Source organism: Capricornis sumatraensis, chromosome 1, assembly GCF_032405125.1.
Source record: "Capricornis sumatraensis isolate serow.1 chromosome 1, serow.2, whole genome shotgun sequence".
NCBI lineage: Eukaryota > Metazoa > Chordata > Mammalia > Artiodactyla > Bovidae > Capricornis > Capricornis sumatraensis.
The window spans coordinates 247,315,121-247,459,299 of NC_091069.1; the positions used below are offsets into that span (position 1 = coordinate 247,315,121).

The 144,179-nt window shown below is 44.9% G+C and overlaps 1 protein-coding gene and 1 pseudogene across 2 annotated transcripts; one reads left to right on the plus strand and one right to left on the minus strand.

Annotated features, from left to right (window-relative positions):
- Nucleotides 1–13,051: 13,051 nt before the first annotated feature.
- On the plus strand, nt 13,052–116,887 carry BACE2 (beta-secretase 2). 2 transcript variants are annotated; one of them, XM_068972617.1, is made up of 9 exons: nt 13,052–13,351; nt 56,074–56,162; nt 70,951–71,167; nt 74,673–74,801; nt 78,483–78,617; nt 80,556–80,657; nt 85,761–85,910; nt 90,123–90,291; nt 116,439–116,887. In XM_068972617.1, exons 1-9 carry the CDS (start codon nt 13,052–13,054, stop codon nt 116,690–116,692), a joined length of 1,545 nt encoding a protein of 514 aa, XP_068828718.1. In that variant the 3' UTR covers nt 116,693–116,887. The 2 variants fall into 2 exon arrangements, with proteins under 2 accessions (XP_068828718.1, XP_068828726.1); XM_068972625.1 differs by lacking the exon at nt 85,761–85,910.
- A 23,254-nt stretch (nt 116,888–140,141) lies between these two features.
- Nucleotides 140,142–141,269, minus strand: LOC138079805 (actin, cytoplasmic 1 pseudogene; annotated as a pseudogene).
- Between the last annotated feature and the right edge of the window lie 2,910 nt (nt 141,270–144,179).

Below are 144,179 nucleotides of genomic sequence, written 5' to 3' on the forward strand. Positions count from 1 at the left end.
AGACCAGATGTCCCACGTCACCCAGCAGGCCATCCATGGGGGCAGTGAGAGATCCAGCACCAGGGTGAGCTGCTTTTCGGAGACAAAGGGCCAGTCTGATTATTGGCCCCTTGGAGCCCTTTGCCTTCACCAGCCCTACCCTGATGTCTCACATGGGCAGCTGCACTCCAAGCTTGGGGGAGGGCCCTTGGGAGGGGATTCTGTACCCTGAGCTTAAAGGAGAAGGTGGTTTCTGGGACCCACATTGCTTCCTTCTCAGTGTGGGATGAAGCTGAGCTGATTCCCCTGGACCAGCCTGGGGCTCTGAGACTTCAAGTGGGCACTAGCATCTCCTGGGAGGGGTGGGGTGGACGATGGTGAGCCGTTCCCCACCCCCACAACAAGCTGACCCTCAATTTCTCCTGTCCTTTCTTCCTTATTTTAATCCTTCACTCCCTCCCCTCTTCATGCTGTTACTTTTTTCCTCCCACAAAGTCATAAATCCGCACAGAAGACAGTCCCATTCTCTAAACGGCCCCTGTCAGAACAAATGCTTTCACAGGCACTCACTTGAATTTGTCTTCCTCCAGCCTTCCACCAGGAAAGAGAAGCGATTACGACTTTCAGAGGGTGACTGAAGTAAAGGCAACACATGAAAGAAAATGTCTGAGTCGGTCTGCGGCTGGCAACCCACTTCTGATCTCATCACTCAAGTACTCAGCCTGCATTGGCATGAATCTTCATTCATGATGATCACATGAACGTCACTGAACCTGAGGGAGCTGTGAGCGCCAGGATGCCGAACGTGGGGAAGATTCCACTCTCGCCTGGTCATCAAAACCACATGGGTCTCTGTCCCTGGGATGAGAAATGGAACTCATTCCCAGTGCAACTGGAAAGAGAGTGACAGAGGTGGAGAGAGGGCATCTCAACCGTGCCCTGGAGCCCAGTATCAGGAGGGATGATAATGTAGATGAGAGGCCTCCCCACCAAATCCCAGATACACCCAGCCAAAGGAACAGAGCCTTTAAATCCAAGACAACATTTTCAGGGAAGGTAAAGGACCATCTCTTGAGTGACTACTGCATAGTGAGAACTTCTACAAGTGTTAGTTTCAATAACTCTAGTCATAGTAAGATACACACCTCAGTGGAAAGAACCACTATTCCCTTGTTTATCTACACAATATCTTCTTTGTCCATTCATGTGTCAATGGACAATCACCTTTCCATGTCGTGGCTGTTGTAAATAGTGCTGCAATCATGCTGCAAACAGTGCTATTGTAAACAGTACTCCAGAAACACTGGAGGACACGTGTCATTTTGACCTGTAGTTTTCTCGGGGTACATGCCCAGGTATGGGATTGCTGGATCATACGGTAGCTCTATTTTGTGTCTTAAGGAACTTCCATACGCTCCTCCGTAGTGGCTGTGTCAATTTTCCTCCCCACCAACAGTGCAGGAGGGCTCCCTTTTCTCTACACTGTCTCCAGCATTTCTCATTTGTAGATTTTTATGATGATGGCCATGCTGTCTGGTCTGGAGAACCCCATGGACAAAGGGGCCTGGCGGGCGACAGGCCATCAGGTCGCAAAGAGTCAGACAAGCCTGCAGAGGCTGAGTATGCACACACTCGTCCCGACCATTAGGACAGATGAACCTAGTTCCGTGGCAGGAAAAGAGATGCAGATGTAGAGAACGGATAGGTGGATATGGGGGGGTGGGTGTGGCCACGGGGGATGAACTGAAAGTTTGGGTTTGACATTAGATAGACTCTACCATGTGCAAAATAGATAGCCAGCGGGAACCTGATAGCTCAGGGAGCTCAGCTCAGTGCACTGTGATGACTTAGACGAGTGGGGTGGAGGGATGGTGGAAGGGAGGTTCAAGAGGGAGAGGATATCCGTACGTGTGTGTACGTGCTCACTCACTCAGTTGTAGCCAACTCTTTGCAACCCCATGGACAGTAGCCCACCAGGCTCCTCTGTCCATGGAATTTTCCAGGCAAGAATACTGGAGCAGGTTGCTATTTCCTTCCCCAGGGATGTGTGTATGTGTGTGTGTGTGTGTGTGTGTGTGTGTGTGTATACATATAACAGATTCACTTTGTTGTACAGCAGAAACTAACACAAAAAGCAACTATATTCCAATAAAAATAAAGTGAACAGTTCAGTGGCCAAAAAACCACTCTTTCATGCCACTAAGAAAAAAAAAATGCCAGTTAAACTGTGATATGATACTTTCCTATCATTTAGGTTTTGAGTTTCATGCCTATAAAAGAAGTTTTCAGCCCAATTTAGGTTTTCCTGTATAAACATAAAATATAGGTGAAATAAGCTGGTAAGTTATTCTTAAAATTTTTCACTCCAACCAACTCTTGAACACTTTTTGGACTCACAGTCATCAATGTCTATGCTTTTCCTACAGTATCATCTCTGGGCCTTTAAGGTATGAGGCGATACCGTTTCCTAAGAGTGGTGTATCAGTTTCCTGTTGCTACTATAACAAATAACCACAGACTTGGTGGCTTAAAATAGCATGAATTTGGGAGCTCCCTGGCACCCCAGTGATTAAGACTGCCTTCCAATGCAGAGAGTATGGCCCCAATCCCTGATCCAGGAACTAAGATCCCACATGGCTTAGGGCCACAAAAGCCGAAACATAAGAAAAAACAGCAGAAGCAATATTGTAACAAAGTCAATAAAAAGAGCATGAATTTTATTATCTTACATGTGTCAAGGTCAGAGTCTGACTTGGGTCTCAGTGGGCTCAACTCAAGCTGCCAGCAGTGCTATTCTCCCTCTCGGGACCTATAGGGGAGAGTCTGTTTCTTTGTCTTCACAAACTGCTCGGGTCACCTGCATCCCTTGCCTTGGTCCTCCCACCCCCATCCCCAAACTGGCAACACTGCACCTTTCTAACAGTTCTTCCCTAATCACCACTACCTCCCACAGCTGGGAAAGGCTGTCTGATTTGAAGGATGCAGTGATTAGACAGGCACCGCTGGCTAATCTAGGCTGCTCCCCCAAGCCCAAGGGGCATAATTTAACCCCACCTGCAAAATTCCTTCTGCCATATAAGGTAACTTATTCACAGGTTCTGGGGACAAGGACGTGGGCATTTTTAGGGCATTTCCCTTACCCTGCCACCACAGTGGTTTCCTACTGTGGTATCCACCTTTCTACAAGCATTTTCGCTGGGCTTTCTGGATATTATCTGAATATCAACAGAAAGTTTTGGGCAATCTCAAGACTCATACAGCTTTCTCAAATGATCCTTAAGTGGTTTGGCAACTGAAATGGCAACGACAATGGTCACCACTCATGATGTGGGTTTTTGTCGTTCAGTTGCTAAGTTGTGTCCTACTCTTTGGGTCCCTGTGGACTGCAGCAAGCCAGGCTTCCCTGTCCTTTACTATCTCCTGGAGTTTAGTCAAACTCATGTCCATTGAATTAGTGATGCCATCCAACCATCTCATCCTCTGTCATCCCCTTCTCCTTTTGCCTTCGATCTTTCCCAGCATCAGGGTTCTTCCCAATGAATTGGCTCTTCGCATCAGGTGGCCGAAATATTGGACCTTCAGCGTCAGCATGAGTCCTTCCAATGAATATTCACAGTTGATTTCTTTTAGGATTAACTAGTTTGATCTCCTTGCTGTCCAAGGCACTCTTTAAGAGTCTTCTCCAGCACCACAGTTCAAAAGCGTCAATTCTTCAGCACTCTGCCAACTATCACATCCATATATGAAAACTAGAAAAATCACAGCTTTGATTATATTCAGCTTTGTCAGCAATGGTGATGTCTCTGCTTTTTAACATGCTGTCTAAGTTTGTCATATCTTTTTTCCTAAGGAGCAGGTGTCTTTTAATTTCATGCCTGTAGTCACTGTCCCCAGTGATTTTGGAGCCCAACATAAAATCTGTCATTGTTTCCACATTTCCCCCCATCTACTTGCCATGAAGTGATGGGACAGGATGCCATGATCTTCATTTTTCTAATGATGAGTTTTAAGCCAGCTTTTTCACTCTACTCTTTCACTCCTTAGTTCCTCTTAACTTTCCATTGTTAAGAGTCGTATCATCAGCATATCTGAGGTTGTTGATATTTCTCCCGGCAATCTTGATTCTAGCTTGTGATTCATCCAGCAGGAATCACGACCAAATGTATGCCTTCTCAGGTGACTAACATCTGAGTCCTGGCTTTGGAGCAGTTAAAATGTGAACAAATAGTATTGAGGGAACCTACTAAAGCCAGCAAAACCATTCTGATACATGACCTCAGGGGATGCCATTCATCCTGACTGTATGAAAACATGCCCCTGGAGGAGGGTGTTTCCTTAGAAACTCAGGCTCAGAGAGTGGAAGACAGTTGCCTGGGGATGTTCTAATGGTCCTTGGCAGAAGTTGATCCCAGGTCTCGGGGCTGAGAGCCTTTGTGCTTCCTTTGGCTGTTACCTCTGCACTCATTCAAAGGGCAGGGCTGGCAGTGGACAAACGTGCAAATCTCTGTGAGTTTGACAGACTACCTCTCTAGGTGGAACCCAACTGATATAATACAATACTGATGAGCCTTATTTATCCAAGCAATGTATTCCTAAAGGTATACATGGCTTTTTTTTAAAGGGAGACCTATTTTAAATGTCTAAAGGGAGATTGCTGTGAGGAAGTGGATGTCCCCCACTTCCGTTTCTCCCAGAGGGAACAGGACTACTGTGCCTGCTTAGTCATTTTAAGAAGACAGTGTATGAAATAATGCCATTTGCAGCAGCATGGATGGACCTAGAGATGTTCATACTAAGGGAAGTAAGTCAGACAGAGAAAGACAAGTACCATATGATATGACTTACATGTGGAATCTAAAATACCGCATGAATAAAAACATCTACCAAACCGACTCACAGACAGAAAGAACAGATTTGTGGTTGGCAAGGGGGAGGAAGGTTGAGGGGCAGGGATTGGGAGTTCGGAATTAGCAGATGCAAACTATTATAGCATGGATAAATAACAGTGCTACTGTATCGCGCAGGGGGCTATATTCAGTATCCTGTGATAAACCATAATGGAAAAGAATATGAAAAAGAATATATGTATGCATAACTGAATCAGGCTTTCCTGGTGGCTCATTGGTAAATAATCTGCCTGCAATGCAGGAGATCCAGGTTTGATCCCTTGGTGTTTAAGATCCCCTGGAGAAGGAAATGGTAACCCATTCTAGTATCCTCGTCTGGAAAATCCCATGGACAGAAGAGCCTGGCGGGCTACTGTCTATGGGGCTGCAAAGAGTCGGACATGACTTAGTGACTAAACCACGATAACTGAATCACTTTGTTGTACAGCAGAAATTAACACAACATTATAAATCAACTATTCTTCAATAAAACAAAAAAATAGAAAGCAACATGGTTTAGGAAAAAGAACATAGTCTTGGGCAGTTGATGGACCAGGTTCAAATAGGTTGGCCATTTACTCACTGTGATCTCAGGCTGACCTTGAACTCTGCCTCTGTGCACTCCTCCGTGGCCTGGGTATGGGATGCTCACCTCGGACCATAGTCAGAGTGTGCGAATCAGAGGAAAGAGCATCCAGAACGTGATGGGAGCTCAGTGTTCCCGTCTCTCAGTGTTCTCTCATACACGGGGACATGCGCCACCCCCAGCTCCCACCATTTGAGGATCAAGGTGAGATGGGTTTGTGTCTCTGCTCTGAAAACTGAGGCGCGCCAGCCACGGGCAGAGAGGAGGAATTATCATGAAGATGCCTGTACACTGTTAGTGTCCTACCACGAGCCCTGTCATCCTTCTTCCCAACGCTGTGCAGATTTCACTTCTGAACACTAGACGCGACCTCTCCCTCTCCATGCCCAGTGTCTCCATCCTCACGGAGTGAGCTGGTGACCTCCAGATTGTTCTCCCTGTCTCCAGACTCACTGCCTCAAACTCTCCTCCATCCAGAAGCTGCAGCGGTGTCTCCAAAAAGGAGGTGTATTTAAGGTCTGTCTCCTGCTGTGGCCTCTGATGGGAGGGGCCGTCCAGTCTTATAGGCCCATCTAGCTCTGGCTGTAACTTGGCACTGACACAGAGGTACACTCAACATACGCCTGCTAAATGATTGACAGGGAAATGTGGCCACTGTCGGCAGGCTCTCCCTGCTGGTGCTCCTCTGGAGGTCCTCCTCAGTTCAACCATCCTGTGCTCTGCAGAAAATCCACACTAAATAGGAGACCCAAGCCCCGTGATGAAGATCACAGGATCTGAAATTGGGACTCAGATTTCAAACCTGTGCCTTGGTTCTCATCTGTAAAATGGGAATGCTAATGGTGCCTGCTGATAGGGTTACTATTAGGATTGTCTGTTTCACTGAGGACACTGCCTGGCACATTCCCCACCAACCCATATTATTTTGAAACAATTCTCATTTCATTTGTAAACACTACAGAATAAGCCCTCACTAGATGAGAACTCTTACACACACACAGACACATATACACTTGATGCTATTATTACATCTAAAATGTTAACAATAATTCCACAACATCCTCCAACTAGTGTTCAAATTTCCCTAATTTGTCTCATAAGTAACTTTTTCAATGTGTTCATATCAGGATCCAAATAATGTCCCTAAATTGTGATTTGTTGATAAGGGTCTTGGCACTCTTGTGATCTAGAGCAGGGTTGGCAGACTTTGTCTTTAAAGGGTTGGTGGTGGTTTAGTTGCTAAGTCATTTCCAATTCTTGTGACCCAGTGGACTGTAGCTCACCAAGCTCCTCTGTCCATGGGATTTCCCAGGCAAGAATACTGGAGTGGGCTTGTCATTTCCTTCCCCAAGGGATCTTCCCAAGCCAGGGATAGAACCCATGTCTCTGCATTGCAGGCAGATACTTTACCCACTAAGCCACCAGGGAAGCCCCCTATAAAGGTTGCTGCTGCTGCTGCTAAGTTGCTTCAGTCATGTCCGTCTCTGTGTGACCCCATAAACCGCAGCCCACCAGGCTCCCCTGTCCCTGGGATTCTCCAGGCAAGAGTACTGGAGTGGGTTGCCATTGCCTTCTCCCCCTATAAAGGTTAGGCAGTAAATATTTTAGGCTTTAAGGACGATATGGTCTCTGTTGCAAGTACTTCAGTAAATAGGTGTGGCTGTGTTTCAACAAAGTTTTATTCATAAAAACAGGCAGCAGGCCAGATCCGGCCCCCAGGATGTGGTTGGCCAACCTATGGTTTAGAGACTTGATCAGATTCAGGTTTGATTTTTTTGGCAAGAACATCTCACAGGTAGCATTGTGACCTTCCATCAGGAGGCAGAGGATGCTGTGTGGTGTTATCAGCAGTGTATGTTCAATGCCTAGATCCATTATTTCATTAGAGGCTGGGACTTCCCTGATGGTCCAGTGATTAAGAATCTGCCTTGCAATGCAGGGGACACAGGCTCAATCCCTAGTCAGGGAACTAAGGTCCCACATACTATGGGGGTAACTAAGCCTGTGCACCACAACTACCGAGCCAGAGCACTCTGGAGCCCGAACACCACCACGAAAGAGTCCTCACGTTGCAAGGAAAGATCCTGCATGGTACAACAAAGACCTGACCAACCAAATACAAAAATAATAAGATATTAAAAAAAAATTCATTAGGGGCTGCAAAATGGCAAGTCTAATTCCATCATCCTTCATTTATTAGCTGAAATACTTCTGTAAAGAGAAATTCCCCTTCACCAGCTATTCGGTTCTACTAAGGCATGGTTTGTACAAGAAAGGGAAGATAACAAATCCTTGATTCTTCTCCTTTCTCTGCCAGTTTTTAAAAATAATTAGTTAGGCCCCTTAGCATTCTTCAAAGATAATCGATGTACTTTGTCAAAGAACATCGTGAACGAATAGGTTTCAACATAATTGAAATGTTCCGAGCCATTGAAATTACTACTTCTAATGATGTTTAAATGGTTGCACCTCTGCCCTGGCTCTTGACAGGACCTCAGGAACCTTTGATAAACATCCTCACTCTCTGGTATGATGAGATATCCCAGGGTAATTTTGTTGGCTTTCTGCTCCAGGCCTGAAATCAGCCTTCTCCTAAGAGGCCTGGAGTAGAGGGAAATAATATTTAGAAACCTTAATTCAGGCACTAGGGATGCTCACTTTTTTCTAGGTCTTTTCACTCAACACAGCAAGAAATTGTTTTTTTAAATATGAAAGACCCCTGGGTGCATACTGAAATTTCCAAATCAATTCAGGACAATGGGGGCACTGAGACTCTTCAATCAGATTGGTAAATCTCATTCTCCCAGGTTCAAATTCCAGATTCACTTGGAAACTTTGAAAACTAGCAGTTTAGGAGCCATGCCCCAAACCAACTGAATGGGAACCTCTAGGAAAGAGTCACTTACAGGATCCCTGGGTGATTCTAGTGAAAAGTCAGGCTTGATGGAGATGTGGATGGAGAACCCAGATGTGGATGGATAATGTTACCCAGGGGCTGAGTAGGATAAGGCTGGAGACTGTCCACCAGAGCACAGCCTGTCCATGTGTGGATGGGGACTTGTAAGTGAGGAGTGAAGGAGAGGGTGGAAGTTGGGATGGGAGTGCAGGCAGCATTTTCAGAGGGCAGGAGATTAGAAGCACTAGCTGCAGAGGGGCAGGATCAGGGCAGGTTTAAAAAAAGAGAAAAGAGAAATGTTTAACCAAAATGTTCGGATGTTGCCTACAAGGCACCTGGAGGCAGGTGGGAAATAAAGCTGCAGGAGAATGAAGAGATCAATGGACCAGCTTCTTCTGGCTACAGTGGCAGGGATCCCCTCCTGCTAAGTCTGGGGAGGCCAGGCATCACTAGGATATTGGGACTGGCTCCTGGGTCTAGTCTGCAAACTTAAGGACCAGCTCTTATTTCGCTTTTTCCTCCCCATTGTTGACATAGTGCCTGGTACAAAGGACTCTTTTTATGTTGAAAATTATTTAAGATGCAAACATAAAAACCAAAAAGATATTGCAAAGCAGCACTTCTCAAGGTGTAGACTGACCCTTTCAGGAGGTCCTTTAGCTCCAAACATTTTTTATAATACAAAAATGTTATTTGCCTTGTTCACACTCATTCTCTCCTGCCTGTTGGACAGAATTTTCCAGCAGCTTCCTGATAGACTGAATATAGATACAGATATCACAATCCAGCTGCCTTCTATTAAGCCAGAGAGAGATTTGCAAAAGTGCAAAAATAACGTGATTCTTCTCATCTTTTGAAAAGTAAAGTTAGTTTTTATTAAAATGTTATTGATGTTGCTGTGTAGTGGGTTTGTTATAGCTATTTTACATGAATTACTACATACTGTTAAAATTTCTCACTTCTAGCTCCTAATTTGCTGACTGTTGATAGATAAAACCCACATAAATAAAAGCTCTTTGGGGTCAATTTTTAAGAGGGACCTTAAACCAAAAATTCTGAGAACTGCTGGTGTCAAAGGAACTCGGAGCCAGTGTATAAGCCAAGGAACGTCAGCACACATATCAATGACAACCTTTCTGGCCGAACACCTTGTATCCATGGAAGGAATCCCTGGTGAACAATGTGGGCTGGGATGTGAGACCCTATCTCACCTCCTGCTGTCCAGGGGCATGGCAAGGAGGGAAGGACCATCTCACTGCAGGGCTTTGATGCTCCTGAGTGGGCCAAGAAAGAGTGTGGCCGAGAGTGGAGGTGTTCAGGCTGGAGGGAGGAATGGGAGGAGAGGAGAGGGGAGAAGAAGGGTGAGAGGGAGAGGGATAGGAGAGGGGGGAGCTATGAGTACAGTAAGGGAACACAGGCCAGTCTGAAGAGGATGCGGGGCTGTCCTCAAGGAGTGAGGGGTCACCTCCTCCCTTCCCACTCTATTGTTCACCCACAAGGGAGAAGTGGTTTCTTCCTTGGAGAAGCCCTTCACTCAGTGAGTCAGTTCAGTTGCTTAGTTGTGTCTGACTCTTTGCGACCCTATGGACTGCAGCATGCCAGGCTTCCCTGTCCATCCCCAACTCCCAGAGCATGCCCAAACTCATGTCCATCAAGGTGGTGATGCCATCCAACCATGTTATCCTCTGTCATTCCCTTCTTCTCCTGCCTTCAATCTTTCCCAGCATCAGGGTCTTTTCTAAGGAGTCAGTTCTTCTCATCAGGTGGCCAAAGTATTGGAGTTTCAGCTTCACCATCAGTCCTTCCAATGAATATTCAGAATTGATTTCCTTTAGGATTAATTGGTTTGATCTCCTTTCAGTCCAGGGGACTGTCAAGAGTCTTCTCCAATACCACAGTTCAAAAGCATCAATTCTTCAGTGCTCAGCTTTCTTTATGGTTAAACTCTCACATTCACATATGATTACTGGAAAAACCATAGCCTTGACTAGACGGACCTTTGTTGGCAAAGTAATGTCTCTGCTTTTTAATACGCTGTCTGGTTTGATCATAGCTTTTTTTCTAAAGAGCAAGTGTCTTTTAATTTCATGGGTGAAGTCACCATCTGCAGTGATTTTGGAGCCCAAGAAAATAAAGTCTCTCACTGTTTCCATTGTTTCCCCACCTATTTGCCATTTAGTGATGGAACCAAATGCCATGATCTTATTTTTTTGAATGTTGAGCTTTAAACCAACTTTTTCACTCTCCTCTTTCATCTTCATCAAGAAGTTCTTTAGTTCCTCTTCACTTTCTGCCATAAGGGTGGTGTTATCTGCATATCTGAGATTGATATTTCTTAAAGCCCTTCAAGGATGCTGTAAAAGAAACCCAAAGCCACCCTATGGGAGGACTGCCACATATGATTTCAGTTAAAACACCTGGAAGTAAAATGATTGTTTCCCAGATCCAGCCAGCACCATAGTTCTGAGCAGGGGTCAAGAATTCTAAGACCATTCATAAAAACAGATGCCACCCAGGGGACAGTCATCAGATGCTGTCACTTCTGTCTGCATTATTTTCTGATGCGGCAGCTCTGCCCTCCATTAAAACTGCCTGAGGTCCTCTGTGACTATCTTTTACTGCATCTGTTTACCCACAAACCTAAACAAGCCCTCTTAAAATGAAAAGCTCATGAATACTCATATTAGATGGAGTCAGGAGTTTCCTGAAGGACAAACCTTAATTAGACTCGGTTTTTAAAAACTTCTCCTGGGCTGTTTAATTATTAGAGCAAATGTCTCTTCTGTTGAACTTCTATGTCACGTAGCCCGTGTGTCAATGTCCTTAATAAATTTCATGGATTTTTTCTTACAAGGTTGCAGTCTTCGGAGAGCTGTCTCGATGTCTTTTTGAACCCCTCAAGACTGGACACTGAGGAGTATAAATAATCATTTTTTTAAAAATTACACTTCTCCAACCTTGAATTTGAAATGTGAATATATGAATATAATAGCTCTGGAATCACTATGCAGATTTATGAGGAATATCAACTTAGGTTATATCCCAGGACCCAACCGGGCCTTTTTTTGTGTGGCCAGGGATTTGTTAAAGTTGGGATATAGTTTGGGAAAAGTATGATTTATAGCTAAAGTCATCTGAAAATCAATACAGCTGAAGATCTCTGACATAAGGGTCCCTTGCAGAGCTAGACATGATTCTAAAATTGAGAAGATAGGAGTAAAAATCAAATCTTGAGTAGCAGTAACTGGAAATTGCAGGGAGGAGGGAAGATTCCTCCAACCTCCCTACTGTTTGAAGATGGGCTTGTTTGTTTTTTTAAAAAACAGCCAACATAATTCAGCTGGAGGAGGCAGAAAGCATTGTCTACTCCCTGTTTCAGTAGAAATCAATGGACTTCAGCTCGTGTAATTGTCCCCCCTGCGTTTAATATTTAAAATAAAATCACTCTGATCGCTTGCATTACTGAATGCATTTCTGGGTCTGCCTTGGTGTCTGTGGCTAAACAAGTATTAATTAGGCCATCCGCGGAGAGCTTGCGGGAAGCGGGAACGGGAGGGATGGAGGCAGAGCTGTAAATTCAATGGCCCTGATTTTGGATGATGACTGCAACTTGCCCGATGGAGTGAGGGAGTCCTGGGGCAGGTGAAGTGCAGCTCCTAGCAGCATCCTATCTGCATTACGGTCGAGCAGGGGGCAAAGAAGACCAGGCTCAAAGCCAGCTGCGGACGCCACCTCCCAGCCGAAACGCTGGGCGCAGAAGGAGAACCGAGGCCGGCGCAGCTATAGCAGCAAGAACCCACCCCACCCCACCCCCGCCACCTCCCCCAGGCTTTTTAGGGGGAAGTCTCCAAAGCTCTCGCGTCCTCGCCCGGCTCTCCAAACCCTCACCTTTCCCAGCCTCCAATCAGATCTCGTCAAAATCATTCAGGGGCCTCAGAAGTGGGGATGCGGAACGCGGGGTGGGGGTGGGGGTGCGCAGTGCACGGAAAATGCCCCGAGAAGCAGCCGGACTCCGGGAAGGCTGAAAGGCTGCAGGGACGGACTTGGCGAGGGGAGGCGCAGACTCTTACACTCCTTGAGATGCTCGCTGCGTTTTTACGATTCCCTGCACTTCCCTCTGATCCCCACGTCACCCCTGGCAGCCCCCGCCACTGCGGGGCTGGGGAACACCTGCGGGGCACCTGGTGCGCGGGGCCAGGGAGCCCGTTCAGGCCCTCGCTGCCCCTTTAAGGGTTCCCGAAACTTTCCCCTCTGGTATCAGATGAGCCTCGTCACATCCGTTGGCCGCGGCAGCGGGGCGCGTTCCGAGGAAATTGGGGACTCTAGTTTCCCGGGAAAGAGGCGCCGCCCGAGACGAGCGAGGGTGAACGGGGCCAGCCTGAGGGGACCCGGGCGCACCCCGCGCCTCGCTTTGACCTTGGCCGGGGCGGGGAGGGGCCCGGCCCTTGCGGGGCAGCCGCCGCCCGCCAGAGGGGGCAGCGGCGACCAACTTGCAGAACTTGGCGCGGGCTGGGGCGGCTCCGGCGCCTCCTCCTCCCGCTCCGGCCGCGCCTCCTTCTCGGTCCTCCTCCTCCGGTCCGCCGCCGCCGGCCCCGCTGCGCGCCCAGCCCTGCCCCGCAGCCCCGCGCGCCGCCGAGTCGCTGAGCCGCTGTCGCCGGACGGGACGGGCCCGGCCCAGCGCGCCCCCCAAGCCCCACCGCGGGCATGGGCGCGCTGGCCCGGGCGCTGCTGCTGCCGCTGCTGGCTCAGTGGCTCCTACGAGCGGCCCCGGCGCTGGCCTCCGCGCCCTTCACGCTGCCTCTCCGGGTGGCCTCGGCCACGAGCCGGGGGGCTGTGCCTACCCCGGGGCCCGGACCCCCCGCTGAGCCCCGCGCGGACGGCCTGGCGCTCGCCCTGGAGCCCGCTGGGGGTGCGGCCAACTTCTTGGCTATGGTGGATAACCTGCAGGGGGACTCCGGCCGCGGCTACTACCTGGAGATGCAGATCGGGACCCCCCCGCAGAAGGTAGGTCGGTGCGCGCTAGCCAGCCCTCTCCGACTGGGCGCCCTGCAGCCGGGGGCTTCTTGGGGACTTTTGGGGGCGCCCAGCTGTGCCTCCCCCGCAGCTTAGCGTCTCCCACAGAGCAGCAGCAGCTGTCCCGGAGAGATCTTGGGGACCCAGCGGGGCTCCAGGTCAGGAGTCAGGGCGCGCGCACTCGGGATGCGGAGCTGCCCAGCCCCCGGCGCAGCCGGGGTGCGTGCTTCCGAACTTGTTAGCTGTTCCTCACCATGCGCCTGCGAGGCGAGAGACCTGTAACTTGCCTCTAACGGCATTGCCCCTGGCGAACGACACCTCTTTTCAACGAAGAGACTGTTTGGTGGGCCCAGGGAGCGATGCTGCTGATCCGAGGGAAATCACTTCGCGCTAATATTCCCACCCCCGCCCCCGTGCTGTCTCATCGCTCAGGAGGCTCGTGGCCAGCCTCCAACGGCGCAGTACCCCTTACAAGGGATTCTTGCTTTATCTCAGCTCAAAGCAACGCTGTCTTAGCAGGCTGGCTCGCTGGCTGCCGGTGGAAGGAGCCGTGCTTCCACGCCGCCACTTTGCTCTCTCCGAGTTGGCTAGGCAGTTTCCTCCGAGCTGCCCAGCGGCTCCAGGTTGCCTGGGCCCTCAGCACCGATGAAAGAGTCTATGCACGTGTATGGAACGTGCTAAATGCAGTAAAGGGACTGGGAGAAAAACATGGGCTGAGTCAGGCTCCCGGAGACCAAGTGGTCTCCCAATGGCAAATTAAAATCAAACAGCGATCTTATTCTGATTTTCAGTTATTAGCACTTTTTTTGTAGCAAGAAACCCATGTGCCCAGGCCCGGTCATTTTAAGAAAAACCAAATCCTAGGAGTAGATTTGGCTCCCCTCCTCCTTCCAGAGTACTCAATCTGTGATTTCAAGTCAAGTTTTTCTTATCGATCAAATATGCTGTCTGAAGATACTTTATTTTTATTTTTAACATTGTCATTTGGTTTTTAATTCAGCTGTGATTCCTCCATAAATAGCACATACTCATGACTTCGGTGTAATTCTAATTAAATTATTCAAGACTTTCTTAAGAGGAAAGACATGCCATGCTAATCTCTTTAAAAAAAGAAACCCCACTGAATAACTTCTATACTTGTTTAATTAGTTGAAAAGAGAAAAGCCTTCAAAAATGTATTGCGGCTCAAAACTTTGATTCTGCTTGCCTTTCATCTGAGGGCTGTTTTTGGCATCTCCGGTGGAGGGTGGTTGGGGGGCAGTGGGAAGTCGAGGGGGAGGGAGTCAGCTGACAAAGCTTAACTTGGCCAGGAGAGGTTGGTACTGGTGAAGGCTACCACGTGAGATCATGCGCTGGCAGTGAGAGTCTGGTACATTTCATTTTTCAGGAGATTTCGCTGAGATATTGAGGGTGAACCTCTCTTGTGGCCCAAGGATAATCTTTTGGAACAAATAATCATTACCACCTGGGAATGTGTGTCTTGATGTTTTGAGTGGAAGAGACTTTTCTCAACTATAGCAACCTACTCTAGTATTCTTGCCTGGGAAATCCCTTGGACAGAACTGAGTGACTCAACAACAAAAATTAACCTGGGCAGTGTGGGTCCTGACACCCAAAGTTCAGTTTAGTTCAGTCGCTCAGTCGTGTCCGACTCTTTTCGACCCCATGGACTGCAGCACGCCAGGCCTCCCAGTCCATCACCAACTCCTGGAGTTTACTCGAACTCATGTCCATCGAGTCGGTGATGCCATCCAGACTTCTCAACCTCTGTTGTCCCCTTCTCCTCATGCCCTCAATCTTTCCCAGCATCAGGGTCTTTTCTAGTGAGTCAGCTCTTCGCATCAGGTGGCCAAAGTATTGGAGTTTCAGCTTCAGTATCAGTCCTTCCAAAGAATATTCAAGACTGATATCCTTTAGGATGGACTGGTTGGATCTTCTTGCTGTCCCAGGGACTCTCAAATAATAGTTTGTCTTTGTTAATTAGTCCAATCACCTTTAAAATGACGAAGTTTATTGAATTAAGAAGAATGTATTGAGTATCTTATGCTGCTGTCTTACTGAAGCCAAGGAAGTAGTTCATTCAAGGTTACTTCTCAGTTATACATTCTCATGTTTCCAGGGAAGGCTCTTTTTAACAATCTAGATTTAATTTTTACATTTGATGGGAAGTGAAATATTCTGTGCCTTTTCCTTGGCCTGATTTAGTAATAAGCTGCTTTATAGCAGAATTCATGTGTGCTCATTCCAAATGCCTACTGTAAACTCTTAGGTGTTAATGACAAGTAAATCAGAATTCATTCTCTGCCTGCCTCCTCCTGAAACATCCCAGACCACTAACTGGGGGTCTGTAACAGGCAAGAGAGGGCAGCTGTAGGGTGACTTCTGAACTTAATGGAAGTTTTCCTGCTCTGTTAATTGCCAAGAGTCCTGCATATGTGCTCTGCTGATTTTCTGAAGCCTAAAATAAAACTTGCTTAGGTGGAGAGAAAAATGGAGTTGTAAATTCAAGAGAATCTTTTGAAAATGAAGGGATAGTCATAGATAGTATGGAGGGCTCCCCTTGTGGCCAGCACCGTGTTACATGCCTTCCAGGTGCCTTCCCCAGGAATCCTCAGAAGGGCCCCAAGTTCTTACCCCCATCTAGTAGACAGCACAACTGAAGTTTGGAGTTGAGTGGCTTTCCCACGGCAATGGGGCAAGGCAAAAGCAAAGCTCTAGAAAGCACCACAAGTTGAACCCAGGCCGTTGGACTCCAGAACACGAGTTCTCAATGACCTGGCAAACACCTGGTCCCTTCCCTTCCTCCCTTCTGTCTTATTTTCTTTGGTTTTTGGCCTCTTGTTTTTCTCATCAACCAGAGATCCCTGAACTGTGCACCCTCAGGTATTAGGAACTTAACATATGACCCAGACTGGACTCTCCCAGCCCCAGCCACCCCTCTGTGTATCCCCTTCCTTCAGGGTGAGGCTCAAGCCTCAGCATCCTGAATAATTGGATCCAGGCATGCATGGGAGAGACCATACAAGAAGATTCAACAGGAACCAGAGCCCCATGCTCCTTGCTCTCTCCGGGGAAAGGCTGGGAATGTGTTCAGTCCCTGGGTGCTTTAATCAAGAGCTGGGGTCCCTCTTTCGGCCTGACACCCTTCCAAGGCATCACAGACATCCACCCGGAAGCCCGTATGTGAGCAGCCCCATGTTGGCATGGAGATGAGAGCTGGGGCTCTGATATCATTACATGACTTCCTTCTAACAGGAGAGAACCAGCAGCTGCTTGAACCATGTAATTTGGTCTTATTAATAATAATACTGGTGTTCTAAAGTGATTATAATTACAGCAATTTCCATTATTTTTTTAAAAAAGACTTTCATGCTGACACAATAAATCCAACTAGAGAAGCTAAAGGTCTGAGGCTTTGTACTTGGTAATGGCTTCAAAAAGGCTTTTGGGTTTCTGTTGAAAGATTTTCTGTCATCTCCACTAATATGGATAAAACAGACAGCAAAGTGATTTTGGGGTTTAGACATTTGAAGGTAAAGAGCTCGCAAATTATTAGGGGTTGCACGTTTCAATCACGGACTCATTCAAACATGGACTCATTGGCTTCTCAGTTCACAGTTACCTGAAAGATTCTGGACTGAAGATACGATGTATCCTTCATATACAATTTAAAGGTTTGCCTTTTTCAGAACAAGCCACCCAGTGTCCCCAAATTACGTTAAACTCACTTCAGGGGAGGCTGGAAAAAGGCCAGCAAGAAGAAATTTGATGGAACGATTTGAGAAGGTAAATGACTAAAGACAGTGAAGCCAGGACAAATGACTCACATGGAAAGAGCCAGAAACCAACACCAGGTTCCGACCAGCTGCTTGAGGTGGGGGAAGTTGCCCTTCCAGAGCTTTGGAATAATAATTCAACATCAAAGGTCTTATTACAGAGGATCATGAAATACCAGGCCCGGGAATCTGCTCCAAACAACTTGGAGAGGCAGAATCTGAGAAATTGTTAACAACTGTGTATTGGTAGCTCACCTTGATTTCAGGCTGATTGGGTGCTGAACACCACGCTAAGCATTTTGCCCAGATTACTTCATTCTCACTTTCCAACAGCCCTGTGAAGTACATACAGTTGTTTGACTCAGTTTTCAGACGGGGAAACTGAGGCTCAGAGAAGCCAGGTCATGTGTCCCTGGCCACGCTGGTGAGTGGCTGGGCTGACTTTAACCATCAGGTCTGCCTGGGTCCACAGTCTGAAGATTTCACTGCTGTGCATGCTGCTATTTGAACTGCAGTGTCTTTCCCCTGACCACCAAAATGTTTGTTTATTTATTTGGCTGCACTGGGTCTTGAGGCATCAGGGATCTTTAGTGACAGCATGTAGTTGTGATGTGCAAACTCCTAGTTGTCACATGAAGGATGTTTAGTTGGTAATCTAGTTCCCTGATGAGGAATTCAACCTTACCCGCCTGCAATGGGAGCATCGACTCTTAGCCACTGGACCGCCAGGGAAGTCCCTGCAATGACTTTTGTTTTTAAAGAACCACCTTCATTTGTCTGTGAATGACTTGGGCACAGTGGAAAGCACCCTGGAGCCACCGCAGTGTCCTGGGTCCTAGCAGTATTTCATACGTGACGATGGGCAGGTGACAACCTCCCTGTGCTTCCCCTTCCCCACTGGTTGATAATATTTTAAGTTTCCTGCAGCTGCTGTAATGGAAGAACACAAACTAGGTGACTTAGGACAATAGAAACGTACTCTCTCACAGTTCTGTAGGCCAGGAGTTCAGAATCAAAGTGTCAGCACGCTGCACTCCCTCCAAACGTTCTGAGGGTGGATCCTTCCTGCCTCTTCCAGCTGCTGGTGGCTCCAGGCAGTCCGTGTTGTTTCTTGGCTCCTAGTTGCGTCCTCCCATCCCTTCCTCTGTCTTCCTGTAACACCACTCCCCCACCCCAGACCCCATGTGTGTTTCTATGTCCAAATCTGCTTCCTCTTATGAGAACAGCAGTCATTGGATTAGGACCTGTCCTGACCCAATCCAGCTTCGTTGTGGCTTGATTTTAACTCTCAAGACAGGTCATGAGTTCACGGTTTTAACATTTCTTTTTGGTGGTGGTTCAGAGGGACACATAATGTAATCCACTCAAGTTCATTCTAAGTTTATCATTCTGTGGATCTTTTTCCTTTCATTCTCTCCCATCTTTTAATGGCCTGTTATTTTAATTTGGAATTCAAGTGTAATTTTCATCAAAGGCCGCAGCACATGGTGGTTTTGGTGCTATGTTGACACAGAGTCTGTGACACCATATTGCGCTGTGGGACAGGGCAGGAGGTCGAGGAGGGGAAGGTTTGGGGTTATTTTCTGTATTTCATTGTCTGTTTCCTCACTAGAGAGTAATCACTTAAAATTTTAAAATGTCTCTTGTCATATTGCATTAATTCCAGAATTGCTGGAATCATTGCATAACCTGGGAAAAGCCCACTTAGGCAGGCTCGGATCACTGGTGTTTAAATACCTATGACTCACAGATACTCATGCTGTAAGGTGCATTTCATATCGTAAAGACTTTGGAAGGCATCTGTCCTCTCCTTTCAATGGAATCTGTAGGATATGAAATACACGTGCTTTTCCGTGAAGCATCCACAGCCCTTTCTTGACTTCTGCCTGACTTCCTATGTCGTCAGAAGGTGGCTTGACCTCCTCTGGGCTTCCTGTTTGCTCCTAGAATGATCGCTGAACTCAGTGTAGCTAAAACTATAAGAGGACGGTCTAGTTGAGCCCCTGCCATGGTTGATTTCTTCTCCACGGTGGGCTGTGTCCACAGTGGACTGTGTTGCACCTGAGGAGAGGACTTTAGACCTGACACCACTTTCCCTTCCCCGTGGGGTGGAGCAGCATACCTTGAGGTTTATTTTATGTCTCAGACACTGAAAGGAGCAGGTCAGGCCTTTGGTTCTGGATTCAGGGTCCACCTGGGCTGAGGTTGAGGGTCATGGCTGCTGACTCTCACCCTGGCCCCAAGCAGAGGGCAGCAGGGGGAGGCATTGGGTCTTATCTGATGGTGAGCAAGCCACGGCTCCCTTGAGAAAGAGAGCCCCCATTTAGGACGAACAATGGGCCTTCTGCATACACTTGGCTCCCCTGCCATCTGTCACAGGTCCCTCCTTACACTCTCTCTGCTCTGCCTGCCCAGCCCAGGCTGGGTGTTGACACTGGAACCATTGTTCGATAGTGACACTAGATACCACCTGGGAAACGGAACACACCGGTGAGGCAGGTGGATGGCTCACCTGGGCTTCTGTGCCTTGTGCATACACTGTGATGGTGCAGTGTGGGTAGGGCTTCCCGGGTGGTGCTAGTGGTAACGACTGTGCCTGCCAATGCAGGAGACACAAGAGACGCAGGTTCAGTCCCTGAGTTGGGAAGATTCCCTGCAGGAGAGCATGGCACCCCACTCCAGTATTCCTGCCTGAAGAATCCCATGGACAGAGGAGCCTGGCGGACTACAGTCCATGGGGTGACAAAGAGTTGGATTGCACGCACACACGCAGTGTGAGTAAGGGCGTGTGTGCCATATTCTGGGCCATTTCCCAAGCTGTGGGAAATGTGTGTGTGACACACGGTTGGACTGGCTGTCACGTGGCTTCCGTTCCTCATCTCCTGGCCCAGATGGACTATTTGACTTTTTTTTTTAATCTATCACTACTTAATAAAAATAGTTTGTTTTTTTGCTCTTGGAGTTCTCGAAGAGTAAAGAGACTATTGGAGGGCTGACATCACCACAGGGGAGAAACAAAGCTAGTAGGTTTGTTTCTGAGTTAATGCTTGCTGCCCTGCACAGGTATCAGGTTGAGTGTTTCCAAGTTTTATCATACGGTGCATCATATACCTGTATGTGGAAACACAGAATCTCAGTCCTGCCAGTTTAGGAAGATGAAGAGGACTGTCTGCAGTGTTAAGGGGTGGTGCCCTGGGCTGGCTTCATCTTAAAGGGCAGTGGGAACCTCTCACTCCATCTCACACTCGTCTGAGGACGCACAGGAGGATTTATACCCGGCCCTCCTGAGGACCCTGCAGGCTCAAATGGTAAAGAATCTGCCTGCAATGCAGGAGATGCAGGTTCAATCCCTGGGTCAGGAAGATCCCCTGGAGGAGGGCGTGGCAACCCACTCTAGTATTCTTGCCTGGAGAATCCCATGGACAGAGGAACCTGGTGGGCCACAGTCCATGGGGTCACAAAGAGTTGGACAGGACTGAGCGACTAACAGAACAATAGCAGGGACCCTGTAGACCTCCAGCCCACCTCAGCCCTGCGCTGGATAAATGGCCTTCTTCGGAGGGGGTTGAAAACTGCTTCAGTTTGTCTGCCTGCCAACCCTGTGCCAGAAGCCCAAGAGAACAACCACGAAGCAGCCCCTTCAGAAAGTGGCACTGTGGGGGGAAAGGGTGGAAAGCATTGAATCCAAGTTTTCCAGGCAGCCTCAGGGGAGCGGGATAATCAGCTCTGACTCCCTTTCAAGGCAGGATGCGCTGCCGGAATTGGGAAGCTGCTGCTTTGTGAAGGAGGTGTGGATTCCCCAAGCCACAGAGGGAACATTCAGAGCCATCTTCGCTACATTGAGCTGTCTCCTGGGGAAATTCATTAGCTTTTCTCAGCCTGACAAGCCACCGTCTCCCGCTTTTCAGCCTTGGGGAATTAGGCGTTTCTGGTGCTGGTCCCGGAAAGTCTGCTCACCAGATATTGGTGTGGATGAGCAAGTTCTCCAGCCGCTCGGGGCCTCAGTTTCGTCCCGTGTAAATTAGGGGATTGGATCGCGTGACCTGAGATGCCTTCTAGAAGCCCCAGCACTCAGTGATTATAATCTGTTTTGTTTGTGAGCCCTTCTGATAGCTCTAATTTTCAGCAGCTGCTTGCAGGTGCGTCACCTGGGGTCTGTGAAGATGTGGAACCTGGTTCAAGCCATGGGAAGCAGGCAGGCCACATGGTGCTGGTTGGAAGGCCAAAACTGGAGTCCTTGCTTTGTAAACCAGCTGGCCACAGGGGGCTGGGGTGGGGACCAAACACACCTGTTTGTTGTTGTTTAGTCGCTCAGTTGTGTTCGCCTTTTCTGCAACACCATGGACTGTAGCCCTCCAGGCTCCTCTGGCCATGGGGTTTTTCAGGCAAGAATACTGGAGCGGGTTACCAGCTCCTACTCCAGGGGCTCTTCCCGACCCAGGCAGATTCTTTATCACTGAGCCACCTGGGAAGCAAGCACACTTTGTAGAGTTGGTTTAAAATTCAGATTCCCAAGACCCAGTCCAGACTGACCAGACAGGACAGTCTGCACCGAGGCCTGGGAGTCTGCCCATTATTGCATCTCCCACCCCCAAGCTACCCCTTCAGTGGCCGGCCTCGTCTCAGCCATGACAGAGACAGTGTCCTCTGCCGTGTAATTTCCTGAGCGGAAGCAGCAGGTTCTTTCCTCTTCCTGAAGCCTGGTTGTTTAAGTGTGAGGTAGCGCTAGTGGTAAAGAACCTGCCTGCCAACACAGGAGATGTAAGAGACATGGGTTCATAGCCTGGGTGGGAAAGATCCCACCCAGGAGGAAATGACGTCCGACTTCAGTATTCTTGCCTGAAGAATCCCATGGAAGAGGAGCCTGGCAGGCTATCGTCCATAGGGTCCCAAAGAGTCACACATGGCTGAAGTGACTTAGCACGCATGCTGACTGCTTAGGAAATCTCTACCTCCAGCAAGTTGTGTTCCAGACGCTTGCTTGCATTTGGCAATTTTGAAAGGTAGTATGCACTTTCTGCAGAGCAAGAGCTCTAAAGCCCTGCTGTTCAAAAATCTCTGTGCTGACTGCGTCCTTTTGAAATTTGCAGTCTGTCCTGAGCAGTAATTTGTAAATCAATGAAAATGAATGACTAGGAAAATGAAAGTTTAAGAGACATACACATCTAAGTGCCATATTTTAGATGTTAAGATTCAGCGGACATTCCACTTTTCTGTTTGCCAAAGTTTCTGGGGCTTCCTCACCCATCCTGTGGTTACCTTGTTCCCAACACAAAACCATTTGTTTGTTTGACGGGTGCCACCATCTGGGGCACTCTTCCAGCACAGATAAGAAGTTGTTACAAATGGTTCTAGTAACACTTGTTTTGCTGCCTGCTGTCTTCAAGAGGACAGTGGTCATTTTCACTAAAGCAGAAACTTCCTGGGCAGTCCAGTGGTTGGGACTTTGCCTTCCCAAGCAAAGTGTGCAGGTTTGATCCCTGGTCGCCAAGCTAAGATCCTACATGCCTTAGGGCCAAAAAGCCAAAACATAAAACAGAAACAATACTGTAACAAATTTATAAAGACTTTAGAAATGGTCCACATCAAAAAAAAATCTTTAAAAGAAACTGTGAGTGATGTGTCAGCTTCTGGGTTTCCAGCCCTCTCAAAAGGTGGTGGTATCGAGCTTTATATCAGAGGTAGCAAGTAAGTCTAACTCATTTCAGTTCAGTCGCTCACTCGTGTCCAACTCTTTGCGACCCCATGAATTGCAGCATGCCAGGCCTCCCTGTCCATCACCAACTCCCAGAGTTCACTCAAACTCACGTCCATCGAGTTGGTGATGCCATCCAGCCATCTCATCCTCTGTCGTCCCCTTCTCCTCCTGCCCCCAGTCCCTCCCAGCATCAGAGTCTTTTCCAATGAGTCATCTGTTCGCGTGAGGTGGCCAAAGTATTGGAGTTTCAGCTTAACATCAGTCCTTCCAATGAACACCCAGGACTGATTTCCTTTAGGATGGACTGGTTGGATCTGGCAGGTCACTCTCTGGGAAACTGTGTCCTGCAGGGGTCACTGGGCAATCCCTGGAGATATTTTTAAGTGTAGTCAGTTCAGTTCAGTTGCTCAGTTGTGTCCAACTCTTTGTGACCCCATGTACTGCAGTATACCAGGCCTCCCTGTCCATCACCAACTCCTGGAGCTTACTCAAGCCCATGTCCATCGAGTCCATGATGCCATCCAACCATCTTGTTCTCTGTTGTCCCTTCTCCCACCTTCAGTCTTTCCCAGCATCAGAGTCTTTTCCAATGAGTCAGTTCTTCTCATCAGGTGGCCGAAGTATTGGAGTTTCAGCTTCACCATCAGTCCTTCCAATGAATATTTGGGACTGATTTTCTTTAGGATGGACTTGTTGGATCTCCTTTCAGTCCGAGAGACTCTCATGAGTCTTCTCCAACACCATGGTTTAAAAGCATCAATTCTTTGTTGCTCAGTTTTCTTTATAGTCCACCTCTTACATGACTACTGGAAAAACCATAGCTTTGACTAGATGGACCTTTTTTGGCAAAGTAATATGTCTACTTTTTAATATGCTGTCTAGGTTGGTCATAGCTTTTCTTCCAAGGAGCAAGTGTCTTTTAATTTCACCATCTGCAGTGATTTTGGAGCCCCCCAAAATAAAGTCTCACTTTTTCCTTTGTTTCCCCATCTATTTATCATGAAGTGATGGGACTGGATGCCATGATCTTAGTTTTCTGAATGTTGAGTTTTAATCCAGCTTTTTCACTCTCCTCTTTCACTTTCATCAAGAGGCTCTTTAGTTCTTCTTCACTTTCTGCCATAAGGGTGATGTCATCTACCTGTCTGAGGTTATTGATAGTTCTCCTGGCAATCTTGATTCCAGCTTGTGCTTCATCCAGCCCAGCATTTCACATGATGTACTCTGCATATAGGTTAAATAAGCAGGGTGACAATATATGGCTTTGACATACTCCTTTCCCAATTTAGAACCAGTCTGTTGTTACATGTCCAGTTCTAACTGCTGTTTCTTGTTCTGCATACATATTTCTCAGGAGGCAGGTAAAGTGGCTGGTATTCCCATCTCTTTAAGAATTTTCCACAGTTTGTTGTGATCCGCACAGTCAAAGTCTTTGGCATAGTCAGTAAAGCATAAGTAGATGTTTTTCTAGAACTCTATTGCTTTTTCAATGATCCAAGGGATGTTGGTAATTTGATCTCTGGTTCCCCTGCCTTTTCTAAATCCAGCTTAAATATCTGGAAGTTCGTGGTTCACATTCTGCTGAAGCCTGGCTTGGAGAATTTGAGCATTACTTTGCTAGCGTTTGAGATGAGTGCAATTGTGTGGTACTGAACATTCTTTGGCATTGCCTTTCTTTGAGACTGGAATGAAAACGGACCTTTTCCAGTCCTGTGGCCACTGCTGAGTTTTCCAAATTTGCTGGCATATTGAATGCAGCACTTTCACAGCATCATCTTTTAGGATTTGAACTAGCTCAGCTGGAATTTCATCACCTCCACTAGCTTTGTTCGTAGTGATGCATCCTAAGGCCCACTTGACTTCCCATTCCCATGTCTTGCTCTGGGTGAGTGACCACACCATCGTGGTTATCTGGGTCATGAAAATCTTTCTTGTATAGTTCTTCTGTGTATGTATTCTTGCCACCTCTTCTTAATACAGTCTGCTTCTGAGATGTTTTGGCTGTCACAGTTTGGGGGGTGGCACTGGCATCTGGAAGGTGGAGCCCAGCAATGCACAGGACAGAGCCCCTCCCCTAACAAAATATTATCTGCTTCCAAAAGCCAGGAGTACCAGGGATCTGAAATCCTGGCAACTCAGCACTGCAACTCAGCAGGCCTGGTAGTGACTGCTCAGAGCAGTAGGGAGACTGTCCGTCAGAAGCATCTGTGTGGGCAGGAGCGGGCAGTGGCAGCAGGCCTGTGCTTGTGGGCCGTCTTGTTCCTAATGTCCTAGTTCTTCTTGCTAGATGCCGTGAGGCACTTCTAACTCAACTGCCTGGGGATTGAAGAGATGAAAGAATCTTGAACTAGATTCAAAGGATGACCATGATTTATTCCTTCATTTGGCAAATTTATTACACACCTACTAAAATCCCATGGACGGAGGAGCCTGGTAGGCTGCAGTCCATGGGGTCGCTAAGAGTCGGACACGACTGAGCAACTTCACTTTCACTCTTCACTTTCATGCATTGGAGAAGGACATGGCAACCCACTCCAGTGTTCTTGCCTAGAGAATCCCAGGGATGGGGGAGCCTGGTGGGCTGCCATCTATGGGGTCTCACAGAGTCGGACACGACTGAAGCGACTTAGCAGCAGTAGCAGCAACTGTATACCAGGCCCTATTCCAAGCCCTGAGATGTAACAATCAACTTCACCAAGACAGCCCTTGTTTTTCTAGAATCTATGTGCTTACTGAGAAGATAGATTGTAAAGACAGTGAACAGAATGTTTGGTGATGAGGTACAGTATCAGCCTGGTGATGGGCATGGATAAAGACCCCTTTAGAAAGGGGGTCCACGTTCCAGGATGAAACCAGACAGGTGAAGGGGCACACAGCACCAGCATCCTGGGCCGTGGGGAGTCACCCTGATGTGCCTGGTTTTTGATGGGATTCCTCATTCACCTGTTTTGGGTTTTGTTTTTTTTTTTTAAAGTAAATTTTTTGTCTTCTTTATTGTTACCAAAATTTCCTCAGAAACATAAAGTTTTGTTTTTTTAATTTTTATTTTTAAAAAGTTTTTAATTGGAGTGCAATTGCTTTGCTGTAAAGCACAGGAGGCTCGGCTCGCTGCTCTGTGATGACCTAGAGGGTTGGGATGGAGGGGGTGAGCTTGAGCAGGAGGGGATATTTGTATATATGGAGCTGATTCCAAGAGCTGACTCATTGGAAAAGCCCCTGATGCTGGGAAAGATTGAGGGCAGGAGGCGAAGAGGATGACAAAGTATGAGATATTTGGATGGCATCACTGACTCAATGGACATGAGTTTGAGCAAACTCTGGGAGATAGTGAAGGACAGGGAAGCCCGGTGTGCTCCAGTCCCTGGGGTTGCAAAGAGTCAACTTAGCATCTGAACAACAGGAAGAGCTGATTCTCCTTCATCTGTTTTTAAATTGTGCTTTGAGATTCAATTTTACTAGAATAAAGGCCTTGCAAAGTGTGAAAACGTTACTCTACAGCTTTAGGCCAAGGGTGTGCAGGGTGTGAGGAGTTGGGGGAGGGGAGTTAAATATGGTTGTGGAGGAGAGTTTCTGAGTTAGAAAGGGACGTTAAACTCGGGGTGCGTGGGGGGAGGCAGGGTACAGGCAACCACTTAGGTGGTGCTTTGGGTTGGGTTCCCTTGGAAACAGAAAGGATGTGAGGTGGGCAGTTCACTCCAGAGGTGATTCCAGGAATGGTGCACAGAGGTTGGGGCAGTGTGGGGAGGGGACGTGTTGGGAGGGAGAGGTTACAGGCGTGGGTGGTGGGCTCAGTCCCCCAGGATCTCTTGAGAGGGAATGGTGCCTAGACTCAGCTGTTCCAGTTGAAGGGAGAGGGAGCTGGGCATTTATCGCCCACTCCTGTGGGTCCTGGGTGAGGGCTAATGCAGGTCGCGTTTGTGGTCCTGCAGCCACTGGCAGAGAAGCTGTCAGGCCGTGTCCCAGGAGGCTTCAGGGGCACAGAGCCATTGGCATGAGCACAGTGTACTGGGGCCGCTACACCCCTCCTGCCTCGAACCACGGCTTACCCAGGCTGGGCTAATATGTGAGGAATAAAAGAATGATTACTCTCTACCACCAAATGCACTAAAGAGCATCATTTTGGCCCAGGAGTCACAAAGCAGAGTTTTAAAGCTCTGCTTCCCAAATCCTAACTTCCTGGAGTGTTCTAGAATCTAACTCATGAAAGCCTCTGTGAGTCAGTCCAGAGTGAGCCTCTCATTGCTGTGTGTACTTTGAACTTTCTTCTGGAAGAGGAAGATGTGACTTGTAAGCACGGGGAGAAAATGGTTGGGGGGCAAAGGGAGATTTTGTTTGAGGTTAAAAACAACCACAAAACTTCCTTTGAAGATCAAATACTCTGAACATAAGGATTTTCAAAACCCTTTGAGTGGCTGACGCCTTGTGATGTGGAGGAGTGGGGCTGCCAAGGTCACAAAACTGCCAAGTTCCTGGTCCACGGACACTGACATGTCATCTAATCCATAAACACGTTCACCCAAGGGTGGCTCCCATGTGTGTTTAAGAATTCCCTATGTGACAATTTGCTTATGGTCTCCATAATGTCAATTCTTCAGTATACACAAATTGCAAAAAATATAAAATGTTTTCTGTCATCCTTTGATCAGTAAGTGTATGTGCATTTTGGCTCATTCATCCCGTAAGACATGGGTGACTTCCATTACCCCTCCTTGCTCACTCCACCCAAACAGGAGATACTGCAGTGCCCAGTGGCTGGGCTGTTGGTAGAGGTGGGGTCCTTACCTTCCCCTCCATGTCTGAGTGGACGCTGCAGATGGAACCAGCTCATCTCTGCCTCTTTGAACACTCACTGTCCTAGGCTTATGAACCATGAGGCTGGCTGCAGAACAGAAATCCCAGTATTTATGTTCAGGCCTCCAGGGAGAAAGGGACCTGCTGAACCTCAAATCTGGGCCTCATGCTCCAACCCAGATTCACCAGAGCTGTGTGTGTATGTGGGGGGTGGGGGGTGGGGGAGTTCTGGGGGTCAGCACAGCCAGTGGTCCCTGGGAGTCACTTCCCATTTCCTGTGGCTCCTTGGATCAGCACCTCCTCTGATCTGCACCCAAGAGTGAATAGAGAAACTCCACTTTTTTTCTTTATTAATGAAGTATAGTTGATTTACAATATCATATTAGTTTCAGATGTACATCATAGTGATTCAGTATTTTTTTTACATATTATACTCTGTTAAATGTTATTATAAGATAATGGCTATAACTCCCTTTGCTATACAAAATATATCCTGCTGGTTATCTATGTTATACATAGTAGATTTTAGTCTCTTCATTCCCTTCCCTGGTCTTGCCCATCCCCACTTCCCTCTCCCCACTGGTAACCCCTGGTATGTTCTCTGTATCTGTGAATCTGTTTCTGCTTTGTTATATATATTCCTTTATTTTGTTTTTTAGATTTTACATCTGAGTCATTTCATGCACTGCTTGTCTTTCTCTGGCCTATTTCACTAAGCATGATAAACTCTAAGCCCCTCTGTGTTGTTGCAAATGGCCAACCAAACTTCATTCTTTTTATGGATGAGTAATAATCCAGTGTATGTGCGTGTGTGTACATAATATGTATAACACATACCCCATCATCTTTATCCGTTACTTTGTTGATGGACATTTGAGCTGCTTCTAGATCTCGGCTTTGGTAAATAATGCTGCTGTGAACATTGGGTGCTTGTACCTTTTCAAATTACTGGTTTTGCTTGCTTTGGACATGTGCCCAGGAATGGGATTGTTGGGTCATATAGTAATTCTATGTTTTGTATTTTGAGGAACCTCCATACTGTTTTCCATAATGGCTGTACCAATTTACATTCCCACCAACAGTGTACACAGGTTTCCTTGCCTCTACATCCTTGCCAATATTAGTAACTTGTAGACTTTTTGGTGAGGGCCATTCTAGCAGGGGTCTTCCCTGATAGCTCAGTTGGTAAAGAATCCACCTGCAGTGCAGGAGACCCCAGTTCGATTGCTTGGTTGGGAAGATCCACTCGAGAAGGGATAGGCTACCCACTGCAGTATTTCTGGGCTTCCTTGTGGTTCAGCTGGTAATGAATCTGCCTGCAATGCGAGAGACCTGGGTTTGATCCCTGGGTTGGGAAGATCCCCTGGAGAAGGGAAAGGCTATCCACTCTAGTATTTTGGCCTGGAGAATTCCGTGGACCCTATAGTCCACTAGGTCGCAAAGAGTCAGACACGGCTGACCAACTTTCACTTTCACTTTCATTCTAGCAGATGTGAGGTGATATTCACTGTGGTGTTGATTTGCTTTTTTTTTTTTTTTGATGATTAATGATGCTGACCATATTTTCATGTGCCTTTTGGTCATCTATATGATTTCTTTGGGAAAATGTCTATTCAGGTCTTCTTCCCATTTAAAAAAAATTTTTATATTGAGTTGTATGAACTGTTCAGATATTTTTTATATTAATCCCTTGTCATAGTATTGACAAACATTTTCTCCCATTCTGTAGGTTGTCTTTTCATTTTGTCAATGGTTTCCTTTGCTGTGCAAAAGCTTTTAAGTGTAATCAGACACTATTTGTTTATTTTTGCTTTTATTTCTTTTGCTTCAGGAAATAGATCCAAAAAAAAAAAAAAAAACCTGCTATGATTTATGTCAAAGAATGTTCTACTTGTGATCTCTTCTAGGAGTTTTGTAGTTTCAGGTTTTACATTTACAAAAACAGTCTTACGAAATAGTCTTTAAACTATTTTGGGTTTATTTTTGTATATGGTATGAGGAAATAGTCTAATCCTCATGTTTTACATGTAGCTGTCCAGTTTTCCAAGCACAACTTGTTGAAGAGGCTGTCTTTTCTCCATTGTGTATTCTTGCCTCCTTTGTCATAGTTTAACTGACCATAGGCATAGGTATATTAGTTTATTTCTGGGCTCCCTATTCTGTTCCGCTGATCTGTGTGTCTGTTTTTGTACCAGTACCTCACTGTTTTGATTACTATAGCTTTATAGTATAGTCTGAAGTTTGGGAACATATTTCCTCCAGCTTTGTTCTCTTCTTAAGATTGCTTTGACAGTTAGGGGTCTTCTGTGATTTCATCTGAATTTTAGGACTATTTGTTCCAGTTCTGGGAAAAAGATCATGGGTATTCTGATAGGGGTTGTATTAAGTCTGTAGATTACTTTGGGGACTATGGCCATTTTGACAGTATTAATTCTTCCAATATCAAGAACTCTGGATGTCTTTCCATTTCCTTTGTATCATCTTCAGTTTCCCTCATCAGTGTTTCATAATTTTCAGAGTATAGGTCTTTCACTTCCTTGGTTAATTTTTTCCTAGGTATTTTATTCTTTTGATATATTTTAAATGGGATTTTTAAAACTTTCAGCTAGTTCATTAGTGTATAGAAAAGCAGCAGATATCTGTATATTAATCTCATATCATTCAACTGTGCTGAATTCATTCATTAATTTTAATAGTTTTTGTGTGTGTTTACTTTAGAGTTTTCTACTGAAGCACCCTCAGAGTCTTGAAGCTAGTTTTACATTACCTTTTGCTTTGATGCTGTTAATAAGCCTAATGCAATTGTGATTTCTTATTTTTGTATGTGAATTAAATATAGATAAGTGTGATATTATTAGACCCGGTATTCTGAAACTTCATGATGGTGTGTCTTGTTTATGCTGGGATGCTTGGTGTGTCTATTCAGTCTAGAATTTCATGCCATTCAGTTCTGAGAAATTTTTTAGTAACTATTCTCTCTTTTGGACCTCCTGTTATCCAGATGCTGCTGCTTTCTGTGTGGTCTCTCCTATTTCTCATCTCTTTGTCTTTTGATTCTACATTCCATATTCATTTCTGCTATCTTAATTTTAATTTTCAAGAGCAGTTTCTTTTCCTCTGAATGCTTCTCTTTTGGTTGTGTCCTATCCTTGTTTCAAAGTTGCATTACTCTGAGAAAAATTGTGATTTTTTGAAGTTTTCTTTCGTCTTCCCGCCTTGCCTCTGTTTCTCCTGGGCTCCCTCTCTCAAGGTGTTTGTCAGTGTCTCTGTATCGCACTTGGAGGCTTTCCTCAAGTATCTGGTGATTGTGGCTGTCTTTTCATATTTAAAATAGAAACATTCTGAGCCTGATTGGAAGTTAAAGTCTGTGTGTACACAGAGTATGGGGAATATTCTCATCATGTGCGTCTGCGTCTAGTTTTTGCAAGATGGCAATGGTCATAATTCTGTTTCCTGACCTGTGGCAGATATTTTCACTTGGGTGATCAACCTGGAACACCTTCCCAAGTCCCCTTTCTGCAGCCTGAATCTTTTCACCGTCACTTGCTTTGTGGCTAAGGACACAGCTATGGATAGTGGGACTTAAATGTGGTATCCTGGGGGATTTCAGGGGCAGTGTGTGTTTTCCTGATAAGGGTGGCAGGTATGGCTGGGATTATCATTTCTCCTCCTTCCTGCCTTTGATAAAAATACAAGACTTCTAACAGAGTTAGCCAAATTCAGACCTTGAACAAGAAGTCAGGGGTAAAAAAGTAGAGATCTGACACTGACTTTCCCTGGGATTTTGATCTTCTACCAACTATTTCAAAAGACTTCTTGATTTGGAGAAAAATAAACCCCTACTTGTTTGATCCACTCTAAATCTATAGTTTTCTGTTTCAGTTCAGTTCAGTTGCTCAGTCGTGTCCGACTCTTTGCGACCCCATGAATGGCAGCACGCCAGGCCTCCCTGTCCAGCACCAACTCCCGGAGTTCACTCCGACTCACATCCATCAAGTCAGTGATGCCATCCAGCCATCTCATCCTCTGTCGTCCCCTTCTCCTCCTGCCCCCAATCCCTCCCAGCATCAGAGTCTTTTCCAATGAGTCAACTCTTCGCATGAGGTGGCCAAAGTACTGGAGTTTCAGCTTTAGCATCATTCCTTCCAAAGAAATCCCAGGGCTGCAGCCAAAAGCATTCTAGATGGTGCATCTTATGATCATCTTACGTTTCATTATTGATGTTTAGTTGCTAAGTTGTGTCCAACTCTTTGTGACCCGATTGATTGTAGCCCTCCAGACTCCTCTGTCCATGGGATTCACCAGGCAAGAATACTGGAGCGGGTTGCTGTTTCCTTCTCCAGGGGATCTTCCTGACCCAGGGATTGAACGCTAGGTCTCCTGCTTGGCAGGTAGATTCTTTACCATGAGCCACCAGGGAAGAAGTTTGGGGGGTGGTAAATAATAGCTTAAAAATAATTAAAAACTAGTTTCAGACAATTTGTCCTTCTTTTCCTTTCCTTGGACTCTTCAACGAAGAGAGGGACAAGTCTAAAAGTCTTGTCACTACTGTCTTTATTGCTGGTATGGGCAAAGTGCTTATTTTCAGTGGGCATGGTATGTTCCTGTTACAGGAATCTAGACCTTGGTCACCACAGAAGGACCCCACAAGAGAGGACCTCCAGAGGGAGTTTGTACATACTATCCCAAGGGTCAGAAACTAAGGCCTGTGGACCAAATCTGCTTTTTTCTAAATAAGGTTTCATTAGAAAGGTGGCAATGGCACCCCACTCCAGTACTCTTGCCTGGAAAATCCCATGGACAGAGGAGCCTGGTGGGCTGCAGTCCATGGGGTCGATAAGAGTCAGACAGGACTGAGAGGCTTCACTTTCACTTTTCACTTTCATGCATTGGAGAAGGAAATGGCAACTCACTCCAGTGTTCTTGCCTGGAGAATCCCAGGGATGGGGAGCCTGGTGGGTTGCCGTCTATGGGGTCACACAGAGTCGGACACGACTGAAGCGACTTAGCAGCAGCAGCAGCAGCAGCAGCAGAATGCAGCCATGTGATTTGTTCACATGTTGTCCAGAGTGCTTTCATGCTACAGCAGCAGACTTGAGTGCATGAAACGGAAAGTGTCTCTTGTCAAAGAGTGAGATTTTTACTACCTGGCTCTATGTGGAAAAAGTTTGCCAACCTCTGTGTCAACTGTCAAGTGCTAGAGACTAAGGAGGGAGTAGTAAGTGGCCAACTGGCTAGCAGTGGCTCTGCCTACACCAGGAAGCTGCAGGTGGGGGTCCATGGTGGGGGTGGAGAGGAGGAGACAGTGGTTCTGAGGAGACCCCTGCATGTCGACATCAGCCACATTCAGAATCTACCAACCACGAAGCCAAACAAGAACGTTCATGCCCATTACCTCTCCACTCCTTCTGTTTCAGTCCTGGAAAAATCAGAGGCACCGTTGTGATCAAGATGGGGAAATAGAAATGAATAGAGATAAATCCAGCCACACCTCCCCTCCCCCTCTAAACCCTGAGCCTAAGGCAGGCCCTTAAGGGTGCCAGACACAGAAAATTTGATGTTAAACAGGACAGGACTTATAATACCTAAAAATAAATGTATTGCCACAAAGCTCTTAGAAAAATATAGCTTTGGCCATGATTTCATTCAAGGATGGGAAAGAGCAATTTACAGAGCTCATTTGAAGGCATTTGTGTTACAAGAGAAGTTTCTATTAAAATGCTACTCCATCCTACAAAAACCACAGAGCGGAGTTTGGAAATGACTAGGTAAATTCATGTTTTTGCCCTCTGACTCAGAAACCCACTCCTAGGAATTTACACAAAAGTTGTTGTTCAGTCGCTAAGTTGTGTGACCCCATGGACTGCAGAATGCCAGGCTCCTCTGTCCTCCACCATCTCCCAGAGTTTGCTCAAATTCAGTTCATTGAATCAGTGATGCTATCTGACCATCTCTTCCTCTGCCTGCTTCTCCTTTTGCCTCCAATCTTTCCCCAAATCAGGGTCTTTTCGAATGAGTTGACTCTGCATCAGGTGGCCAAAGTATTGGAGCTTCAGCATCAGCCCTTCCAATGAATATTCAGGGTTGATTTCCTTTGGGATTGACTGCTTTGATCTTCTGGCAGTCCAAGGGACTCTCAAGAGCCTTCCCCAGCACCACAATTTGAACGCATCAATTCTTCCACACTTAGCCATTTTTGTAACATAGAAGTTACATTCGGCAAAACTATGAAAAGTAACTCGCAAGGCTGTTCTTTGTCATGTTGCTTGTAAAAGCAAATGATTGGAAATGACCCAAATGCTGCTGGGAAGGGGGCTGGGGGTGTGAAGCATGGCACTTCTGTCCATGGAATGGGAGGCAGCGGCAGGCAGACAAGGAACAAGGTGGAGAAAAGAGAGGGCAGGGCGCATCTAAGCAAGCGGGTCCAGATCACGTGGGTACCTCTCTCTTGAGATTGCCCAGGAGAGAAATCTCCAGTGATGGGCAAACTCTGCAGCCAAATGAGCATGCACTCCGCTCTCCAGCATGTGCTGCTTACAGCTGCTGCCACCGTTTTCAAGCTGCAGTACATCATTGGTCTGGTTTGTTTATGAAAACAAGACCTCTGAAGACGAATTACTTGCTTTTATTTCCCAGAAAGCCACAGTTCCAGATTTCCTGACTTTTATTGCAACTCCAAGTGTCCATCAGCAGCATGCCATTAATAGATATTGAAAGAAATAATGACTATAATTAATAAATGTCCTTTAAGGGATATTTTAACCCTGAGTTGGAAACAGCCTTTCAACAGGAGCTCCTGCAATGGAGAGTCTTTTTGAAAATGATTTTTCTTTTTATGGCTGTGCTGAGTCTTTGTCATTGCTCGAGGAGGTCTCTAGTGGTGGTGTGTGAGCTTCTCATTGCAGTGGTTTCTCTTACTGCAGAGTACGGGCTCTAAAGCACAGGCTCAGTATTTGAGGTACACGGGCTGAGTTGCCCCGTGGCATGGGGAATCTTCCCAGACCAGAGATAGAACCTTATTTACCCATGCATTGGCAGGCAGATTCTTATCCGCTGTGCCACCAGGGAAGTCCAAAGATAATAGTTTTAAATGTTTCCATCATGATTTGATTTCTGCTACCAAAAGTGATGTAATTTACTACCTATAAAAATAGTTTGGAATAGTTAACCTAGAAACTGAATTTCCTACCTGGGTAAAAATCTTCCAGAGAATTTCAGCTGTTAGAAGAAAAAAGACGACCCACTAGAGATAGGTTGTACATTCTGGTTAGTTGGTTGGAGCTACTGACTGCTGTTAGGGAAGATGAAAATTTACCATTCATTGTCCCCATTTTACAGATGAGTAAGCAGAGGCACAGATATTCCCAGTGTTGAGCACAACACACTGTATGAGGCCAGAGCCAGGATTTCAAAAGTGGTGGGCTATTCCCACACCCTGTGCCCTGAACCACTTTACCAAGCCACCTCTTAGCATGTAAGTTAGAGGTATATTCACATATAGGGGTTGAGTACTCAGACATTGGGCTTCCCAGGTGGTCCAGTGGTCAGGAATCCACCCACCAATGCAAGAGAGGCAGATTCGATCCCTGGATTCAGAAGTCCCCTGGAAAAGGAAATGGCAACCCATTCCATTGTTATTGCTGGAAAATCCCATGAACAGAGGAGCCTGGCAGGCTACAGTCCATGGGGTCATGAGTCGAAGAGTACTGAGTGACTGAGCATGCAAGATCAGATATATTTTCCTGGATGGGGCTGTTTATCCAAAACTTTCTGAAGTCACTAGTCTAAGTATTCTGGAGCCTTGTAAGGGATAGTGGACCTGATTTGATTCTAGAGGAACTGCCCATTGCTGAGCTGAGCCAAGGTGTCTGGTCCTCAGCCAGTTCTTAGAAAAGCACAGATGCTCAGAAAATAGCCTTCATGCGCCCACTGACACTTGGCCTTCTGGAGAATGGACTGGCTGCCTTCTCTAATAAGGTCATCCACCAGGGCAGTCCCAGAATAGAATTAGACAATTGAAAGCTTTATCTAAACCATAAATATCAACTCCCAGTGGCATTCTGTGTGTGCTTATTTTCCCCACTTTCCAACTAGCCGGGAAGAGTCACACCCCTTGAGTTTTAGCAGTGCCCACTTGTTTTATGCAGCGCTGAAGAATTGATGCTTTTGAACTGTGGTGTTGGAGAAGACTCTTGAGATCAAACCAGTCCCTTGGACTGGAAGGAGATCAAACCAGGCAATCCTAAAGGAAATCAGTCCTGAATATTCATTGGAAGGACTGATGCTGAAGTTCCAAACTTTGGCCACCTGATGTGAAGAACTGACTCACTGGAAAAGACCCTAATTCTGGGAAAGATTGAAGGCAGGAGGAGAAGGGGGTGACAGAGGATGAGATAGTTGGATGGCATCATTGACTCAATGGACATGAGTTTAAGCAAAATCTGGGAGATAGTAAAGCGTGCCGCAGTCCATGGGGTCGCGAAGAGTCGGACACAGCTGAGTGACTGAACAATAGGAACAACTTTTTCATGAGCCAGTCTCAGAACTCAAGGTGGCATCTGCCCCTCTTCTTCGGCCTTTGTGTGTGGGGAGGTGGGTTGGCTCCCCAGCCCGCTCACCCCATTCCTTCCTGCTGCCAGTCCTGCCCTCCCCACACCTTCTTCCAGTGGAAGCTAGAGGAAGGAGCAGGCAGGGGAGGCCAATGAGGAGCAAGGTGCTGGGGATGCATCTGTGAGTGGTGGGGGTCCTGCCCAGTGCACAGCACAAGGCATCTGAAGTGGGCACCCAGATGAAAAGGCATCACCCAGGGACTCGACGGGCAGGGAATTTTCCAGGGATGGTCCTTCCCTCCTTCATCAGGGTGGCCAACATCCATAACTGTACCGCTCAAACTCCCCTTTCTTCTGGCTTCTGAGTGGGTTCCTAACTTGCCTTCAAGCCCAGGTGGGAAGGTGCCCCTGTCCATCCTTCCAGGCTGGCCCTGCATCCAACCTTCTCCCAGGAAGCCTGGACCAGAATCCCCTATCTTGCTGGGCTCTGGTGGCCAGGATATCAGCATGGCTGGTGATGATGACAGTGAGAGCGAAGCTTAGTTTAGGAGTCTGTTGAATGTTTAAATACACGCCTTGGTTTGGTTGATTTGTAGTGAACAGACTGAGCTACAGAGACTTAGCCAAGTTTCCTATCCATCTTCACCACCATCTCCTCTGGATATCAGCGTTCTCATGCCCACAGGGGCTCAGATCGACACTGTGATAACTGCAGCATCTCAGGGCCTTATCCACGAACTGTGCTGGCCCAGTCCCCTGTTATTAGCTGAACTGTGTCCCCAAGACTCATACATGGGAGCCCTGACCTCCGGGGACCTCAGAATGTGACTGCACGTGGAGATACAGGGCCTTTAAAGAGTGATAAAGTGAGGCTGTCAGGATGGCCTTGATGCCCTCTGACTGGGGTCCTTTTAAGATGAGATGAGGATACACAGAGAGATGTTGGGGAGCCCATGCATAATGGGATGACCATGGGAAGGGGTAGCAAGAGGGCTGACATCTGTGAGCCAAGGAGAAGGGCCACAGGAGAAACCAGCCCTGCTGGCATCTTGGACCCCAGCCTCCAGGACTGTGAGATCAGGAATTTCTGTTGTTCCAACATCCAAGCCTGCAGTATTTTGTTCTGGGTGCCCCAGCAAACAAATACACTCTGCTTATGTCCAGCTCCCAGTGAGGGCGGGATGCACAAACGGGCTTCCAGTGTTCCTGGCCTCCCACGTTCCCCATCCCATCAGTGCAGGTTATTTTCTTTAGGCAGGAACAAGTTGGGAGGAGGGCTTTTCGGGATAGAATTGTCCCTGTGCAGTAAGAGCCTACCTGCCATAAAAAAATACTTGTCCTGTGAAGTTGTTTGTTCTTCAGTAATTGAATGTTAATATGCCAGAAACAAGCTGAACACTCACTGTGGGCCGGGCACCACTGGACTCTCTTCTCACACCGGAGGCAGAGAAACACATTTAATAGAGTTAAGTTTGTTTTTCACAAATCAAGACACATCCACTTGGGGGCAAAATCGTGACATTTGGGTGAATCAGAAAATGATGGCTTCTTTTATAGCCAGGTATTCAAAGGCTAAGATCATCTCACTGCCTGCCCTTCTGAGCTCTTGAAACAGAAAGGATTGGGATGTTTTGAACAAAACCTGGCACTTAAGAGTCTGAGGCTTTCCGCTGTGACTCTTACGGTCTCATCTCCGTCTGGGCAGTTCATTGATTTCCAAGCCTGGCAGCCTCCTCCGGGAGAGGAGATTTAAGACTGAGCAGTTCAAATCTCCATTCTGTCCAGAAACCAAGAGGTGTGGCGGGCAGGCTCCTTAGGCGCGTGCTAATGCTCTGCAGTGAGGCTGCTAAGATGCTTCCTATAAATCAGAGTTCAGGAAATGGTGTGGGAATGTTTTTTCCGAAGTCTACATTCATGCTCATTTCTTCATGAAATCCATTTTGTCAGTGAAGGAGATGAAGTTTAAGTTAATTTTGGCAGTTACAGACCGTTGCCCATATTTTCCAAACTTGCAAGCCCAGCATTTTTTAAGGATTATTGTCAGGGATGAAAACCTGATTGTTTTAAAACTTCAGTTGGATGCTAGCAGTCAGAGTCCCTGATTAGACAGAGCAGGGTATACTGGAGTGCCAAGAAAAATCTTTATCAAGTGCATGGCTCACTGTATGATGTTGGCTCTTTGAGAGTTTTTAATGTTTAAGGGAACTGTGAAATCATGTAATACAAGTTTTACTATGAGTTATTTTCACAGGTCTTTAGGCTTCCCTGATTGCTCAGATGGTAAAGAATCTGCCTACAATGCAGGAGACCTGGGTTCAATCCCTGGGTTGGGAAGAATCCCTGGAGAAGGGAATGGTAACCCACTCCAGTGTTCTTGCCTGGAGAATTCTATGGACAGAGGAGCCTGGCAGGCTAGAGTCCATGGGGTCACAGACAGTCGAACATGACTCATTCTTTGGGCTAAATGGGCAGGTGTGGCTGCAGTTCAGTGTTTGCTGTGTGTATTAAGACATGGATAATGCTGATATGTATGGAAATTGAAAATTAGATGGTTGATTGGTAGATTATTGGAAGATGGTATGAAGGCTGGATATTAACTTTCAATAGGACCCTGAGACACTCCCATGGTGGGGAAGTCATGTCATATGAGCAAGGCTTAGAAAATTCCAGGGGGATATACCTCCCGCCCACCCACCATCCCAGAGGAAGTATGCCATGGGCTCCACATAGAGCACACTCTACCATACTTCAGATATTTAACAAGCAGGTTCACGGGAGCGGGCTTTCCTGCCAAGATCTGGCAAGGTCTCCTGGGCAGCAGTGAGGACTGTGAACTATTTCATTGCCTGGAATCTCCCTGAGGACAGGCACTGAGTTTTCCTTATTACTTCTTCATCCTAGGATAGAGCATCGTGCCGGGCCCAGGGTAGGTCCTCAAAAAGTATTCCCCAAATCAAACTGAGAAAGAAAGCGCATTCCAAAATGAATGCCCTGAACCTGGGACAATTCAGAGCCTAAGGTAATGAGCTGCGCGTTGCTGAAGTGCCTGGCAGACACGTGACTACCTGTCAGCGTGGTTCTAGACAGTGGTGCTACGTTACAGAGAGGCTGTAACACATTGTTGGTCCCCATACCTGGCTGATCGTTACTCACCTGGGTCCTTGTTATGAGTATTGAACTGCAGGCTCCATTCTCTGAATTGGAGATTCCATATATTCAATTCCTGGAGCGATTCCAGTGGACAAAGCAATGACCCCTGAGGTTCATTTCAATTCTTCAATTTTGTATTTCATAATAAAAGCTAGTAACTGAGTTTGGTCATTGTTTTGTTAAGGCCGTTGCTATGATTCACAAGTGACTAAACACATTCAAGAGATACATGACGTGCACTGAATACTTGCCTGTCCCTTTTCTGGGCATGGAGGATACAGTAGTGAGCCATGGTAACAAGGAACCTGCCTCCTTGAATATCACATTTTAGTGCAGAAAGGCAGACAAATCAAGTAAATGTACTGTATTTGGATGATGTGGTGGTGGAGGTTTAGCCACTAAGTCATGTCCGACTCTTGAGACCCCATGGACTCTAGCCTGCCAAGCTCCTCTGTCCATGGGATTTTCCAGGCAGGAATATTGAAGTTGGTTGCCATTTCCTCCTCCAGGGGATCTCCCTGACCCAGAGATCAATTGCTATGCAAAATATTAAAATATGGGCAAAGGCACACAGTGGGTGGGAGTGTTGCTAATTTGTATAGGAGAGCCAGAGAACACACCTCTGACTAGGAGGTGAGACCTAAAGAAAGAGGGAGTGAGGTTCTGGGAAATCATGTTCCCGGCAGGTGGAGCAGCCAGTGCAAAGGCTCTTGCACTGAGTGTGCAAGGCCCTTGAAAAGAATGTGTGCTTGCATTGGGAGGAACACCACAGAGTCTCCAACTGTGGGAGAGGAGGTGAGAGGAAGGTGGGTTGCATGGCCGTGGATGAATGTTACATGGCTTACTAGGTGAATTAGGAGTTCAGTTTTGGAAAAGTCAAACTGAGATGCCTTTTGCAACATCCAAGGCGAGTGTCCAGTACCAGCTGAATCTGCATCTGGAGTTTAAGCTAGAGGTTCCTGATAGAGACCTACATTCAGGAGTCACTTGGCCAGAGGAGGTGTGTAGTCTTGAGACTGGACCCAATCACTGTGGGCTCCAATGATTGGTGCTGAGACACCCCTAGACTTTAGAGACTGGGGAGGGCAGGAGGAATCAGCCAGAGCCCTGAGAAGGAGCAGCCACAGAGGTGGAAGGAGATTAGCAGATGGTCTGTCCAGAAGCCAAGGGAAGCAAAGCCTGGAACAGGGAGGGAGTCTGACGGTTGACTTAGGCATGTGAGGGTAATGGTTAATGGAGAGAGAATCTGTTTCCATGAGTGATGGGGCCAGTGAGAACTGGAGGAGAGGATTTGCTGTCAACTATTTTAGGGGCTTTATTGTAAAAGAAGTGCAGAGGAATGGGACTGAGGTGGGAGGAACATGTGGGGTGAAAAAAGTTGTGTGTCATCTTTATTAAGATGGGAAATAATCACAGCCTGCTTGGAAGTGGGTGGGAGTGGTCCAGGTAGAGGAGAAAAAACCTGAGGATGCAGAGACAGTTGGGGGATTTGGGAGTGTGTTGTCCTGAGTGGGCGATAGGGTGGATCCAGTGTCCATGGAAGAGGCTGGAATTAGGAAGACATGGATCTGTGTCTACTTTTTCAGCATCTGTCATGGTGAATGATGATACGCAAGAGCTCTCACCTGTGTGTTGGAGATTTTGCCAAGGTTAATATGTTGCAATTTCTTGCCAAGTCTTTGTTTCTTTGCCATCTCTAAAATGTTCTGGAATGTTTTCGTGTGTCTGTTCTATACCCTAATTAGGAAAACATCTGTATTTTGCTAGCACAGATTGCAACAGAGGAGTGTATCCGTCATTTCTCTTCTGGGCTAGCATTCTTTCAAAGTATCTGGACACCACAAAAAAATGTGGAGATTTAATGTCTTTCCTGAAAGGAATTTACTTGGAAAGGCTTTAAAAAAATCTTTTTAGCAGAGAATGATATCTTTGATCACCATAAGCCTATTAAAATGCATTTTTTCTCATAGGTTTAATAAGGGGAAAAAAAATCAAAGTCTTTGAGGAACCACATAGAAATAGACTATTTCTTAAATGGCTGGACTGAAATTAACAAAGGGTAGTGAATCTGAAAACAATGGCTTTTTTGTGTCCTATACATTCCAAGTTTGGGCCAATCAGATCAGCATGCAAAGATGTTCTGCAAAGTGGAGATACTATTTTAGATTTTAAGAAGACATTGTAAAGGCTAGGTCACAGCATTCCACATGGCGATGAATATGAAGACCCTTAGACTATCAGTCATTACTGTTAACATACCTACATACAGTCATCGCTGCTGCTACAAGGTGCTGTACCCTTGTGATACTTAGGACACAAATCACATTTCCTGCTTTCAAAGCACTTAATTGTTTAATACATGTGCTTTTTGACCCCATGGACTATACGGTGCATGGAATTCTCCAGGCCAGAATACTGGAGTGGGTAGCCTTTCCCTTCTCCAGGGAATCTTCCCAAACCAGGAATTGAACCAGGGTCTCCTGCATTACAGGCGGATTCTTTACCAACTGAGCTATCAGGGAAGCCCATGTTCACAGAGTTTATTTCAAGTAAACCCGGAGAGGATAACCTCACACAACCATGTGGCAGGTCTGTTTTAGATCCAGTGCAGTTTTGATATAATCATCTGTGTGCATAATGAAAACTAATAAGATTGGCAGTCTATTTCCCTACTAGGAAATTTACTTTCCTAATTCTTTTGTGTTTTACACACTATTAAAATTGATTATAGTATCTTGATAAATATCATGATAAACAGAGGGAATTTTTTTTTCCTTTAAGAGTATTGATTGGCATGAGAAACGACTTAGACATTAAACATTTAATTCAGGGGAAAAACCTCAAATAAGTCATCTATAGTTCTTGTGCTTTATTCCTCACCAGTCCTATAGCCAATTCAACAGACACTGAAAATCAGTATAAAAGAGAAGGCTGGTCTTTGGTGTGAATGTTAGGTGATGAATTCCCTAAGGAATCACATATCTTCTGTCTTCATGGCCCAGGCATATGGTCAACACTCATTAAATATTCATTGGGGGAAAAAAAAAGAGTCTTCCCAAGAGAACTGAAACAGGAGATATTTTCGAGGAGATATTTGCACATGTATGTTCATAGCGGCATTATTTGCAATAGCCCTAAGGTGGAAGCAACCCAAGTGCTCGCCAGTGGATAAATGGACCAAAATAAATGTGGACTGCACATGCATGGGAATATTATTCAACCTTAAAAGACGCCTACTCCTTGAAAGGAAAGTTATGACCAACCTAGATAGCATATTGAAAAGCAGAGACATTACTTTGCCATCAAAGGTCCATCTAGTCAAGGCTATGGTTTTTCCAGTGGTCATGTATGGATGTGAGAGTTGGACTGTGAAGAAGGCTGAGCCCCGGAGAATTGATGCTTTTGAACTGTGGTGTTGGAGAACTCTTGAGAGTCCCTTAGACTGCAAGGAGATCCAACCAGTCCATTCTGAAGGAGATCAGCCCTGGGATTTCTTTGGAAGGAATGATGCTGAAGCTGAAACTTCAGTACTTTGGCCACCTCGTGCGAAGAGGTGACTCATTGGAAAAGACTGTGATGCTGGGAGGGATTGGGGGCAGGAGGAGAAGGGGACGACTGAGGATGAGATGGCTGGATGGCATCATGGACTCGATGGACGTGAGTCTGAGTGAACTCCGGGAGTTGGTGATGGACAGGGAGGCCTGGTGTGCTGCGATTCATGGGGTCGCAAAGAGTCGCACGCGACTGAGCGACTGAACTGAACTGAACTGAAAGGGGAAGGAAATTCTGACACTTGCTGCAATGTGACTGAACCTTGAGGACATTATGCTGAGTAAAGTAAGGCAGTAACAACAGAATAAATACTGAGTTCTATTTACATGAGGTCCCTAGTAGTAGTCCAGTGTATAGACACAGAAAGTTGAGTGGCGGTTGCCAGGGACTGGAGAATGGGGACTAGCAAGTTAGTTGTTTAGTGGGCACAGAGTTTCTTTTTTTTTTTTAATTATTTATTTTTGACCACACCACTTAGCATACAGGATTTTAGTTCCCCGACCAGGGACTGAACTGGTGCCCTCTGCAGTGGAAGGACAGTTTTAACCTCAGGACCACCAGGGAAGTCCCTAGTGGGAACAGAGTTTCTGTTTGAGATGAGGAAAAGTTCTCAAGCTGGATGGTAGTAATGGCTGCACAGCGATGTGAATGCTGAACTGCACTTTTAAAAGTGGTTAAGATGGTAAATTTCATATTATATGTACTTTGCAATTACAAAAATGAATCTAAATGCCTAGAATAATAGTGAGCGATAACCACTTTATAATAATAGTAACTTGAAAATCTTGCCTGTTGCTGCAGCGAGTATACATGCTTTATTTTTTCACATTTACTGAAAATTGTAACAATATTTGAATGTGGGGAATCAAGAGGAAGTTAATCCTTTGTCTTTTTTCCTGAAAGTTCAGATCTGAAATGTCTTTCTATTTGCAATTATCAACTCTTGAGCAAAGGTGAAAATTTAGTGAAACTCCAAAAGTGTCTTAAGAGTTAAGACATTACACCTTTGATGAGAATCTGTTTAAACCTCTTTGAAAAATGTGCAGAAAGAACCAACTTTTAGCTAAAATGATGTCTCCTAAATCCTTAGGCATGTATAATGGGTTGAGGGGATGGCTTTAGTTATTGAAGGCAGGAGGAGAAGGGGACGACAGAGGATGAGATGGTTGGATGGCATCACCAACTTGATGGACATAAGTTTGAGCAAGCTCCGGGAGTTGGTGATGGACAGGGAAGTCTGGCGTGCCACAGTCCATGAGGTCTCAAAAAGTCAGACATGACTGAGAGACTGAACTGAATTGAACTTGAGGAAAAAGGATTAACTCAGCCATTATTAGTAGCTTCCCTTCTTGGCCCCTCCCCCCGCAATCACCGAAATATGGAGACAGATCTGCTTTTGTCTTTTTAATAGTGCTTTCTGAGAAACCGTTCTCCATGAATTTTCCTTTCTGTGGGAAAAAGGATCATTATGTTTATTGGCGCCAGTGAATGAGTTCCATCCAGCCTTGTGACTCTCATCTATGTCTGTTTAAACATCCTCCTTCAGTCTTCAATCACTGGGATTGCATCCTTGTGTGACCTCAGAGGCTCAGGGAAACTCCACAGCCCAGGGAGTTCCCTGGGGCCACAACATCTCCATAGAAAAGGGGCTCCCTCTGTTCTTTCTCTGCCTTCCTAAGCCCCATCCTGCCAAGAGGGAGGGGCTGGCCAAGCAGCTGGAAGTATCCAGCCTACCTGTCTCTTGAGTGAGAGTGCGTTCTCAGTCCTAACTAATGTTGTTGGACTCTGTCACCCTATGAACTGTGGCCCGCCAGGCTCCTCTGACCATGGGATTCTCCAGGCAAGAATACTGGAGCGGGTTGCCATTTCCTATTCCAGGGGATCTTCCTGACCCAGGGACCGAACTCGGGTCTCTTGCATGACAGGCGGATTCTTTACCGCTGGGCCACCTGGGAAGCACGCATCTCTGAATATCCTCTTACAAACATATAAGCACTTTCTGGCTTCTGGCTCCTACTTCCAAAAGCTTAGTGGACATGAGGCTGCTTGCAGCCCCTCCCCTCGTGGTGCAGGCTCTCTGTCCAGGAGGCAGAGAACCAGGAGCTGGCTGTTTTGACCATCGGAGACAGTGCCACCACATGTAGCCTCTCAGCAGACAATCAAGTGCCTTCTTCAGGTATGACACCAGCTACTCCAGTAACTCTGAGCCCAGGGGCGAAGTGGCTCTGGGTTCTGGCCCTGACTCTGTGGACCAGGGGCAGCCTTGGGTGTGTGATCACGCCTCGACTCATGTGCATATGTTGTCTCGATCCTCAGCAGCCTAAATGGAGGCTGGAGCCTTGGGATATTAAGTGAAATGGTTTCAGGAAGGGGGACCCGTTCCAGGGCCCAAGAGTGGGCTCTTATCTAACACTCAGAAATGAATTGTCCAAGGAGACACATGAGCTGACAAAGCAAGAGGCTTTATTGGGAAGGGCACCCGGGTGGAGAGCAGTAGAGTAAGGGAGCCCAGGAGAACAGCTCTGCCGCAAGGCCCACAGTCCTGGGTTTCATGGTGACGGGATTAGTTTCCCGGCTGTCTTTGGCCAGTCATGACTCAGAGTTCTTTCTGGTAGCACCCACGTTGCTCAGCCAAGATGGATGCCAGCGAGAAGGATTCTGAGACGTGGTTGGACGTGTGGTGTCTCCTTTTGACCTTTCCCAAATTCTTCAGGTTGGTAGTGGCTTGTTAGTTCCAAGCTCTTTGCCAGGACCTCCTGATGTCAAATAACTCACACAGATGGTTGCAATGGTTCCTGGGAGGGTGGTTTTAGTCAGTGTGCTTACCCTAACAAAACAAACCCAGGGTTAGCACTCACGTGTAAAGATTATCAACTTAAAAAGTATTCACAATCAACCTAAAAGTCAAGAGTTATGATTTATTCAGTGGAAATTTTTAGAACTTCAAGCCCAGGAGACAGCATCTCAAGGAGCCCTAATATAACTGCTCTGTGGAGGTGAGGGGAACAGCCAGGTTATATAGAAGTTTTGCATCAAAGGGCAAGTATCCTGAACATCAAAAGATTATTGTTAATTAAAGAAGATCAGATATCCCAAGTTAAGGAATTTAGTGCTTTTCTATGTTGGGAAGATCCCCTAGAGGAGGAAATGACTCCAGTATTCTTGCCTGAAAAACCTCATGGACAGAGGAGCCTGGTGGGCTACAGTCCATGAGGTCGCAAAGAGTCAGCAGGACTAAGCATTCATGCGCACACCTCTGTATGACAAGATACAAGAGTCTAGGCTCACTCAAATCTTTCCTTTCTTCTGCATCTCAGCTATCCCAGGCCAGAATCCTGTATTTTTCACATCCTGAGCTCCCTTGGGGCTCCCTAATAGGGAGTGGCTGCAGCCTGGTGGCTGCTGATTCACAGTTATTCTTCTCCTTCCTGAGTGCCCTCTGGGCCCACCAGCTCACATTGGAGGGCTACAATAGCTGGTGACTGTGACATCCTTGTTTGCTGATATGGCAAGAAGTATTCCATTTCTCAGGATGGAACCCAGAAAGGGAGACCCCCTAGATGCAGCTTTGTTAGGGCAGCAGACTTAGAAGATGGTCTTCTCTCCTTTCTCAAATGTACCTTACTGCTGCCGCTACACCACTGTTAAAATTTGTCCTCGGAGCCTGGGAGATGGCGTGACTGGGAGACCCAGAACTCACTAAAACCCCTTGAGGGGGACTTGGACCTGAAGATGACCCAGATCAGAAAGCAGAAGCTAACTTCACTTAAGTCTTTTGGGACAGGACGGCCTCAGTGACACTTGGGCATCATGCATGCCTTCAGCATCCTCTGTTGAGCACTTACTGTGTGCCAGGTCTCAGAACTAGGGACCCAAAGCTAGGAGTGAGCCAGGCAGGAGGAAGGGGAGAGAGGAACATGATCAGTTTTAGGAACGTTCTGGAAGTAGAATAGAGAGGACACACAGGCTTCTGGAGGTGGAGGCAGGAGGGAAAGGCGGAGCCTGTGCACTCAGGTGATGGAGTGGCTAGTCGCCAGGGTGGGGAAGAAAAGGCAGGGTGAGAGAAAACGACACTCCTGGCCCTGGGATTAGGGCATTCCTGGATGTATCTACCTTGTTCCAGCTGAGGGCAGGTGCTACACACACCAAGCACCGCCAGACGTTTTGGGTCATGTCCATGTCAGCATCACCTGCTGCAGGACCAGCGCTGTGCGAGGGGGTCTGCTAAACACACGGCGCCAGTTCTGCAGTTCGTGCTTTTCACTTCTGGGCCACATCCAGACTCACTGCAGTGCAGAGACGTGGAAAGTAAGCTGGTGGGGAACTGGGCGCCTGTCATGTTTGGCACAGTGGTGTATTTGAGAAGTCAGCCCTGTAGCAAGAGAAAAACATCAGGCCACCCCTCTCTGAGAAATTGGAACACCCCTTTGTGCCAGGCACTATTTTTGGTGCATCACATATGTATGAGGGACATCTCGTGTGCTCCTCATAGCAACACCTTATCATCTTACCTTGGATATCGTCTGTCCTTGGATGAGGACACCAAGGGTCAGAGGGTAGGTGGTTTACTTAAGGTTCTGCAGCCAACAGGTGTGTGAGCTGAAAAAAAGCACAATGTATACATTGAGAGTTATGTTTTATTTAGCAGACAAAACTGAGGACTTAAGTGCTGGAGAAGACTCTTGAAAGCCCCTTGGACAGCAAGGAGATCAAACCAGTTAATCCTAAAGGAAATCAACCCTGAATATTCATTGGAAGGACTGATGCTGAAGCTGAAGCTCCAATACTTTGGATACCTGATGCAAAGAGCTGACTCATTGGTAAAGACCCTGATGTTGGGAAAGATTGGGGCAGGAAGAGAAGGGGGCGACAGAGGATGAGGTGGTTGGATGGCATCACCGACTCAATGGACATGAATTTGAGCAAGCCCTGTCAGATGGTGAAGGACAGGGAAGCCTGGCATGCTTCAGTCCATGGGGTCACAAAGAGTCAGACATGACTTAGCAACTGAACAACAACAAAGCCTGGGACAGAGCATCTGATGTCACTCTGAGGGACTGCTCCGGAATGGCAAGGGTGTGGGGGAGTCAGGATAAATAGGAGCATTTACAACAAAGACCAGATGGTCAGGACATCAAAAGATTACTGTTAATGAAAGAAAACCAGGTATCTCGAGTTAAAGAGTTGAGCACTTTTCTATATATGGGAAGATGTAAGAGTCTGGGCTCATGGAAATCATTGCTTTGATATGCACCTCAGCTATGTGGGCTTCCTTCATAACTCAGTCAGTTAAGAATCTGCCTGCAATGCAGGAGACCCAGGTTTGATTCCTGGATTAAGAAGATCCCCTGGAGAAGGAAATGGCATCCCTGGAGAATCCCATGGACAGAGGAGCCTGGCGGGATACAGTCCATGGGATTGCAAGAGTCTGACATGACTTAGCGACTAAACCACCAGCTACCTGGGGTCAGGATCTGGTCTTCTCTCATCCTGAGTCACCTCAGGGAGCACTGCGGGGTCAGCTGCTGCAGTTGTTGGCTTGATCATGGGCACCATCTTCCATTAGGAGTTCCCGCAGGGCTCACCAGTGGGGTGGCCATAACGTGATGATCTGATGGCCACAGCATCATTTGTTTACTGATATAGTATGCATGCGTGATAAGTCATTTCAACTGTGTCCTACTCTTTGTGACCCCATGGCTCCTCTGCCCATGGGATTTCCCAGGCAAGAAAACTGGAATGAGTTGCCATTTCCTTCTCCATGGGGATCTGCCTGACCCTGGGATAGAACTCGCGTCTCTTATGTCTCCTGCACTGGCAGGCAGGGTCTTTACCACTAGCACCACGTGGAAAGCCCTCCTGATGTGACAGGCAATAGTTTTCATTCATAGGATGCTAATCTAGGGTTCAGATCCAGGTCGACCAGAAGCTAAAGCTGATAGTTTTCATGCTATTCTCCTTTAGAGAACATGCAGGGTGTATCCTGAGACCACAGGTCAGAAGTAAACTGGGAGCCCTCATCCCATGAGTGGGCATAGTTGCAGCATATTTAGGGTCATCTGCTATGGGTGTGTGATGAAATCGCCCCCAACCTTAGAAATCCGGCCTTTCTGTTCATCCTAACAGGGATGGGTTGTTCGAAAAGAAAAAATTCAATCACAGAGGAGGCCCTTCCTCTAGGAACTGTCACATTTCCTCAGCAACAGATTTCAGCTGCAGAGATAGTGGCAGCTCTCGCGTCCAGGAGGATTCTGATTTGGGGGTGACTGTTAGTTTCCTAAAACAGGGACCCTCACACCAAGCTCCCTTCCTCCTACCACTTCCTCTGCCAGTCTCAGCCTGCCAAGCCTGAAGCAGTCAGTGAAAAACTGCCACTATATTCAAATTAGCGCAGGTGATGCCCTCTCCCTCCCCCAGCATTCCCTTGGAAGTTAAGAGTTTCCCAAAAGGCACCAGGGAATCCATCCACAAGACTCTGGACTGTGTTTTTCTAGTAAGAGCCCCGTCTGCAGGAGGGAAGCAGACACACATAAACATGCATGCGTGTGCACTCACACACAGAGCCTGAATAGACTGATAATCAAGTCCCTCGTAGCTAACTTCTATAACATCTGTTTGTGTTAAGTGGAGTCCTTTGAAAATGATTTTTTTCCCCTTCTCTATAAAAGCAACCTTAATTTTAGAACGTGGAGAAATGGTGAGTGGCAATTATTTTTGCTTCCTTCAACAAGACGTGTTTCAGTAAATGAGCTTCATTTCCAGAATTGAAGCCCTGAAAGAACCTGATTAGCAAGATCGGCGCCTACAATCACGTGTGATAACTGTGGGCAAACAGCCCTGCGGAGCCGGGCCGGGAGGACCCCGCTGCTGTGGGTTCTGCTTGCTGGCAGACTTCAGCAGATGGGCTGCTAATGTAATTAGGAATCGTTGTGTGAAATGAGCCGTTATTTAAATTATCTGCTAATTTTCCTATCTATTAACCTGCTGAAAAAGAGGCAGTGGTATCTGAGGAATCTCAGGCTGCTAATCACTAACTAGATGAAGAGCCCATTCTTCACTTTAATGCAACCTTTCACCTTATTACAGCAATTAGCAGATGGCTTTCTGAGGGGTTATTGCCCAATGCATCAGCCAAAGATTGAGAAGGGACATTGGGAAGATACACACAGTCTACAGGTTTTCATAGGTGGAGATATTTGGTCTCTGGGGCACGTGAGGCAAGGTTTGTGTGAGCCAGCCTTCCCTGTGTCTCTCTACCCTAGACACTGGTGGGAGCAGAGCGGTGAGGCAGGAAGGAGGAGACGGCTAGTAATACAGAGCAGACCCTCAGGGACTCCCCGAGGCACAGGGCACACTCAGAGCCGTCCACCTGGGGAGCAAGGAAGTGGAAGCTTCCTCAGCTGTTGTGTATTTGGGTTCAGGGCTGGTCCCTGAGTGAGCACTCATTCTTGGATTTCAGATCTCCCCTGGAAGCTGGAGCGCTTTTGGGGGGAGGGTGGGTACAATTACAGCTTTCCTGGGTCCTTCCCAGTAAAGGAGAAGGACCCACCCTGTACCCTGGATGTTGGAAGAGCCCCAGCAGCTGGAGTGAGTGTGCCAACACCACAGAGAGTGCCAACACCACCACCACAACCACCACCCCCTGCCCTTGGCCACCATCTCATTCCTAACTCTGGTTAGCCTTGGGTATTTAAAAGGAAATGTGTGATTATTTTATATGGTTGATCAGTTGCTCAGTCATGTCTGACTCTTTGTGACCCCATGGACTGCAGCATGCCAGGCTTCCCTGTCCTTCACTATCTCCTGCAGTTTACTCAAACTCATGGCCATTGAGTCAATGATGCCATCCAAACATCCCATCCTCTGTCTTTCCCCATCTCCTCCTGTCCTCCGTCTTTCCCAACATTGAGGTCTTTTCCAATGAGTCAGTTCTTTGCATCAGGTAGCTGAAGTGCTGGAGCTTCAGCTTCAGCACCAGTCCTTCCAATGAATATTCAGGACTGATTTCTCTTCGGATTGACTGGTTTGATCTTGCAGTCCAAGGGACTCTCAAGAGTCTTCTCCTGCACCAGAGTTCAAAAGCATCAACACTGTAGTGCTCAACCTTCTTTATAGTCCAACTCTCACATCTATACGTGACTACCAGAAAACCCATACCTTTGACTAGATGGACCTTTGTCCTCAAAGTGATATCTCTGCTTTTTGATAGGCTGTCTAGGTTTGTGACAGCTTTCCTACCAAAGAGCAAGTGTCTTTTAAGTTCATGACTGCAGTCACCATCCCCAGTGATTTTAGAGCCCAAGAAAACAAAAGTTTGTAACTGTTCCCATTTTTTCCCCATCTATTTTCCATGAAGTGATGGGACTGGGTGTCATGATCTTAGTTTCTTGAATGTTGAGTTTTAAGCCGGCTTTTTTGCTCTCTTCTTTCACCTTCATCAAGAGGTTCTTTAGTTCCTCTTCACTTTCTGCCATAAGGGTGGTGTCATCTGCATTTCTGAGGTTATTGATGTTTCTTTCAATGTGATCTTGATTTCAGCTTGTGATTCATCATATATCAACTGGGAAGTCAAGTTAGCCACCTTTGCCAGTTCTAAGAAAAGCTCAGTGAAGTCTGTGCACAAACGTATCAGGAGTTTGGCCTGGCAAAATCTCTCCAGCTCCTTGGCAGTTTCCCCTTCTTCATCAGCTTTCCACTCCTAGGTGGAGCTCGTGTGAGTCCCCTCCCCATCCTATGGACCAGGTGATTAGCAAATTCCCATTAGGGAGATGACTCCAGAGACTAAGAAAAAGGGCTCTGCCCTCAAGCAACTTACAAGCTCCCTGAGAGAAAAGATGTGGGCCTGGGAGAAATGAGAGGCCAGTAAAAGGCATCAGACAAGTGAGGGGGCAAAACTCAGGGCCCAGTGGTCAGAGGGGAGAGGGATGGGTCAGGGCTGTTACTGAAAGGCCTTTTGGAAGAGGCAGGACTGCCTGGGTCTCAAAGACAGCACTGTATGTGGTTTGTGGTTAAACTCTGCCAGCTGGCAGAGAGTGTGAGAGGTGGCATATTATTGTGTCAGAACAAAAGGAGAAAAGTAAAATCCCACGAGATATGCCATTTTAAAAACAAGAAAGCATTGTCTGGGCACAACAAGGCATGGAGATAAAGTCCTGACTGTCCCCAAGAATGTCCCTAAAGGAATCTTCCTGGAGAGTCTGTTGGCTTCAAAGTGCTCCAGGACCAGCCCTCAGCCAGCAGTTCCTTGGGATGTCAGAGTTTGTGTCAGTGGCCACCAGTAACTGACCTGTCACCCCACCTCCTGTTGAAAGTTGTGTGTATAATTACCATGTCTGTTCAGTCGTGTCCAACTCTCTGTGACCCCATGGCTGCGGCCCTCCAGCCTCCTCTGTCCATGGGATTTTCCAGGCAAGAATACTGGGTTGCCATTTTCTTCTCTGGGGAATCTTCCTGCCCCAGTGATTGAACCCTCATCTCCTCATGCTGTAGGCAGATTCTTTACCATCTGAGCCACCAGGGAAGCCTAAAAACAGGTAGTTTGACTATTTTAGAGTCTTCATATGAGATCATGTAAGATTTGTCCTTCTGCGTCTGGCTTATTTTACTCTGCATAATGTTCTCCAGGTTCATCCATTTTGGTACACAATGTAAGATTTCCTTCTTTTTTAAGGCTCAGAGTAGAATGGTGGTCTCCAGAAGGGTGGAAGGAGGTGATATAGGGGCTATTATTCAAAGGTATGGCTCAGACTAAAAAGAATCTACCTGCAATGCAGGAGACCTGGGTGTGATCCCTGGGTCAGGAAGATCCCCTGGAGGAGGAATAGCAACCTACTCCAATTCTTGCCTGTAAAATTCCATGGACAGAGGAGTCTGGTGGACTACAGTCCATGGGATCACAAAAGAGTCAGAGATAACTGAGTGCGTGCACACACACACACACACACACACACACACACACACACACACACACACACCTGCCAGTGAAAATCTCTCAGTCCCCGACTTTTTCATTTATTCAACAACTGTTCACTGAGCATCTAGGAAACGCTGGGCACTGTCCAAGGTGCTGGATGGATGAAGGATGATGAACCACAGGTGGGCCCCTGTGGTTAGCTCACTCTCATGGGGGTGCCCCATGCTGGGACGCTCTCTGGAGAAGATATACTGGAGTGTGAAAAAGATGCACAGTGGGGACCCGCTTCATCCATGAAAGAGCCCCTGGAACCCCAATGTTGGCAAAGAGATTGGAGCAGTGAAAAGCCGGCAACTGTCAGAATGCTAGACCCTAGCTCTTTGAGAAGGCAGATTTTTGTCCTAGTTGCTATGTTCTGGAAGAAGTGGAATGTGGTTCTATAGGAGGCTGCTTGGTATAGGGAAGGAGGTGGGGACTTCCAGCTCTCAGCAGCATTTCTTGTAAAACAGGGATGATGGTTCATACACGCTTCTGATTCATTTTCAGTTGTGCTTCGAAGGTGCAGTGCATTTCCCATATTTGTGTGTGTTTCTGTGTCCATTTATGGGGTTGAATAATGTCCTCTGGGGTAAGACTATATTTGCAGTTTGCGTTGAACCCAAGGAGGCCAGAGGTGATGGTGGAAATTCTGCAGATAAGGACACAGCAGGGGATGTTGTGTGTGTGAAGTTGGGCAAGGCGTCCAGGGGAATGATGCACTCACTAAGCCTTTGCCTGTCCATGCTTTCAGGGTGGATCCTATAAAATTTAGAGGACAAGTGACAGTATTTTTTTTTTCCTTTGTGATTAAGACTAAGAGTTACAAAGAGAAAGTCATGGCCCTGGCGAGAATTCAATGTGAAAAATGTCTATTTCCAGGTCATCACACAGCAAAAGGTGTTGGCGGCTCAGAAACATTACCTGAAGCCCCACTCAAAGTGTTTACTGCTCCCTAGAAATCCATTCCTTGCCTGACTCTGTGGCTGCCTCGTTTACTCTCCTCTAATCCTGTCCTCTAACAGCAGCCAAAGTGATGACCAACTTGGCCGAGCCGTGACTCCAAACTGAATTTTCTTGAAATCTGGCTTCTGCTGACGCAGCTGGGGAGTATGACTGTGCCCAGCGCCTGGGCAGTTAGAAGTCATCTGTGTAAGATAATGCTGTCTGTGTTTTGCTGTGACTTTCTCTGTTTTATATCGCCTGCCTCTGCAAGGGGGACCATGTGCTGCGAGGCAGAAGTAAGGACGGGGGTGTGTGGAAAGGACGTGCTTCTAATGTGATGCAGAGGCGGCGGGTGGAATTCCATACCCGGGAAAGCAGAGTGAAATGTCTATAGCGCACGTCCCTGGTCACTGGGGCCATTATGCCCAGGAGAGCAGTCCTGGGTCTGCTCTGCCTGTGGCTGGTTATGCAGGAGCATTGGGTGCGGATGTGGGATGCCAGCCTGGGAACCTGGGCTTCCAGGCAGCTGGTCTTTCCACACACATCCTGCTGGGCTGTTAGGTGTGTGTTTGCCGGAGAGACTCGGGAAAGACTTGTAAAAATGGCATGCTTCCATGAGTGTCATGAGCCTGGGTTTCTGGGTTTGTTTTTGTTTTTTTCTTTCTTGTTCATCTCTCTACCAGTTCCACCTAAGCAAATTAAAAGTTCATCCTGCCTTCAGGAACCATTTAAATCCAGGATGTAAATCAGAGCTGAGAACATAGGCCATGTGAGTTACATGTATTATTAGGTCAACTTGGACTGTCTGCTGTCAGGACAATGGACTTCATTCCAATGACGGGTGAGATTCTGGACCTTGCTGACTGCCCATATGTTATATTATGTGAAGAAATTCATATTTATACAGAGAAATAAGTATTTGGTCTTTGTCTCAGTAACTGGCACAGGGCTCCTGAAACCCTTGGAACTTCCTCAATAATAAGGGTGATAAAGGTGCCTTTGTTTTCCATAACAAGTCCCTTTCAACCATACCTGAGGTGTGTCAATGAGATAGCTTTTGAAAAGTCCCAAAGGATGGGGAGCCAACCCTGAGAGTAGACAGCTGGAACCTTCAACCTCATTTCCAGGGAAAGGAGAAGAGTTGAAGGTTGAAGCAGTCATCAATGGCTCATGATTTAATCCATCAACCCAACAGATGTATGTTCAGTTACTTCATGTTCAGTTGTGTCCAACTCTTTACAACCCCATGGACTGTAGCCCGCCAGGCTCATCTGTCTATGGGATTTCCCAGGCAAGAATGTAGTGGGTTGCCATTTCCTTCTCATATATATATATATATATACTTTTAATTGTGTTCTGTCTGAAATCAATGCAAACACCTATGTAGTGAGACCCTTCAACTTTTATAGTGACTATGTATTCATAAACGGAATTAAGAGAATTCATTTCCTAAAGTCACAGTGCATAAAGAGGTATTTACTGTCTCTTAATTTAGTATGAGGAGCCCAAAAACATGTTGAGGAGAAGAAGCCAGAACCTCCTGCCAAAAATCCCACATGATGCCATTTATATAATGTCCAGGAACCAGTGAAACCCATCCATAGTAATAGGAATCAGACAGTGGTTGCTTCTGAGAAACAATGGGGATTGACTAGAAAGGGGCATAGAGGGGCCTTTGGGGAATAACAGGGATGTCTGCATCTTGGTTTGGGAGAATACCGTGTCAGAACTCACCAGTGGAAAATCCAAGATCTTTCATTTTTATTGTATGTAAATGATAATTCATTAAAACTTAAAGAAAAAAGTGATACCTCTGGCAGTTGTTTCCAGGTCCTGTGCAGCAGAGATGAGGGGACACCCACTGCCAGAAGGTGTCTGGGAGGTGTGCTGGGTGCGTGGAGTGGAGGTGGGAGGTAAATGAGGGTTTTCAGGTGAGATTGGAAAGGCAGGAGGGCTACGCAGCCAAGTGACAAACCAGCCAACAGTCCAGGGTGAGAAAGGGCTCTGCCTGGTTACCAAGTACTGCTGGCTGGAAAACGAAACCCCACTTATTCCACTGAATTTACCTTCTTTTAAGGTTTGGTGTGTATCTGAAGCTAAAGTGATCTCTGCCCTTGCAAGCTTCACAATGGACTGTGTTCCGAATTCAATTTTCTAGCAGCTTTTTAAAAATATTTCTAATCGATACGATTTCTCCAAGTAACAAATTGTTCTCAGCACTTAAGTTTTAAGAGAAGTATTCAAGAGTGTTACCCTAAGCAAGTAACCTAATGGTTTCTCTGTTTTTCCCTTAAAAATAAAAGCTGCAGATACTCGTTGACACCGGAAGCAGCAACTTTGCCGTGGCTGGGGCCCCGCATCCCTATATCGACTCTTACTTTGATGCAGAGAGGTGAGTGATGGGTCTGTGCCTGGGGGGGCCGGGCTTGGGGGCACCAGATGGATGCTTCAAAAGACACTGGGAGATGCAGCTGAAAGGCTGTTTCATTTTAGGGAGGACATGTTCATGTATATATCTGTGCATGTATGTGTATGTGCAAGTATCTGTGTGTATGTGCATATAGTGGTGTGTATATTTGCGTATGTATGCATGCATAAGTGTATGTGTGGGTATCCATGTGTACATGCATATGGTGGTATGTATATTTGTGTATATGTGTGTGTGTATTTGCGTATATGTAGATATCTGTGAGTACCTGCACATTGTTCAGTGGTCATGTCCGACTCTGCGACCTCATGTACTGCAGCACAGTACCAGTTTCCTCTGTCCTTTACTATCTCCCAGATTTTGTTCAAATTCATGTGCATTGGGTCACTGATGCTGACTCTCTCATCCTCTGCCACCCTCTTCTCCTATTGCTTTCAATCTTTCCCAGCATCAGGGTCTTTTCCAATGAGCTGGCTCTTTGCATCAGATAGCCAAAGTATTGGAACTTCAGCAACAGTCCTTCAGTGAATATCCAGGGTTGATTTCCTTTAGGATTGACTGGTTTGATCTTCTTGCAGTCCAATGGACTATCAAGAGTCTTCTCCAGCACCACAATTTGAAAGCACCAGACTTCTTTATGATCCAACTCTCACATCCATACATCACTACTGGAAAAACTGTAGCTTTGACTATACAGACCTTTCTCAGCAAAGGGATGTCTCTGCTTTTTAATATGCTGTCTGGGTTTTCATAGCTTTTCTTCCACAGAACAAGCGTCTTTTAATTTCATGGCTGCAGTCATCATCCACAGTGATTTTGGAGAAGAAAATAAAATCTGTCACTATTTCCACTTTTTTCCCTTCTATTTGCCATGAAGCAATGGGACCAGATGCCATGATCTTAGTTTTTTGACATGGAGAGGTGAGTGATGGGTCTGTGCCTGGGGGATTTTCAAGTAAGCTCTTTCCCTATCCCCTTTCACACTCGTCAAGAAGCTTTTACGTCCCTTGTCACTTTCTGCTATTAGAGTGGTATCATTTGCATATCTGAGGTTGTTGGTATTTCTCCCAGTAATCTTGATTCCAGCTTGTGATTCATCCAGCCCAGTATTTCACATGGTGTGCTTTCAATTCAGTTCAGTCACTCAGTCATGTCCAACTTTTTGCAACCCCAGGGACTGCAGCATGCAGCCCCTGTCCATCTTCCCTGCCCATCACCAACTCCCAGAGCTTACTCAAACTCTTGTCCACAGAGTCAGTGATACCGTCCAACCATCTCATCCTCTGTCGCCCACTTCTCCTGCCTTCAATCTTTCCCAGCATCAGGGTCTTTTCCAATGAACCAGTTCTTTGCATCAGGTAGCCAAAGTATTGGAGTTTCAGCTTCAGCATCAGTCCTTCCAATGGATATTCAGGACTGATTTCCTTTAGTTCAGACTAGTTGTATCTTCTTGCAGTCCAAGGGACTCTCAAGAGTCTTTTCCAACACCACAGTTCAAAAGCATCAATACTTTGGTGCTCAGCTTTCTTTATAGTCCAACTCTCACATCTATACATGATTACTGGAAAAACCATAGCTTTGATTAGATGGACCTTTGTTGGCAAAGTAATGTCTCTGCTTTTTAATATGCTGTCTAGGTTGGTCATAGTTCTTCTTCCAAGGAGCAAGTGTCTTTTAATTTCATGCCTTCAGTCACCATCTGCAGTGGTTTTGGAGCCCAGAAAAAATAGTCTTTCACTGTTTCCATTGTTTCCCCATTTATTTGCCATGAAGTCATGGGACTGGATGCCATGATCATAGTTTTTTTAATGTTGAGTTTTAATCCAGCTTTTTCACTCTCTTCTTTCACTTTCATCAAGAGGCTCTTTAGTTCTTCTTCGCTTTCTGCCATAAAGGTGGTGTCATCTGCATATCTGAAGTTATTGATAATTCTCCCGGCAAACTTTATTCCAGCTTGTGCTTCATCCAGCCTGGCATTTCGCATGATGTACTCTGCATATAAGTTAAATAAGCAGGGTGACAATATACAGCCTTGATGTACTCCTTTCCTGATTTGGAACCAGACTGTTGTTCCATGTCCAGTTCTAACTGTTGTTTCTTGACCTGCATACCATTTTCTCAAGAGGCAGATCAGGTGGTCAGGTATTCCCACACTTTACATGTAACTTAAATAAGTAGAGTGACAATATACAGCCTTGTCATACTCCTTTCCCAATTTTGAACCAGTCAGTTTTTCCATGTTCATTTCTAACTGTTGCTTCTTGACCTGCATACAGGTTTCTCAGGAGACAGGTAAGGTGATCTGCTACTTCCATCTCTTTGAGAATTTTCCATAGTTTGCTGTGATCCACACAGTCAAAGGCATCAGTATAGTCAGTGAAGCAGAAGTAGATGTTTTCCTGGAACTCCCTTGCTTTCCCCATGAGCCAATGAATGTTGAGAATTTGATCTCTGGTTCCGCTGCCTCTTCAAAACCCTGCTTGTACATCTGGAAGTTCTTGGTTCATGTACTGCTGAAGTCTAGCTTGAAGGATTTTGAGCATAACCTTGCTAGAATGTGAAATAAGCACAATTGTACAGTAGTTTGAACATGCTTTGGCATTGTTTTTCTTTCAGATTGGAATGAAAATGGACATTTCCAGTCCTGTGGCCACTGCTGAGTTTTCCAAATTTGTAGCATATTGAATGCAGTGCTTTAGCAGCAGCATCTTTTAGGATTTGAAATAGTTCAGCTGGAATTCCATCACCTCCACTAGCTTTTTTCTTAATAATGCTTCCTAAGGCCCACTTGACTTCACATTCCAGGATGTCTGGCCACACTATCATGGTGCACTGAGTGGTGTGTGTATTTATGAATATATGTATATGTTTGTATATCTGTAAGCATCTGTGTGTACATACACATGGGGTGTGTATATTTGTGTATAAATGCATATATCTGTGTAAGTGTAGGTATCTGTGTACATGCATATGATTTCACACTTAGTATGCCCATGATACACACTTAGTGGTGTGTATATTTGTATAATATGTATATATTTGTATAAATGTAGGTATCTGTGTACATGCACATGGTGGTGTGTATATTCGCATATACAAGTATATATCTGTAAGTGTGGGTATCTGTATGTACATGCACATTGTAGTATTTACATTTGTGTGTGGTGTGCATGTGTGGCATGACGTACTGAGTGTACATCCACTCCAAATGAATCCATTGCAGGATTCTCCTAACAGCCTTGGTGTGTTCTCATGAGCTCTGCTTTATAGACATTCAAGTCAAACTTGAATGTTTTGTGGTCAGACCTGAATTGCAGGGGGCTCGTGACCCTTTGACATTTGTTGGTCCCCCCTAATCCTCACGAGGAGGTGGCCTGAGCAGGGCAGGGCTCATTGGATCTGAGTGTGAGACTGTTCCGGGTAGTGGCCTGGCATTGCTTGGAAAGCCATCTTTGTGTCACCTGAAGTTTGGTGGCGTCAGTCAAGGTGTGGTTCACTGAAACCATTTCTGTGCTGGGAGGTCTTTGCGGTGAGAGAAATCTATGACTCACTTGGAAAGGACACACTGTGAGCTCAGAGCACTCAGGCCCAAGACAGGGCTCTGAGCTGGCAGCTGTGGGTGGGGCTGTGAGAAGGAGCAGAGCCTGGCTGGAGGTCTGGCTCAAGGCCAGCTCTCTGTGTCCAGGTCCCTAGACTCTGGGCCCTAGGAGTTTCAGGTGGTCCTTGTGTGTGTCACTGTTCATCTCTGCAGGAGCCCACAGGGTCAGAGTCACTCTGCCCCAGATACTTGTTGCTGCCCTAAATGTATGCACATTTTAATTTCATATCCATTTTTTGTGACCCTAAAATTTAGACTCAACAGATTAAGCCAGTAAGCTGCCACGTGGTTTGCTGTTTAGGCTCGTGAACAAGCATGTCACATTTCCCTGCTACCGATGCCCTTCGTGTCTTTCCTTTCCCACTTTCTTTTCCCATAGTCTTTTGTTTCAAGGAATAAGCCCCATCTTTTTTGAGGTGGGGGGGAAGAAAGGAAACACAGGAGAGAAAGTAACAACTGGGGAGATTCAACAAATCCCCAGCAGCATTAATAAGGCAGTGCCCGTCTCTTCCCCCATGCATGTTGGTCTCTGTTTTGGTGGGACAAGGGGGCCACCTGTGTGTCCAGCTGGAGGGAAGGATGGCTGGTGCCTCATGGACCCCTCCTTCAAGGAACTTGGAGCTTAGGTTATGACTCAGTGTGTTGATAACCTTTGATCACAGAAATTCCAGGTGCACTTCCAGGCTCGTGATGCTTTGTGAAGACAGATGTGAGCCTGGGAGCTGTTCTTGGGACTTCAGATGCTCTTGTGAAGTGGGGCATGGGCTGTGCAGCCAGGGAACAGAGGCTGGCTGATGAGCCCCCAGCTACCCTTTGCCCTTTCCTACTCAAACTGTGATTCATCCAAATCCTCTGCCCCCAAACAGCCCTCCCCTCAACTACTCCATCATGTGACAGATTTTGAAGTCAGTCCGAACCTCTCATTTTTATTCACATAGCACAGGAGGTCTGGGAACCAAGAAAGTGGCCCGGGTTCAGGCTTCTAGGACAAGAGGTCTGCAGACTTCAGCCCTGGCAGCTCCTCTTTATAGTAAGTGCTGTGTACGCTCTGAACCAAAATGCAAATGTAGTAAAACGTATCTTCACATGTAATCCTAAATACCCTGACACAATCTGCAGGGTTTGGGGGCGAGTAAAAGGAATTAATTTATAGGATGGTGATCAGCACCGCAGTATGTAAACACGTTGGGTAGGAGTCAGGTGAAGCTGGGTGATGCAGGAGGCTGTGAGCATCGCTCTGGCCCTGCAGTGCCCAGTGCAGACTGACAAACTGAATTAAAATAGAATCAGACACCCAGAACAGCTTGGTTTAGTGATGTCAGTTTTCCAGATCAGTGAAGAATCTTGGTATAGTTTCCCCACAGGATTACCTTCTTCAATCTACACAGTAGCTGCATACCTAGAAAATGCAAAGTATATTAAACTGTGTAGAAGATGTTGATCTTGGTGGTGAGGCAGTCCTAGCCCTATTTTTTCCACTACAAGGTTCTTCCTAGTCCATACATTCTCCCAGTTTCTCCATGCCTACTGGGGTTCTGCCTGCCATAAGACAGAGCAAACATCCTTGGAGCTCAGATACATCTTTAACAGTTTTCTTCCCCAGAGCAATTTTGTTTCCCATCACAGATCTGTAGACACATGATACAATAGAAGAAAATAATAGTACAGCATAGTGAAGCCAAGTTTGAGTAAAGTGTATATCTACCTTTTAGATTGAAATGTGCAAATCTAACACCATGGGTGGATATTTTCTTGGTTCTCAGACCTCCTATGCTACATCAATAAAAATGAGGTTTGGACTGACTCCAGAATCTGTTCCATGATAAAGTGGTTGAGGGGAGGGGGTTGTTTGGGGTGGAGGATTTGGACAAATCACAGTTTGAGTGGGAAAAGGTGGCCAGGGGCTCATAAGTGGGTAAACACCACAGCCAGCAGTCAGTAAAAGTCTGAGTGTGCTTGCAACCTAGTTACCCTTTTGCTGGGTTTCCTTGATGACTCCGCAGGTAAAGAATCCCCCTGCAATGCAGGAGACACAGGGATGCAGGTTTGATCCCTGGGCCAGGAAGAATCCCTGTAGAAGGGAATGGCAACCTGCTCTGGTGTTCTTGCCTGAAGGGTCCCGTGGACAGAGGAGCCTGGTGGGCTGCAGTCCAAAGGGTTGTCACAAATAGTACCTGCCTAACCACACACAGGCACACACCCATTTGCTATACAGATGCAGATATGGAAGCATTCAAGGGCAAACACTAGTCAACATTACAAATACTGGGTTCAGTGCCATTTAATACATTACAATATTTAATCAACAGTAGACAACTGGCTTCCTTCTCATTTGCCTTTGACTTTGTTCATTGCGGGCTTGAACCATAATTCTCTCCGCCTTAGTGGGATGCAGCCTTCTAACTTTCCTATTAGCCAGGCTTTAGTTCAGGTTTCAGGTGGCTCCTGTCTTTCATGCTTAAAGATTGAGCTCCTCTGCTTCCTTTGCACCTGATTTAATGTGAAGACTCCTGGGAACGTTCGTGACTCCCATGATGGCTAGCCCTGCCAACCTGCTAACCACACAGGAGAATTCAGGGCTCCCTCTTAGCTTTCGAAGCACCTGAGCATCTCATCTAGATATTTCTCCTTTGTGAGCAAACAGAGAACTAGCAGAACCTGCCAACATGCAGGGGAGGCCCCAGACTCCCCTGCTTTGTCAGTGTCGCCCCCACTGGCACCTCCATTCTTCAGACTTCAGCCTGCCTTCTCATTTGCAAGTACTGTTGAAATTTATTTAGTACCTTAACACATGACCCAGTCTGGCCTTCTAGCCCTGATACTGTCTTTCTTATAAAGAGATCGGCTCAGTAGTAAAGAATCCTCCTACCAATGCAGGAGACATGGGTTTGATCCTGGGTCAGGGAGAACCCTGGAGAAGGAAGTGACTACCCACTCCAGAATTTTTGCCTGGGAAATCCCATGGACAGAGGAGCCTGATGGGCTACAGTCCATGGGATTGCAAAGAGTTAGACATGACTGAGCAAATGAGCATGCATTCATTCTTCAACTGGGCTTCTTCTTAACTGAATCAAATGTGAAACATCGCATTTTGAGTTTTAGGCAAGTTCTATTCAATCACCTGCATTTGTCACCAATACAAACAAACACACGTGCTTTGCAGGTTAAACACTCGCTTTGATTTATGCTAACCTTTCTCTCCTTTCTTCTATTTTTCCTAAATAGTTCTCATAGGTTTATGTCAACACAGATGCGTTATTGTTAAGATATGAACTATGAACATAATTTATATAGTAAATTATGTACAATTAAGTTGCCTGATACTTTCAGCCCACTTTACAGTTGGCCTAAGCTACACCTTCCACCATGGTATTTGATGGAAGCCGAGAGAATGTTCTACTTCCTCTCTCAATTTTTGACAAAGGGTTTCTTTTCTGAGATGTAGCTTGCTGCCTTGTGATGTTTCTGTATTTGCTTGTCCCTCTGATCTCTCTTAGTTATAATAAGGTTTCTGGTTGGGTTTGTCAGCCTCTGATTCAAGTCCCCCAGTCTCTGGATATTCAGGTTTAACGCTTCCTGAAACATGTCCCAGTAATTGGAGATTTGACTTGGGGTTCTTTGACAAGATCTCTTTGATTTATGGAATCAGACATCAGGCTACCATCAGTCATTGTGCAGCTTTGTCCCATCAGAAGCACTCTTTTCCTGGTGGTGAATGTTCCAATGAATTACTATACAGCAAAAAGGCAATCATGTATTTTTTTAGGTGTACTTCTTTTTTAGCCAGTAAAATAGTCTCCATCCAAGTGGCTTGATGAGAGATTCAGTATACTCATCCCGCTGACCTTATAATAATCTATTCAGAAATTAAGTATATTTTCATTAAAATGTCTCCCCCTCCTATACTCCATGTGGGTGCAGCTCACAGAATTGCTGCTGCTGCTGCTAAGTCACTTCATTCGTGTCCGACTCTGTATGACTCCACAGACGGCAGCCCACCAGGCTCCCCCGTCCCTGGGATTCTCCAGGCAAGAACACTGGAGTGAGTTGCCATTTCCTTTTCCAATGGATGAAAGTGAAAAGTGAGAGTGAAGTTGCTCAGTCGTGTCTGACCTTCAGCAACCCCATGGACTGCAGCCTACCAGGCTCCTCCGTCCATGGGATTTTCCAGGCAGGAGTACTGGAGTGGGGTGCCATTGCCTTCTCCCAGCTCACAGAGTAGTTCTGGCCAAAAAACAATTTCTTGTCTTCAACTGAAGCTTATGAGTAGAGTGGGGATATTAGAAAATTATGCAGGTTATTTCCTTAAGGAGGCTGACCTGGACCCTTGAGATCTCACGCTACATCTTTCCATCTGATGATGACACACATTTTTCTTGATTATTTAGATAATTTCTTAAGTTTGTCCAGGAGGGGTCTTGTCATATTGGGGCCCTGAAGCATTTGCCATTGTTGAGGATGTTCATGACCCTCCAGCGTGAGCAGAAGCCCCTGGGCTGGTGAGTGGTCCCACTGACTCCGACATGGTCACTTCCAGACTTTGGAAGAATAAGACAGGTATCTGGTCACCTGGTCCAAGTCCCTTATCCCTGAGGTAGAGTCCAAATTCTGAAATGTGCAGAAGGCCCCCAGGGAGGTCTCAGGCAGAATTTTCCAGGAGACTTATCATTCTCTGGGGGGCTGGTGGTTTGGGGGAGCCAGAGTCGACTGAAGGATTCAACTCTCTTGATCTCTGCCCTCCCACCTCCTCCCTGTAAATTCTCTGAAAACAAAATGGGTTTCTTTAAATTAATAAAATGTTCTGTGGTTCTTCTCTTCTCGGTTTGATTGATTTCCCTTTTCAATCCTGCATTCCCTTCAGACTTGTATCAGAGGCAGAAAGTCTCCTGAATTTGGTTCGAAGTGATTCTGTGGCTGTGGGTGGACTCTTCCCTAGCTACTCACATCCTTGATGAATGGCTGTTTCTACACACCCAGAATGGATGCTGCAAAAAAGCAGCATGTCTGGGGTTCACTCTGAATATAGTTAATTAATGTCCAAAGCAGCTGAGAGCCAAAGCATTTTAGCGCCAAGAGGTGGGATGTTAGGACATAAACATGGAGGAATGCGTAGTTTTTAGGTCTAGTGCTGAAACCTACGCGTTAATAACATTCAGAGATGCTTGCAATTCATCTCTGGGGTTTTTGCTCTTTGAGTTCGAGGAGCCCAGGGAATATGAGCTAAGAATTACTTTTTTCTCTCATTATCTAGAACTGTGCTTTCTACAAGGGTAGCTACTAGACACAAGTGGCTATTTAAATTTAAATTAATTAATGTTAAATACAGGCTCATTCTTTAGTCAAACTATCCAGATGGTCCCTGACTTAGATGGTTTGAATTAGCTTTCAACTTTACAAAGGTGCAAAAACAATACACATTCAGTAGAAACTGTACTTTGAATTTTGAATTTTTAAAAATTCTTTTATTTAACATTAAAGAAATTGAGACCTATGGACCAGAGTTTCTTAATCTCAGCGCTGCTGACAGTTTGGGCTGGGTGATTCTTTATTGTTGGGGGCTGTCTCGTGCATTTGAGAATGTTTACAGCATCCTGGTTTCTGTTCCATTTGATGCCAGAAGCTTCCCTCTCACACAGCTGTGACAACCAAAAATGTTTCCAGACATTGCCAAATGTCACCCGGAAGGAAAATAAGCCTCTAGTTGGTAATCACTGTCATAGAAGCTAAATCCAAGTTCAATCGTTGGACAATGCAACATTAAAATCCAAGTTTGGTGACTTTTATCCCACTTTCAATGGACTTGTTCCACCAATTCTGTGGAAACTTTTGTACTCATGGTGGTAAGATGGCTGCTGCCCCTCCAGATGTCACATATACATTTCCAGCAGGAAGATAGGAGGCTAACAAGTAACAAGAGGCAAGAACATTCCTCCTAAAGTGGCCATCTTTTTACTGAGAAGGAATGCCCTCCCTAGTGACTCTAGTGACTCTTCCTACGTAGCATTGGTCAGAAGTGTCTGCATTTTGAATTTTGCTTCTCCCAAAGCTGGGAGAAGGCAATGGCAACCCACTCCAGTACTCTTGCCTGGAAAATCCCATGGACGGAGGAACCTGGTAGGCTGCAGTCCATGGGGTCCCTAGGAGTCGGACACGACTGAGCGACTTCACTTTCACTTTCATGCATTGGAGAAGGAAATGGCAACCCACTCCAGTATTCTTGCCTGGAGAATCCCAGGGACGGAGGAGCCTGGTGGGCTGCCGTCTATGGGGCCTTACAGAGTCGGACACAACTGAAGCAACTTAGCAGCAGCAGCAGCAAAGCTGGCAGTAAGGGGACAATCCTGTCTCGTGATGTTGGGAAACAGCAGCCACAGTTCCCTGTCAGCCCTGTGATCATGAGGGTAAGCAACTGATATATTGACAGCCATGAGGACCCAGACAGACATTCTGCTTTGTTCACTTTCAATTTAGTAATCAGTAAATTAGAGGAGATGTTCAACATTTTATCATAAGCTAGGCTTTTTGATGGATGAGTTTACCCAACTGTAGGCTAATGTTCTGAGCACCATTAAGGTAGGCCGGGCGGAGCTAAGACGTTCAGAAGTTTCAGTCCATTAAATGCATTTTCAACCTAATGATAATTTTAACTTACAATAGGTGTATCATGATGTAACCCCATTGGGGTTCCGGTGCTTTCCAGCCACCTGTGGCTACTGTATTGGAAGCATAAATAGAGAATATTCTTGTCATTGCAGAAGTTCTATTGAATAGCCTTGGTCCAGAACACAGAAGAACTCCATCTTTTAGAAACCTGGAAGGCTCTTCCCCTCTCTGCACCATTTCAGCCAAGTCTTACCTGAGACTTGCCCCTTTTCCTGGAGGTTGTTGGACTTCACAGTGAAACAGTTTTGGATATTCAGAAAGATTATAGGAAACATTTTCTAGGAAAACTTACATTTTCTAATAGCAGCTCATAGATTGAATAAAGGTAGCAAGTGATTAGATAATTATAATAATAGCAGCTACTTTTGTTGTTAACCTGCTATGTTCCGGGGTTTTGTTCTAAATAGTTTACAAAGAGACTCAAAGACTTAGCAAATGAACTTACGGTTACCAGGAGAAAGGGATAGTTAGGGAGTTGGGGAAAGTCATGTACACACTGCTATATTCAAAATGGATAACCAGCAAGGACCTGCTGTATAGCACGGGGAACTCTACTCAGTGTTATGTGCCAGCTTGGATGGGAGCGGGGTTTGGGGAGAGAATGTGTGTGTGTGTGTGTGGTAATTGCTTAGTTGTATCCAACTCTTTGCGACCCCATGGACTTAAGCCCACCAGGCTCCTCTATCTATGGAATTCTCCAGGCAAGAATACTGGAGTGGGTTGCCATTCCCTTCTCCAAGGAATCTTCCTGACCCAGGGATCAAACCCAGGTCTCCTGCATTGCAGGCAGATTGCTTACCATCTGAGCCACCAGGGAACCCCTTGGGGGAGGATGGAGACATATATATGTATGGCTGAGTCCCTTTGCTGTTCACCTGAAACTACTAAAACATTGTGAATCTACTCCAACAGAAAATTAAAATGTTAAAGTTTGAAAATAAAATACCTTAAATAATGATAATATATTCATTCAAAAAATAAATGGTTTATCGTATTCACTCTTTTAATCCTTAGAATTAACCCTGTGAAGCGTGGTGCTATAGTGTCCCTACTTTTCAGCGGAGGAGACTGAGGAATAGAGAAGTTAAATAACTTAGCCTGGAGTCACACACAGCTCCTAAATGGTTGAAGTGCTATTTGACCCCAGACAGCGTAACTCCAGCTGCCTGCCACATCTTTGTAAGTGGCACCAGAGTATCCAGAATGTTCACCCATGAGGGAAATAGCAAACTGGTTAGTACACTGCAGAGGATGTTCTGTCTAGAAGGGCAGCCTGGTTCATGCTCTTCTCTGTGACCTCAGCAGATTCTAATGAGTTTTCTGTAGGCTCACCAAGCTTCCCTGGTGGCTCAGATGGTAAAGGACCTGCCTGCAATACAGGAGACCTGAATTCAATCTCTGGGTTGGGAAGCTCCCCTGGAGGAGGGCATGGCAACCCACTCCAGTGTTCTTGCCTGGAGAATCCCCATGGACAGAAGAGCCTGGTGGGCTACAGTCCATGCGGTTGCAAAGAGTCAGACACGACTGAGCGACTAAGCACAACAGACTAAAAATTTTTTAAAAACAACTTCTCAAAGGAAGTTATGGCACTATAGACTGTTTGGTGGGGATAACTGATCTTCTAGATGAAGAATCGGTAAATTAGGGCTGGCAGGCTACCTCCAGCCTGCCGCCTGTTTTCCTAAGTAAAGTTTTGTTGGAACATGGCCACAGATGTTTGTTCAATCTGTCACCTGTGGTTGCTTCTTCACTAGCAGAACAGAGTAGGTGAAATGGAGATCATGTGACCCACAAAAGCTGAAACATTTATTTTCTGGCCCTTTATAGAAGAAGCTCACCAACCCTGCGGTGGACCATATGCTCTAAGTCTTTCAAAATAACTAGCCTGTTCTGTTAGCAATAGTGCTAATGTTTTGAACTTGAAGAATGACCCTAAGTTGTCAGAAAGGACTGACATTTCAGAATTTTCATTGCTTTTCAACCTAATGTGTGCAGCCCCTGCTGTGTGCCAGGCATCACTGAATTGGTGTGGGCACTCAGCCCTGGCACGAAAACACCAGTCCTCAAGGGCCTGCATTTCAGTGGTCTGACGATGTGCTTTCTATAAGTAATTTCTGATGGGTCCCTTAGCACTCCATGAGCCTGGGGTCCATTCACGCTTACTTTTCTGCCTGTGCTCGCTGTTGTCAGAAGACATGTGTACACAAAATGTTCACTCAGTGCTGCTCTCTCTTTAAGATTGTGGTGGAGTTGGCTAAAATAGTCAGAAAACATTAAAATTGAACATCCTTTGTATTTCATATCCCATTATGGAGTTAGAATAAATAAAGTTTCTCTAAAATGGTCTGCCAGACATTTTAAAAATACCTTTTTTCCCCCTGATTATAAAAGTTATATATACAGAAAATATGGAAGGACCTAACCACAAGAATGAGAGTTCCTCCCACAAAACCCCACCACCCAGAGGTAGCCCTGTTAGTATCTGAGTGTAATAATTTTTTTTGAAGAAAATTCTGCCACATATACAAAGGTTTCTTATCTTAATTTTTCTCTATGCCATTTAAAATGTCTTAGTCAACATCATTTTTCAATACTACATAATATTCCATTCATATTTCTATACCATAATTTACTAAACTGTTTCCTTTTTTACTGGGCATTTAGGTTGTTTCCAGCTGTTTGCTACTATAAATAAAACATAATAACTGTCTTTGTTAATGAATCTCTATTTGCATCATGGGTGTTTCCTTAGGGTCAGATTCTCAGAAGTGCAGTTACTGAATTAAACAGACCTAACACGTTTAAAGTTTATAACATGTTCAGTTCACTTCAGTCGCTCAGTCGTGTCTGACTCTGCGACCCCATGAATCACAGCATGCCAGGCCTCCCTGTCCATCACCAGCTCCCGGAATTCACTCAAATTCATGTCCATTGAGTCAGTGATGCCATCCAGCCATCTCATCCTCTGTCGTCCCCTTCTCCTCCTGCCCCCAATCCCTCCCAGCATCAAAGTCTTTTCCAATGAGTCAGCTCTTCGCATGAGGTGGCCAAAGTCCTGGAGTTTCAGCTTTAGCATCATTCTTTCCAAAGAAATCCCAGGGCTGATCTCCTTCAGAATGGACTGGTTGGATCTCCTTGCAGTCCAAGGGACTCTCAAGAGTCTTCTCCAACACCACAGTTCAAAAGAATCAGTTCTTCAGTGCTCAGCCTTCTTCACAGTACACCCCAAAATTCATATCATCTGTGACTTAACTTCCTCTCTGTCTCCCAACAGTACCATACTAGGTCATATAACCCTACAGCAAAGACTTGTTAACATGGATGAATGTTCAGAGATTGAATGTTAAACTGAAAACTGTGGACAAACAGGTACATTTACAATGATCTCGCTGGGGGTTGGACACTTCTCTTAGGAGTGTGATTGTTTCCCTAAGGGAAGATGGTTTGAACACAGATTTGCTTGGAGATGTCCCTTGGCCTGTAGTCCAACAGCGTTGTCAAGCTCAGCTGGGTGTAAGAATGACCTTACAGGCCTGGACACCCCAGGGCCTGGACACCTGCTGCTCTCTCTCTCCAGGATGCTCCCCTGCAGAGAGCCCCATAGCTTATTGTCTTCCCGCAGGTCTTACATAAATGTCACCTCTAGAGCAGCCTCTGTGGCCACCACGTCTCTCTCCCACCCCTCACCCTGCTCTCTTCCCTGGGTGGCTCTCATCACTCTATCATTGCTTGGAATTCTAGGTGTGCGTTTGTTTACCATCTGTCTCTGGAATCCCAGGAGCAGGGCTCCCATCCGCCCTGTCCGTTGTCTGGCCTTGTTCATATTATTCTGTCTCAGGATCTCTTACCTTTAGGTGCTGTGCGGTTGTCAGAGTGACTTGTATCCCAGCTTGTCGTTAAGGTCACCCTTCTGATATGGGGAGAATCAGCTTGGGGACAGATGGATGGCCTTGAGAAGGAACTTGTGACGCCAAGAGGTCATAAAGGCCCTGAGGAGGGCTGGCCCTGGTGTTGGGGGGTGTGACTTGACTTTTATTCATCACATTGGCCGTTTGTATGAATTTGAGCCTGCAGCCACTTTGGGCACAAGCTACTGGCCCTCCTTCTGGGGCTGGCGGCCCCTCCGGGTGTCACGGAGCAGCAATGCAGTGTCCCCCAGAGCCAGAGGGACAGGCGGACCCACGCTAGGTTGTGGCGTTCCAGTTAAGTACAACACCTGACTTAAGGGGGATACATGGGCTCAGCAAGGAGTTAAACTCGGGTTACATGTAGACCCCAGTACTCCCTCACAGGTGGCACAGAAAAGGTCATTGCCCAAATGTCAGTGATTATGTTATGGGAAGTCATGCCTTGTGAGCGCAAGGACTGTTCCTCGGGAAGAATTGCTGATGCACGCCTTCCTCACTTAGAGCAGCTGTCTTGACGGCCATGTTGTCAGAACAGCAGCAGGTGGACAGAGCACCGGACGCAAGGCCTCTTCTCTTTCTCCAGGTCCAGCACGTACCGCCCCAAGGGTTTTGATGTCACTGTGAAGTACACGCAGGGGAGCTGGACCGGCTTCGTTGGGGAGGACGTGGTCACCATCCCCAAAGGCTTCAACAGTTCTTTTCTTGTCAACATCGCCACCATATTTGAGTCAGAGAATTTCTTTCTGCCTGGGATTAGATGGAATGGGATACTTGGACTGGCTTATGCTACCCTGGCCAAGGTAAGAATGACGGGTGGGTCTACGAACATCAAATGATGGAACAAAATTCTGCAACCAGTCTCTGGAGGGGCCTGCAGAGGGGTCCATGCTGTCCAAGACAGTCAGTGAGAATCACATGGTTGAAAGACCAGTGTTCACACGATTGATTAGATCTCTAAGCATTTTTAAAATTTAAGGTAAATGGTGAGATTCTTTGAGCCTTCCCGTAAGATATTCCCATGGCATGGCTTTTTTCATTTGTCTTTTTCTGTTTATTTTACTTGTACAGTTGACAGATGTTAACAGAATCTGAATGCCTTTGATGATGGTGCTTGTTTAGGAGTTTTTATTAGGGCAGGATTAAGAGAAAATACATTTATTAAATTTATAAAGGGGACTTCCAATGCAGGGGATGAAGGTTCGATCCCTGGTCAGGCAACTAGGATCCCATACACTGCACAGCATGGCCAAAAAAATTCTTTAAAAAATAATATTGATAAAGAAAGAGCCTCAGGGTGACAGTGGAAACTCCACAGGAAGAGATGTCCCGCCAGGCAGGGAGCATGACACTACTTTCCCCTCACTCTGGAACTGGGGCCCAGACATCTGCAGGCACACCCTGGGGATCGCCAGCCAGTGGAAGCAGTGATGCTTCGAGGAGAGACGGTGAAACCTCACCCTCATCAGCATCAGGACCATCACAAAACAGGGAAAGACCGCACGGTTCTCTGTCCTTGGTCTACCCAAAGCAAGCAATGATCACATGTGGGAGGAGGGGGGTGGGCTGGGAAGGAAAGGATGCCAGAGGCAGGCAGATCCGGCAAACCAGTGTGGCCCCAGGGCCCCGAGAGGCCAGGGTAGGTCAGTGTACACGTGAGGAGAGGTCACCCCTCCTGGCCTGTAACCAGGCACCCTGGCTTGGCTTCTCCTTGTTCAGACAGGCTTTGAGCCAGCGCTAAGTGTGAAACAAAGAATCGTGGGTGTAGAAAGTCCTGTTTTCTCTCTGGAAGGATGTTTGCTCCAGCTCGAGTTTACTAGCAAGTGATGCAGGCAATGAGGTGGGGGGACTCAGGAGCGGGACATAGAGGGCAGGGGGCGTTTCCCAACACTGTAGTTTCTTAAGGAGAAAGAACAACCCGTGACCCCTGGACCAAGACCATTACAAGATGTCCTTCTGTGGAGTCTCAGGACCTCCCCAAAAAGCAGACTTCATAGGCTTATGTTAGTTATGTGTGGACAGAGGGTTAGAGAGGTTTACCCCTTGCCGAGGACTGTCAGAGCACAGAGCCCTGTCTGAAGAGCCCAGATGGACGTTAGAGCTCAGCACCATAGGGCTTTCCAGGTGGCTCAGCAGTAAAGAATTTGCCTGAAATGCAAGAGATGCAGGTTCAATCCCTGAGTCTGGAAGATTCCCTAGAGAAGCAACCCACTCCAGTATTCTTGCCTGGAAATCCCACGGACAGAGGAGCCTGGCAGGCTACAGTCTACGGCGTCACAAAGTGTCGGACATAACTTAGCAACTGAACAACAACCATGAGCAAAGTTTAATATGAGTTCCCAGACTTGTAACAACTTCCATTTCTAAATACTTTTCACTGACAATTGACTACATGTTTCTTCTTGTGACTTCAAAAATAAAAGATATACGATTGATTTGATGATTATTTGGGAGATGGTACCTTAAAGCTAAATTATCTGGAATTAATAATACATGAAACTTCCTCGAGAATAGACTGCTTTGGGTTTGGGGGGATGTCCAGACTCCCCACAAGACCGTGTATCTTTTTATCTATGCGATTCCAAGATGGCCAGCAATTGGCTTCATGTTCCTAGGTTAGGGGAGACCAAATCAGGATTTACAGGAAGTGGAGCATGGCTAGAAACAGCACCGGCAGGGCGGTCTGGGTTGGTGGCCCAAAGACATTTCTGAAATAGATTCCGTGAGCACCCACTGGGGGGTGTCAGAGTGTGCAGGGGCCCCCAGCTAATGCTATCTGCTCCCCCACCAAAGATGTGGTTATGGCCACCTGCAGGGCCTCAACCTGCTGAATCAGGTTCTCTACTGGTCCTGGGCAACTATGTGCAGGATCCTAAGTCCTGCTGAAGAATGACTTGGTGCAGTAATAATAGACCCTGTCGCATGTACCGGGCACTTTTCCAAGCACTCTGTATGTACTGACCCACTTAAGCCCCAGAAGAGCTCTGGGATGTGACTATGATCCCCATTTTACAGATAAGGAAACAAAGGGACAAGTCACACAGTTTGCAGGCCAGGGGTGGAGTCAGGATTCAGTTCCAGGCAGTGTTTACCTGGCTGCTTCTCATGAAGGCAGACACAGGCTGGGTCATCACCAGACCCAACCTGGTTTCTAGAGGGGGCTTTGTCTCCTTCCTTGACCCAAACACAAAGTGTTTAGGCTACAATTACACAGAGGGATTGTGCCAAATTCTGCCAGAGTCCACAGAGGCTGAGAAAGAAGCAATAGGAGGCCAGATACGAAGGAGCTGAATAAATAGGAAGGTTTCTGTCTGATCACACTGCCTCCAGAATTAGTTTCAGTTCCTACAGATTATAAATAATCCTTCCCTAGATTTACTGTGGATGGCCAGAAGATGCCCAGAGCATCTAAGCTGCTACAATTGTTGAGTTTTCATCAAGAACAAACCATTTATAGTAACAAACTCTAATCTCTCCCAGTTGTCAAAGCCAAAATGGAGACATGGATCTATGACATTCTCTCCTCACCACCAGCACCTATGAGCCCCCCGCCCCACTCCCACAGCTAAGACCTGCTCACAGACCATTGTTCCTTTTCAGTTCTAGAGAAATGGGGTTGTTCTCTGAAGGCATGGTTACATGTAAGGAGGCACGGAGGATGTTACTGACGTATGGCAATGAGGAGTGATGGGCTGTTTAAATTGCAGGACAATAGCATCATCCTTTTCTGATCACAACAGTAGCATTATTCCTTTTCCGGTCACCAGAGTTCAGCAGACAGCCGGCAGAGTGAAGCCTCCTCCCAGGGGTCTGGGATGTGAGCTGTTCCCTTGGGTCAGGCACCTGTCCTTTGCGTGTTGGACGACTGTGACTGAAAGGGGTAGAAAAAGAAACTTTTTCTGAAGCTGCAAAGGCAGCTCCTGGAGACCCTGTTCTCTCCTTACTCCAAAATGTCTAAGATTAGACTCCACCACCTACCTAGGTAACCCATTTCTGCATCTTCTCACGCTGATCTCACGAGGTGGTCAGATGATAAATGGGGCAGCCACTTCACAGCTTCAGGAAATACTATCTTATCTGCCCAACAGAGACACTGCCCCAGACGGAAAAATACCAAGTCACAGGGAGTTATGTTGGAGGTTTCTGAATTAGCAGACTTAATCGTGAACTTGTTTATTTCTTAACCTTGAAAATATTAAATAGAAAGAAATGCCATGTTGTACACCATGCCTGGCCCCTGCACAGGGGGACCCCTTGTCTACCCTGGAGTCCTTAATCAGCTGCCTTGTTTCCCTGCCCCTTCTGCAGCCTTCAAGTTCTCTGGAGACCTTCTTTGATTCCCTCGTGGCACAAGCAAAAATCCCCAACATCTTCTCCATGCAGATGTGTGGGGCCGGACTGCCAGTAGCTGGATCTGGTACCAACGGAGGTAGTCTTGTGGGTATCTTTTAGTCTTAAAGGGGGGAAAAATCACAAACCAGTGGGGCTGTTTTTCCTGCTTTATTAAGACTCTGATAGAAATATTAGACACATAGAGATACATGGGTGCTGTGAAAGTTTTGATAATCTTTGTTTTATAGCCTTAAAAATGGATAAAATGAGGTAATTTTCAATCTTTCCTAAGCATCCTGCTATCTAATAAAATGATTCTCATTGCTTCCCCAAATTCCTTTAAAGCTTTTTTTTTTAATATTCCTTTGAAAGGTAACTGATTTTGTTGAGTGTTGGAGGGAGGGGCATATGAGGACCTGTGGGGCAAGGTGGTAGGTCGGCTGTGCTCTGGGGAGTGGGGCCTGGGATTTCATAAATTTGTTGGAGCGACAGGAGCACCTTATGCACAGAAGTACATACACATGCATATACACACATGTTACACATCTTATACATACGCTATACACATCCTGAGTTCTGAAGAAGAGCACAGAGAGATAAGAATGCCTTCCTAAGCGATCAATACAAAGAAAGAGAGGAAAACCGTAGAATGGGAAAGACTAGAGATCTCTTCAAGAAAATCAGAGATATCAAAAGAACATTTCATGCAAAGATGGGTACAAAAAAGGACAAAAAGAGTATGGACCCAATAGAAGCAGAAGATATTAAGAAAAGGTGGCAAAAATACACAGAAGAACTATACAAAAAAGATCTTAATGAACCAGATAACCATGATGGTGTGATCACTCACCTAAAGCCAGACATCCTGGAGTCTGAAGTCAAGTGGGCCTCAGGAAGCATCACTACAGACATAGCTAGTGGAGGTGATGGAATTCCAGCTGAGCTAGTTCAAATCCTAAAAGATGATGCTGTTAAAGGGCTGCACTCAGTGTGCCAGCAAATCTGGAAAACTCAGCAGTGGCCACAAGACTGGAAAAGGTCAGTTTTCATTCCAATCCCAAAGAAAGGCAATGCTAAAGAATGCTCAAACTACCGCACAATTGCACTCATCTCAGACTCTAGCAAAGTAATGCTCAAAATTCTCCAAGCCAGGCTTCAACAGTACCTGAACCATGAACTTCCAGATGTTCAAGCTGGATGTAGAAAAGGCAGAAGAACCAGAGATCAAATTGCCAACATTCACTGGATCATCAAAAAAGCAAGAGAGTTCCAGAAAAATATCTACTTCTGTTTTATTGACTACACCAAAGCCTTTGACTATGTGGATCACAACAAACTGGAATATTCTTCAAGACATAGGAATACCAGACTACCTTACCTGCCTCCTTTGTATGCAGATCAAGAAACAACAGTTAGAACTGGACATGGAACAACAGACTGGTTCCAAATTGGGAAAGGAGTACCTCAAGGCTGTATATTGTCACCTGCTTATTTAATATATATGCAGAATACATATATATTTAATATATATCATGCAAAATGCCAGACTGGATGAAGCACAAGCTGGAATCAAGATTGCTGGGAGAAATGTCAATAACCTCAGATACGCAGATGACACCACCCTTATGGCAGAAAGCGAAGAACTAAAGAGCCTCTTGATGAAAGAGGAGAGTGAAAAAGCTGGCTTAAAACTCAGCATTCAAAAAACTAAGGTCATGGCATCTGGTTCCATCACTTCATGGCAAAGAGATGGGGAAACAATGGAAACAGTGACAGACTTTATTTTCTAGGGCTCCAAAATCACTGCAAATGGTGACTGCAGCCATGAAATTAAAAGGCACTTGCTCCTTGGAAGTAAAGCTCTGACCAACCTAGACAGCATATTAAAAAGCAGAGACATTACTTTGCCAAGAGAGGTCTGTCTACTCAAAGCTATGGTTTTCCCAGTAGTCACTTATGGATGTGAGAGTTGGACTATAAAGAAAGCTGAGCACCGAAGAATTGATGCTTTTGAACTGTGGTGTCAGAGAAGACTCTTGAGAGTCCCTTGGACTGCAAGGAGGTCCAACCAGTCCATCTAAAGGAAATCAGCCCTGAATATTCATTGGAAGGACTGATGCTGAAGCTGAAACTCCAATACTTTGGCCATCTGATGTGAAGAACTGACTCACTGGAAAAAACCCTGATACTGGGAAAGATTGAAGGCAGGAGGAGAAGGGGGTGACAGATGATGAGATTGTTGGATGGCATCACCAACTTGATGGACATGAGTCTGAGCAAGCTCTGGGAGTTGGTGATGGACAGGGAAGCCTGGTGTGCTGCAGTCCATGGGGTCACAAAGAGTCAGATACAACTGAGTGACTGAGCAACTATACTGAACTGATACATAGTTACACACATGAGCATGCACACAGCACATGCACATGTACATGCTCACATATGTGCACACATATACACACTACACATGCATCATATACACATATGCTTACACACAGGCACACACTTACACATGTACACACAAGTATATACACATGGATATGCACATATACACACATACTTGTGCATACATACACACATGCATGCATGTACACACTATATACCGTTACACAGAGATTTGCCTAATACATACTTGCACGTGCATACATACAGGTACAGGCACAGATGTACACACATACCTACACACATACACACACACACACAGTGAAACAGAATCAATGCTGGGAACATGCCATATCCCAAGCGTCTCCCTGATGGGCCTGCACCCAGATGTCTACAGTGGGAGTCTAAGGGGAGAAAGCACATGAAGGGCCCCCAGGGGGGTGATGCTGACCCCTTTGCTTTCCGACTGCGAGAAACAGCCTCACACAGGTTTTCACCACTCTGTTGTTTTACCACCTTTTCAGAGGAGAGAGGTGATGTTACACAGATTTCCAAAATGAAGTTTTGATTAGAGAAGCTATTTTGTTCCTCTTTCCATGCAAATCTGTGGGGCAGGAAGTCATCCTTCATCTTTTGAGGGACTAAATTTTGCCAGTCTGTGTGGTTAACCATTTTATTGCATTTCTTTGCCCACGACTGGGATGGGGTAGGGGAGGATCTCAGTATCAGAAAGCTGGAACTGTATGCATTTCCTCTACATAAGAGCAATTATCAAAGCCTCCTGATTAGAGTGGGACTCTGATTTTCCAACACATGGCCCCAGAATGTTCCTTGTTTCATTTCCAGGCCTATGCATTTGTTTATAACATCCTGTTAAATTGGAAGTACTGATTCCAGTGAAGTTTTGCCTTATAAGAGCATGCTTCTCATCAGAAAAACAAGTATTGTATGTTAACACATATATATGGAATCTAAAAAATAGTATTGATGTACCTATTTGCAGGGAAGGAGTGAAGACACAGATGTAGTGCATGAACTTACGGACACAGTGAGGGAAGGAGAGGGTGGAATGAATGGAAAAAGTAGCATCAACATGTATACACTATCATGTGTAAAACAGGTAGCTGGTGGGAAGTTGCTGTATAACACAGGGGGCCCAGCCTGGCCTTCTGTGATGACCTGGAGGGATGGTAGAGTGAGGGGAGGGAGGCTCAAGAGGGAGGTGATATATGTATAATTACGGCTGATTTGCCTTGTTGTACAGCAGAAACCAACACCACATTGGCAAAACAGTTTTCCTCCAGTTAAAAAATAAATTTAAAAAGCAAAAAACCACGCTTCTTTGTGTACCTTTGTTATATGCCTATATATTTTTTCTCTTAAATATGTAAACATTTTCCTTCCCAGGTCCTAGGTGGAATTGAACCAACTTTGTACAAAGGAGACATCTGGTACACCCCTATTAAGGAGGAGTGGTATTATCAGATAGAAATTCTAAAATTGGAAATCGGAGGCCAGAGCCTTAATCTGGACTGCAGAGAGGTATTTCCACTCTTATCTCTTTGTCTGCGTGTGCCTGGGCCACTAAATTTGCATATTTAATTCAGCTAGTACCTGAATATGAAATCAGACTGTGCATTACATTGCAAGATAAATCAAAAGCTCATGGCAATAAAAGTTACAGGGCCTTGTTGTAGATAATTTTATATCAATGACCCTCCCTCTAATTGCTTCCCTTCAATTTCTCCGCTTGAAAAGGAGGAATTAGCATGAAGTGATGAGTGAAAAAAAGTTATATAGAACCACGTCATCCTGGCTTGATGGTCCCTGAACTCGGTTCAAGAGAGTAAAGTAAGCAAGGTTTTTATCAGAGTGAAAGGGGACTAAAAATAAGCAAAATGAAACCAGAAATACATCATCAGCTTTATCCTCCATCTACATTCTAATCCCCCATTTCCCCCCCAGTACGCAGTTCTCACTCGAAGAAACATTATGATCTAAAGATGTGGGTGGCTGATGGTGCTAAGAGGAGGCAGAGCTGGGAAACCGCATCTCTCGTTAACCTCGTTCACACCTCTCACTGCATTTTGGCTTATTTGTGGCACATAATGACATGATTGTGATGATCTCCAACATTTTCAGAATTGTTTTTAAAAACCAGCAGCATTTCATCAGCATTGATTGTATTCGTGCCTGTCATCATTAGCTTTCACTTTAACCATCACATTGTACCATGAGTTCTCATATAGAGATGCGTCTGCAGAAACAATCAAAGCTTGATAAAGGGATGGTCCAGTCCCCTGGGATGGTGTTTCTTTCCTAAGTCTACAAATCTGTTTATTGTCAAAAAGACATTTATTTGCCACTGAAGAGTCCAATGGTAGAATCAGATGGGCTGGCCTAAAATAAAGTACAAACTCCGTATGTGTGTGTATGTGTGTATTGGAGAGTATAAGCGCCTTTGGAGGTCTGATTCTCATATTCTTCATTCTCTCCTGCCCCCCTTCCCAATCTGCCACTCTTGCCACAACAGAGAAAACAATAAAAGTGCTGTCGTCCTACACCAACATTTCAGTGTACAAGCTTTTCTTACACACACACAGGCATGATAATTTTGTGAACAAACAAGGCCGTATTTAAATTAGAGTTTTTCTAAACGGAAATTAGTTTTACACTTGAAAAGAATATGAATCAGTTGCTGTATTTCGGTTTCTCACAATTCTTCACTCCTCCCACCTGCTACCTAAACAAATCCTTGCTTCCTTTTGACCTGATTGGTGTATTTGGTCATATGACTCAGGGATTTGCCGTAGAAATGGGAGGATTGCATTGCCCATGGCTCACTCCATCCCCTGGCAGCCTTGCTCATCCAGTTAAGTCCCTAGAGGCTGGGTGTCTTCTTTGGTCTTGGCCCACTGACCTCCACTTTTTCGCTCAGCCACATAAAGAATGACGGGCGAGCAGGGCTGGCAGTGTCTCTGTGTTGTAAGATTCTCTTATTGAATGGGGCTTTGGTTCCATTCTAAATGAAATATAGGGTATCTGTTGAAAAACCGTCCTTCCTCCTCTTTCTCTGCTAATGAAGTAATACAGAGTTGATTTTGCATGATTTACATAAATAACATTCAGTGTTTCATTTCAACCTCTAAAGACAAATGGGTCTTCCCTCTTCGGTGGGGGTGGGTGGGGAGGGGGGTGGTCCTTTATGGAATCCGGCCACTGCTGAGTAAGAGAAAAGTTCTGAATTAAGCTGTTGATTTTGGTGATATCACTGCCCTTTTCTGGCCTCAGTTTATCTGTAGCAAAACACTGGGTGAGGAAGTTCTTGGTCCCCAAGTTCTGAGAATATGAAATGAAGTGTAGCCACCAAGGAGGTACCATGGCTACTGAATGCATATATCACAGAAGCTGGGTGATGGCAGGCTGGACTGTGCATTGATGTGGGTGCTGGTTGCTCACGTGCCTTCTCCCCTGTTCTAGTACAATGCAGACAAGGCCATCGTGGACAGTGGCACCACGCTGCTGCGCCTGCCCCAGAAGGTGTTTGACGCCGTGGTGGAGGCTGTGGCCCGCACATCTCTGGTGAGTCCCCAGAATGTTCAATGAGTCTCGGAGGTCACACCAGGTCAGGACCACATACTGGGGAGTACCACCGTGTATTCTAACAGTTCCAATCCAAGGGTTTGGAGGGTTGTTTTAATGATTATTTCTTAGGTTCATGATCTTATTCTTGGATGGTGGTGGTGTTTAGTTGCTAAGTCCTGTCTGACTCTTGCAACCCCATAGCCTGGCAGGCTTCTCTGTCCATGGGATTTCCCAGGCAAGAATACTGGAATGGGTTGCCATTTCCTTCTCCAGGGGATCTTCCCAACCCAGGGATCAAACCCCCAAATCCTGCATTGCAGGCAGATTCTTTACCAGGGATTCCCACTTTATTCTTTGATATTAACCAGCAAATAATTCCTTCACTTTAATCTCAGAGGTCTTGGATCTAAAGATGCAATTCTTTTCAGTATTTCAAATAATAATGTAGTTGCTATGGTACTTTTTTAAACTACAGAAAAATAAACCACTTGGTAACACATTAAATAGTAAACCAGGAATGTGTTTGTAGCTTTTTAAACAAACCAAAAATTATGCTCCCTTTTTGGCCTTCATCCAAGCTGTGCTGGGATTTTTAACTCCTACTTCTGTAACAAAGTATGATTCACAGAAGACAAAGGTCAATCCACCAATATAGTAATTATTTTATGGCCACGCTTTGAAATACCATTAAAATCCTGGTAAGGGCAACATGCCTTGAGGGCCTGGTTAACAGTCATCCCAGTGTGACCCCAACTTTTAGTTAATTCAGGCACTAGGATGGACCACGAAGCATTGATTGCAAGGACCACAGCCTTGGGGGGCAGATGGACTTGAATTTAATCTAGTTTCTGCCAGTTATTAGCTGAGTGCCTTGTGGGGCAGGGGGTACTTTTGTGCCCCCTGAGAGCCTCTGTGTTCTTATCATGGCTTGTTGTGAGGGTTTAGGGTAACACAATAGGTGTTTGGTTAAGAAGTACTTCTATTTAATGTCTAAACCATGGTGCTACTGCTATTTGTTTGAATGCAAGATAAATATTTCTCTCAGCTTCTTGAGTGTCTTCATAAGCATCTGTCCACTCAGGGCCACTCTTACAAGGTCACCAAAAAAAGTCTTTCTCCTGGTTCTGACTCCAGTGGGGCTGACAGTCCCACAGCTCCATTGGGCTGTGGCCAAACCCAGAGCTGGATGGATGTAAGAGGCACAGCGGTTACTTTGTCACAGGTGATGTAGCAGAAACAGAGAAGAAAGAGCAGGCTTTTGGTTGTGCTGGACCAAAACTTCAAAAGTCTGAATAAAAGTGCTATGGGAAATGCAGCAGGCAAATCAAAAGAACGCAGAGGGGAAACCAGAAGAAACAACACCGAGGTCCTTTGTGAACTGGGAGGTCAAGAGTACAGCGGACAAAAAAGCCAGAGCAAACCTCTGTCTTGTCTAATATCTGCTGAATCAGAAAAAAAGTGGCAGGCAATGATTTTAGTGCCTTAAATTTAGGAAACTGGCTGAAAACCAGACTATGCTGGAGATACAGAGCAATATGCTGCTTCAGAGTAAAAAATGTCCTCAGTGAAATTAACATGCGCATCCTCAAATTTAATATTCTGAGCTGTAAGGGTTTTACCCTCCGTCCCAAGGACACACTGACAGCACCAGCATGTGACTCCAGCAAGCCCATGACCAGCCTGGGCCTCTGCAGATTTTGTGACTTCAGCCAGAACCAGCCGGGCTGTGGCGGAGGGGCACTAGCATGCCTGAGGTCAGCACAGCATGTGTTCAGCAGTGCCTGACTTTGTAAGAAAAGCACGAGGTGGAAGGAACGAGATTACGAAATGTGTTTGCCTAATCTAAAATTATCCTCTGGTTTCAGTGCCTGCATCAGGAAGGAGAGGCCCGGGAGGATGTTTGTCTTGAGCAGGGAAAGCTCAACAAGGGGGGATGCTCTCTGTCTCACGTGCATGGACCGGAGATGTGCCTGAGCTTTCTCTCTGCTGGGTTCATCTTAGCTGGCTCTCTTCACTTGGGTTTTCTTTCTTAGTTAAGCAAAGAGGTAAATACCGTACAGATGCCAGGCCCTGTCTCTGGGCCTGGATAGTTTAGGTGGGATTTTAGAAATGAATAGTTTGTAGGTCTGTAGTTCTTTTTAATTACTGAAGTATAGTTAATTCGCAATGTTGTATTGTTTCAAGTGTACAGCAAAGTAATTCAGATATACACAGATATAGATATGTAGAGATAGATCCTTCTTCAGATTCTAGAGCCCCTTGGACAACAAGGAGACCAAATCAGTCAATCCTAAAGGAAATCAACTCTGAATATTCATTGGAAGGACTGATGCTGAAGCTGAAGCTCCAATACTTTGGCCACTTTATGAGAAGAACTGACTCACTAGAAAAGAGCCTGATGCTGGAAAAGATTGAGGGCAGGAGGAGAGGGGGCTTGACAGAGGATGAGATGGTTCGATGGCATCACTGACCCAATGGACATGAGTTTAAGCCAACTCTGGGAGATAATGAAGGACAGGGAAGCCTGGCATACTGCAGTCAGTGGGGTCTCGAAAAATCAAATGTGACTTAGCGACTAAACAACACTATAGGTTATTACAAGATATTGAATACAGTTCCCAGGGCTATATGTTAGTCTGTTTCTTAAATGAGCCTGGTGGGGAGTTTTGTGCTTGATGGGGACCTGGGCTCCCCACCTGTTCAGCTGTGACGCCCTTTTTAGCTCAGGCCCAGTGCTTGTCCGTCTGCAGAATCCAGCAACAGGATGATACCTTCTGTAAACTGACTTCTGACTTTCAGCTCTCTGATCTGAGTGTCTAGACTCTCCCCCAGGACACAAGGCTTGGCCCCCTGGAAGCTTTCCAGACTCACAGGCACCACTTTGGAGGCAGACGGTCCTCTACCCGCTCCTGCACTGTGCCCCTTAGGCAGATTACTTGGCCCCTCTGAGCCTCATTCTTCATCTGGGGATTGGAGCACTTTGCCCCCCATGCAGGCCCTACCACCCTTCACTCTTGGTGAAACCTAGCAAGGTGACCGCCCCTCCCCCTCTCAACTCATCCAGCAGAGAGTTCTTCCCTGTGATACGTATTTCAAACCGACTTCACTTTTATAAAATGCACAAATATTGGGTTGGCCAAAAAATGGGAACTTTTTGGCCAACCCAACACATTAAGGCATTAGAGACTTTGCAGATCAGCACTGCAGTGGGTGAAGAGACCGCAGGCCCTTCCTCCTGGTTGTCTGCCCTGAGGAGGCGGCTCCTGCCCTGCATGGTCCTGAACAGGCAGCTCTCACTGTGTGTTCATCCGGGGACACCGTGTTTTTCTCAGTTGCTGTCCGTCTTGACCTCCATAGCAACCATGCTTACCTGCCTTATCTGTTCTCTCTGCTTCCACAACACCCTCCTCTTGGAACTTCCTCCCCACCCTGTGCCCTGCTTCATGGGGGTCTCCTTTGCTGGCCTGTTTCTCAGGGTAGGTCCTGCATCCCCTCCCTTCTCTCTGTACCCTCTCCTAAGTGATCCCATCCACGGCCACACCATCACTTCCCACGCATTGGTCACTGACTTTCAATGCTTCTGTCTAGCGCAGGCTGACTCCCTGGAGAGTAGATTCAAAGAAGTGACCTACACAAATCCTGCTAGAATGCCTTAATCACATCTCATGCGCTCAGATCCCTGATAACTGATCTCTGATAAACGCCCGATGGTGCCCATGGGTCCCTCCCAGCTGTAACTCCTGCCCCTTCCTGTCCTTAGTACCACCCTCCATAGCCTCATGGTGTCCCGTGGGGCAGGTTCCGTGCTCTGCCCGCCTACTGCTCAACTTAGCTCATGTACTTCTTCCTCCGGGACCTTGACAGACACCTCTTCCTTCCAATCAGCCTCTTCTAGCTCCACCTCACATCCACTTCACTTCCCCTGTCCCATGCCCTCCTAGCTCCACCCCTGTCCCATGCCCTCCTAGCTCCACCCCTGTCCCGTGCCCTCCTAGCTCCACCCCTGTCCCATGCCCTCCTAGCTCCACCCCATCAGGTGTCCTCTTAGCTCTGCCCCATCACAGGCACCTCTGCTACTGACCTGAGCAGGGCAATGTGCTAGGTGTGTGGAAAGAAACCCATCCGACCCAGCCCTTCTCTCTGGGAGCTGGCAGGAATAAGCCAGGTCTGCTCTGGTAGACCGCTGGATCTGGTAAGAGGGCTCAGGAGTGATTTGTAATTAACTTACAGATTCAGCAACTAGTGGACAAGCATGATCGGCTTTACCCTTCTGCCCCCTGATGAGAGGCATCAGTGAACATTCTGTGTTCTTGGTCATTCATTTTGTTCCTCCAAGAACATTCCCTGTGTCTTTCCTGTGGGCCAGGTTTTAGGACTATGGAGAGGAGATGGGGGAGCCGACAGCAGACCTGTATCCTTAGAGGAATCAGGTTCCCCCGCAAGAAACAGAAGTTAGCCAACCACACCAATAAATGTAAAATTATAACTGCTATAAAGAGAAGCGCTAAGGAGGAGAGATACCTGGTGCGATACCAGCACTGTGGCGGATAGTCAAGGAGGGCTTCCTGGACAAGGTGGAATTGGGAGTTGAGATCTGGAGGAGAAAAAAAGATGTTCCAGAAGAGCAGAGGGTCCCTATAGGGCTGTGTACCAGGAGGAAACTTACTGGGCTCGGGGAATGTATAAGGAAAGTGATGACCGAAAGGGCTTTGAGCACGTTTAAAATCTGATCTCTCTTCTAAAGAGTATTGCCTGCTACAGTGTGACTCTGGGTGAGTTATTTCACCTCTCTGAGCACTGGTTTCCTCTTCCGTAAAGTGGAGGGGGAGCTGTTACTGCACTGATACGAGTGTTGAGGACCAAAGTGCCTGTGGCAGGTCGAATATCAGTAAGTAACCCACATGCCTGGGTAATTTTACTAATTTTGATTTTTGTCATCACCATCACTCTTCCAGAGGACTGATGTCTCCGCTTTGCTGTCCAAATTAAACAGAGTTTACCGCCGTGGGCATCTGGCAAGGTGACGAGGAGAGCTGGGAGCTACTTGCTGTTGATGTGCCAGACTTGTCACTGTTTGTCATGTGATCTTGTTTTGTCTAGATTCCAGAATTCTCTGAAGGTTTCTGGACTGGTTCCCAGCTGGCATGCTGGACGAATTCTGAAACACCTTGGTCTTATTTCCCTAAAATCTCCATCTACCTGAGAGACGAGAACTCCAGCAGATCATTCCGTATAACTATCCTGCCTCAGGTACGAACGTAGATTTGTGCTTTTGTCTTTTCAACGTGAAGCGTGCAAAAGTAAAGCACTTCATGCATAATATATGCATTTCGATATCACACCTGTATTAGGTAGCGATTGCTATATGGCAACCCACTCCAGTGTTCTTGCCTAGAGAATCCCAGGCACGGGGGAGCCTGGTGGGCTGCCGTCTATGGGGTCACACAGGGTCGGACACGACTGACACGACTTAGCAGCAGCAGCAGCAGCTGTGATAATGCTACATAACAAGCAACCATAAAACACAGCAGCTTTCATCATGAGCTTTCTGCTCGTGAGTCTTGGCGGGTCTGCTGGTCTCTGCAGGCACATGTCCCTGGTCAGCTGGTAGTTGGCCAGGGATAGGTCGGCCTCGGTTTAGGATGGTCTCAGGTGGCCTCACTTCCATATCTGGTGGCTTGGTTGATGGAGAGATAAGACCATTGTCTCTCACCATCCTGGCTCACAGGGTGGCAGCAGGATTCTGTGAGACGGAAAGCAAACACACGGGCTCCTGAAGTCCAGCCCGGAACTGGACTCCTGGCACCATGTTTCCCAAACCAGGCCAAGGGCAGCCCAGATTCTTGAGGAGAGGATGGAGATGCCAGTTCCCGATGGGAAGAACTGCAAGGCCACATCACAAGGGTGTGCCTACCAGGAAAGGTCAAGAATTGAGGACACTTTGCAATAAGTACCAGTAACACCAATATATGTTTAGTTCCAATTTATTTATAAACAGAAACTAAAACTGGGTGCTCAGAGATGAAGCTATGCATTTTTCCATATTCAATAAATCATTGACTCCTCCTTCATCCTAAGCATCTGTCCTCCCCATCTCACCTCTGCCTGCTCTTTCCATCCACAGAGCCCTCACTCACATCCCCTCTCACTCCCACCTCAGGACCCACTGGAGTGCCTTCCGCACACCACACCCTCTCTTCTTCCAAAACCATTGCCAGATTCCTCGTGCCAAGCCGCAGCTCTGCACCCCACTCCTGCCATCCTGGAGACTCGCCACTCTCGCTTTCCTTGACCCCACAGGACCCACCCTCGTTCTCCAGCCTGCTTCCTGCTGCACCCTTGACCCTCCTTCCCCTCTTGGTGGCTGTCTTCCAGTACTGGGTGCCTGCTCCATCTCCTCACTTTCCTCCCCTCCACTGCCCGAAATGCCCCCCTCCTCCCCACTCCATCTGTGTATCCACATTCTTCCCATCCTTTAAGACCCAACACAAACAACTCTTCTTTGTTGAACCTCTGCTGAGCAGAATGGCCCACTTGTGAGCTTGCCTTGCAAACTTATAATGTGTGTTTTCTAGTCCACTCATCTGGCCCGGAATCATATCTTCAGGGTTGAGTTTACGCTGTTGCCTTTTTCATTTAACTTCTTTTTTCTTTATTTGCACACACACTTATATTTCTTCCCCCATTACATTATTAATTCCTTGAAGCTGAGGATCATGAGATTCAAAGATCATCCTTCCTTTTCTAACACTGCTCTCTGGTGAGGGGGTGGTGCATAATAACTGATTGTTGAATGGACAGATGAATGTGTCTTTGTTGCAGTTTGGTGAATTTGAGATAAAGGAGTGGGACTGGGGGATAGGGAAGGAGGAATAATTTCAGAAGAAAAAAAGGAAATGATAAATATGGCTTTTTCCCTGTTCTCAACTTTATATGGAGAAGTGCATTCCAAAAATGGGGAGCTGTTAGGGTTAGGATTGAAAGCTTTAAGAGAAATAGCAGCCCAACAGAGGACACAAACACAGAGCCAGAGGCTTGAGTTACACTCACAGCACTGCCCTTGACTCACACTGTAACTCTCAACGGTCACTTCTCCCTTTCTGTGTGTGTCTCTTTAAGTATAAAAAGAGAAATAATAATACTCACCAAAGACATTTTCAGAAGACTGCAATATCCTTGGATGAACAGCACTGCGTAGGGTGATGTGAGAATGATATGTTTACAGCACCTTTAAAATTATGCCCTCTTTGTGATTAAATTTTGGTCAGGCCACCAGCAAAATGTGGACATTATTTCACCAGTGTGGTTTGTCACTAAACTTGAAACCCAGCTTGGGGACAGAGGTAAATGTGAGCTGGAGAATAAATGGTGTGTGGGTGAGTCGACAGTCAAGGACTCTAAGAAGCAGGAGGAAAGCAGGCTTGCAGGGTGAAGCCTGTCATTACATCCAGAGCAGGCAGTAGCCATCTGAGCTGATGATCCACTGGGGCCCATCAACCGCTTTCAGGACCAAGTGCTGGGTGAGCGTGAAAAGATAACGAAGGAGGTCTGGGAGTATTGCATTTAATGTGCACATCTCTGCATAAGAATTCAGTTTTATTCTCACTTATGAGACTGTAGCTATCTCTTGGTTGACTTTGACATGTCCACATTTTCAGTCTTTTAAAATCTGCTTGCCCCTGTTGCCCTGATTTCTCCTTCATCATCCCTATCCCAGTTGCTTTCCATTGCCTTGATGGGAAAGGATGACAGTCATGAACCATCACCTGATGAGAACCTCATGAGCCCCATATTCTGGTAGCACACCCTTGGGGACAGAACTGGGGGCCTCCCTCCCAGCCCTACCTGATTGAAGCCCTTCCTGACATTCAGAGCAATCATCAAGGCTCCTGGTCACCCAAATTTTAGGACGAGGTCCCTACCCAGGACCAGCCAGGCATCAGCAGCAGTAGATGGATGATCGATTCTAAGTGCAGAAGAGTCATGTCAAAAAACAGAGTGCCTGTGCCCAACTCTACTTTCCAAAACCACATGGGCTGAATCCTGTGTGTGTTCAGTCATTCAGTCATGTCCAACTCTTAGAGACCCCGTGGACTGTAGCTTGCCAGACTTCTCTGCCCATTGGAGTCTCCAGGCAAGAATACTGGAGTGAGAGGCCAGTTCCTTCAGGGCATCTTCCCAACCCAGGGATCCAACCTGGGTCTCCCCCATTGCAGGCAGATTCTTTACTACCTGAGCCACCAGGAAATCCTATTTGGCTTATTTTAAAAAGCAGCCCCCGGCCCACAGGGAAATTCTGAATTTTTTCATATAATCCTAAAAACATAAATAGTTTCAACCTAAATACCACCAGATTGTCTATTTGTGCTATTTAAGTTTGAAGGCAAGCATTTTACTCTGAGACCTAGCAAACTGGAGCTTTCTCAACATGTTACAAAATTTACAGTCTGGAGTTTTTACGGGAGGTCAGTGGGGACACACACAGAAAGGTCAGAGTGAGAGATACGAAATCAGTTGGCCTCATGTTTGTGTCAGTGTCATCAGTTGCATTTTATTTGGTGATTTGGGGGGCTTTTATTATGGAATTCTTTCATTCAAAGGTAGGAGTGTGTGTGTGTGTGTGTGTGTGTGTGTGTGTGTGTGTGTGCGCTCTAGGACCTGCTTACAGGGCCTGGAAGTGTTTTAGTAGCAGCTAAATACATCCACTACCTTTTCTTAATTTATATTGACCCTCAGGAGAAGTTGTCTATTTCATTACACTGATCAAGCTCATCCATTTAACACACACTTACTGAGGTCCTACTGTGTGCAGAGCATATACAAGATACCTAGGAGCCAAGAACAGAGTTGAGAATAGGACAACTCCTTGCTTTGAAGAAGGGTTTACAGATAAACCCCAATCAGTGCCTGGTTTAAAACTGCTGTACCCGCCCTCTGGACATGGTCGCTGGTTGATGTCCAGTGGGTGATGACTCCAGAACCACCCATTTGGGCCCTTGCACACCTTCCTGCCTGGAGACCCCCTCCCCCTTGTCTTTGCTGCACATGGCAAGTACACTGACGTTCATCTTCCTCGTGTGTCACTTTGATCATGCGTGTTTTGATCACACAGACAACATGTTATTCATCTTGGTATTGCTGGTACCAAGGACAGTGTCCAGGCCTTATGAAGTGTTCAGTAAGTGCTGAGAAGATAGGTGGTAGGTGGATGGATGGACAGATGGACAACTCCTAGATGGCTGTACCTGTGTACAGTCAGAGGTGCTGTGCATGCTCCTATACTTCAGCAGGTTCCTCACCAGGCACATGGTCCCAAGTCCCGGATGGCAGGGCTGGTATCGTCCTCTCCGTTCTCTGCAGCTCCGATGGCACCTTGGAGGGTCTGAGCACACAGCGACCTCAACAGTTCTGTGATGTTGCCTGATCTGTGCGTTTTCTCTCTTGCTCTTTCCTCTTCAACAGCTTTACATTCAGCCCATGATGGGGGCTGGCCTGAATTATGAATGTTACCGGTTTGGCATCTCGCCTTCCACCAACGCACTGGTGATTGGTGCTACCGTCATGGAGGGCTTCTACGTGGTCTTTGACAGAGCTCGGAAGAGAGTGGGCTTCGCGGCCAGCCCCTGTGCAGGTAAGTGATGCTCCCGTCAGACAGGGAACTGCAGGAGAGCACCTAATGTCAGATAACTGACTTGGAAGCAGGTCTTGATGACAGGTCAATGCTGTTGAATTGTTTCACTCATGCCTGTCATCAGCAATCAAAATCTTAGCAACAGAATGCACTGTGCAGGTAGCAGAAAGGAATCAGAGTAATTCATGCCAAACTTTTAGTCCAGTGCTAAGTTTTTCAGTCACTAAGTCATGTCTGACTCCTTGAGATGCCATGGACTGCAACATGCCAGGCTTCCCTGTCCTTCACTATCTCCTAGAGTTTGCTCGACCTCATGTCCATTGAGTAGATTATGCCACCCAACCATCTCATCCTTTGTCATCCCTTTCTCCTCCTGTCCTCAATCTTTCCCAGCATCAGGGTCTTTTCCAATGAGTCGGCTCTTCGCATCTGGTGGCCAAAGTATTGAGGCTTCAGCTTCCACATCAGTCCTTCCAATGAATATTCAAAACGGATATCCTTTAGGATTGACTGGTTTGATCTCCTTGCTGTCAGTGCTGAGCACACAGCAAATGCACAATGAATGTTAGTCATTATAGTCATCTCTCATATTAAACTTAAAATGGTATCTCATACCAGGAATAATAATACTCTATAGGACCTTGGGGATGAATTACAGTTTTCGGACAATGAAAGCAAAATGAATAAAAAAGAAAATCCATAGATAAGCTGTGTATATTTTCTTCTTCAAAGATGTCCTCATTATGAAATAAGAGTTAAGTGCCCGTCGTTGCTATTTTCTGAATCCTAAAATCTTAAAACTAAGGAGTCCGTTTTTCTCATAGAATGTTTTTGAGGAGATGGTACGAGGATGACACAGCAGTATTATTCAGCAGTGTCTAGCTTGACAACTGGGTGGCTCTTCAGAAAGACCAGGAGAGCACAATAAAGCTGATAGGGTGGTTAACCCCATTCCACTTGGAAGCGTCTGGAGAGTAAGCAGTTTGCTTGAAACGGAGTGTTCCCATAGCACATGGTTTAGAGGGAGGATCAGGTACTTCTGACTAATAGCCGAAGCTAGCAAGAAAAAGGCAGATCTCAGTGGCAGGAAATTGAATTGCTAGAGGGATGAAGAACGTGTATGCACCAGGGTAGAGGCTGGGAGAGGTGTTGCACTAAAGATAGGGTTTCAGAGGATGGAAAGCATCCCACTGCATTGAATTTGGGTTCAGGAACATCCTTGAGTTGTGCTGATATCATGCTAAAGGTGATTGTTCAGTCACTCAGTCATGTCTGACTCTCTGTGATCCCATGGACTGCAACACGCCAGGTTTCCCTGTCCTTCACTATCTCCCAGAGTTTGCTGAAACTCATGTCCATTGAGTTGATGATGCCATCCAACCATCTCATCTTCTGTCACCTCCCTCCCCTCAATCTTTCCCAGCATCAAGATCTCCAGTGAGTGGGCTCTTCATATCAGGTGGCCAAAGTATTGGAGATTCAGCTTCACCATCCGTCCTTCCAAAGTATATTCAGGCTTGATTTCCTTTAGGATTGACTGGTTTGATTTCCTTGCTGTGCAAGGGACTCTCAAGAGTCAGCACCACAGTTCAAAAGCAATTCTTTAGCGATCAGGGGAAGAACAAGAAATGTGAAGTAGATAAGAACTAACAACAAAAAGATAAAACGGAAGAAAGTTGAGGGTTAGAGTGAAATACATGACTGTTATGTAGTGAAGGAAATAAAATATGAATTTGATTTTTTAAAATAGCCTTAAACATTAGCTGTAGCTGTAGGACTGATGGGGAAGCTGCCGACCATCCTGGTGGCCTGCACTTGAACCAGACCTTCACTTTGACCTAAGACCAATGGAGATATTTGGAAGGGAGTGAAGGAGGTGAGAGTACACAGGGAAAATGCCAAATGCTCACAGCTGACTAACTCAGGAGGTGAGGTTTCAGTTTTTATTTCTTACTGTCTAAATTGCTAAATCATGATCGTAAAATAGAGGCCCAGTAAATACAGCAGGTAAGTGATGCTTCATATTCTCATTTCAACAGCAACTGTCTATTCCCACTAAATAAAATAACAATACGGAAGACAGAAGATAAATAGCAAAGGGGAAAATTGTATCTGGACTGTTGTTGTTTAGTCTCTAAGTCGTGTCCTACTCTTGCGACCCCATGGACTGTAGCCCACCAGGCTCCTCTGTCCATGGCATTCTCCAGGCAAGAATACTGGAGTGGGTTGCCAGTTCCTCCTTCAGGGGATCTTCCCAACCCAAGGATCAAACCCATGTCTCCCACATTGGCAGGCGTGTTCTTTACCACTGAGCCACCAGGGAAGCCCATCTGGGCTACAGGCCACTTCATATTCTCTGTAAATAAATCACCCCCACCATGTACAGATCTGGTGTCTTGCCCCATGTACAGATCCGATGTCTTGCAGTATATCTTAAACACCAGCGTGGACTTCTTTGACTTTGCCTTAGTGAATAGACTCAGCACCTTGAGGTTTGTCACTTTTTCAGCCATGAGTAAACGTTTACCTTTCAGGTGTGTATTCACTCTTTCAACCAGCTAGATTATCACTGAAAGAGCGCTTTCACTGCAACCTGAAACACTACTGTATCTCCCATGACTCTTTGCCTTCTTCTACCCAGAGGATCAAAGAAATATAGCGACTTTCTCCGCAATTTCTACTCTCTTGTTAAATACCATTAAAGTAAAGGCCTCTGTGGCAACAGCCATTAGATTGTCCACTTAACATATCAGAGAGCATAATCATTGCATGTTTCTGGGTGAATTGCTGTTGGAAATAGTTTAATATTAAGTGTCTCTAAGTAGAGCGGAAATGGTATGGACCTAACAGAAGCAGAAGATGTTAAGAAGAGGTGGCAAGAATACACAGAAGAACTATACAAAAAAGATCTTCATGACCCAGATAATCACAATGGTGCGATCACTCACCTAAAGCCAGACATCCTGGAATGTGAAGTAAACTGGACCTTAGGAAGCATCACTACGAACAAAGCTAGTGGAGGTGATGGAATTCCAGCTGAGCTATTGGAATTCCTAAAAGATGATGCTGTGAAAGTGCTGCATTCAATATGCCAGCAAATCTGGAAAACTCATCAGTGGCCACACGACTGGAAAAGGTCAGTTTTCATTCCAATCCCAAAGAAAGGCAATGCCAAAGAATGCTCAGACTACCACACAATTGCACTCATCTCACACACTAGCAAAATCATGCTCAAAATTCTCCAAGCCAGGTTTCAACAGTACGTGAACCATGAACTTCTAGATGTGAATTTAGAAAAGGCAGAGAACCAGAGATCAAATTGCCAACAACCACTGGATCATCAAAAATGCAGAAGAGTTCCAGAAAAATATCTATTTCTGCTTTATTGACTATGCCAAAGCCTTTGACTGTGTGGATCACAACAAACTGTGGAAAATTGTTCAAGAGATGAATACCAGTCCACCTTACCTGCCTCCTGAGAAATGTGTATGCAAGTCAAGAAGCAATAGTTAGAACTGGACATGGAACAGACGGTTCCAAATTGGGAAAGGAGTACGTCAAGGCTGTATATTGTCACCCTGCTTATTTAACTTATATGCAGAGTACATCATGTGAAAAAGTGGACTGGATGAAGCACAAGCTGGAATCAAGATTGCTGGGAGAAATATCAATAACCTCAAGTACACAGATGACACCACCTTTATGGCAGAAAGTGAAAAAGAACTAAAGAGCCTTTTGATGAAAGTGAAAGAGGAGAGTGAAAAACTTGGCTTAAAACTCAATATTCAGAAAACTAAGATCATGGCATCTGGTCCCATCACTTCATGGCAAATAGATGGGGAAACAGTGAAAACAGTGACAGACTTTATTATTTGGGGCTCTAAAATCACTGCAGATGGAACTGCAGCCATGAAGTTAGAAGACGCTTGCTCCTTGGAAGAAAAGCCATGACCAACCTAGACAGTATATTAAAAAGCAGAGACATTACTTTGCCAACAAGGGTCCATCTAGTCAAGGCTATGGGTTTTCCAGTAGTCATGTATGGATTTTCTTTCTAAAAAGAAAGCTAAGTGCCGAAGAATTGATGCTTTTGAATTGTGGTGTCAGAGAAGACTCTTGAGAGTCCCTTGGACAGCAAGGAGACCCAACCAGTCCATCCTAAAGAAAATCAGTCCTGAATATTCATTGGAAGGACTGATGCTAAAGCTGAAGCTCCAATACTTTGGCCACCTGATGCGAAGAACTAACTCATTGGAAAAGAGCCTGAGGCTATGAAAGATTGAAGGCCGGAGGAGAAGGGGACGACAGGGGATGAGATGGTTGGGTGGCATCACCGACTCGATGGACATGAGTTTGAGCAAGCTCCAGTAGTTGGTGACGATGGACAGGGAGGCCTGGCCTGCTGCAGTCCATGGGGTCACAAAGAGTCAGACATGACTGAGCAACTGAACCGAACTGAACTGAAGCAGAACTACATTCTTCCCTACATTTCACCATGCCTTCTTTGTTAGGTGTTCTTATACAAGTTTTGTTGCTATTTTTTTTTAATGTATTTAAGTTCTTGGTACTTAAACGTTAGATTTTACCAGCTGTGGGAATATATTCTTTGTCTCCTCTTTAGTGCAAATTGTTTAGCCATTAAAGTAATTACATCCCTCAGGGCAGCAATTAGGAGCCAGACAGTGGAATAAAGTGCAATAGTAAGTGGAAGAGATATGCTGCCTTTCTTTTTTCTTTTTTAAAGTGTTTATTTTTAAGTTATAACATGTTTAAAATGAAATTTTTTCAGTTGCAAGGAGCCATATATTATGCACATACTTGGGAAAACCCAGATGTAACAAATGCTAACCTTTTGTCATATTGTCTTCAGAAATTTGTTGTAGAAATAGATAAATATAGCCAACACCCTATCCCACTGCCTTCCCAGAATTGCTCCTTATGCTGAAATTTGTGTATATTCTGTTCATAATTATAGCATGTTTATAACTTCACTATGTGGCTGTAACTATCTTAGATTAGTTTTCGATTGCTGTATAACATTTACCTGCAAATTTAGCAGCACTTCACAGCCTTGTGCAGGTACTAAGGGTCAGGAATTGAGAGGGGGCTCAGCTGGGTGGTCCTGGCCCAGAGTCTCTTATGGGGCTGCAGAAACCTGAAGGCTAAAGGAGCGCTTCCAAGCTCAGTCACTTGGTTGTTGGCCAGAGCCCTCTTTCCTTGCTGTATGGACCTCATCACTGTCAGGCAGGGCACTGATTACCCCAGAACAATGACCCCAGAGAGAGAGAGAGAGCAGATAGAGTCCCTGACATGAAGCCACGGCCCTTTTATAATCTAATCTTAGAAGTTTGTGTCATTTTTTAATCTATTATTTAATCTATCACTTATGCCTACACTCTTGGTCACACAGAGCCACTTTGGTACTATATAACCTGGCAGAGGACTACATGGAATAAATATTAAGCAGCATAGAATCACAGCGGGTCACCTTAGAAGCTGCCTGCTCAGTTCAGTCGCTCAGTGATGTCCAACTCTTTGCGACTCCATGGACTGCAGCAGTGCAGGCTTCCCTGTCCATCACCAACTCCTGGAGCTTGCTCAAACTCTTGTCCATTGAGTCGGTGATGCCATCCAACCATCTCATCCTCTGTTGTCCCCTTCTTCTCCTGCCTTCAGTCCTTCTAAGCATCAGGCCTTTTCCAATGAGTCAGTTCTTCACATCAGGTGGCCAAAGTATTGGAGCTTCAGCTTCACCACCAGTCCTTCCAATGACTATTCAGGACAGATTTCCTTTAGGATGGACTGGTTGGATCTCCTTACAGTCCAAGGGACTTCAAGAGTCTTCTCCAACATTATAGTTCAAAAGCATCAATTCTTCGGTGCTTGGCTTTCTTTATAGTCCAACTCTCACATCCATACGTGACTACTGGAAAAACCATAGCTTTGAGTAGACAGACCTCTGTTGGCAAAGTAAGGTCTCTGCTTTTTAATATGCTGTCTAGGTTGGTCATGGCTTTTCTTCCAAGGAGCAAGTGTCTTTTAATTTCATGGCTGAAGCCCCATTTGCAGTTATTTTGGAGCCCCCAGAAATAAAGTCTGTCGCTGTTTCCACTGTTTCCCCATCTATTTGCCATGAAATGATGGGACCTGATTTTTGAATGTTGAGTTTTAAGCCAGCTTTTTCACTCTCCTCTTTCACTTTCATTTCCTTTTTGCTTTCTGCCATATGGGTGGTGTCATCTGTATATCTGAGGTTATTGATATTTCTCCTGGCAGTCTTGATTCCAGCTTGTGCTTCATGCAGCCTGGCATTTTGCATGATGTATTCTGCATATAAGTTAAATAAGCAGGGTCACAATATATAGCCTTGATGTACTCCTTTCCCAAATTTGACCCAGTATACTTTTCCATGTCTGATTCTAACTGTTGCTTCTTGGCCTGCATACACACTTCTCAGGAGGCAGGTAAGGTGGTCTAGTATTCCAATCTTTTTCAGAATTTTCCACAGTTTGTTGTGATCCACACAGTCAAAGGCATTGGCATAGTTAATAAAGCAGAAGTAGATGTTTTTCTGGAATTCTTCTGCATTTTCGATGATCCAGTGGCTGTTGGCAATTTGATCTCTGGTTCCTCTGCCCTTTAAAATCCAACCTGGACATCTGGAAGTTCACGTGTCACATACTTTTGAAGCCTGACTTGGAGAATTTTGAGCATTACTTTGCTAACATGTGAAATGAGTACAACTGTGCAGTAGTCTGAGCATTCTTTGGCATTTCCTTTCTTTGGAACTGGAATGAAAACTGACCTTCTCCAGTCCTGTGGCCACTGCTGAGTTTTCCAAATTTGCTGGCATATTGAGTGCAGCACTTTCACAGCATCATGGGGATTTGAAATAGCTCAACTGGAATTCCATCACCTGCACTAGCTTTGTTCATAGTGATGGCTTCCTAAGGCCCACTTGACTTCACATTCCAGGATGTCTTGCTCTAAGTGAGTGATCACACCATCATGATTATCTGGGTAGTGAATATCTTTTTTGTATAGTTCTTCTGTGTATTCTCGCCACCTCTTTTTAATATCTTCTGCTTCTATTAGGTCCCTACCATTTCTGTCCTTTGTTGTGCCCATCTTTGCATGAAATGTTCCTTTGGTGTCTCTAATTTTCTTGAAGAGATCTCTAGTGTTTCCCACTCTATTGTTTTCCTCTGTTTCTTTGTATTGATCATTTAGGAAGGCTTTCTTATCTCTCTTTGCTATTCTTTGGAACTCCGCATTCAGATGGATGTATCTTTCCTTTTCTCCTTTGCCTTTCACTTCTCTTCTTTTCTCAGCTATTTGTAGGCCTCCTCAGACAACCATTTTGCCTTTCTCATTTTTTTTCCCCTTGGGAATGGTTTTGATCACCCCCTCCTGTACAATGTCACAAACCTCTATCCATAGTTCTTCAGGCACTCTATCTATCAGATCTAATCCCTTGAATCCCTTCTCTAAGAATACTGAAGTGGGTTGCCATTCCCTTCTCCAGGGAATATTCCTGACCCAGGGATCAAACCCAGGTTTCCTGCATTGCAGAAAGATTCTTTACCATCTGAGCCACCAGGGAAGCCTAGAAGCTGCCTGCTGCTGCTGCTGCTACTAAGTCACTTCAGTTGTGTCAGACTCTGTGTGACCCCATAGATGGCAGCCCACCCGTCTCCCCTGTCCCTGGGATTCTCCAGGCAAGAACACTGGAGTGAGTTGCCATTTCCTTCTCCAATGCATGAAAGTGAAAAGTGAAAGTGAGGTCGCTCAGTTGTGTCCGACTCTTCGTGACCTCAGGGACTGCAGCCTACCAGGCTCCTCCATCCATGGGATTTTCCAGGCAAGAGTACTGGAGTGGGGTGCCATCGCCTTCTCTGATCATGTTTGCTAGATTTTGCAGTTTGAATGAGTACAGGTCATTCATTGTGACTGCTGTGCATTTTCCCGTTATATGAGTATACCCAGATCATTTAGCCAGTCCTACTTTGATTAATGCTTGGGTTGTTTCTGATATTTCAATTATAAACAGTACTATGCTGAACATCTTTGTGCACATGAATGAGACCTTCTGTAAATGGAATTTGTAGATGACTTGTATGCCAGCCTTCAGTATTACTGGCTGCTATCATATTTTTCTTTGAAGCAGGTGGACTACCAGAGTTATACAAGAATTTTCATTCTGTCAAAATATTACCATATTCATTTCATTTTGTTTTGTTTTTGTCAATACATATGTGAAATAGTGTCACATTTTAATTAAATCCTCCTGAAATTACATAACTTTTGATATGTCTATGGACTGTTCAACCTTTTTATCTGATAGTGAATTTTTCTGGTAGCAATTTGTGCACATTTTTCTATTTAGTTTTTATTGACATGCCTAAGTTCTTTCTATATTGGAGAAACTATTTTTCTGGGTTATGTGCATGGCAATTATTTTCTCCTAATCTCTCTGGCTTTTCTTGGGTTTGGTCTCTTTTATTTATGCTGTTTAAATTTAGTGAAATAGAATTTACTAATCCCTTTTTAAGGCTCTTATTCTGTACCTTTTTTGAGAAATTCTTCCTTACTCTAAAAAAATAGAAATTATTTTTCTTCTAAAGATATGATATACTTTTGTTTCATTTTCTTCTAAAATGTGAAGTAGGAATCTAATTTTTATGAGGCCATTGAATTTCCTCAGCATCATTTTTTGCTTATATGCTTTTCCAAACACTTTTTTCAATATTTCACTGTGAAATTTTTCAATATTCAAAAAGAGTAAAAGTAATAAAATAATGTTCTGCACACCAACCATCTGGATTTAATTTTAACATTTTGCCACATATTGGTATCTGTGTATATGTGTGTATGTATGGTTTGCTGAACCATTTGCAAATAAGTTGCAATGTTATGGTATTTCACACCTAAATATTTCATCATTCATCTCAAAATTAAATATATCCTCCTACATAATCATATCAATATGAAACCTAAAATGTAACAATACTTACCTAATATCATGTAATATCTAAACCATAGTCCAATTTCCCCATCTGAAGGCCAGTTATTTTATAGAATGGATCATACTCATATTTATTGGAGTATTTCTTGACGGTATCATTTAATATGTTTGTTTGATGTCATATTCAAATTTCCTGTATACTTGAACTTCAGTCGAAAGGCTTGATTCGATTCAGGTTAAATATGTTTTGCAAGGTACCTACTAAACTTTAATAGCATCTTTGTCATGTATATATGTCTGGGTCTGTTTCTGAGAATTCTATTCTGTCCCAGTAGGGGCAGTTTTGTATTCTTGTGCTATAACATATGGTTTTGATTCCTGTAGTTAAAAAAAAACTCACTATCTTGTAGGGGTTTGACTCTTTCTCCTTAATCTTCTTTAAAATTGTGCAGTCTACATTTGTTGTTTTATTTGGCTTGCCAAAATCTCTGAAGAATCATACCAAGATTTTGGTCAGAACCATACTGAATTTGTAGGTTAACTTAAGAAGAAATCAGATCTTTACTGTATGAGTCTTTTCCCCATAAATGTGCTAAATTCCATTTGTTTAGGTAATCTTTTATGTCTTACATCAATGCTCTGTAGTTTTCTTTAAACAGGTTTTAACATATATACTTATTACCTCTCTATTGCTATGAGATTATTTAAAAATGTACATTCTAATGGATTGTTTGGTATACAGGCATTCGATTCTTTTTTTTTTTTTTGGTATATCAATCTTCTATCAAGCCATCTTGCTGGATTCTCCTTTTTTAAAATAGTTATTAGAGTCACTTGCATTTTCTTTGAAAAGTTACATGATCTGCAAATAGTACATTTGTATCATTTCTAGTCTTTTATCTTTTGTTTTTATTTTGTGATGCTTTTAGAGGCAATACTGAATAGAAATGGATATTTTTCCATAATTTAATGGGAATAATTATTATATTTTACCATTGAGCATAATATATGGGATAGGTTTGTGGAATTCCCTTCTAATCCTCAGTTAAGGGATTCCAGTAGTTTAGTATGAATGAAAAAAAACCACTTGGAAAAAAAAAAAAAAAACACTTGACAGTTTCTACTAATGTTAAACAGACTCCTACTCAATGACTCAGCAATTTCATCTTAGGAGAAAGGAAGATGTATGTCCACTCAAAGGCTTGACCAGAAACAGCTTTATTCATAAAACCAACCAAAGTACTGCATTCATTTAGTCATTCCATAAAACTATCGTTTCCTTCAAACTAAGAACAGCCTCCTACAAAAGAGAACGGGTAAGCAAATGGTCATCTTTCCACTCAGTGTAACACTACCTAGCGATTTTCTTTCCGCTGAAGAATGTACTTTAGGATTTCTCTTATTAAAATTTATGAAAGGTATATTTTATTTCACCATTTCTTTTTTTCTAATAGTTTCATTTGTTTATTTTTGGTTGCCCTGGACCACGGGCTTTGTCTAGTCGCTGTGAGTGCGGGCTACTCTCCTGCAGAGTACCGGCTCCTCACTGCAGTGCCTTCTCTTACTGGGGAGCACAGGCTCTAGGCATGCGGGCTTCAACAGTTGCAGCACGTGGATTCAGTTGTTACGTTGTGCAGATCTAGGGTGCTTGGGCTTTAGCAGTTACTGCACACAGCCTTAGTAGTTGTGGCTCGTAGGCTCTAGAGCATAGATGCAGAAGTTGTGGTACACAGGCTTGGTTGCCCCATGGCATGTGGAATCTTCCTGAATCAGGGACTGAACCCATGTCCTCTTTATTTGCAGGCAGATTCTCATCCGCTGCACCACCAGGGAAGTCCTCACCATTTCTTGAATCATAATTTAGCTATGTATGGAATTTAAGTTGACCATTTTCCCTTAGTGTTCTGAAGATGCTATTCATTATGCTCCTGCCATCATAATTGACAGTGCGTTTCCATTGTTACATCTTTAAGGGTAATCTTTTCTTTCTCTCTCGACAATGTTGAGAATCCTTTTAATTTTAAATTTTTAGTGTTCTGAGTTTTCACCATGATATATCTAGATATAGGTTATTTTATTAGCTTGCTAAAACTCACTGTACTCTCTGATTTTGATAATTTATGTTTTTCATCATCAACCCTAGAAAATTCTCAGTAATATCTCTTCCACTATTGCCTTATATCCATTCTTCCTACTTTCTTCTAGTCTTCAGTGAAATAAATTTTGGGATTTCTCATTATTTCCTACATATCCCTTGACCTTTTATTCATATTTTTCTCTCTTCATCTTTGCTGAGTTCTACGTGGGCTCCTCAGATACATCTTATATTAGCCTCATTCTCTCTTCAGCTGTGTTACCTATTCTGTAAGTTTTTAACTACATTGACTGTATATTTCATTTCCAGAAATGCTATTTTGTATTTTCTCAAATGTACTAGTTTACTTTTCTATCCAATCCAATGAGTCGCTCAGTCATGTCCAACACTTTGCGACCCCTTGGACTGTAGCCCGCCAGGCTCCTACCTCCATGGGATTCTCCAGGCAAGAATACTGAAGTGGGTTCCCATTTCTTCTGCCAGGGAATCTTCCCAACCCAGGGACTGAACCTGGGTCTCCTGCATTGCAGGCAGATTCTTTACTGTCTGAGCCACCAGGAAAGCCCAGAGTCAGTCATATAGAGTACATAAAATCTCCCCTTATTATTAATTTTTGAGCATCATGATCGATTGTATGGGTGTTTCCTAATTTGTTTAATCCTTATTGATAGATATTTAGATTATTTCTAAACTTTTGTTGTTACAATGATGCTACAATGAACACCATTTATATATGTCTATTCACACATAAGAAAGTATACCTCCAGGATGGATTGCTAGAAGTAGAATTACTGGGTTGAAGGGTGTAGAATTTGTAATCTTGATGGATATGGCCACATTGCTTTCCTAACAGGTTATGCTTGTTTATACCTGGCTATACTAGTTCTCTAGCAATGTATGTGATGGCCTGTTTCTCCAGTCAGACTCACCAACATGGTGACCTTGGGGAATGTTGCCAAAAAGATTATCTCAGTGTAGTTTTAATTGTATTGCTTTATATAGGTGAGGTTGAGTTTCTTTTCATATATCTAAAGGCATTTGTTTTTCATTTTCTGTGAACTATCTACACTGATCTTTTCCCCATTTGTTTTTTGTTGGATTTTTAGTTTTTCGTGTTAATTTGTAAGAGCTCTTTATGTGTACATTTGTCTGGAGTGGGCAAAAAATGCTAAAATTCATATCTCAATTGTAAATTATTCTTAAACTTGGCTTCTGATGAATTTTAGTGTAAAAACTATTTACTTTTATGCATTTAAGTATATCAGTCTTTTGCTCTAAGGTTCTTGGGCTTAATGTTCCATTTCAAATTATCTTCCTCACTAAAATTATTCTGTGAGTTAAGTACTTCTACATCTGGTTTCCCCTGGCATAGAATGTATACATTAAATATTTTCCCTCAAGATGACTACCAGATTGTTTCTATAACATTTATAAAATGATCTATCTCTTCTTGACTGATTTGAAGTCCCACTATTATTGCCTACCAAATTCAAGTAAATACTTGAGAAATATATATTTATTTCTGGACTTACTATTTTGTTCAGTTGATATGTTGTAGAGTATTATTTTCCTTTTGTTCTTTTTTTCAAAACTTCTCTGCTATTCTTAATTTTCTTTTCCTTTATGAACTTTTGAATCAGTTTGTTCAGTTAAAAAAATAATCTTGTTGACGTTTTAGTGAGCTTTTAATCCCTTTAAACACAGCTATTGTATAATTCAAGCAGATTGTTGTATTTTCTAACATTGAAGGAGAACTCATCTCCCTGTTTTTTGTGTCTGCTGACTGTTCTCTCATGGTGGATTTTTTTTCTCAGTTGGTTTGTAAATTTTTTGTTGTGAACTTATCTCTGGTGAAAGTGAAAAGTGAAGTCGCTCAGTCATGTCCAACTCTTTGTGACCCCATGGACTGTAGCCTACCATGCTCCTCCATCCATGGGATTTTCCAGGCAGGAGTACCGGAGTGGGGTGCCATTTCCTTCTCCAGAGGATCTTCCTGAACTAGGAATCAAACCCGGGTCTCCCATATTGTAGGCAGATGCTTTACCATCTGAGCCACCAGGGAAGTTCATCTTTGGTGAAAGTGCTTTTATTTTTCCATCTGAAAGACTTCAGTGCACTTTGGTTTGTAAAAATGTTCCTATAAAGCAATTTTGCATTTTTCTGTTGGGTGTTTTCAAACCAAGTATAGGGTTTCTATACCAAGTTGTATAAACTGATATGTCAGCCATGCTTGAGGTACTGGTTTGGAAGTTCCATTTCTCATGGAAGAATCTCCCTTCCCTTCAACTTCTACCCCTTCTCAAACCTCGGACAGAGTCAGGCTTCCTTATTGATAGAGATTTTCTGGCTCCCTGTGCTGATGGGCCAGACTTTCATTGGCATCTCGGCTCTAGTACCTCTCTCCTTGGTGCTGGCATCAAGCACCACCACCACCACCACCACCACCACCACCACCCCCCACTTTCTGGGTATTGAAACTGCAGCTCTAGGGTCTGTTTCTGACCTCAGCTGCATATTTTAAATTGAGCGTTGTTTTATTCTCATTTCTGTGTGTTATGGCAGGAGAAACTTCTACCTTTGCATCAACCAGCACTTGGAAAATCTTTGGGAACTCCCCTTCCCCTGCCCTGGGTCTTATTTTGGTTTTCATAATAATCTGTGTGTGTCAAACACCACTTAGTTATGGGATTAGACTTTTCTATAAGGGATGGGCTGAGGCAGGAAGGAGAGCAGTGAGTAGCAGCTCCTAGATTATAACCTCTTGGGGAGCTTTTGTAAATATGCATGGTCCATATTCTCACCTCCTTCGGTAGCCATGGTGTATCAGAATGGTGGTGGGTGGGAGGGTGATGGGTATTTTGGAAAAAGACCCCAAGATGCTTCTGTTCTGCTGCCCCTGCTTCTCCTCGACTCACCCTCCACTCCTACGGACGGTCACTATTCTAGTCTCAGATCAGATAAACAAGGCAAGAGTCACAGTGAATCATGGAGCTGGCCAACCGAGGTCTTCAGCACAGTCTCCCATGCCTGGAATAGGTATGAGGGACTGCAGTACTTTCAACTGCCTCTCTGTTGCCTGGGCCAAGTGTCCTAAAGCTAGGAAAATAATAGAGTGCTAAAATTGACAACTTTCTCTTAATGTATCCAAAGCTTCTGAAATACCACCCATCTCTTTTTATAGATTGAGACATTTAGCACCCAAGAGCTGTATAGATTTCAGCTTAGAAAATTTGAGACGCATCATGGATTGTGGCAATCGTTTCACTGTGAATTTTCTTTGCTGCAGGTTGAAATTGGATCTTCTGGTTCATGTTTAAAAATAGGGAAGTTAGCTGTTAAGAACAGAGTCTCAGAGATACGCCTCTGACATTTACTTAGAGTACAACCAAATGATGCCAAAGCCAAGGGCCCCCAAAGACATAGATTAGGCAGCCCTGCCTCCTCACTTTACAGAAAAGAACAACAAGGCTTGGGGATAGTAAACGACTTCAGGTAGTTGCAAAGCAAGGTGGTACTAAATCCATTACTCCTGTCCTGTAACCCAGGACACTTTTCTAGTAAACCATGTCCACTCAGAATGCATCTCAGTACTGACTAATCCATCCATCAAAGGGGATAGGTCACTTTGTTTTGCATACTATGATGGAAAAGATCTGAGCGTGATAAATGTTAGAGTTGGTAAAGGAGCCATCTTCTTCAGGCCTTCATGATCAACTAGGTCCTCACATCCTAGGCGATAAGACAAAAAATGCATGATTAAAATTTTAACCCAAGACTTTGGTGAAAGAATTTAAAGTAACAGTGTGTTAATTGTTAACAGCTGACATTCAATAAACACTGGCCTTACTCCAGGCACCATGCTAAGTACTTAACTCCTGTTCACTTGATTACCCACACAACAAGGACTGTGCTGTCATTATCTTCTCTTTACAGATGGGGAAACTGCAGGGCAATGAAGTTAAATAACTTGACCAAAATGACACAGCTCATAAGTGACAAGTAGGATTTGAACCCCAGGGACCATGCTTTTAGCTACAGTATACTATGGCTTCTCAGGACATCAAACCAGTCAACCCTAAAGGAAATCAACCCTGAATATTCTTTGGAAGGACTGATGCTGAAGCTCCAGTACTTTGGCCACCTGATGCAGAGTCAACTCATTGGAAAAGACCCTGATGCTGGGAAAGATTGAGGGCAAGAGGAGAAGGGGGCGGCAGAGGATGAGATGGTTGGATGGCACCACTGACTTGGTGGACATGGAGTTTGAGCAAACTCCAGGAGACAGTGAAAGACAGGGAAGCCTGGCATGCTGCAGTCCATGGGGTTACAAAGAGCTGGACACAACTTAGCGACTGAACAACAAATGAAGTTAAAAGTTCTGTGACCAAAGAATTAATAGTATGTGTAATATATGTGCAGGCTTTTCTGTGAATGGCATTTCTAGAAAATATCCTCTAGATGTTATTTATTATTCATTTATTTTTAAATAAATAATAATTTTTGACTGCACTGGGTCTTAGCTGCTACACACAGGCTTTCTCTAGTTGCAGCAAGCAGAGGTTCCTCCCTAGTGGCAGTGTGCAAGCTTTTCCTTGTGGTGGCTTCTCTTGTGCAGCACAGGTTTAGGGCGCTGGCTCAGTAGCTGTGGTGTGTGGGCTTAGTTGCCCCACAGCATGTGGGATCTTTTCAGACCAGGAATCAAACCCATGTTTCCCTGGATTGGCAGGCAGATTGGCAGGTCACCATTTGGACCACCAGGGAAATCCCAGGTGTAATTGAAAATCAACTTTCCTTTAGTGTTGAGTGCTATGATCAGATGCTCAATCATGTCCAATTCTTTGTGATTCCATGGACTGTAGCCCACCAGCCTCCTCTGTCCATGGGATTCTCCAGGCAAGATACTGGAGTGGGTTGCCATTTCCTCTTCCAGGGGATCTTCCCAACTCAGGGATCAAACCCACATCTTTAACATCTCCTGCATTAGCAGGCAAGTTCTTTACCACTAGCACCACCTGGAAAGCCCTTCATGTTGAGTAGCTAGTTCGCAAATGAGAAGTCTATTGTCTCCAGATGATACATTATGTCTGACAACCTTAAATGGGTGCTAGTTCTCAAAAACTTTTTAAAAGATACACAATTTTCCTGATTATAAGAATGACACACGTACATTAAAGAAAGTTGGATGATTTTTTTTTTTTACTATTTTTGTTGTATTTATATATATGTACAGATGGTCCTAGGCTTAAACGATGGTTTGACTTGAGATTTTTTGACTTTATAATGGTGTGAAAGCCATATGCATTCAGTAAAAAGTTTACTTCGAGGTGTGAATTTGGATCCTTCACTGAGCTGGTGATACGTGGTCCCATGCTTGTGGAGTGCTGGGCTGTGGCAGCCACAGCTCCCAGTCAGCCAGGTGATCACAAGTGTAAATAACCGATATCCTTAGAAGTACTCGGTATGCACAGATGCTGTTTTCCACTTTCAATACAGTATTCAATAAATTACAGGAGAGATTCAACCCACTGTTATAAAATAGGGTTTGTCTCAGATGATTTTGCCCATGTGTACATGCTCAGCCTTTAAGTCGTGTCTGACTCTCGCAACCCCGTAGACTATAGCCCACCAGGCTCCTCTGTCCATGGGATTTCCCAGGTGTGAATACTGGAGTCGGTTGCCATTTCCTCCTCCAGGGTATCTTTCTGAACCAGGGATCAAACCCACGTCTCCTACATTGCAGGTGGATTTTTACCACTGAGCCAAGTGGAAGCCCTGATTTTGCACACCTGTAGGCAAATGTAGGTGTTCTGAGCACAGTTAAGATAGTCCAGGCTAAGCCAGGATGTTCAGTAGATTAGGTGTATTAAATACATTTTTTAGTTAGTGATATTTTCAACTCACCATGCTTTTATTGCGATGTAACCCCATCATAAGTCTAGGAAGGTGTGTGTGTGTGTGTGAGAGAGAGATATGAAAAAGTATATAAGCTTGGGCATTCCACTTAAAGAACAATGCTAAAATCAATTGCTAGGTACATAACAGAGCTGGGGTTGGTTTTGTTTTTTCTTTTTCATCCTAAATGCAATCATTTTCACATCTGTTATTCTTTGATGCATTTTTTGATTGCCTTGTTCTTTTGATTTTTTAAAAGCGTTGTTGAGATATGAAATGAGCCATTCACATTACAGGGTACAATTTGAAGTTTTACATAAGATGATAAATATTTCCATCAAGCCCCAAAATTTCCTTGTACTTTTCTATTCTATCTACCCCCAGACCTTGCTGCCCCCCAATCCCAGATAGCCCCTGCTCTGCCTTCTGTCATTACAGATTACTTTTCCCTTGTTAGAATTTCATCTAAATGAATCATAGCATGCATGCCTTTTTGCCTGGCTTCTTTCACTCAGCATAATTGTTTTAAGATTGACTTCTTTTTGTTTCTTGTATCACTAGTTCGTTCATTTTTATGCTGTGCAGTACTCAGTTGCACAGATATAATTGGTGTACCCTCTTTCACCTGTTCATGTTTGGGTTGTTTCTGGGTTTGGGGGCTGTTATAAATTAAGTTGCTCTGAAAATTAGTGTTGAAGTCCTTGGATATAATTTTCATTTCCCCTGAGTAAATACCTAGAAGTGGAATGGCTGAGTCATATCAAGGGGACGTGATTTTCTTCCTAAGAAATTGCCAAACTGTTTTTCAGAGTTGACTGTGTCATTTTCCATTCCCACCAGCTGTATATGAGGGTTTCAGTGCCTCTGCATACGCATCAGCATTTGATATGGCCAGTCTTTTTCATTCTAATAGGTAGCTGCAGTGGTTGTTTAGTCCTGCTCCAGAGGATCTTCCCAACCTAAGGATCAAACCCATGTTTCCTGCATTGCAGGTGGATTCTTTACCACTGAGCTACTGGGGAAGCCCTTAGTAGGTAGTTGGTGGTATCTTACTGTGGTTTAAATTTCCCTTTCCCTAAGGAAATGGCAATCTTCTCCAGCACTCTTGCCTGGAAAATCCCATGGACGGAGCAACCTGATAGGCTACAGTCCATGGAGTCGCAAAGAGTCGGACATGACTGAGCAACTCACTTCACTTCACTTCACTAATGGCTAATAGGCTTTCCCATCTTTTCATGTACTTATTTGCCATTCACACATCTTCTTTAGTGAAGTGTCTTTTCCAGTTCTCTCGCCCATGTTTGTACTAAGTTGCTGTTTTCTTGGGCTAACCAGGTGGTGCTGGTGGTAAAGAACTGCCTGCCGTTGCAGGAGACAAAAAGACTCAGGTTTGATCCCTGGGTCAGGAAGATGCCCTGGAGGAAGGCATGGCAACCCACTCCAATATTCTTGCCTGGAGAGTCCCATGAGCAGGAGGCTGGCAGGCTACAGGCCATAGGGTCACAAGAGTCATGCTGAAGCAATTTAGCACACACACTTGTTTTCTTATTTTTGAGTCAGAATTCTTTATATTCAGAACGCAAATCTTTTGTCAAAAATGGGACTTGCAAATATTCTCTCCCAATATTTTCAGCCTCTTAACATTGTCTTTCGAAGAGGACAGATTCTTAATTTTGATGAAATAAGACTCAATCAATGTTTCTTTTTATACATTGTATATTTTGGTGTTATAGCTAAGAAATTTTTTGCTTCACTTGATGATGTGAAGATTTCCTCCTATGTTTTTTCTAAGCATTTTATAGTTTTAGAAATGTTTCCAAATATTTAGGGATTTTCCAGTCATCTTTCAGTTGCTAATGTCTAGTTCCACCATTGCCAGAGAACACACTTAGTATAAGTTGAATCCTTTTAAATGTATTGAAAGTTGTATTGTGGCCCAGGAAATAGTCTATTTTGGTAAATATTCCAAGTGCTCTTGAAAACAGTGTATGTTCGGTTGTGTGGGTGGAGTATTCTATAATTGTTAAGTTAGGTGATAGAATTGTTCAAGTCGTCTATGTCCTTTGTTATTTTCTATCTATTTTTAAGAAAAGGAATTTGAAATCTCTTACTCTATTTGTAAAATTGTTTCTTTCTCCTTACACTTTTACCATTCCTATTTTATATATTTTTAAATTCTGTTATTAGGTATAAAAACATGTAGTATTATGCCATGTTTATGAACTGAACATTTTATCATTATGAAATTACTGTGTTTATCTGATAGTACTCTGCTCTGGATCTACTCTGTCTGATATTATACGCACTCTGGGTTTCTTTTTATGAGCATTGGCACGATGCATCTTTTTAAATCCTATGACTTGCAACATAATTGAGTAGTAACATTTAAAGTGGGTTTCTTGTAGGTAGCATATAGTTGGGTCTTGCTTTTTATCTAGTTTGACAATCCCCATTTTTTAACTGGAGTGCTTAGACCAGACAAACAACAGCCGGTAGCTAAATCTGCCATGTGACCTGCTTCCATATGGCCCATGAACTAAGAATGGTTTTTACATGGTTAAATGGTTGTCAAAAAATCAGAAGAATATGTAATAGAAACCATGTGTGACCCCCAAAATTAACATGTTTGCAGTCTGGTCCTTTACGGAAAAAGTTCATAAACCCCTAGTGTAGACTATTTATATTTCACGAGATGATTGATATGGTTGGACTTAAGTCTGTAGTCTTGCAATGTGTTTCCTGTGTCTCAGCTGTTCCTTTTTTCTCTTTTTCCATCTTCTCTTGAATTGAGTCTTTTTATCTCCTCGGCTAGTATATTAGCTGTGACTCTTGGCTGTGTGATTTTAGTGGCTCTGGGGTTTGTAGTATCCATTTACTTTATCACACCTACCGCTTCCTGTAGTAAACAAACCTACAAACTGTCCTTCCCTTTCTTGCCTTCTGTTCTTTCTATAATATTGCCATCATGTATATTTTACAAATCTCCTGTGCGTGAATGCTAAGTCACTTCAGTTGTGTCCAACTCTGTGTGACCCTATGGACTGTAGCCCACCAGGCTCCTCTGTCCGTGGGATTTCCCAGGCAGTGATACTGGAGTGGGTTGCCATGTCCTCTTCCAGGGGTTCTTCCCAACCCAGGGATCGAACCCACATCTCTTACGTCTCCTGCATTGGTGGCAGGTTCTTTACTACTAGCGCCACCTGGGAAGCCCAGAATTCACCCAGTACATTGTTATTACTTTTGCTTGAATCAGTCAGTTATCTTTTAAAATACTTAAAGTTAGAAATAAAGATTTTACAATTGCCTACATAGTTACCATTTCTAGTGTTCATTTCTGTGCGTATATCCCTGTTTCCACCTGATCTTATTTTTCTTCTGCTGGAAGGGTTTCCTTTAGTGCATTCGATAGTGCGGATCTGAGGTAATGCTTTCTTTCTTTCAGTTTTATTGAGGTATAATTAGCAAATAAAAGCTATGTATATTTAAGGTGTACACCTTGATGTTTTGATATACGTGTATGTTGTAAAATGATTTATTGTTGTCTGGTCGCTCAGCCGTGTCCAACGCTTTGTGACCCCATGGACTGTAGCTCGCCAGGCTCCTCTGTCCATGGAGATTCTCCAGGAAAGAATACTGGAGTGGGTTGCCATGCCCTCCTCCAGGGGGTCTTTCCAAGCCAGGGCTCGAACCCACATCTCCTGCATTGGCAGGCAGGGTTTTGTTGTTGTTGTTTTACCACTGAGCTCCCAAGGAAGCCCACTGTAAAATGATTACTCAAAGTAGTTAACATAGTCATCATCTCACATAATCCTTTTTTCCTTTTTTTTTTTCGTGGTAGTGAGAACCCTGAAGATACACCCTCTTAGCAAATCGCAAGTCTACAGTACTGTTAACTACAGTCACCATGCTGTACCTTAAATCCCAGACCTACTCATCTTGCATAACTAAAACTTTGCCTCCCTTAACCAATATCTCCCCGTACCTGTACCCCGCAGCCCCTAGCAATCACTATGGTACTCTCTGAATCTATGAGTTTGACTTTCTCTAGATTTCATATCTAAGTGGATCGTGCAGCGTTTGTCCTTCTCTGTCTGGCTTATTCCATTTAGCAGTATTCTCCAGGTTTATCCGTGTTGCCCAGATGGCAAGATATCCTTCTAAGACTGAATAATATTTCAATATGCATGTGTGTGTGTATGTGTGTGTATGTCTGCTTATGATAAATTCTTTCAGCTTGTAAATGTCTGGAAACATTGCTTTATCTTCACTTTTGATAAATACTTTTGTTTGGGATAGAATTCTAGGCTGGCTGGGTTTCTCTCCTTGGTACTCCAAAGATATCACTCCACTGTCTTAGAGCTTGTATAGTTTCTGACATGAAATCATCTACAGTCCTTTTCTTTGTTGCTTGGTACATAATATTTCTTTTTCTCTCTTCTTTAAAGATTTTCTCTTTAACACTGGTTATCAGCAATTCACTAGTGTATCCATGTTTCTTGTACTTGGTGTTCTCTGAGCCCCTTGGATCAGTGGGTTTATAGTTTTTAATCCCATTTAGAAAAATTTTGGTTACTATTGCTTCAAATATTCTTTCTGCCTCCCATCCTCTCCTCTTATTTGGGTGGTCCCACAGTTTACTGATTTTCTATTTTTTTCAGTATTTTACTTTGTTTCATTTTAATCATTCATATTGCTATGTTTTCAAGTTCACTTCTCTTTTTTTTTTTTTTGCCAATGTGTAATCTGCTATTAACACCATTCAGTATATTTTTCATCTCATGTAATAGTTTTTAATCCCTAGGAGTTTGATTTATGTCTTTTTTAGGGTTTGTATTTTAGGACTTCCCAGGTGGCACAGTGGTAAAGAACCTGCCTGCCAATGTGGGAGACACAGGAGACGCAGGTTCGATCCCTGGGTTGGGAAGATTCCCTGGAGAAGGAAATGGCAACCCACTCCAGTATTTTTGCCTGGAGAACCCCATGGACAGAGGAGCCTGGTGGTTGTAATCCATGGGGTCACGAAAGAGTCGGACACAACTGAGCACACGTCTCTGTTTAATGTGACTAATATTTTGTCTGTCATTTCCTAAGTAGGATGGAGGAATAATGACTGGCTTAATATAATTTCTAATAACCCTACCCTGTGTGATTTCTTCATAAATTTTAGTTTATTGATTTTTCCCTGTTATGAATTTGTGTCTCTTTGCACCTTGCTAGTTTTGCATTAGATGACAGACATTGTGAATTTTAGCCTGTTGGGTGCCAAATACTTTTGTGTTCTTTAAAATACTCTTGAGATTTGTTCTGGGTCACAGTTAATTTCCTTATAAAGAGTTTGACCCTTTTTTGTCTTGCTCTTAAGCTTTATCAGAGGCATCAGAGTAGTGTTAGTCTAGGGATAATCTTTCCTAGTACAAAGGAAAGACCTTTCGTACTCTTTAAGTACCCTGTGAATTGAGTGAGTTTTTCTGGGTTTTTGTTTTTTACTGTGGGAAACAGTCAAACAGGAAGAAATTGGCCGCAGTCATTATTCTTCTGTGAGCATAAGAATTATTACTGTTGCGTGAGCTCATGTGATTCTTGTGTGAGCTCCAAGAACAGTTTCTTTTTATCCTTCCAAGAGGTTCTTTCACTGGCCCTCATTCATTTTAAGGTCAGCGCTGGGCGGACGGCTCCGGGGAAGTCTTCTGGGAATGTGTGGGTTTCCACTGTGTAGCTCTCTCTCCTCTGCATCTTGCTACCTGCAAACCCCAAGAGCCCTTGCTTCTCTGGGTTTCTGCCTCTATCTCCCCAACTTGGGTGACACCCTTGTCTGTTCCACTGCCCAGAAACTCTCTCAGTGTAGGAAGAAGGGCACCTGGGAGGCTGGCTCCATCTGTTTCCATCCGTCAGGGTTTACTGTGTCTCTTTACCCAAATTTCAATATCTTCAGAGTCTTTCATATATATATATATATATATATAGTCTATTATTTTAGTTGTTTCAGGTGGAAGGGTAAATCTTGTCCTTCTTCCATCTTGTCTGGAAACAGAAGTGGTTTCAAGTGACTTTTCATTTCTTGGTGCTTTGTTCTGTTAAGATATTATCTTTCCACTAAGCATGTTTCATTCTCATAATTGCTTGTTAAAGCTTCTCTATTTATAAAGTAAATGAATCTTTGAAAAGACAAATGGCCTACTGTGGAAGGACATTTGCAACAAAAGAAAGTGTTTACTATACACATGACTCTTAACAAATCCATGAGAAAAAAATAGGAATTATAATAGAAATGGTCAATGAGTGTATGTTTCAAACGGGCCCCCAACTAGTAATCAAAGAACTACAGACATGACTGTGGATTGAGAACCATTGTTTCCCCTTACAGATGCTGGTGTTGGTAAGAGTGTGAGAAGGGGTACCCCAGCTTGTGTTGATGGGCATGTGTGTAGTGTCTCAGCCTTCCTTGTGTGTATGTTGTCGGCATATATCCAGATGCCTAAAAGTGAGTGTACCTTGACCCATAGTTTTACTTTATTAATTCATTCTGAAACAAACTATGAATAAGCCCAAAGACTTAGGTACATAATGTTTCATATGTCAGTGTTCACAGGGGTGGAAGTATTAAAAACCACTTAAATGGTCTCAGAAATTGGTAAGCAGATTCGATACATCTATAATATGGTTTTCGTGTAATCATAAAAACAGCATGGTTGAAAATTAAATGATATGAAAAGACATGCCACAAATAAAGTGAAAATACAGTGTATGGAACAGGATGATTCCATCTGTGTTAAAAATTGATGCCTATGATTATATTCAAAAATGTCAGTATTGGCTATTTCTGAGTGGTAAATTTTGAGCGTGTTTTTATTTCCTTATTTACTTACACTTTCAAATTTTTTTACCATACTATCTGTTGCCTTTGTAATAAAGGTTATTTTTGTTATGTAACAATGTGTATGCTCAGTCGTATACAATTCTTTGTGACCCTGTGGACTGTAGCCCACCAGGCTCCTCTGTCCATGGGATTCTTCAGGCAAGAATACTGAAGTGGGTTGCCACATCTTCCTGATCCAAAGATCTAATCTGTGTCTCTCGCATCTTCTGCTTGGTAAGTGAATTCTTTACCCACTGAGCCATCAGGGAAGCCCTTGTTATGTAATATTTGTTAAATTCTCTAGGGCTTCCCTATGGCTTGGATGGTAAGGAATCTGCCTGCCATTCAGGAGACCCAGGTTCAGTCCCTGGGTGAGGAAGATGCCTGGAGGAGAACATGGTAACTCACTCCAGTATTGCCTGGAGAATCCCATGGACAGAGGAGCCTGGCGGACTACAGTACACAGGGTCACAAAAAGTCTGACACAACCGAGTGACTAACACTTCCCTTTCCTTTCTGTCGTTAGCTGAGGGTGGCTGTAGGCACTTGAGCATCTAGATGAACGGAAGGCCAGCATCCCTCTGTTCATAGATGCTTGCACGCTCTGTTTCTTGCTTTTCTCTCCCAGCACTTTTAGAAAAAGTCAGGCATGCTACATGCTTAGTTACTTGAGTCATATCCAACTCTCTGTGACCCTGTGGAGTATAGCCCTCCAGGCTCCTCTGTCCTGGGATTCTCCAGGCAAGAATACGGAGCAGGTTGCCATACTCTCCTCCAGGGGATCTTCCTAATGCAGGGATCGAACCCACATCTCTTATGTCTCCTGCATTAGCAGGCAGGTTCTTTACGACGAGCGCCACCTGTAAAAAGAAAAAGCCATGGATCCGTATTAACGGAATCCACATCTGTAGTAAGAAAAAGCAACCACTTTGCAAATTATTCACATTTGTCTTTTCCCTCACTTTCAGTTCAGTTCAGTCGCTCAGTCGTGTCCGACTCTTTGCGACCCCATGAATCGCAGCACGCCAGGCCTCCCTGTCCATCACCATCTCCCGGAGTTCACTCAGACTCACGTCCATCGAGTCGGTGATGCCATCCAGCCATCTCATCCTCTGTCATCCCCTTCTCCTCCTGCCCCCAATCCCTCCCTCACTTTAGACCATACCTTTAAAGGCTGTGATTCCATTATTATTTTGATTTTTTCTTCCCTCAGTAAAAAAGGATCTTACTGGGCAGGCCTTAGGATCTTGAGGCTTTACCTGTAGGAAAATTAAATGCTTAGCAGTCAGTTTAAATGGGTCATGAGGCCTTTTTCTTTTCCCCAGTAAAGCTTGAGATGCCAAGCAAATTCTATACTTGGAAAGGAGCAGATCAGCCTAGTACAGACAAACGAAATACTAGTGATCCCCAAACCTGCTTTGGGAAGTCCTTCTCCAGGGAGAAGCCTTTTCAGGAAATCAGTTTGCAAAAGTAATGGGTAGAATTGTAGCTTTGTTTTGGGTTTTTTTTTTTTTCCTTGTTACCAGCTATGTCCTAAATCCACTAGTATGCTCATTTAACACTCTTTTTATTTTACTTTTTCACCTCAGGGCATGTGGGATCTTAGTTCCCTGACGGGATTGAACCCACTCCCCCTGCAATGAAAGTGCAAAGTCTTAACCAGTGAACCACCAGGGAAGCCCCTCATTTCCCTCTTGATTCTGGGCACTGTGTACACTGGAGATGTGTACAAGTTTAAGTGTGGGGCAAGTGTGGGGTGGGGAAGAGTCTCCTGGGCCAGGCTGACCCTGCTGGTCTTGGAGCCCATTAGGAGTGTGGGTCAGGCCGATGTAGGCATGTTACCTACTATGGAATCTACCAAGGAGCGGGAACTCAGGGTGACTTCACAGGGGAAATCCCCATGATTCTGGCAGGTGCAGCTGAGTTTTCTAAGTTCTAGACGCTTCTTACTCTTCCTTGCTCATCTCCACTGAGGGCGCACAGCCACACGGCTCCCCAGCGGGCTCTGACTGGTACACGCTCACTGGCCTGGTGCTCGGTTCTTGGCGTGAAGGACCTGATGCTTCTGTTTCCTTCTGCACATTGCTCTCCGCCATGTGGGTTCAGCGCCTGCAGACCTTGAGACACGCTGTCACTCCAGCAAGAAGGGGAGTGGACCCTCTGAAGGCACACAGCCACCGAGACCTCCCTGGTGTGTGCTCAGACTCCGGGGCCTTTGGAACATGAGAGCCAGTGTGACTTGACTGTGGCTGATAAAGCAAAAGGTTATCTCTTGTGTCATGGGATAGAGATGACTGCTCGTTTCATAGCTGTGGCTTTCCCCCCTTCTGTCTCCTCAGAAATCGCAGGTGCTCCGGTGTCTGAAATTTCTGGGCCTTTCTCAACAGAGGACATAGCCAGCAACTGCGTCCCTGCCCTGCCGTTGAACGAGCCCATTTTGTGGATCGTCTCCTATACTCTCATGAGCGTGTGTGGACTCATCCTTCTTGTTTTAATCACCCTGCTGCTACTTCCGGTCCGGTGTAGGCATCACCCCCGAGATCCCGAGGTGGTCAACGATGAGTCCTCGCTCGTACGGCATCGCTGGAAATGAAGAGAAAAGCCTAGTGACCGTGAATTCAACAATTAAGACGATTCAGTGCAGCAGGCAGAGGTTATAAGGCAAGGCTTCTTCCTGTGCGCACTAGTCTTAAATCTCTGTTTTGCTCCCAGATGCCTTCCAGATTCACTGTATTTTGATTCTTGACTTTACAGCTTCCTCTTTCTCCCCTACTTCCAAGGAAAATGATAATAAAAAAGCACCTCATTCTTAATCAAAACAGAGTGAATTGGGCTTCAGGGTTTATGTAGCTGGTTATACCAAACTATTTGGGTGTGCCACCACCCTCCCCCGCCCCCCCAAAAAAAACACAAGCCTTGGCTTGTTCTCTTTTCCCTTCTATCTCTGGAGAAATACGTGCATATACTTTATAACTGTTCTTAGCTAATGGGAAGCTTTTTGTATTGATCACATTTAAGGGTGTTTTGTACCAGGATCCACCTGAGTCAAAGTGATACAAAGAGGTTTGCAATATGACAGCAGGAGAAGTAGTCTGCGGCCTGATGATAAAAAAGCATCCTGCCCCTTTCTGAATTGGAAGGAGAGCATCAGGCCCCTCTTCTGGGTCTCTCTGGGCTCGTGCGTGTTCAGTCACTTCAGTTGTGTCCAACTCTTGGTGACCCTATGGACTGTCGCCCTCCAGGCTCCTCTCTCCACCGGGTTCCCCAGGCAAGAATACTGGAGTGGATTGCCACGACTTCCTCCAGGAGATCTTCCTGACCCAGGGATCGTACTCACAACTCTTGCATCTCTTCCATTGGCAGGGGGGTTCTTTACCACTAGCACCACCTGGGAAGTCCTGGGTCTCCCTGTGATCTGAAGGTGAGCTGGACTCTACTAGGAAGAGATGATCACTCAAGTCTTCACCAGCCTCTTCTGAAGACAGAAAGCCTTCAAGTGCAAAGGAAGCCTACTCTTTGTACTCAATACTTGCATAGTACTATGGGTATGAAAGTAAAAACTACCTCTGTCAACACTTGGCCCAGGGTCCTGTGCCTGGTGGGGGTACAGGCAGCCTGGTTCCAGCCATTGCCCCCACCTAAAGAATCCTCTGTCCAGCAGGAGAAACGTAATAGGTGCTGAAGCACAGATCAACCCGGAGATGTTCTGTCATGGAGCTGGTTATCATCACATACGCTTACTCTTACCCAAATGAATAAACACTGTACGAAGGAGAAAAACAGATTCTCTTTCACTAGCTTAACTGTTTCTTTTCCAAGTCTCCCCTGAAGGTAGGTTGCTGATTATTCTTTTGGGAAACAGAGACATGGCTCAGTGCCCATATCCCTGACCAACTCTCCAAGGATGTGAGGGAATTTCTACTTTTTCCTGTGCTTTGGAACCATGAGCTTCTGTGTGCAGAACCGCTGAGGCTCAAGTACACCCAGCTGAAACAGCTTAACCAGGTGCGACGAGCAGCTGACCCACATGCTTCTTCCCTTTGGCACGTTCAGTCTTTGGTGATGAGTCACGTGTGCGGTGGTTTCCTTATTTGGGGAACTCCACACTTGCTATCATTTATTTGAGGACTTTGGCAAAGAAAAGCAGAAGCCTTTAACTTGAGGTCATTACAAGAAGGGTTTAAAGGCAATATCCTTTCTCTTGCTGTGTGCCAGGTTCAAGGTTCCCTTTGCATCACTGTTGGGGTGGGTCAGATATACACTACAAACCCAGAAGCGCCCACTGAAGCATCTCCTCTGGCTGGGATGTTGTTCGTGTCCCTGTGGATGTTTCAGTTACCTGCCGGGTTCACTGTCTCCCCAAGTCACCTCTGTATTGAAAAATAGATGACCTGCCAAAGATGACTGTGCCAGAGAGATGCAGGGCCATGGATATGTGTCTTAGTGTCCTTGCAGACACTAAGTGGCCCCCAGGGCCCACAAGAATCTTGTGGCAAAGGACTGAGTTACATCTTAGAACATGGATCTTCTGTGTTCTTTAAGATCCATTCAGGTGTGGCTGTGGTGAGAATGGGGCCCTCTTGAAATGGGATGAGAACAGGACATTGTCATCAGAAGTTCATTGCCATTTCCAGCCTCAGCTAGTTGAGAGGCAATAATTTCAAAATACATTTCAGAGATAGAAATCTCTGGGAAGTCCAGTTCTTTTTGCCCTCTTGGCTTTTTCGTGGGTTCCCATTTGGTGGTGGTCCACTTTACCTGGACGTGAAGGTGACACCCCTTGACAGTACCTTCCCCTTGCTCTGAAAAACCCAAACTCCTGAAATAAAAAGAGGGGATTGTATATATGACCTGGTTAATTCTGCTGCTTATTGCTTAACTCGGGCATCTTCTGTTTCATTTGCCCGTGTTTGGTTTCTGAGCTGGGGACTGTCTCTCCTGCCACCAACTAGCAGGCACGGTTCCCAGACTACTTGATAATAGCAAGTTAGATTTCAAGCTTGGGTGTTTGAATGAAGTTTCCTATAATGCTCTGTATTTCCTATCAAATTTCCTCTGCCTTTTCATCTGAGATGTCAGTGGATGTGACATTTTAATGGAAATACTGAAATTACAAAAGCATAACTTAGCAACAAGAATCAAATAGACAATTGAAATTGGGACATTTCCCTGGCATGCCTTGCTGCTGAAAATTGGACTTTGAGTCAAAACCCTGTTAGTGACACGCACCTCCTCCAGTTATGTAAATTGATCCTTCGCTTGGCAAACCTTCAAGCAGGCTTGCTTTGAACAGGAAAGGAGATAGCAGCCCTTTGGGGGTGTCATTTTTACCAGGCAGCACACCATGGAAGGGGCTGGAAGATGGTCCTCTCCTGAAAAATGCAAATTAGCATCAGGTTTTTGTCAAAACCTTATCAACTCTCTGATGGAAAAAGTGAACAATGTATTTTTTTAAATAGGCTGATGCTTTATATTCTTGATGAGTTATTCAGAAGCCTGAAATGAAACCCTGTCTTCAGAACCTGAAACTGTTTATCAAAAATAGCAATGAGATGGGGATTGATTATATTTTTCCCTCTGGAATTTAGAAGAACTGCAACCAACTGGTGTGTGATCACCATGGTGAACGATTTTGTGTTTCTTATGAACCAAAACACAGGGACCTGGTGGTAAAGAAATAGATTCCTGGTGTGTGACAACAGGGATGGTCTCCCTGGACACAGCCCACTCCCAGACTTTTGTAAGGATTTTTCTTACCTGCTTCTGTGAAATGCAGAGTTTTTGAGATAAACTTGGGGTCAGTTACAGTTCAAAACCATGAAAGTAACTCCCAGCAATGAGGCATTAACAACTTCACAGAGCTTCAAAGCAGTTTTGCTTAGGGGATTCCATTATCTCCTTCAAGAGGAGCAGAAGAACTATTTCTTCATTTAATAGGGTCTCCTCTCAAATGGAAATTTGTTAAGTTCCTCTTACCAGATCCCCACTGGGGGAGTTGCCAGGCATGGTTTAGTGCCAAGTTCTAGCCTGGTGTCACCTGATGTCATTAGAAATAAATCACTGCCTGACAGCCTGTTCCATAAACAACAATAATTGAGTTTCATAGACTTCATCCTTATTAGCAGAAAGCAAATAATTGAGTGGAATCCCAGGGCATTTTTCTCTTGCATAAACTTATTAGAATTGATAACAAAACTGTTCAGAGGGAATACATGCCACTGAGGGTGTTTTCTCTCTTAGGCAAAACAACTAAACACCAACCATAAAATGTAAAATGATGAGTTTTGCCAAGAGAGACACTAGATTTCTGGGGCCAAGAAAACTCCACACAACAGAAGCTGTTGTGTACAGTTTCCGTGGGTTTTAAGAATTTCAGATTTGAACTTGTGGCAGTTTTTCAATTAAATAGCAAGATGGAAAAATACATTTTGAAAGTGAGGAGGGGAAACTACAAATATAAGCGAAAGTATGCTAACAAAATAAGCGGAATTAACTCTTTTGGAAAATGGCTTCAGTTCCAGGAATCAGCAGATTTCTTTTACTCTTAACATTGCTGAAGCCATGGAGATGTGATTTATTTCACACAGCTGCAGACCCCAAACTTCAAGAACATTCAAGCTGGAAACGTGTGTCAGATGTCAGCACAGAAACAACAGAAAACGTGGCCCCTTACACTTGCTTGGCATTACCTGATCCAGGTGAAGACTGGTTCATCCAAGGAACAGGGAGTAGGTGATGGTTGGGACTAGGAGAATTCTAGAACCTGGGAAGGGCAATGGGAATAAGAGGTCATATCCCTTGGTCCAGCAGATGATGGCCAAGGTCTGGATGAACTGAGAACATCCCAGGATGTCATAGGAAACTCATTTCCCCCAAGTTTGGGGTGCAGCCTACTTTCTTAGGAATTTTCCAAAGGAACCTCTCAGGATGTACTAATTTGTCAGAGAAACTTGCTTTGGAGCCATCGCCTCTATTCTAACACAACTGGAGAGATCTGAACTCCCAAGCAGGACATGATCCTTAGGTTGCAGGTTCAAGGTCATGCCCTGGGAAGTTCATGGGACAGGGTCAAGAATCTGAAGCCAAAGGGAGCTGGTGGAGTTTAGGATCTGAGCATCCGGCCATGTCAACCCAGCCCTGCCGGCCAGTTCACTGACTCAGAATCCTGCAGCTTCGTGAGCACACTCCTTCTCCAGGGATACCTGCTGTCAGCGACATGACCAGGAAGAAGGGCTTGGGGGCAGCAGAAACCTCCCTCAGGGCACCTGGACACCAGCATCCTCACAGGTCCACACTGGCTTTGAAAGCACACACATCCTTGTCAGAATTCAGGCAGCTCTGGACTCCCCAGGAGATGCTAGTACACAAACCCAGCTTTCAGCCTTGGTAAGAATGCCTTCCCGGGGGCGAGCGGAGACGGCCTGATGCCCCAAGTCAGCAACACTGTGGGATGTGGTCGTGAGAGCAAAGCCAGGCCTCCTAGTGATGCAGTGTATCTTCAAAACCTCTAGTTACTGGGATTAAGTACGAGTGGGTTGCCATTTCCTTCTGCAGGATATCTTCCTGACCCAGGGATCAAACCTGTGTCTCCTGCGTTGGCTGTGGATTCCTTACCACTGTGCTACCTGGGAAGCTCTAACACACAGGTGTGCCCCACACATATCTATCTGAGTAGAATATTTTGCCAATGTAGATTTATAATTATAACTTACATAATTACAAATTATAGATTTATAAAATAGATTTTTGAGTACAAACTCAGCTGTCATATTGATGTCATTAAAAGGAAACTTGAAATGTTGAAAATCTTTGGAACCTAGCCTAATTTGACATTGATATTTTTCCACAGAACTTCCTTCCTTCCGGTTGGAATAATTTTACTTTTTTTATTCATGATGCATGCATGGATCAGAATTACATGAGAAACTAGTATCTAAAAAGGGCTTATTTTTCCCTGCTTTTTAAATGTTAGGTGCAGAGGCAGTTGAAAGTTTCCTGATAGAACTAAGGTTTCAGCTTGCTTCATTTCATGTGTTAGAATAAAATTTCACCTGCACCTCACATTCTGGTAGTCAGCACTTCTGAGTGAAAGTTAAGAAAACTTTTCAAAAATTATCTTTGTGAGTTAAAGAAAACTAAGCTAATTAAGAATCTATTCACTTGTAATGAGAATCACCAAAAATAAACTTTGGTAACCCCAGTTTCTTTCACAGTTTGGTGTTCTTTGCTGCTAGTGGTGACTTGGAATGTTTAATTTTTTTGTCCTAACTGTGGATATAATTTTACACATCCTTATCAACGAGGCTGGAAATTTATGGTTGGAATTAGCATAATGAGAAGGGGAAAAAATGGATGAGATTTACCATGTGCTAATAAAAGATGAAGTTTTGTAATCTAGAATGATGTATTTCCTACTATGTCTGTTAATTTGTACCATTAGATATACTTAAAGTTTAAAATCCCTATGTTCAATCATGTAAAGCAGCCACTGATTTTTTTCTCAAAAAGGGTGACTTTTCTGCACCAGCAGTGTTTATGTTTTGGCTAAAGAGTTGAAAGCCTTGTATTCTTAAAAAAATTTAAAAAGTCCTGAAAGTAGTGCTTTAGAAAATGTATTTTACATGTGTATCTCAGATTTTCATCCTTCAATACACAATTCATACGTGTCACTTGTATTTCTGGAAATGCTTCAGGTTATTTATATTTCCCTTTTGGAATATTCCTCTATTTTTAATATATCATGTTGATTTAAATCTATGTCACCATAGGACCAGGAGCAGGACTGTAGAGTTGTTCATGTCATCTGAAAAGAGGTAATCTTAGTTACTGATCAGTCTCCAAATTGTTATACATCTCAGAAGTGGAATTTTCTATAATAATCTTATTTTTCTACCTGTCTGTTCCACCAATTTGAGATGTGCACCATTGAAAAGGAAATAAAAGAGTTGATTTGTCTGAATAACTACTACTTCCAACTTGTTGGGTTTGGAGTTTTTTTAACACTCAGCTCAAGTCACGTTTCTGAAGTTACTGTCGGCAGCGAGTCGTGGTCTGTTTACCTGCACTACTTAAATGTGGATTCCTAGAAAATATTCAAGGTAGAGTTGAATGGAGGGTCCATGTCCAACCCTTAAGGTGTAAAATATGCTGGAAATTGGAGAAGAATGAAATACTTTAGAATGTGAGAACCATCCTGGGGAGTGGTGGAGAGAAACCACCTGTAGAAAACACCCCCAATAAGTACATTTAAATGATCTCAAGGATCAAACAGGGCTGTCACATGGGAACTGAAAATGGCCGGTCCAGGAATACTCCTGCCGGAGATGGGGCGGGGAAGGGGTGGGGAGGGGGCGGGGGAGGGCGGCGGTTGGTCTCCAAATGCTGCAGGTGAGAAGACAGCTCCAAGTCATGTGCCCAGGAAAACACAGCAAAGGGTTTCCCCTGGTAGTGGGCCCACCTCCGAAAGCAGAGCTGCTTCTGCACTGCACTTTCCTGCCCAGGCGCAGTATTCAGTCACACCTTCCAGAAGCCTAGGGATCCAGCTGAAAGGGGTGTGTGCCACCTCCAGCCAAGCACAGATACCTCATGGAGACGGACAGCATCCCTGAGCCATGGGCAACCCTTTCAAAAAACAAACTTATTTCGGTGACTGGACACTTTTTGGTTGACTGTGGGCTTCCCTCATAGCTCAGATGGGAAAGACTCTGCCTTTAGTTCTTTCTCAAGGACTATAGATGGGCTGCCCTGGTAGCTCAGCTGGTAAAGAATCTCCCCGCAATGCAGGAGATTCCGGTTCGATTCCTGGGTCAGGAAGGTCCGCTGGAGAAGGGATAGGCTACCCACTCCAGTATTCTTGGGTTTCCCTAGTGGCTCAGCTGGTAGAGAATCCGCCAGCAATGAGGGAGACCTGGGTTCGATCCCTAGGTTGAGAAGGTCACCTGGAGAAGGGAACGGCTACCCACTGCAGTATTCTGGCCTGGAGAATTCCATGGACTATATAGTCCCTGGGATCACAAATAGTCGGACACTACTGAGCAAATTTCAACATCACCCAGGCAAGGGGGAAAAAAAGGAGGGGGGTTAGGGTCAAATCGTTAGCAGGGGAAGCAATAGTTACTGGGGAAACAGAATAGGGGGTTTAATATCTAATAATAAAGGAGATGATTAGAGTTCAGATTTCACTTTTGTTTTCTATGCGGGTTTCCTAGGTTTATCAGCTTTGCCATTCTCAGCTGAGGGTGACACAGCAAATGCTATTCTGCATACTTGCACTAGGTGGCAATGTTGTAAAACTTTGTGGAATGACGTTTGTGCTTTTTTTTTTTTTCTTTCATCCTGGCTGGCTTTCACAGACAGCTTTTATCCAGTGTGTCTGTGATTAAATTACATCCAGCAACTATCAAGAATGTCCACGCCTCCATTTTTCTCCAACATAGAACCTGCCAAGTATACTGGCTAGATGTGTAATCAATCTTGGGGGCAGTGTCCAAAGGCCGGTTTGCTTGGCTGAGTCCCATGAAAGTAAACTGAAGCAGGCAGATGCTGAAAAGTCCCCAGGTCCTCACTGTGGTGGCTGAGTCCAAACTGGGAAAATCAGCTTGTCTGACTACCACAGCCATGATCTCAAACATAACTACTGTCTTTGTAAAGTTAAAAATTGGAAATTAAAAGGAAAGCTTTTTTTTTTTCTTTTTTTCATATAGAAAGTTACTCTCTTTTAATTTTTTTTTTTTTTTTTAACCACACCACAAGGCCTGCAGGATCTTAGTTCCCTGACCAGGAACTGAACACTCTTCACTGCAGTGTTAGTTGCTCAGTCGTGTCTAACTGTTTGAGGCCCCATGAACTGTACGCTTCCAGGCTCCTCTCTCTATGAGATTTTCCAGGTAAGAATATTGGAGTGGGTTGCCATTCCCTTCTCCAGGGGATCTTCCCAACCCAGGGATCAAACCCAGGTCTCCTCAGGTGGATTCTGTCTGAGACACCAGAGAAACCCAATATAATTACTAAATATATGATTAATAGGTAATGTAGGGCTTTCCTGATAGCTTGGTTGGTAAAGAATCTGCCTGTAATGCAGGAGACCCCAGTTCTATTCCTGGGTCAGGAAGATCTGCTGGAGAAGGAATGGGCTACCCACCCCAGTATTCTTGGGCTTCCGTTGTGGCTTAGCTGGTAAAGAATTTGCCTGCAATGTAGGAGACCTGGGTTCAGTCCCTGGGTTGGGAAGATCCCCTGGAGAAGGGAAAGGCTACCCAGACGCAACTGAGTGACTTTCCCTTTCACTTCAATAAGTAACATCCCCCAGTTAGTCATCTCACTAACATTGTTGTTGTTGAGTCACTAAGTCACATCCAACTCTTTGTGACCCCATGGACTGTAGCACACCAAGCTCCTCTGTCCTCCATTATCTCCTGGAGTTTGCTCAGATTCATGTCCATTGAGTCAGTGATGCTAACCATCTCCTCCTCTGCCGTCCCCTTCTCCTTTTACCTTCAATCTTTCCCAGCATCAGGATCTTCATTAGCATCATCCAATGAGTCAGCTCTTCATATCAGGTGGCCAAAATATTAGAGCTTCAGCTTTAGCATCAGTCCTTCCAATGAACATTCAGGGTTGGTTTCCTTTAGGATTGACTGGTTTGTTCTCCTTGCATGTAACATTATCAAGTATATTCTCCTAGATACCCTCTGGAAATATTGGGTAATATTTCTTAAATCATCCTTTTGAGATCTGTTTTTGGAATCATGCTAAATTTATGGATGAATTTATGGAGAATTTACATTGTGACAAAACGGAGCCTTCAAATTCAATGGAATGGTGTAATCTTTGTCATTGGTCACATCCCTGAGTAAAGTTTATTTCGTGTAGATCCATGCCTATTTCTTGATAACTTAATTCCCAAGGTTTGGGATTTTCTATTATCATTATGAGGATATTTTTTCTATAACATTTTAAAATTGGTTACTGCCAGTGCAGGAGACATAAGAGATGCAGTTTGATCCCTGGGTCAGGAAGATACCCTGGAGGAGGAAATGGTAACCCACTCCAATATTCTTACCTGGAGAATCCCATGGACAGAGGAGCCTGGTGGTCATCTACAATCCATGGGGTTGCAAAGAGTTGGACAGGACTGAGCATCTGAGCACACAATATATATATAAAATATATATCTGCAAATATATCTGAAAATGCCTTTTTTCTATGTCCAATAATTGACCACATCAGTAAAACTATTATTTCTAGCAAGTTTTCTTCCCTGCTTTAATTTTCTGGGGGGTTCCAAGAAGAAAACGTTACCATCTGCTAGTGGTGGCAATCTTATCTCCATTCTAATATCGATGCCTTTTATTTTACATTTTCTTCTTTTCAAATGCCTTCTAAGCTGTCTCTTCAGTTGTGTTTGACTCTGTGCGACCCCACAGATGGCAGCCCACCAGGCTCCACCATCCCTGGGATTCTTCAGGCAAGAACACTGGAGTGGGTTGCCATTTCCTTCTCCAATGCATGAAAGTGAAAAGTGAAAATGAAGTTGCTCAGTAAGTGTCCAACTCTTCGTGACCCCACGGACTACAGCCTACCAGGCTCCTCCGTCCATGATTTTCCAGGCAAGAGTACTGGAGTGGGGTGCCATTGCTTTCTCCGTTCAAATGCCTACTGTGGCATATAGCACAATGTTTAAGCCAGGTTTTTTTTTACTTAATTTTTAATAAGTTATGCATTCTCAAAGTTCAAAACTCAAAACAATACATGGTGAAAAAATCTCCTTCCCATGCCTGACACCTCACTGCTTAATTTCAACCCCTTGCCTGCTGCCCCCGCCACCTCTGCCAAGGCGACCTGTTAAGAATTTGCCATGTAGCAGCCTTCCAACTTATCTTTAGGCACAGATTGGCATGTATTCTTATTTTTCATCTTTTTTCCACAAAACAGTAGCAAACTACAAACACTGTGCTACTTTCTTCCAAAAGAAAGAAAAAATTCACATAGTTTACTTTAGCGATGCACACCATACGTTTTTCCAGATGCCTCATTCTGGGTGTAACCAGTTCCCATGTTGACAGCATCTGTTTTCTTTTTTTTTTCCCAGTGTTACAGCTCTATTTTATTTAGAAGATAGCAGGAGAATCCATCCTCAAAGTGTGAGGGCATGCCAACCCAAAGACTTGAAGGGAAGAGAGTGGAGGGACACGTGGGGGAGGGGGAGAGAAAGAGGGAGAGAGAGAGAGAAAGAGCGCATGCACGCGGGAGAGGAAAAGAGAGAGAAAGCGCTTTGGCTCCTCCTTTTATATGTTTTTGCTTCCACCTGGGCCTGCCCTATGCAAATTGCCCTATGCAGGAGAGCTCTTTGTTCTACCTGAAGTTTTCACTCTGGTCCTCGGACCTTCTTTTGTTCTATTTTCTCGGGCTTTTCCCTTCCTTGTCTTTTAGCCTACGCCATTCTGGACTCCTTTTCCCTATTCTCCCTACCTAACATTCCCCCCTCAAGAGATGGGCGGCCCAATTCTTTGGGAATAGGGGCGTCGAGGTCTTTCTGGCTACTTCCTGCTGACCTGGGGCGGCGAAGGGTATTGGGCCTCCCCCTCTTGCTAGTCTCAAGCCTCGGGGTCCTCACTGCGGTGTCCATCTAAGGGTGTGTGATATTTTCCGTGGTCGGCTGTAGTTTTATGCCTCGGTTGAACTGGCACTGCATGTTGTAGCTTGTTGACCTGGGCAGAGACAAAACAGGTTAGACAATTGACAGTTCATGGAACAATCATAAGCGTCATCAATATAGCATAACAAGGACTAGTAGGGGCATTAGTCATTTTTAAATTCACATCACCAGGATGGCTCAAGTCCCTCCTCGTTCAGGGATCAGAAGATCTATCTCCTGTCTGTTTTGGAGTACAGTCCCTACCAAGCTGTGTTGGCTCTTTAGAGCTATCCTGAGAAATCTTATCACCAGAAACTAGATTTTGGGGGTGTTCATTAGAATGGCACTCATTGGTAGTCCTGAATAGGTATCTGAGATCTCCCAGGGGCTCACAGGTGTATTGAGTGTCCTCTTCTGTTTTCTTCCACGGCTTGAGTCCTGAGTAGTGAATCCAGGAGTCATGTCCTGGTACCTTGACTGCTGTGGGGGTAGAAAGTATTACAGGGTAGGGGCCCTTCCATGTGGGCTAGAGTTGAGCTTTTGGGGATGCACCTTTCCAGACTTTAATTAGGACTTGAGTCCCTGGAGCATATCGTGGTGACTCCTTAGAATCTTTTGGGTCCTGGTTCATACCCCACAAACATATATCCTGTTGGAATTGCCCCAATGGGCATGGTATAAGACTGGAGGGTCTGAACCTCTGGATCTAGGAAGAGGTCATTGACATAAACAAAAGGTCTCCCATACAGCATCTCATAAGGAATAAGACCAAGTTGTTCCTTAGGGGCAAGGCAGGTGTGGAGGAGAGCTATTGGTAAAGCCTTCTTCCATCCCAGGGAGGTCTCCTGGGTTATCTTTTTTATCGCTGATTTTAAGAATTGACTGGCTCTTTCTACTTTTCCCGAAGATTGAGGCCTCCAGGCACAATGGAGATAAGTAATGCCCAATACTTTTGAGACCACTTGGGTGACCTTGGAAGTAAATGATGTCCCATTGTCACTTTGTAATGACCTGGGCAGACCAAAGCTTGGAATGATTTCATGAAGCAGTGTTTTTACCACCTCCTCAGCCTTCTCAGTCCAGGTGGGAAAGCCTTCAATCCATCCTGTGAATGAATCTATCATGACTAATAGGAATTTATACCCTTGAGAAACTGGCATCTGGGTGAAGTCCATCTGCCAGTCCTCTCCTGGGTAGGCCCCACGTCATTGGATGGGCTGGGCCAGCTTGGGTCTTCAAGCTCCTTGGGGGTTGTTTAAATGGCAAGTGGGACAAGAGGAAACCACCTGTCTTATAGCTGTTTGGAAGCCTATTCCTCTGAAGGACCTTTCTAGTAATCTTTGGAGGGCCTTTTCTCCTAAATGAGTAGTGGCATGTAAGGAGTTAACCAACTTCCATTGGAGGTTCCCAGGCAGAAAAAGGAGTTCCTCCTTTTGGAACCACCCCATATGATCTTCTTGAAAGCCCTCGCTCTTAGCTTTAAGAGTCTCACCTTCAGTATATGAAGGAGTTTCTGGCAAATTAGTCTGTGAAACTAAGGTGGCAACCCCTATTAGGTCATGGTTCTGTAATGCTGCTCTCCTAGCTGCCTGATCAGCTGCTTGGTTCTGTCGTGCCACTTCTGTGTCCCTTTTTGGTGTCCTTTACAGGGGGAGACTGAAACCTCAGTGGGCAGACGGACTGCCTCCAAGAGTCGAAGAATCTGATCACCATATTTGATTGGGGACCCTCGGGTGGTCAAGTGGCCTCTTTCTTTCCAAATAGCCGCATGTGCATGTAACACCAGAAAGGCATACTTGTAGTCAGTGTAAATGGCTATTCTTTCTCCTTTCCCAGCTCTAAAGCTCGAGTCAGGGCAATGAGCTCTGCTAATTGGGCTGAAGTACCTGGTGACAGAGGCTTAGCCTCTGTCGTCTCAAAATTGGAGACTACTGCGTACCCAGCTCTTTTTCCATCCAAGACAAAGCTACTTCCATCAGTGTACCAGATTTCCTCAGAATTGGTCAGAGGATCTTCTGACAGTCCCTCTCAGGGTTTTGTCCAGTGGTCCAAGGTTTCTAGACAAGAGTGAAAGGGGAGAGAGCCCTCGAGGGTAGGCAGGAGGGTGGCTGGGTTAAGAACCTCACAAGGGGATATAGTGAGGCCTGGATTTTCCATCAAGATTACTTGATATCTGAGGATTCTTTGATCAGACATCCACAAATGGCCTCTCCCATTTAGGAGTTGTTTTACTTGGTAGCTGGTAAAAATAGTTAGTTTTCCCCCAAAGGAGAGTTTTAAAGCATCTTCTATCATGATTGCAATAGCTACAAGATTTCGAACGCAGGGGGGCCAGCCTCAGGTAGTTGGATCGAGCGTTTTGGATAAGTAAGCTACAGGCTGGGGCTCAGATCCCAACCTTTGAGTTAACACTCCCAAAGCTATTCCCTCTCTTTCATGGACATAAAGTTGGAATGCTTTTTCTGGGTCTGGCAACCTCAAAGCAGGTATCCGAGTTAAGGCCTGTTTTAGTATAGCCTCTTCCTTCTTTTGAGGGGTTCCCCACATCAGTGGGATTAAATCATCTCATTCCTTTAAGCTTTCATATAAGGGCTGGGCAATTAGACCATAGTTGGGTATCCAGATTCTACAATATCCAGTTAGTCCCAGGAAATCTCACGATTGTTTTTGAGTCGTGGGGGAGGGCAACTGGAGGATTCCTTGTACCCGATCAGAGGACAGCCTCCTGGACCCGTTGTAATCTGAATTCCCAGGTAAGTGACCTTTGTCTCGACCATCTGTGCCTTAGCATAGGAGACTTTATATCCCCTTTCTGCCAAGAAGTTTAGAACCTGAATTGCATGTTGTTGGGCACTTTTCTCATCTGGAGAGCAGATTAATAGGTCATCTATATGTTGTCATATTTTCCCATTAGGTCCCAGGTCCAGATCTAGGAGATCCCAGCTAAGGGCCTGTCCAAACAGGTGGGGGCTATCTCTGAACCCCTGAGGTGATACTGGCCAAGTCATCTGTTGGTGTTTTTCTCCTGGGGCCTCCCACTCAAAAGCAAAAAGATATTGGGATTCTTTAGCCAGTGGTATGCAAAAAAATGCATCTTTGAGATCCAAGACTGTAAACCACTTGGCCCTGGGTGGAATTTCTCCCAAGATTGCATAGGGGTTGGGTACTGTGGGATGGAGGGGGATTACAGCTTCATTTATGATCCAGAGATCTTGAACCATGTGCCAGCTTCCATATTTTTTCTTTACTGAGAGGATTGGGGTGTTACATGGCGAACTGGTGGGGACCAGTAGCCCACAAGCAAGGAATTTATTTGTTAAAGGCTGTAGTCCCTCCCGAGCCTCTCTTTTGAGAGGGTATTGTTTCCGGTTAGGAAACCGAGTGGGATCTCGGAGGACAATGATGACCGGTTCAGCTTGGTGGGCTCATCCAGGAATCCCCCAGTCCCACACCTGGGGGTTAATTTTGTCTTCCCATAGTTTTTGGTCCCTCTCTATTGAAGGTGTAATGGGTTCTTCAGTAGTAACTAGGAACTAATGAGCTCTAGGGGCTGAAAATCTTCCCATCACAGGGGTGCTCCCCAGTTTACTGAGTATGTCTCTTCCCAATAAGGGAGTAGGACACTCAGGGACCACCAGAAACTGGTGGAAAAATATTTGTCCATCCCAGCAACAAAGAAGTACTTGGGTGAATCTTTTAGTAGTTGCTTTTCCTGTGGCACCCACAATGGTACAGGTTTGGGAGGAAAAGGCTCTGGAGCAGGTGGTCAGGACAGAGTAGGTAGCCCCTGTGTCAACCAAGAAATTCTCGGACCTATCTGCCACATCCAGTTGCACCCTTGGCTCTAGCCCTGTGATGGTTATCTGTGACAGGTGGGCTGGCTGGAGTGGGCCGCTTCAGTCCTCTTGAACCATTGTGAGTGTAGGCTTGGCGCTTGACCTTGAGGCTTTTGGGTCCCGAGGGCAGAGTGCCGCCCAATGTCCCAGTTGATGGCATTTGTAGCAAGCCATTCTAGGAGAATTGTCACCGTTTGGACACTCTTTGGCCCAATGCCCCGCCTGTCTACAGATCAGGCATTTGCCTAGTGCCTTGTCCTTCAAGGACTCGGGGTTTGCCATAGGGCTTCTCTGGAGGGCAGCCAGCATCTGGGCATGCCTTGTCTCTTTCCTTCTCTCCCTCTCCTGGACCTTGGCCTCCTCCTGTTCTCTGTTATAAAAGGTATTGGTGGCTGTCTGGACCATCTCATCTAAAGAGGCAGCAGGGTCCTGCTGTTGTAGCTGTTGTAACTTAATTCTGATATCTGATGCACACTGGGACAGGAATTTGTCCTTTAAAATCACCTGTCCCTCGTAAGAGTCTAAGTCCTGATTGGTAAACTTTTGGAGAGCCTCTTTCAGCCTTTCCAGAAAGGCAATGGGGTTCCTGAGTCATTGGGCTCCTGAGTTATTGCTGAGACTGGGGACAGTCCCACAAGTAATAGGCTTTCTTCTGTTTCCATGGGTGGACTTCCTTAGCGGGTGAGTCTTCCTGAAGCTTATCCTACCCAGGACTGTTGCAACCTGAGAGCCAGGCATCCCCAGGTCAGGGTGCAGATCCCCAGGCAGGCTGAGGCGTGACAGCCTCCTAGAGATCGAATCCCTGGGCAGGCTGAGGCGTGAACGCCTCCCGAGAATTGGGTCCCTGGGCAGGTCGAGGCGTGATGACCTCCTGGGACCTCTGGGACTGGCGGATCCCCAAGCAGGTTGAGGCGTGACAACCTTTCGAGGACCAGATCCCTAGGCCGGTCAAGGCGTGATGACCTCTTGGGACCCCCGGACTGGAGTTGGGCGTCCCCAAGATCTCCAGTGTGACCAGTACTGGGTAGGATTAGGGGGTTTGATATTATAGAGAATTTGCCTCCCAAGGCCAGCTGTTTTCTGGTTGTCTCTCCAGAAGATTGTAGAGGCAGGCTTGTGGGTCTGGATGGGACTCAGGCAAAGAGCATGAAACAGGGGGGAAGGGGGCAGAGCACAACCTTTGAAAGAATGACATAGCACAAGGGTATAATGTAAACCAATTAAAATCAGTTGGGTCCAAGATGAAAAGTAAAATTCAAGTACTTAATCCCCAATCTATAAACCAACAGACACACCCAAAGGTGGCAGGACAGCTCCAAGGCACGGTCAAAAGAGGGAGGAGTGGGTGGTTCCCCAATGGTACGGATGATCCTCCCACTCATTAGCATATGAATTCCACCCCCTCACAAAACCTGAGTTCACTCGGTCGTGTCCAACTCTTTGTGACCCCATGAATCGCAGCACGCCAGGCCTCCCTGTCCATCACCATCTCCCGGAGTTCACTCAGACTCATGTTCATCGAGTCCGTGATGCCATCCAGCCATCTCATCCTCTGTCGTTCCCTTCTCCTCCTACCCTCAATCCCTCCCAGCATCAGAGTCTTTTCCAATGAGTCAACTCTTCCCATGAGGTGGCCAAAGTACTGGAGTTTCAGCTTTAGCATCATTCCTTCCAAAGAAATCCAGGGCTGATCTCCTTCAGAATAGACTGGTTGGATCTCCTTGCAGTCCAAGGGACTCTCAAGAGTCTTCTCCAGCACCACAGTTCAAAACCATCAATTCTTCGGCGCTCAGCCTTCTTCACAGTCCAACTCTCACATCCATACATGACCACAGGAAAAACCATAGCCTTGACTAGACAGACGTTAGTCGGCAAAGTAATGTCTCTACTTTTGAAAATACTATCTAGGTTGATCATAACTTTTCTTCCAAGGAGTAAACGTCTTTTAATTTCATGGCTGCAATCACCATCTGCAGTGATTTTGGAGCCCAAAAAGGTAAAGTCTGACACTGTTTCCCCATCTATTTCCCATGAAATGATGGGACCAGTTGCCATAACCTTCGTTTTCTGAATGTTGAGCTTTAAGCCAACTTTTTCACTTTCTTCTTTCACTTTCATCAAGGGGCTTTTTAGTTCCTCTTCACTTTCTGCCATCAGGGTGGTGTCATCTGCATATCTGAGGTTATTAATATTTCTCCCGGCAATCTTGATTCCAGCTTGTGTTTCTTCCAGTCCAGCGTTTCTCATGATGTACTCTGCATATAAGTTAAATAAGCAGGGTGACAATATACAGCCTTGATGTACTCCTTTTCCTATTTGGAACCAGTCTGTTGTTCCATGTCCAGTTCTAACTGTTGCTTCTTGACCTGCATACAGATTTCTCAAGAGGCAGGTTAGGTGGTCTGGTATTCCCATCTCTTTCAGAATTTTCCACAGTTTATTGTGATCCACACAGTCAACGGCTTTGGCATAGTCAATAACATTCCGTGGCCCCAGCCCTTGCCCTTGGCAATGGTTCAAATCCTGAAGAGCAGCTTCTCTCTGGATCCTAACAAATCCACCTCTTATCGCTTTGTCTCTCAATGAATTTTTGCAATGAGACATCAGGGCCTGAGTTTCATTAGTTTTGGCTGAACTTGAGTCCCGGGAGAGAGCTGAAGGACAGGAGGAAAAAGCAGTGGGAAAAACGTGCCAAGGAATCACCTTCATAGCCCGCTGGAAAATTTGCTAAATATCTGACCGGCGCTCACAGTTTCATTGGTCTGATCCTTGGCACAGAGAAGATAAAGGACAGAAGAACCCCCACTGGCTTGTGTAACAGCTACTGGGGCTCAGCAGATGGCACCTTTGGGACATGCTAAGGAGTAGCCTCTCCAGAGTTCCTCAATTGTGCCCCCTGCCACCCGCCTGTTCACGGGAGGTTCAAGGAAACAAGAAACAAGAGATTATAAAGGAATTAAGATTTCGTTAGGCATGTCCCTCCAGCGAGGACCTCTTGCCTTAACTGGAGGTCTTCTGGGATTTGAGACTGGGCCACGTGAGCTTTCTGCTGAGTTTGTTTTTCGCTGTCCCGGTTTCCAGCACGATGGGCCTTCCCCTGCGCTGGATTTCTTCGCCTTCCGCTTCTAGCGCGGGAGCTTCGCTCAGTTGGGCTCCTGCTGTGCTTGGCCTCTTCCAAGGTTGTTTCAGCCAGGTTAAATCCGAGACACGGCACCATAGATGTCATGCGAGTGAATATTCCTCAGTTCTTTGTCTCATCACAACAAAGATTTGGAGCAACAGACATGAAAGCCCTCGGCGTGTCACAGCTCTCAGGTCTTGGACAAACTGTGTTATAGCTCTTAGGCAAATCAGTGTTACAGCTCTATTTTATTTAGAAGATAGCAGGAGAATCCATCCTCAAAGTGTGAGGGCATGCCAACCCAAAGACTTGAAGGGAAGAGAGTGGAGGAGTGCGTAGGGGAGAGGGAGAGAGAGAGGGAGAGAGCTGTTGACAGCATCTGGACTGTTTTCCATTTTGCTCCTAGACAGTGAATAACCTTATACAAACATCACTACATGGGAGGGCCCACCTACAATTCATTTCCAGGAAGGGAACTCCTGGATCAGGAGACATCACCTTTGTCATCCTTGCAAGCGCTGTCCTACTGCCCTTACTCATGGCTGACACTCCCATGAGTAACTGATGACTAATGACCTTTTGCCCAGTTCTCTCATCAGGAAATTGAGTATTAAGCTTTCGATTTTTTGCCAGGCTCCAAAGTGGAAAATGATTTCTCTGCATCTCTGCCTGCATGCTCAGTCATGACTGACTCTTTGCGATGCCATTGACTATAGCCCACCAAGCTCCTCTGTCCATGAAATTTTCCAGACAAGAATATTGGAGTGGGCTACCATTTCTTACTATGGGGGATCTTCTCGACCCACGGATTGAGCCTGCATCTCTTGCATCTCCTGCAACTCTTGCATCTCCTGCAGATGATTCAGTGAAGTTCTAATTTGCATATATTTATTATGAGCAACTTTAGATATCTTTTCCTATGTGTAAGAGCCAATTGGAGTTCTTTATCTATGAATTCTTCAACTCTCTTGCCCTTTTTTCTACTGGGCTGCTGGTCAGTTTCTGGGGAATCCTGTATTTGGCGTCACGTTACAGGGTTCGTATATGGAGGTCTCTTTATACTAATTCTGCAACTTCAGCAAATTACATAACCCTTCCAGTCTGACTTTCCCAGTTGTGTAATGGAATTAGTAATAATTCTGCATCACAGGGTTGGTATACAGCTTAACTAAACTAAGCTTTTTAAGTGCTCAGGTTAATGTCTGTCACATTAGAAAAACCATAGGTGATAATTAATGGAAATTAACAGTTGCAATTTTTATTTCCAGTTTGTCATGTCTTCTGGCTTTCCTTATGTCCATTTTTTTCCCTTTTTGTTTTTGCTTTTGAGAAAAGCGCATACACACATATTCGAACTTACTAAACATTTTTTACGGTGTCTTCTGGATTTGAGTCTATTAGAAAAGCCTACCCCAATTTCCAGTATGCTTTTTCCAGTAGTCATGTATAGATGTAAGAGTTGGACCATAAAGAAAGATGAGCACAGAAGAACTGATGCTTTTGAACTGTGGTGTTGGAGAAGACTCTTGAGAGTCCCTTGGACTGCAAGGAGACCAAACCAGTAACTCATAAAGGAAATCAATCCTGAATATTCATTGGAAGGACTGATGCTGAAGCTCTAATACTTTGGCCACCTGATTAGAAGAACTGACTCACTGGAAAAGAAGCAAAAGGAAAAAGGGCGGCATAGGATGAGATGGTTGGATGACATCACCGATTCAATGGACATGAGTTTGAGCAAGCTCCTAGAGTTGGTGATGGACAGGGAAGCCTGGCATGCTGCAGTCCATGGGGTCACAAAGAGCTGGACATGACTGAGCAACTGAACTGTATTGACCTAACTTGCAACTTTATAAAGAAATATGTTTTCTTCTACTGCATTTATGGCTTGTTGTTTTTCTTAAAAAAAAAAAATCAGTCTTTAATCTATATGGAATATATGCTTGTGCAAGATGGGGGACATGGTTTTTCTGTGGGATGGTTTACCCAGTTATATCAATGGTATTAACTAGTTCATCCTTTCCACTGGTTTAAAATGACATCACATGCTTACTTGTGTGGTTTTGTGTCTGTTTCTAAACTTCCTTTTTCTATTTATATTCATTCTCCATTGGTCTGTCCCATTGCTTGTGAGAACTCTGTTATTTAGGGTTTTAAAACTTTTGGCTACATCATTCACATTACCCTTCTTTTTCAAAGTTTTCCTGGCTGCTCTTATTTTTTCATATCAACATTTGAATTAGCATATATAAATGCCCACAAAGTACATATCAGGACTTGGTGGAGATCACATATAATTTAATGGAGGGAGACTGACACCTGTCTAACATTGAGACAGCCTATCCAAGAAGAGGAAACGTTTCTATGTGTTCATTACATCTTCTTGTTCCTTCAGGACATTTTGAAAATTCCTTGATAGAAGTATTTCCAATTTCTTATTAAATTTATTTCTAGGTATTTAGTCTTTTTGTTGTTGCAAAAGAGATCTTTTCTCCCATTTTCTCCTAACTGACTGATTTTTTTCTGAATATTAAAGCTAATAATTTCTGTGTATTAATTTTATGTGATGCTGTCTTCATGAATCCTTTTGTTTGAGCCTTTCAGTTGAGTATTTGATATTTTGCAGATATAAAATTAGTGATAGTATCGCATTATTCTTTCCAATTATACACCTTTCTTCTGATTACAAATCTAGTACTTTTAGTAGAGGGCTAAATAGTAGTGGGTACCCTTATTTTGTTCCCAACTTTAAAAACAGATGCTAGTGGCAGAGAAAAATACAACTTATTATGCTGAGGAAGTATCCGTCTCTGATGATTAACTTTGTGTGTCAGTGTTTCTGCAAAAGTATTTTTAGGTGATTTTGTTGTTCAGCCACAAAGTCATGTCTGATTCTTTGCAACCCCATGGACTATAGCACACCAGACTCCTATGTCCTTCACTATCTCCTGGAGTTAGCTCAGATTCGTGTACACTGAGTCAGTGATGCTATCTAATCAGCTCATCCTATGTTGCCCTCTTCTTCTTTTGTCTTCAGTCTTTCCCAGCATCAGGGCCTTTTCTAATGAGTTGGCTCTTCACATGAGGTGGCCACAGTATTGGAGCTTCAGAATCAGTCCTTCCAATGAATATTCAGAGTTGATTTCCTTTAGGATTGACTGGTTTGATCTCCTTGCTATCCAAGGGGCTCTCAAGAATCTTCTCCAGCACCACAATTCGAAAGCATCAATTCTTCAGCACTCAGCCTTCTTTATGGTCCAACTCTCACATCCATACATGACTACTGGAAAAACGATGGCTTTGACTACATGCAGCATTGTCAGCAAAGTCATGTCTCTGCTTTTTAACATGCTGTCTAGGTTTGTCATAGCTTTTCTTCCAAGGAGCAAGTGTCTTTTAATTTCATGGCTGCAGACACTATCTGCATTGATTTTGGAGCCCAAGAAAAGAAATCTGTCACTGCTTCCACTTTTTCCCTTTCTATTTTCCATAAAGTGATAGGGCTGGATTCTATGACCTTAGTTTCTTGAATCTTGAGTTTCAACCAGATTTTTACTGTCCTTTTTCACCCTCATCAAAACGTTCTCTTTTAGGTGATATTAACATTTAAATCAGTGAATGCTGAGTAAAGCGTATTATACTCAGTAGTGTGATTGGACCTGATCCAATCAGTTGAAGGTGTTAGGAGAAAAAGACTGAAGTCCATGGAGAAAGAGGGAACTATGCCTCAAGAGTGCCTTCAGGTTCGAGCTGCAACATCAGCTTTTCCTTGGGTCTCCGAATTGCAAACCACTTTGGCATTCTTGCCTTGAGAACCCCATGAACAGTATGAAAAAGCAAAAAGATATGACACTGAAAGATGAACCCCCAGGTCAGTAGGTGTCCAATATGCTACTGGAGAAGAGCAGAGAAATAGCTTCAGAAGGAATAAAGAGGCTGAGCCACAGTAGAAACAATACTTAGTTGTGGATGTGTCTGGTGGTAAAAGTAAAGTTTGATGCTGTGAAGAACAATATTGCATAAATCTGGAATGTTAGGTCCATGAATTAAGGTAAATTGGAAATGATCAAACAGGAGATGGCAAGAATGAACATCAACACTTTGGGAATCAGTGAACTAAAATGGATGGGAATAGGCAAATTTAATTCAGATGACCATTTTATCTATTACTGTGGGCAAGAATCCCTTTGAAGAAATGGAGTAGCCTTAATAGTCAACAAAAGAGTCCAAAATGCAGTATTTGGTTGCAATCTCAAAAATGACAGAATGATCTTAGTAGGCTTCCAAGGCAAACCACTCAATATCACAGTAATCCAAGTCTATGCCCCAACCACTAATGCCAAAGAAGCTGAATAGTTCTATGAAGACCTACAAGACCTTCTAGAACCAAAAAAAAAAAAAAAAAAAAAAGTCTTTTTTATCATAGGGGACTGGAACACAAAAGTAGGAATTCAAGAGATACCTGGAGTAACAGGCAAGTTTGGCCTTGGAGTAAATGAAGCAGGGCAAAACAGAGTTTTGCCAAGAAAACACACTGGTCAAAGCAAACACCCTTTTCCAACAACACAAGAGATGACTTTACACATGGACATCACCAGATGGTCAATACTGAAATCATACTGATTATATTCTTTACAGCCAAAGATAGAGAGGCTGTATACAGTCAGCAAAAACAAGACAGGGAGCTGACTGTGGCTCAAATCATGAACTCCTTATTGCAAAATTCAGACTTAACTTGAAGAAAGTAGGGAAAACCACTAGACCATTCAGGTCTGACCTAAGTCAAATCCAAATCAAAATTTGTGTGTGTGTGTGTGTGTGTGTGTGTGTGTGTTTAAAGTGTGCACTTTATTGAACTGGTCTCAAGTCAGTGTACAAGAAAGCCCTTGCTGCCTCCACACCTCAACCCGCTCCCAGGGGGACCAAAAGCCTTCATACATCTCAAGCTCGGGGACAAAAAAAGAGGGCCGTGATGGCTGACCATTCAAAATAAAACAAAGAAAAAGAACAAGTATTAAGGCAAAGATTAAAAATAAAATTTATTTTTTGGAGGACATAATTTACACAAAAGCGATGCTATAACCTCCCTTGTGTGGACTCGGGCGAGGACTGGCCCCTTTTCCTTAGGGAGAAGTGAGGTGGCTTTTGGGAAGGCAAAGGACTTCCTGTAACAATGCATCTCACGGTATTTGGAATGACTATTAAAAAAAAAAAAGTACAATCAAAGTCCTCTGCCACATTGTAGAACTTTGGGGATGTTCGATCCAACCAACTGCGGTCACCTTCACCATTCCAGTTTTTAAATCCTGAGTCAAGCACCAAAAAAACAAAACAAAACAAAATTTAAAAAGACAAAAACAAAACAAATAAAGCCATGCCAATCTCATCTCATTTTCTGCACAAGTTAGGTTTTGTCAAGAAAAAGGGTGTAATGCAACTACCAGTCCGCCTAGAAGCATTTGCGGTGGACAATGGAGGGGCCGGACTCGTCGTACTCCTGCTTGCTGATTACATCTGGTGGAAGCTGGACAGCAAGGCCAGGATGGAGCCTCCAATCCACACGGAGTACTTGCGCTCAGGGGACGCAATGATCTTGATCTTCATCGTGCTGGGTGCCAGGGCAGTGATCTCTTTCTGCATCCTGTCCATGATGCCGGGGTACATGGTAGTCCCGCCAGACAGCACCGTGTTGGCGTAGAGGTCCTTGTGGATGTCAACGTCACACTTCATGATGGAATGGAAGGTAGTTTCATGAATGCCAGGATTCCATGCCCAGGAAGGAAGTCTGGAAGAGAGCCTCAGGGCAGCAGAACCGCTCATTGCTGATGGTGATGACCTGCCCGTCCAGCAGCTCGTAGCTTTTCTCCAGGGAGGAGCCGGAGGCCACAGTGGCCATTTCCTGCTTGAAGTCCAGGGCAACATAGCAGAGCTTCTTCTTGATGTCACAGACGATTTCCCGCTCGGCCGTGGTGGTGAAGCTATAGCCGTGCTCCGTGAGCGTCTTCATAAGGTAGTCCGTCAGGTCCCGGCTAGCCAGGTCCAGACACAGGATGGCATGGGGGAGGGCGTACCCCTCGTAGATGGGCACCGTGTGGGTGACCCATCATCGGAGTCCATCACGATGCCGGTGGTGTAGCCAGAGGCATCAGGGACAGCACAGCCTGGATGGCCACATACATGGCTGGGGTGTTGAAGGTCTCGAACATGATCTGGGTCATCTCACAGTTGGCCTTGAGGGTTCAGGGGGGCCTCGGTCAGCAGCATGGGGTGCTCCTCAGGGGCCACACGCAGCTCATTGTAGAAGGTGTGGTGCCAGATCTTCTCCATGTCGTCCCAGTTAGTGACTATGCTGTGCTCGATGGGGTACTTGAAGGTCAGGATGCCTCTCTTGCTCTGGGCTTCATCATCCACATAGGAGTCCTTCTGGCCCATGCCCACCATCACGCCCTGGTACCGGGGGCGGCCCACAGTGGAGGGGAAGACGGCCGGGGGAGCATCATCACCCGCAAAACTGGCCTTGCACATTCCGGAGCTCGTTGTCGACCACGAGCGAGGCAATATCATCATCCATAGAGAACTGGTTGCGATGTCCACTGGCAGCGAAGAGGGAGCAGCGAAGGCGAGAGGCCTGTGCTGGCGGGGCGGCCGCCGTCTCGCATGGACATACAGTGGAAATGACAAAAAGATTCAAGGGATTAGATCTGATAGATAAAGCACCTGAAGAACTGTGGACAGAGGTTCATAACATTGTACAAGAGGAAGCAATCAAAACCCTCCCCAAGAAAAAGAAATGCAAAAAGGCAAAATGGTTGTCTGAGGAGGCCTTACAAATAGCTGAGAAAAGAGAAGTGAAACACAAAAGAGAAAAGGAAAGGTATACCCATTTGAATGCAGAGTTCCAAAGAATAGCAAAGAGACATAAGAAAGCCTTAAGTGAACAATGCAAAAATAGAAGAAAACAACAGACTGGGAAAGACTATAGCTCTCTTCAAGAAAATTAGAGATACCAAGGGAACATTTTATGCAAAGATGAGCACAATAAAGGACAGAAATGGTATGGACCTAACAAAAGCAGAAAATATTACAAGGAGGTGTCAAGAATACACAGGAGAACTGTACAAAAAAGGTCTTAATGACCGGGATAACCACAATGGTATGATCACTCACCTAAAGCCAGACATCTTGGAATGGGAAGTCAATTGGGCCTTAGGAAGCATCACTATGAACAAAGCTAGTGGAGGTGATGGAATTCCAGTTAAGCAATTTCAAATCCTAAAAGATTTTGCTGTGAAAGTGCTGCACTCAATATGCCAGCAAATTTGGAAAACTCAGCAGTGGCCACAGGACTGGAAAAGGTGAGTTTTCATTCCAATCCCAAAGAAAGGCAATGCCAAAGAATGTTCAAACTACCGTACAATTGAGCTCATTTCACATGCTAGCAAGGTAATGCTCAAAATCCTTCAAGCTAGACTTCAACAGTACATGAACTGAGAAATTCCAGGTGTACAAGATGGATTTAGAAAAGGCAGAGGAATCAGAGATCAAATTGCCAACATCTGTTGGATCATAGAAAAAGCAAGGGAATTACCCCCCCCCAAAAAAAAACTACTTCTGCTTCATTGATTATGCTAAAGCCTTTGACTGTGGATCACAACAAACTAGAAAATTCCTAAAGAGATGGGAATACGAGACCATCTTACCTGCCTCCTGAGAAATCTGTAGGCATGTCAAGAAGCAACGGTTAGAACCAGACATGGAACAGCGGACTGGTTCCAAATTGGGAAAGGAGTACATCAAGGTTACATATTGTCACCTGCTTATCTAACCTACATGCAGAGTATATCATGCGAAATGACAGGCTGGATGAATCACAAGCTGGAATCAAGATTGCCAGGAGAAATATCAATAACCTCAGATATGCAGATGACACCACCCTTATGGCACAAAGCAAAGAGGAACTAAAGAGCCTCTTGATTAAAGTGAAAGAGAACAGTGAAAAAGCTGCCTTAAAACTCAACATTCAGAAAAACTAAGATCATGGCTTCCAGTCCCCTCACTTCATTTCAAATAAATGGGGGGGGGGAGGGGGGAATGGAAAGAGTGGCAGATTTTTTTTTTCTTGAGCTCCAAAATCACTGTGGATGGTGACTGCAGCCATGAAATTAAAAGACACCTGTTCCTTGGAAGAAAAGCTATAACAAAGCTAGAGAGCATATTAAAAAGCAGAGACATCACTTTGTCAACAAAGTTCTTTACAGTCAAAGCTATGGTTTTTCCTGTAGTCATGTATGGATGTGAGAGTTGGACCATAAAGAAGGCTGAGCCCCAAAGAATTGATACTTTTGAACTGTGGTGCTAGAGAAGGCTCTTGAGAAGCCCTTGAACTACAAGGAGATTAAACCAATGAATTTTAAAGAAAATCAACCCTGAACATTAATTGGAAGGAGTGATGCTGAAGCTCCAATACTTTGGCCACCTGAAGCTCTAATACTTTGATCCAACTCATTGCAAAAGATTGAGGGCAGGAGGAGAAGGGGGAGACAAAGGATGAGATGGTTGAACAGCATCACTGACTCAATGCACATGAGTTTGAGCAAGTTCAGGGAGATGGTGAAGGACAGGGAAGCCTGATGTGCTTCAGTCCAAGGGGTCACAGATGCGACTGAACATATCCATTTGAAATAGAGCAGGACCCTACGGTCCTTCCCTTCCCTCCATTTCATCTGTGGAAAACTTTAGCCAGAGATTAATTTTAATCAGAGAATTGAGAAATGTGGAAACAAAGGGAAATGATCAAAGGAGACAAAATAATAATAGTGTAGTCATTAAGCATAGTCAAAAACCTTTAGTTTTTTCTCAAGAGCTATAGATGGGCTTCCTTGGTAGCTCAGCTGGTAAAGGATCCTCCCGCATTTCGGGAGACCTGGGTTCAATCCCTGGGCTGGGAAGATCCTCTGGAGAAAGGAATGGCTACACACTGCAGTATTCTGGCCTGGAGAATTCCATGGACTGTACAGTCCATCCAGCCGCAAAGAGTCAGACACGACTGAGCGACTTTCACTTTCATAGATCATATTCTGAGCCATGTCCTGTGAGCTGTCCTATAGATACCAAAACACCAGGTGGAGAATTTAACTACATGATGACCAGGCGGTCCCCAGGACATGAGCTGCCACACGTCCAAGAACTGGCTGCAAAGAAATGGGAACAAATGGACCCTGGAACTGAAGACTAACTGTACCTAAAACAACAAAGATGATGCTGGTCAGAGCACTGATGACCAATTTGAAGATGACTTAGAGATGACTGCCCCAGTCTGTCTATAAAAGCTCTCATCCCTGTTTTTCAGGGTAGGGAGGAGTCAGCCTTTGGACAGATGTCCACCACTCTTCCCCTCGAGTGCTGGCATCTGAAATAAAGCCAACTCTCCTTTCCACCAGTCTGGCCTGTTTCTTGGCTTTTGAGAGGCAAGCAGCCAGACCCACAC

Excerpts from the sequence above, each read along its gene's own strand:
- BACE2 (XM_068972617.1), top strand. The coding sequence starts at position 13,052 with ATGGGCGCGCTGGCCCGGGCGCTGCTGCTGCCGCTGCTGGCTCAGTGG. Across the intron at positions 56,163-70,950 it reads TCTTACTTTGATGCAGAGAG|GTCCAGCACGTACCGCCCCA; the intron begins GTGAGTGATGGG and ends CTCTTTCTCCAG. Across the intron at positions 80,658-85,760 it reads CTGTGGCCCGCACATCTCTG|ATTCCAGAATTCTCTGAAGG; the intron begins GTGAGTCCCCAG and ends TGTTTTGTCTAG.